The sequence below is a fragment of the Balaenoptera musculus genome, chromosome 13, assembly GCF_009873245.2.
Source record: "Balaenoptera musculus isolate JJ_BM4_2016_0621 chromosome 13, mBalMus1.pri.v3, whole genome shotgun sequence".
NCBI lineage: Eukaryota > Metazoa > Chordata > Mammalia > Artiodactyla > Balaenopteridae > Balaenoptera > Balaenoptera musculus.
Genome location: NC_045797.1, coordinates 29752579 through 29896757, shown reverse-complemented (window position 1 = coordinate 29896757; position 144179 = coordinate 29752579). Strand labels below are relative to the sequence as shown.

General features: G+C 45.5%; 1 protein-coding gene and 1 pseudogene across 1 annotated transcript; one reads left to right on the top strand and one right to left on the bottom strand.

Annotated features, from left to right (window-relative positions):
- Window positions 1-34976: 34976 nt before the first annotated feature.
- Window positions 34977-140055, bottom strand: ADD2 (adducin 2). Its single transcript, XM_036873323.1, has 16 exons — window positions 139632-140055; window positions 78691-78808; window positions 72631-72847; window positions 70767-70905; window positions 64062-64213; window positions 63533-63613; window positions 61485-61634; window positions 60074-60217; window positions 58010-58108; window positions 53458-53634; window positions 49426-49683; window positions 47921-48040; window positions 47003-47092; window positions 44898-45045; window positions 43079-43204; window positions 34977-36623 (listed from the first exon to the last, which is right to left on the bottom strand). Exons 3-16 carry the CDS (start codon window positions 72811-72813, stop codon window positions 36316-36318), a joined length of 2175 nt encoding a protein of 724 aa, XP_036729218.1. The 5' UTR covers window positions 72814-72847; window positions 78691-78808; window positions 139632-140055; the 3' UTR covers window positions 34977-36315.
- Window positions 101049-102000, top strand: LOC118906076 (annotated as a pseudogene).
- Window positions 140056-144179: the final 4124 nt, after the last annotated feature.

Genomic DNA, 144179 nt, shown 5'->3' with positions numbered 1-144179 from the left:
GATAGGTGAAAGCAGGTCTTCATGAGGGATGGCTTCAACAGAAAAAAAGAAAGAAAGAAAGGAACAATTAGATTGCCTGACTTTGTTACTTGTTGGCCTTGTAGAAAAATGTTCTGAGAGACTTTTGGAAGTTATGGGTGAGTTAGCAATTAAGTACTAAGTAAATAAAAATCCAAGGCAATTATTAACTGCAGATAAAACAAAAACTAAGAAAGGAAACATAATCATAGTGCATTACAATGCTCAGCTGTGAATAATATTTGTCTAAGCATATTATGTAAATAGTGAATATTGATCTAAGAGCTGTAATCTAACTTCATGGGGAGGAGGGGGAACAGGAAACAGAGGCATGGAGATGGTGGTGTAAGAGAACTAGAATCTCATCCAGCATAATAGGAAGTCAGTAGACAGTATCTAAAATTGATAAAGAAAAAGATAACAGCATATACTTGTTCTTTAGAAACATGGAGATGAGGTAAACCCAGGAAAACGGCAGTTGACAGCGGTGGCCTCTGGGGAGGGGAACATGGACAAAAGATAGAACAGGGAATCATATTTTCTTATAAATAGTTTAGTTCAAGTTGGTGCCTGAAACTATGTGCACAGTTATAACAAAAATTAATTTAAAAGGCATTAATTTCTCCTAGCACTTTTGCTTGCAAGTCTTGTGGCTCCCTCTGTATGTTGTGGATCTTTTTCTGGCTTCCCTGGCCCAATGGTAAGGCTTAGAAAAGAACAATGATCCCCCCTCCCCTGCCCCAAAAACCACTTCTTGTTTTTCTATAGTTATATGTTTCTTAAAGTGAGCTGTTATTGGGTCGGCCAAAAAGTTCATTTGGGGTTTTCCATAAGATGGTATGGAAAAACCCAAATGAACTTTTTGGCCGACCCAATATTTCAGAGAACAAAATATCTAGGAGAATAAAAAAAGTGATCACAAGCAAGAAGTGTATAACTCTAGTTTTAGGTATTTGCAGATAACACTGAAATGCAAGTTAACACCTTCCTAAACATCAACCATGTTAATTTACCACGTAGCTAATTTCCTTTCTGACCTCTTGGGAAATGTCTAATTTCCCTCTCCCCTTGCATTGCTGGTTCAGAAGTCCACCTGTGGCCTTCCAGCTCCTTGGGACCTGCTCTGGGGACTTTGAGGGGCCCAGCCTCCTCCTGGCTTTAGCCCATGTCCAGTCCTTTCTAATAGTCTCATCCTCTCTTTGAGAGACAAGGACATACCTCCCTGAGAGCAGTGTCCTGTTCACCACCCCAAGCTTGGCACAGAACGTACTCAGAGATAATTAGCTGAATGAATGAACTGCCTTCCTAACCTTAGAATAACCCTTAAATGTTGTTGAGCTGGAGGGATCCTACCATCTCATTTTTCAGAATCTCTGATAGGAGCCAACATCTGTTCAGGTCACTTGGTGAGTCAGATACTGGAGTAGGTGTGTGTGTTAGTTTCCTAGGGCTGCTGTAACAAAGTTCTATGAACCGGTGGCATTAAACAACAGGCATTTATTCTCTCATGGTCCTGGAGGCTAGAAGTACAAAAATCAAGGTGTGGGCATGGCCACACTCCCTCCAAAGGCTCTAGGGGGTATCCTTCCTTACCTCTTCCAGCTTCTGGTAGCCCCAGGAGTTCCTTGGTTTGTGACAGCCTGACTCCAATTTCTGCCTCTGCCTTCACAAGGCTGTCTTCTCTTGGTGTCTTGGTGTCTTCATGTACTCACACGGCATTCTCCCCTCCTATCTTCACATCTTCTTTTTAAAAGGACACCAATCATATTGGAGTAAAGGCCCACCCTACTCCAATATGGAGTATAGCTTTAACTGCAATGAACCTATTTCCAAATATTCTGAGGTAGCCAGGGTTAAGATTTGAACGTACATTGGCAGGGTATGTTCAATGCATAACAGCATGGAAAACAGATCTTCTATCCCTGGCCTAGCAGGTTTACCACTAGGTTGTACGGTTGCCCCTCTCTCAGGGCTGGACAGCCTGACCCCACCCAGCAAGCCACCCTCGTCCAGCTTGCTGATAGGAATACTTTAATATCACCACTTAAAGGTGAGTTTACATTTTAAAAGAGGCTCTTAAAAATCAGATTCCTTTGACAGCTAAGTAAATGGAATCAGTGAAAATTGAGAGACAGAACTTCAGATTCAGTGAAAGCCAGTGCAGGAGATATGTCCTTCCTGGAATCTCCCATCATACTTCCTGAGTTTCCACCCTCTACTCAAAGCTCAGATGTGAAGGTGGGTCTTGGGGGATAGAAACACTCATCCGCAACCAAGAGGATGGACCTTCCCTTCTGCTTCCCACACCTCAACATCTCCCATATCTGGGGCTTGAGCTACGGCTGGGTGGCTAGAGAAAGCAGGTGGCAGCAAACGCTCCCAGCACGCTCGCCTTTGTCCTGTGCTGTGAGGCTTGCCTGTTCCCCTCCAGTTGCCACAATGACCCAACCAGGCCCATGATGACACAGAAATAGGAGCCCAGGGTCACGGGTTTCTTTCTCGCCATGGAAGAGCAAGAACGATGATCTCACCCGTTCAGGATGACACAATCTTTGGGGCTGGGACGTGCTGTCTTTTCTTTTTTTTAATTGAGACCACAGGCCTCTGAGGACAAGAACAGGCTGTCAGGTCATGCTGGCCCTGTGGTGTTTATTTTGAAAGCAACGAGAATAAATCTGATTCATGTCTTTCATGATTCAGCCTTCCCCGTAATTGTGAGGGAAGAGGTTTGTCTTGAGGCCTCCACTTCCTCCTCCTCTCCCCACCCCTCCTCTTAGTTGTTAGGAGTTGCACCGTCCATCTAAAAGCAGTATCCCACGCCTTTGTGTTGAGTGACGTCACTCCCGCCCCCCCAGGAGGCTTCGCACTGTTAGAGAGCAAAGCAGCGAGAGGGACACAGGAGGACAAAGCCTTTCATATGAAGACAGCGAATTGCGGGGTGGGAGGGCTTCCAGTCAGCCCACCACTAACTCTGCTCAGAGCTGATGTGGACAGTGGGCTTTCGTGTCAGGAGATGCAACTGCCAGCTGCAGGAGATCTGGAGGGGGAGGCCCAGGGGCTGGCAAGCGTGATGGTGAGCCCAGGGGACTAACGCATAAGGACCAGACCCAGGGAAAACATCAAGTTCTTCCTCCAAAACAAACTTCAAAGACAGCAAGCGATAAGACAAAAACGCTGGGTAATGACATGCCTGTGCTTCCTTTCATCTGGGCATCTGGAATCTCTTGAAAACATTAATTACGCTTTCCTCCCTTTGGATGGAGGGGAAACCATGTGGTTGTCACCATGGCAGGACATAGCTCAGAGCACTGGACCGGAGCCAGGAGATGGGGTTCCAACTTCAGCTCTGTCAATGTAGCGGTTCTTAGGCAAATGCCTTAACTAGAGTCTTGGTTTCATTATGTTAAAAATGGGAGAAATAATGATAATAAAAATAGTAATAATAATGAAACTGTAGACTTTGTGAAGCACTTGCTGGTGTCAGATATTGTGGGAGGGCTGCACTTGCCTTATCTCAGGAAGCCCGCATGGTACCTCAGGGGGCAGGCACTACCATGGAGCCCATTTTGCAGATGAGAAAACTAAGGGCTGGAGAGAATTATTGACTGCTGGTAAGTAGAGATGCTGGTATGTGAATGCAGGTCTTCCAGCTGCAAAGCCAAGGCTGATAAGCTGATTAGAAAATCTAGTGAGACACAGTATGTGGAGTGCTTGGGGAAGTTCCACATTACATAGAAGTAAGAGAGAGTTTCAGGACAAGGGTTCCAGCCAAGCCACTGTCCTCCTTCCACCCCAGGCTGCAGGCTGTTGTCTCTATGGTCCAACTTCCCTGCTGCTGGTGCTTGTGCAAGATTTAGTCAGGTTTCCAGTGGCTTGATTATGTGGGAGGAACAGCATAGAACGTCCTAGATTAAAATGTTATTTTGTTCCTTTCAAAGCCTCCAGAAGCTTCTGAATCCTTCAGTCTAGGAAAGCCAAACCATTCTACCCTTAATCAGTTCTGGGAAAGCAATCGTCAAAGATAATGGAAAAATAATATTCTGTGTGCTGCTTTCTACCATTGCCCAGGGCGTGAGAAACATCTGAAGGTGGGAAAAAAACTGAGGGTGGGCTGAGCCATGTCTTTTCTCCTTTTGCTACTGAAAAGATGATTGATTTTGTAATTAATGATGCTGCACTTTAAATGAGTGACATCAGGATTCCACAGCTTCAGTGCCTGTGAATAACCAGCCAGGAGAAAACTCTCCAGGGCTGTCACATCTCCTGCAGTGGGAAAGGGAGCCCCTCCAAGTGCCCGTTGTTTTCGATTCTTTCCCGCTTCCCACAGGTTCACTGGACCCTGCAGTTATCAGAGGTGGAGGATGGGGAGACCCCTGCTGCATGGCGAGCCATTGGAGCCCACACTGGAAGGACAAGGTGAAGAGTGGGACGCAGACATAGGAACACAGGATGGCTGGGACCCAGGATGGTGTCCTGGAGTCCAGCAGGTGGGGCTGGCGGCACACTTGGGGCCATGGGGCCTGGGCAGCCCTTGACGGATCTGAAGCAAGGATGTGAACCGAGGGACTGGATTCGTGTGGGAGAGGGTGCCCCCTGGAGGCCGCGGGGCCGTGCAGTGAGGCCTGGAGAGCCGGCACTTCACCAAACCTGGGCGACAGGTCGCAACTAACACAGTGGGGCCGAGAGGCACATGTTATTTTTAACTTTTTGTCCATTTTCCTGCAAAAGAAACTTCTGCCTATTGAATATTGTATGTAATTAGTGAGAATTTAAGATATGAAGCAAGGTTGCCTCAAAAATAATTCTCTGTGTGATAGTTATAAGGGTCAAATGCAAATTTGAATAGGTGAAATCAAACATTTATCACGAGATTTAAAAATCTTTTTCTTAAAGAAATTTTTGCTGCCTTTGTTCTTCATTTAGGGGTTCACTTGGGGATAATAATAATAATAACTGCAACAGCGAACACTTATAGTGCACTATGACATGTCCAGTGTTCTAGAAGCTTTGGACAGATCGACTTGTTCAGTGTTCACAGCAGCCCAATGAGGTGGCACCATTATGATCCCGTTTACAGGTGAGGACATTAAGTAATCACACAGCTGGTAAATGGCAGAGCTAGGACTTGAATCCAAGCACTCTGGCCCCAGAGCCCCGTCTCAGCCCCTTACCTGCATCTCATCACTTGACACGCCCAACACAGGTCAGCATTTAGTAGCAACGTGACCTTGGGCAAGCTGCTTCACCTCTGTGCCTCCGTTTCCTCATCTGTAGAATGAGGGAGGGGCAGTAAATTATGTGATCTCAGTGATCAAGTCCTCCTGCTCTGATATTCTGCTGCTCTTCTACTGTTAGTTTAATAAATATCTGAGCCCCTGCATGGTTCACATATGGGCCAGGTGCTTTGCTAGGCCCTGATCTACAGGGAAAATCTGACCAGCCTGTTCCTCCAAAAGCTTGCTTTCCTCCACGGGGAAACAGCCACAAGGTCCAGTCTCCCTTGCTGACAGCTGGGGACTGGGAGAGAAAAGTCTGATGGGAGATGGTAGAGGCACAGCCACTCTTGAACAACAGTGGCCACAGAGCCCTCAAGAGCTAGAGACCTCTGCCCAGGCTGCTGAGAGTGGAGACCTTTTTGTGAGTCCAGCAGCTCCCCTACTTAAGCCCTCAGGACACAATGCAGCCATCCCTGCCGATATCACCATCGAGCCAGTCCAGCCTCGTAACTGCACTGCGCCTCTGTGCTCCTTCGCCCTGGGCCTCTCTTCCCTTCTACACCCAGAAAGCTCCTCCTCTCCCCTCTCTTCTTTGAGTGTTCCATCACCTCCCCCAAGGTCCCTGCTTCCTGGGCAGCCCTCTCTGGAGTTAATGCTTTGCTCCTTCCCGCCCCATGTTCGTCACAACCAGGAGCCTGGGTTGACCTCCTTGGGCCCGCTTTCCATCTTCAGACATTGCCCTTCCTCCCTTGTGAATGCCTGGAAAACCCAAGTCCTCTCCTAGTGGTTCCTGCCATCCTTCCCCCACCCCCTGCTGGTGTGAACGCTGGGCCTCCGTGTCCCCCTCAATCAGAGCACCTGGACCACTGGCTCTGCACAGCCTCACCTCCTACTGTCAGCATGTCACTGTTCTTCCTCCAAATCCCAGTGCTGTCATTTTAGGGTCTCCTCATCCATCAGCATGAGCCAGCCACCCCCCAGGCTCATACCAGGCTTATCACCACCCCAAGTGCAGCCTCTGTCCTTCACGTGCCCACCACTAGGCATGCAGCTGCTTGTCTACCAGCCTCCGCCTGGCCCTCCTTCACCCTCACCGGGGCCATCAGTTGCTGACCCCTCTGCTTTCCTCCCTGTCCACGTTCCTCTTACCTTCACTTCCCTGTGTGCCAGTTCTGCGTCCACAGTCCCTCATGTCAGCATTGTCTTCACAGCAAACCAAACGCCCTCGACCCTCCATCTTTTCAGTGCCCCACCAGGCCAACTTCCAACGTGGTTCCCCCAGCTCTGTTTGTTCTGGACCTGCAGGCAGCAGCTGAGAGCTGGCAGCAACAGCACTCCCAGCGCAGATTTCAAAGACTACAAATCGATGCCCATCACACTGCCACTGCCAGGCAGTCCTCTGGGGTTTCTCTAGTGAGCATGTTTTCCCACTTATCACTCGGTGTCAGCATTCTCAGCTCTCTGCACACCTCTAACCTTCCCTCTGTCTCTTCCCTGACTCCCAGCAGATGGCTTTGCCTCCTGCTTCAGAGGGAACAACAAGTTACCAGACAGGAACTTGCTCACCTTCTGCAGAAACACTGCCCACCCACCTCACCTTTCTTTTATCCCTGCCCAACTAGCTGTAGTTGTTCTTAACTTGATGAATTAATTTTACATATATATATATATATATATATATATATAACTTATAAGCTTCTTTTTTTTTTAAAAGACACCAATTGTACTTGAACACTTGTTACTTTTTTTAAAAAAATTAATTAATTAATTAATTAATTTTTGGCTGTGTTGGGTCTTCGTTTCTGTGCGAGGGCTTTCTCTAGTTGTGGCAGGCGGGGGTCACTCTTCATCGCGGTGCGTGGGCCTCTCACTATCACGGCCTCCCTTGTTGTGGACACAGGCTCCAGACGTGCAGGCTCAGTAGTTGTGGCTCACGGGACTAGTTGCTCCGCGGCATGTGGGATCTTCCCAGACCAGGGCTCGAACCCGTGTCCCCTGCATTAGCAGGCAGATTCTCAACCACTGCGCCACCAGGGAAGCCCCTATATATAAAACTTAAAAGGATAGCATACTATAGGCTACCTTCTGGGGCTTACTTTTTTAATTTAATATACAGTGTATGATTCATCTATGTTGTTGCATGTATCTGCAGTTCATTTGTTTTAAATGCCCTTAAATGTTCCCTGTGTGAAAATACCACAAGAGAATGATAAACTGGGATTCAGGATGCTGGTACCTCCAATGTGGGGAGACCAATGGCAGGATAGGGAAGGAGTATTGATACATAGTAAGTTATTGTCAATAGTCCTGTTCTTACATTGGGTGTTTCTTTTAATATACATTTTAATAAATAAATAGATAGATAAATAAATAAATATCTCCAACATGCATCTAAGATGAGAATGTGTCATAAACTAAGACATAATGATTAATAATATTGCATCGGAGGGAGACCTTCAAGATGGCAGAGGCAAATACATCAGAAATACATCTACATGCAGAAAAACTCCTACAGAACACCTACTGAATGCTGGGAGAAGACCTCAGACTTCCCAAAAGGCAAGGAACTCCCCACGTACCTGGGTAGGGCAAAAGAAAAAAGAAGAAACAGAGACAAAAGTATAGGGACGGGACCTTCACCTCTGGGAGGGAGCTGTGAAGGAAGAAAAGTTTCCACACACTAGGAAACCCCTTCACTGGTGGAGACTGGGGTGGGGGTGGTAAGCTTTGGAGCCACAGAGGAGAGCGCAGCAACAGGGGTGCAGATGGCAAAGCAGAGAGATTCCCCACAGAGGACCAGTGCCAACCAGCACTCACCAGACCGAGAGGATTGTCTGCTCACCCGCTGGGGCAGGTGGGGGCTGGGAGCTGAGGCTGGGCTTCAGAGGTCAGATCCCAGGGAGAGGACTGGGGTTGGCTGCATGAACACAGCCTGAAGGGGGCTAGTGCGCCACAGCTAGCTGGGAAGGAGTCCGGGAAAAAGTCTGGAACTGCCTAAGAGGCAAGAGACCATTGTTTCAGGGTGCACAAGGAGAGAGGATTCAGAACACCGCCTAAACGAGCTCTAGAGACAGGCGCGAGCCGCGGCTATCAGTGTGGACACCAGAGATGGGCATGAAACGCTAAGGCTGCTGCTGCCGCCACCAAGAAGCCTGTGTGCAAGCACAGGTCACTATCCACACCTCCCCTCCCGGGAGCCTGTGCAGCCCACCACTGCCAGGGTCCTGTGATCCAGGGACAACTTCCCAGGGAGAGCACACGGCCCGCCTCAGGCTCTTGCAATGTCATGCCCGCCTCTGCCGCCACAGGCTCACCCTGCATTCTTTACACCTCCCTTCCCTGAGCCTGAGTGAGCCAGAGCCCCCTAATCAGCTATTACTTTAACCCCGTCCTCTCTTAGAGAAGAACAGACCCCCTCAGGCGACCTACACACAGAGGCGGGGCCACATCCAAAACTGAACCCCAGGAGCTGTGCGAAAAAAGAAGAGAAAGGGAAATTTCTCCCAGCAGCCTCAGGAGCAGCAGATTAAATCTCCACAATCAACTTGATGTACCCTGCGTCTCTGGAATACCTGAGTAGACAACGAATCATCCCAAAGCTGAGGCGGTGGACTTTGGGAGCAACTGTAGCCTTGGGGTTTGCTTTCTGCATCTAATTTGTTTCTGGTTTTATGTTTATCTTAATTTAGTATTTAGAGTTTATTATCACTGGTAAATTTATTGATTTGGTTGCTCTCTTCCTTTTTAATATATATATAGATTTTGTTTGTTTTTCTCTTTTTGTGAGTGTGTATGTGTATGCGTCTTTGTATGATTTTGGCTGTATAACTTTGCTTTTACCATTTGTCCTAGGGTTCTGTCTATCCTTTTTTTTTTTTCTTCAGTATAGTTTTTAGTGCTTGTTATCATTGGTGGATTTGTTTTTTGGTTTGGTTGCTCTCTTCTTTCTTTCTTTCTTTCTTTCTTTTTTTAATTACTTTTTAATTTTTAATACTTTTTTATTTTTTATTTTAATAACTTTATTTTATTTTATTTTATTCTTTCTTTCTTTTTTTCTCCTTTTATTCTGAGCTGTGTGGATGACAGGGTCTTGGTGCTCTGGCCAGGTGTCAGGCCTGTGCCTCTGAGGTGGGAGAGCCGAGTTCAGGACATTGGTCCACCAGAGGCCTCCCAGCTCCATGTAATACCAAACAGCGAAGGCTTTCCCAGAGACCTCCATCTCAGCACTAAGAGCAAGCTCCACTCAACGACCAGCAAGCTACAGTGCTGGACACCCTATACCAAACAACAAGCAAGACAGGAACACAACCCCACGCATTAGCAGAGAGGCTGCCTAAAATCATAATAAGGCCACAGACACCCCAAAACACACCACCAGACGTGGACCTGCCCGCCAGAAAGACAAGATCCAGCCTCATCCACCAAAACACAGGCACTAGTCCCCTCCACCAGGAAGCCGACACAACCCACTGAACCAACCTTAGCCACTGGGGACAGACACCAAAAACAACGAGAACTACGAATCTGCAGCCTATGAAAAGGAAACCCCAAACACAGTAAGTTAAGCAAAATGAGAAGACAGAGAAACACATAGCAGATGAAGGAGCAAGGCAAAAACCCACCAGACCAAACAAATGAAGAGGAAATAGACAGTCTACCTGAAAAAGAATTCAGAGTAATGACAGTAAAGATGATCCAAAATCTTGGAAATAGAATGGAGAAAATATGAGGATCTCTAACAAGGACCTAGAAGAACTAAAGAGCAAACAAAAAATGATGAACAACACAATAAATGAAATTAAAAATTCTCTAGAAGGAATCAATAGCAGAATAACTGAGGCAGAAAAATGGATAAGTGACCTGGAAGATAAAATAGTGGAAATAACTACCACAGAGCAGAATAAAGAAAAAAGAATGAAAAGAATTGAGGACAGTCTCAGAGACCTCTGGGACAACATTAAACTCACCAACATTCGAATTATAGGGGTCCCAGAAGAAAAGAGAAAAAGAAAGGGACTGAGAAAATATTTGAAGAGATTACAGCAGAAAACTTCCCTAATATGGGAAAAGAAATACTCAATCAAGTCCAGGAAGCACAGAGAGTCCCATACAGGATAAATCCAAGGAGAAACATGCCAAGACACATATTAATCAAACTATCAAAAATTAAATACAAAGAAAAAATATAAAAGCAGCAAGGGAAAAACAACAAATAACATACAAGGGAATCCCGATAAGGTTAACAGCTGATCTTTCAGCAGAATCTCTACAAGCCAGAAGGGAGTGGCATGATATACTAAAAGTGATGAAAGGGGAAAACCTACAACCAAGATTACTCTACCCAGCAAGGATCTCATTCAGATTCGATGGAGAATTAAAAACCTTTACAGACAAGCAAAAACGAAGAGAATTCAGTACCACCAAACCAGCTTTACAACAAATGCTAAAGGAAATTCTCTAGGCAGAAAACACAAGAGAAGGAAAAGATCTACAATAACAAACCCAAAACAATTAAGAAAATGGTAATAGGAACATACATATCAATAACTAACTTAAATGTAAATGGATTAAATGTTCCACCCAAAAGACATAGACTGGCTGAATGGATACAAAAACAAGACCCATACATATGCTGTCTACAAGAGACCCACTTCAGACCTAGGGACACATACAGACTGAAAATGAAGGGATGGAAAAAGATATTCCATGCAAATGGAAATCAAAAGAAAGCTGGAGTAGCAATTCTCATATCAGACAAAATAGACTTTAAAATAAAGACTATTACAAGAGACAAACAAGGACACTACATAATGATCAAGGAATCGATCCAAGAGAAGATATAACAATTGTAAATATTTATGCACCCAACATAGGAGCACCTCAATACATAAGACAAATGCTAACAGACATAAAAGGGGAAACTGACAGTAACACAATCATAGTAGGGGACTTCAACACCCCACTTTCACCAATGGACAGATCATCTAAAATGAAAATAAATAAGGAAACACAAGCTTTAAATGATACGTTAAACAAGATGGACTTAATTGATATTTATAGGACATTCCATCCAAAAACAACAGAATACACTTTCTTCTCAAGTGCTCATGGAACACTCTCCAGGATAGATCATATCTCGGGTCACAAATCAAGCCTTGGTAAATTTAAGAAAATTGAAATCGTATCAAGTATCTTTTCTGACCACAACGCTATGAGACTAGATATCAATTACAGGAAAAAGACTGTAAAATTTACAAACACGTGGAGGCTAAACAATACACTACTAAATAACCAAGAGATCACTGAAGAAATCAAAGAGGAAATCAAAAAATACCTAGAAAAAAATGACAATGAAAACATGATAACCCAAAACCTATGGATGCAACAAACACAGTTCTAAGAGGGAAGTTTATAGCAATACACTTCTACCTCAAGAAACAAGAAACATCTCAAATAAACAACCTAACCTTACACTTAAAACAATTAGAGAAACAAGAACAAAAGAACCCCAAAGTTAGCAGAAGGAAAGAAATTATAAAGATCAGATCAGAAATAAATGAAAAAGAAATGAAGGAAAAAATAGCAAAGATCAATAAAACTAAAAGCTGGTTCTTTGAGAAGATAAACAAAATTGATAAACCATTAGCCAGACTCATCAAGAAAAAAAGGGAGAAGAATCAAATCAACAGAATTAGAAATGAAAAAGGAGAAGTAACAACTGACACTGCAGATACAAAGGATCATGAGAGATAACTACAAGCAACTCTATGCCAATAAATTGGACAACCTGGAAGAAATGGACAAATTCTTAGAAAAGCACAACCTTCTGAGACTGAACCAGGAAGAAATAGAAAATATAAACAGACCAATCATAAGCACTGAAATTGAGACTGTGATTAAAAATCTTCCAACAAACAAAAGCCCAGAACCAGATGGCTTCACAGGCAAATTCTATCAAACACTTAGAGAAGAGCTAACACCTATCCTTCTCAAACTCTTCCAAAATATAGCAGAGGGAGGAACACTCCCCAACTCATTCTACGAGGCCACCATCACCCTCATACCAAAACCAGACAAAGATGTCACAAAGAAAGAAAACTACAGGCCAAGATCTCTGATAAACATAGATGCAAAAATCCTCAACAAAATACTAGCAAACAGAATCCAACAGCACATTAAAAGGATCATACACCATGATCAAGGGGGGTTTATCCCAGGAATACAAGGATTTTTCAATATACACAAATCAATCAATGTGATACACCATATTAACAAATTGAAGGAGAAAAACCATATGATCATCTCAATAGATGCAGAGAAAGCTTTTGACAAAATTCAACACCCACTTATGATAAAAACCCTCCAGAAAGTAGGCACAGAGGGAACTTACCTCCACATAATAAAGGAGATATATGACAAACCCACAGCCAACATCATTCCCACTGGTGAAAAACTGAAACCATTTCCTCTAAGATCAGGAACAAGACAAGGTTGTCCACTCTCACCACTATTATTCAACATACTTTTGGAAGTTTTAGCCACAGCAATCAGAGACGAAAAAGAAATAAAAGGAATCCAAATCAGAAAAGAAGAAGTAAAGCTGTCACTGTCTACAGATGGCATGATACTATACATAGAGAATCCTAAAGATGCTACCAGAAAACTACTAGACCTAATCAATGAATTTGGTAAAGTAGCAGGATACAAAATTAATGCACAGAAATCTCTTGCCTTCCTATATACTAATGATGGAAAATCTGAAAGAGAAATTATGGAAACACTCCCATTTACCATTGGAACAAAAAGAATAAAATACCTAGGAATAAACCTACCTAAGGGGACAAAAGACCTTCAAAAAACTATAGGACACTGATGAAAGAAATTAAAGATGATACAAACAGATGGAGAGATATACCATGTTCTTGGATTAGAAGAATCAACATTGTGAAAATGACTATACTACTCAAAGCAATCTACAGATTCAATGCAATCCCTACCAAACTACCAATGGCATTTTTCACAGAACTAGAACAAAAAATTTCATAATTTGTATGGAAACACAAAAGACCCCGAATAGCCAAAGCAATCTTGAGAAAGAAAAACGGAGCTGGAGGAATCAGGTTCCTGGACTTCAGACTATACTGCAAAGCTACAGTAATCAAGACAGTATGGTACTGGCACAAAAACAGAAGTATAGATGAATGGAACAGGATAGAAAACCCAGAGATAAACTCACGCCCATATGGTCACCTTATTTTTGACAAAGGAGGTAAGACTATACAATGGAGAAAAGACAGCCTCTTCAATAAGTGGTGCTGGGAAAACTGGACAGCTACATGTAAAAGAATGAAATTAGAACACTCCCTAACACCATACACAAAAATAAACTCAAAATGGGTTAAAGACCTAAGTGTAAGGCCAGACACTATCAAACTCTTAGAGGAAAACATAGGCAGAACCCTCTATGACATAAGTCACAGCAAGATCCTTTTTGACCCACCTCCTAGAGAAATGGAAATAAAAACAAGAATAAACAAATGGGACCTAATGAAACTTAAAAGCTTTTGCACAGCAAAGGAAACCATAAACAAGACGAAAAGACAACCCTCAGAATGGGAGAAAATATTTGCAAATGAAGCAACTGACAAAGGATTAATCTCCAAAATTTACAAGCAGCTCATGCAGCTCAATATCAAAAAAACAAACAACCCAATCCAAAAATGGGCAGAACACCTAAATAGACATTTCTCCAAAGAAGATATACAGATTGCCAACAAACACATGAAAGAATGCTCAACATCATTAATCATTAGAGAAATGCAAATCAAAACTACAATGAGGTATCACCTCATACCAGTCAGAATGGCCATCATCAAAAAGTCTACAAACAATAAATGCTGGAGAGGGTGTGGAGAAAAGGGAACCCTTTTGCACTGTTGGTGGGAATGTAAATTGATCCAGCCACTATGGAGAACAGTATGGATGTTCCTTAAAAAACTAAAAGTAGAACTACCATACGACCCAGCAATCCCATTACTGGGCATATACCCTGAGAAAACCATAATTCAAAAAGAGTCATGTACTACAATGTTCATTGCAGCTCTATTTACAATAGCCAGGACATGGAAGCAACCTAAGTGTCCATCGACAGATGAATGGATAAAGAAGATGTGACACATATATAAAATAGAATATTACTCAGCCATAAAAAGAAACGAAATTTTTTGTAGTGAGGTGGATGGACCTAGAGTCTGTCTTACAGAGTGAAGTAAGTCAGAAAGAGAAAAACAAATACCATATGCTAACACATATATATGGAATCTAAAAAAAAATGTTCTTAAGAACCTAGGCACAAGATAGGAATAAATACGCAGACATAGAGAATGGACTTGAGGACACAGGGAGGGGGAATGTTAAGCTGGGATGAAGTGAGAGAGTGGCATAGACATATACACACTACCAAATGTAAAATAGATAGCTAGTGGGAAGCAGCCACAAAGCACAGGGAGATCAGCTTGGTGCTTTGTGACCACCTAGAGGAGTGGGATAGGGAGGGTGGGAGGGAGACGCAAGAGAGAGGAGATATGGGGATATACGTATATGTATAGCTGACTCACTTTGTTACAAAGCAGAAACTAACACACCATTGTAAAGCAATTATACTCCAATAAAGATATTTTTAAAAATAAATAAATAAATAAAATTATTCATCAGGATAAAAAAATAATATTGCATCATTATTGTTACATAATCTTGTAAAATATATTAATCGTAATCCTTATATATGTTATGTGCTACATATTATATATTATGTAGACGTGTATTATATTTTATGTATATAAACACATACATATGTATTATATACTATCTACTAATAAATAAAATAAGACATGTTAGTATATATACTATTATTATGTATTATTTAATAAATAATAACATATTATGTTATTTTATATGATATGATAGGTAACCTTTAATATAAAATATATTATTATATATGATGATAATTAATAAGATTAAGTAAAAACACCGACACCCCTTAGCCCTCACACCACTCCAGCTGTCACTGTTTTTTCTTCCCTTTCTGTTGAAGTTCTTCTCAGTGTTGTCCATCCTCCCATCTTCATTTCCTTATCTTGAACCTTCCTCCTCCTCCCATCTCATCCTGACTTCTGCCCCATCGTCCCGCCAGAGGTCAACAGCAGCCTCTGGGTCACTGAGATCAGTGGGCGGTTTCGGTCCTCAGCTCGCCTGCCTGTCCACGACCTCTGCTGCTGCTGAGATGCCTTCTTTCTTGGCCCCCTCCTCGCCTGGTCTCCATGGGCCACACCCTTTCTTTCCCCCAACTTCTCTGGCTGCTCCTTCTAGGCCTCCTTTAGCAGACTATCTCCTCTGCTGTGGCTTGGAGGTTCCTCAAAATCCCATCCAAGGCTCTTTTCTTGTTCTCTTCCTTCATCTATTTCCTTGGCCTCATCTGTACCCTAAGCTGGGTCATCGGTTATTGGTGGCCTCTCCAGCCAGACATCTCCCTGGAGCTCTAGATTCATCCCTCTGATTGCTCTGCTGGGATGTCAGCACCTCCAAACTCAACTCCTGACCTTCTCTAGGCCGACCCTTCTCCAGGGCTCCCTGTCTCAGGATGGGCTAAAGACCCTGCTGGGTTTGTCCCGGCTGCCCTCCAGCTCTGGTATGTGGCCCCGGAATGAGCATGGGCCTCAGCCAGGACAACTGGAGCCTTCCCCTGGGATTTTTCTAAGTGGATCTAATGGAGAAAACTCCCTGGCCTCTTGCACATGAAAGCCGCAGGCATATGAGATGGGGGTCCGAGAGAAAACCTGTCTGCCACAAAGAAAATGGTGAGTCCAGGAAAAATCGAGGGTCCTGGGGCTGCAAGCTCATTCCAGTCCCCCAGGCCCCTGCCTGCCTTCCCGCATTGCTGCCCTTGGTTTGTTGAGCACCTCTATATCCACCCAGTAACCCCTCTTTTTTGCTTAAGCTAGTTTCAGTTAGGTTCTGGTCACTGGCCGCTAGAGGGTACTGACCACCACGGCCCCTCCTCCAAACTATCACAGCCACTGCCCATCAGGCTCCTGCTCAGCCCTCGATCCACCCACTCCTCTCCACCCTGGTGCGCTGTCACCTCTCACCAAGACCCCTGCACCAGTCGCCTTTCTGTCATCCCAGTCGCTCTCTCCCGTTCCAATCTGGCCACCGCACAGCAGCCCAGCCCAGATAGAGAGAAGCATGGCACCTTCTTCTATGTCTAGAAGTGCAGAAGGCAAGTCACAGCAAGACCGATTTTTGTTATTTGGAGGAAACTCACTTTCCAGTGGTCCCTCCAGCCGTAGACATGGGGGGCAGAGTGCACCTCTTGCCCTGGGAAGAGAATACAACACAGATCCAGGGATTAGCAGTGCGGCCCATGATCTGCAGAACATGTCGGGGTGCGGAGAGCCAGGGGCTGTTGGCATCAAGACCCAGGGCACCTGGAGAGTGAAGAAGCCAAGACACACCAGTTCTCCCTGCCTCTTGAAGTGAGGAAAGCACCCGTAGGGGGATTAAAGTGTGACCTAGGTCTGCTGGCTGGAAAGGACAAGCAGACCCCTAAAGAGAGTGTGGCTCGTGTTCCAGGCCCCATGAGAGCCCAACGGTCTGGTGGGAGCCGAGGCTGGATGCTCCACGGATCCAGCTCCCCAGCCTGGGGTAGAGCCTTCAGGAACAAGCAGAAAGCCCTTGACCTCTGTGGGGACTGGGCCAGTGTGGGAGCATCACCGCAGCTGTAGTGAGGTGACATCAGAGCCAAGTCGAGCCTCAGCGAAAGTCACAATGGCGGAAGTAGATTCATGTCTCTCCAGTTGTCTTCCTCGTGTTTGAGTGCCAAGCTTCAAACCCAGTCTGCCCTGGGTCCTTGTACAATTCTAGATAGAGGCGGCTGGGGACGTCCTGAAGAGGGCAATGCTGGCCTTTCTGCCAACACGATTATATGTAGACTAAATAATCAATGGAAAGAAAATAAGAGACGTGGTCACATCTGTACCCCAAGCTTAGTTATGGCTCATGGGTGACATTTATAGACAATCCAGTGAGGTTTTAGGCCCAGAGCTAGAGGCCAGGGCAGCAAATGCCGCTGCCAGTAGTGGCACTAACAAGCCTCATCATACGGAAGCTGGGATTCGAGGCTTCCAGTCTCCTCCCAGAAGGAGCCTCGGTGTTGGGGAGATGGCTAAAAGATAAGATGAAGGTGCCTCCCTACGCGTCACCAAGGAAGTAGCCACCCAAAAATGCCACCCGTGGAAAATAAGCTGTAATCCTGGGCCGGATCACCCCTGGCTGATCTGATAAAAGCAGTGTTCTGGCCCTACAAGGGGGAGCACCAGATGGGCAGTGAACCAACCACCAGGCCAGCGCGGTTTCCTGCCTGTATTTATCATGCTTCAGTAACCAAGAATGAGAGGGAGAGAATTGAAATGCTCACCATTAAGATTTTAACGCCATGAGAGGCTTCCAAGTCTCACTGCATTTCAGTATCACCAAAAGAAACTCAGGTGGTATTTAGACCCCAGGGAAAGCAAAGGTTCCTTGGTTCCTCAACAACCCGGCAAATCCACCAGTCCTCTTAGACCAGACCTTGACAAGTGTCTGTCTTCTCTGTTATAACAAAACACTTCCCACCAAGCCCGTCGTGAGCTTTTGTTTTGTTAATTAATGGAACTGAGGATACCTTATAGCCTTCTCAGGAACTTTGCAGAGGGCAGTGTTACTTCCCAGCCCCTCCTTAGGGCTTCTGCCCTTAGACCCCAACAAGGGGTCCGCTGCCCTGGGTCCCACCCTACGGAGGGTCCTGCACTGACACTTTCTCTGGCCACGCCCTCCATGGGGGTGGAGTCAGCAGGACCAAAGGAACATGCCCTTTGGTGCTACTCCATGCTATGGAAATCCAGGACCCCAGAATTCCATGCCCCAGCAGCCCCTGACCCACTTCTGGTGTCTGCACAGTTTCTTCCCAGAGCTCATGCTCATATTCCCAAGGACTTACAGCATGGCCAAAGGGCAGCTGTTTGTACGGAGGGTATGGACAGAGCCTGGACGTGAGGTCTAGGTGTCCACATGTATGCACACAAGGCCACCTGTGGCATGGGATGGACCCCACATTGGGAAGAAAAGGCTCAGGCTAGTGGTTAGAGACTGGGGATCAGCTCTCCCCACACTGTCATTTATTTTTTTGTGGGACTCCAGTGAGTCTGAGAAGTCTAAATTTGACCCTGGCCTTCCATCCTATTATGAATGTATATTTACAAAGGCAGGAATTTAGAACCTATTTAACTTAAAATGTTTAGCTATATAGGGATGTGAGCTTCCGGTGTATTCTAGCCCTGCACTCCCGAAGGTCCGGAGCAGTTATGTTGGTCAGGTGCACCCCTTGTTGGCCCTGCCGAGATTGTTGGAGGCAAAGACCACCTCTAGAGAGGAGGGGGTCCTGTTGCACACTCTGCAGTCAGGATCTTCTGAACAGATTAAATGATGGAAACTGAGATCATCAAGCTTATATTTATTTATACACTACCAAATGTAAAATAGATAGCTAGTGGGAAGCAGCCGCATAGCACAGGGAGATCAGCTCGGTGCTTTGTCCACCTAGAGGGGTGGGATAGGGAGGGTGGGAGGGAGACGCAAGAGGGAGGGGATATGGGGACATATGTATACGTGTAGCTGATTCACTTTGTTATACAGCAGAAACTAACACACAATTGTAAAGCAATTATACTCCAATAAAGATGTTAAAAAAAAGTTTAAATTTATTTAAAATGATGCTAACGATGTGTGTGTGTGTGTGTCTGTGGATGTGTGTGGTTGTGTTCATGTTTATGTGTGTGGGGGGGGTGTATGGGGGGTTGTCTGCATGTGTGTTTGTATGTCCATACATTAGTTTTAAGAATAGTAGAAGCTGTCCTTTAGAAGTCTGAAGTAGTGAAAGTTTTATGGTGTCCCCCACTGTATAATTCAAAATTAATCTTCAATTACCCAAAATTAGTCCCCCCAAATTCTGTCCCCCCCCCGATATTGATTATTTCTTCATTTTACAGATGAGGAAACTGTAGCTTAGGGATGTTGAGTGACTTGCCCAAGGGCACAGAGCTCATGAGCACAGGACCAGGAATCAGTCCAAGCAGGGTGGCTCCAGAACTCTGGAACCCCGCTCACTATTGTGTGTGGCCTCTTGGCTGGGAGAACAGATTCCAATGAGCTGGGCCATCGTACAGGCTGCTCAAAAGGTGGGGACTCTGGAAGCCAGGCAGTGAATACTGGATATTAGATAAGTGTTAAGGGCTACTCAGAAATCAGATAGGTTCTTAGGTCTTGGATGAGTAAGGAGGCTCTCTGCTCATCCTTGATCCCTTTGCTGGTGACTAAAAGGGACTAAGGGCCATGACAGCACTGCTGGGGGTTGCCTGCCAAAACACGGAACAGTACTGTACTGCTTAGGTCTGTTTCTGCATTGGAAGTGGAGAAAGGAAATGTCGCCTCCTGGTGGACATCTTTGGTAGTGTCAGTAGGAGGCCCACCAGCCTTAGCAGGTATGGGGCAAGGAAGCTTTCTTGTGTCCCAGTGGATGATCATTTTCAAGTGTCTTAAAAAACAATTGTTTCATATATTTTATCCATTTCTTTTTGTTTTTTAGGCAGGATAAATGTCTCTGGTACTCCATCTTAGCTGGATTCCTAATGACTCACTTTCTATTGTTGTTTTTCTCTTCAATGATTTGGAAGCTATATTGCCTTTAATGAAGATTATCTCTAAATTTTTATAAATCATCTCTAAGTTCATAACTTTATATGTAATTGAACCAGTATTCTCATAATGGTCTTAAAAATGAAATATCTGGGGAGGAACCAATATGGTGGAGTAGAAGGACGTCCTCTCACTCCCTCTTGTGAGAACACCAGACTCACAACTAGCTGCTGGACAATCATCGACAGGAAGATGCTGGAACTCACCAAAAAAGATACCCTACATCCAAAGACAAAGGAGAAGCCACAACAAGATGGTAGGAGGGGTGCAATCATGGTAAAATCAAATCCCATAACTGGTGGGTGGGTGACTCACACACTGGAGAACACTTATACCACAGAAGTCCACCCACTGGAGTGAAGGTTCTGAGCCCCACGTCAGGCTTCCCAACCGGGGGGTCTGGCAACGGGAGGAGGAATTCCTAGAGAATCAGACTTTGAAGCCTAGTGGGAATTGATTGCAGGACTTTGACAGGACTGGGGGACACAGAGACTCCACTCTTGGAGGGCACACACAAAGTAGTGTGTGCATCAGGACCCAGGGGAAGGAGCAGTGACCCCAGGGGAGACTGAACCAGACCTACCTGCTAGTGTTGGAGGGTCTCCTGCAGAGGTGGGGGGTGGCTGTGGCTCACCGTGGGGACAAGGACACTGACAGCAGAAGTTCTGGGAAGTACTCCTTAGTGTGAGCCCTCCCAGAGTCTGTCATTAGCCCCACCAAAGAGCCCAGGTAGGCTCCAGTGTTGGGTCACCTCCGGCCAAACAATGAACAGGGAGGGTACCCAGCCCCACCCATCAGCAGTCAGACGGATTAAAGTTTTACTGAACTCTGCCCACCAGAGCAACAGTCAGCTCTACCCACCACCAGTCCCTCCTATCAGGAAACTTACACAAGCCTCTTAGATAGCCTCATCCACCAGAGGGCAGACAGCAGAAGCAAGAAGAACTACAGTCCTGCAGCCTGTGGAACAAAAACCACATTCACAGAAAGACAGACAAGATGAAAAGGCAGAGGGCTATGTACCAGATGAAGGAACAAGATAAAACCCCAGAAAAACAACCAAATGAAGTGGAGATAGGCAACCTTCCAGAAGAAGAATTCAGAATAATGATAGTGAAGATGATCCAGGACCTCGGAAAAAGAATGGAGGCAAAGATCGAGAAGATGTAAGAAATGTTTAACAAAGACCTAGAAGAATTAAAGAACAAACAAACAGAGATGAACAATACAATAACTGAAATGAAAACTACACTAGAAGGAATCAATAGCAGAATAACTGAGGCAGAAGAACGGATAAGTGACCTGGAAGACAGAATGGTGGAATTCACTGCTGTGGAACAGACTAAAGAAAAAAGAATGAAAAGAAGTGAAGACAGCCTAAGAGATCTCTGGGACAACATTAAACGCAACAACATTCACATTATAGGGGTCCCAGAAGGAGAAGAGAGAAAGAAAGGACCAGAGAAAATATTTGAAGAGATTACAGTTGAAAACTTCCCTAACATGGAAAAGGAAATAGCCACCCAAGTCCAGGAAGCGCAGTGAGTCCCATACAGGATAAACCCAAGGAGAAACATGCCGAGACACATAGTAATCAAATTGGCAAAAATTAAAGACAAAGAAAAATTATTGAAAGCAGCAAGGGAAAAACGACAAATAACATACAAGGGAACTCCCATAAGGTTAACAGCTGATTTCTCAGCAGAAACTCTACAAGCCAGAAGGGAGTGGCATGATATACTAAAAGTGATGAAAGGGAAGAACCTACAACCAAGATTACTCTACCTGACAAGGATCTCATTCAGATTCGATGGAGAAGTCAAAAGCTTTACAGACAAGCAAAAGCTAAGAGAATTCAGCACCAGCAAACCAGCTCTACAACAAATGCTAAAGGAACTTCTCTAAGTGGGAAACACAAGAGAAGAAAAGGACCTACAAAAACAAACCCAAAACAATTAAGAAAATGTTCATAGGAACATACATATCGATAATTACCTTAAACGTGAATGGATTCAATGCTCCACCCAAAAGACACAGGCTTGCTGAATGGATACAAAAACAAGACCCATATATATGTTATCTACAAGAGACCCACTTCAGACCTAGGGACACATACAGACTGAAAGTGAGGGGATGGAAAAAGATATTCCATACAAATGGAAATCAAAAGAAAGCTGGAGTAGCTATACTCATATCAGATAAAATAGACTTTAAAATAAAGAATGTTACAAGAGACAAGGAAGGACACTACATAATGATCAAGGGATCAATCCAAGAAGAAGATATAACAATTATAAATATATATGCACCCAACATAGGAGCACCTCAATACATAAGGCAACTGCTAACAGCTATAAAAGAGGAAATCGACAGTAACACAATAATAGTGAGGGACTTTAACACCTCGCTTACACCAATGGACAGATCAATCAAAATGTAAATAAATAAGGAAACAGAAGCTTTAAATGACACAATAGACCCGATAGATTTAATTGATATTTATAGGGCATTCCATCCAAAAACAGCAGATTACACTTTCTTCTCAAGTGTGCACGGAATGTTCTCCAGGATAGATCATATCTTGGGTCACAGATCAAGCCTCAGTAAATTTAAGAAAATTGAAATCATATCAAACATCTTTTCTGACCACAACGCTATGAGATTAGAAATGAATTACAGGGGTAAAAAACGTAAAAAACACTAACACAGGGAGGCTGAACACTATGTTACTAAATAACCAAGAGATCACTGAAGAAATCAAAGAGGAAATAAAAAAATACCTAGAGACAGATGACAATGAATACATGGCAATCCAAAACCTATGGGAGGCAGCAAAAGCAGTTCTAAGAGGGAAGTTTATAGCTATACAAGCCTACCTCGAGAAACAAGAAAAATCTCAAGTAAACAATCTAACCTTACACCTAAAGGAACTAGAGAAAGAAGAAGAAACAAAACCCAAAGTTAGCAGAAGGAAAGAAATCATAAAGATCAGAGCAGAAATAAATGAAATAGAAACAAAGAAAACAATAGCAAAGATCAATAAAACTAAAAGCTGGTTCTTTGAGAAGATAAACAAAATTGACAAACCATTAGCCAGACTCATCAAGAAAAAGAGGGAGAGGACTCAAATCAATAAAATCAGAAATGAAAAAGGAGAAGTTACAACAGACACCGCAGAAATACAAAGCATCCTAGGAGACTACTACAAGCAACTCTATGCCAATAAAATGGACAACCTGGAAGAAATGGACAAATTCTTAGAAAGGTATAACTTTCCAAGACTGAACCAGGAAGAAATAGAAAATATAAACAGACCAATCACAAGTAATGAATTTGAAACTGTGATTAAAAATCTTCCAACAAACAAAAGTCCAGGACCAGATGGCTTCACAGGTGTATTCTATCAAACATTTAGAGAAGAGCTAACACCCGTCCTTCTCAAACTCTTCCAAAAATTGCAGAGGAAGGAACACTCCCAAACTCATTCTATGAGGCCACCATCACCCTGATACCCAAACCAGACAAAGACACTACAAAAAAAGAAAATTACAGACCAATATCACTGATGAATATAGATGCCAAAATCCTCAACAAAATACTAGCAAACAGAATCCAACAACACACTAAAAGGATCATACACCATGATCAAGTGGGATTTATCCCAGGGATGCAAGGATTCTTCAATATATGCAAATCAATCAATGTGATATACCATATTAACAAATTGAAGAATAAAAACCATATGATCATCTCAATAGATGCAGAAAAAGCTTTTGACAAAATTCAATACCCATTTATGATAAAAACCCTCCAGAAAGTGGGCATAGAGGTAAACTATCTCAACATAATAAAGGCCACATACGACACACCCACAGCAAACATCATTCTCAATGGTGAAAAACTGAAAGCATTTCCTCTAAGATCAGGAATGAGACAAGGATGTCCACTCTCACCACTATTATTCAACATAGTTTTGGAAGTCCTAGTCACGGCAATCAGAGAAGAAAAAGAAATAAAAGGAATACAAATTGGAAAAGAAGAAGTAAAACTGTCACTGTTTGCAGATGACATGATACTATACATAGAGAATCCTAAAGATGCCAGCAGAAAACTACTAGAGCTAATCAATGAATTTGGTAAAGTTGCAGGATACAAAATTAATGCATAGAAATCTCTTGCATTCCTATACACTAATGATGAAAAATCTGAAAGAGAAATTATGGAAACACTCCCATTTACCACTGCAACAAAAAGAGTAAAATACCTAGGAATAAACCTACCTAGGGAGACAAAAGACCTGTATGCAGAAAACTATAAGACACTGATGAAAGAAATTAAAGATGATACAAACAGTTGGAGAGATATACCATGTTCTTGGATTGGAAGAATCAATATTGTGAAAATGACTATACTACCCAAAACAATCTACAGATTCAATGCAATCCCTATCAAATTACCAATGGCATTTTTTACGGAACTAGAACAAATCATCTTAAAATTTGTATGGAGACACAAAAGACCCCGAATAGCCAAAGCAGTCTTGAGGGAAACAAACGGAGCTGGAGGAACCAGACTCCCTGACTTCAGACTATACTACAGAGCTAATCAAGACAATATGGTACTGGCACAAAAACAGAAACATAGATCAATGGAACAAGATAGAAAGCCCAGAGATAAACCCACACACCTATGGTCAACTAATCTATGACAAAGGAGGCAAGGATATACAATGGAGAAAAGACAGTCTCTTCAATAAGTGGTGCTGGGAAAACCGGACAGCTACATGTAAAAGAATGAAATTAGAACACTCCCTAACACCATACACAAAAATAAACTCAAAATGGATTCGAGACCTAAATGTCAGACTGGACACTATAAAACTCTTAGAGGAAACCATAGGAAGAACACTCTTTGACGTAAATCACAGCAAGATCTTTTTTGATCCACCTCCTAGAGTAATGGAAATAAACACAAAAATAAACAAATGGGACCTAATGAAACTTCAAAGCTTTTGCACAGCAAAGGAAACCATAAACAAGACGAAAAGACAACCCTCAGAATGGGAGAAAATATTTGCAAATGAATCAACGGACAAAGGATTAATCTCCAAAATATATAAACAGCTCATGCAGCTCAATATTAAAGAAACAAATAACCCAATTCAAAAATGGGCAGAAGACCTAAATAGACATTTCTCCAAAGAAGACATACAGATGGTCACGAAGCACATGAAAAGATGCTCAACATCACTAATTATTAGAGAAATGCAAATCAAAGCTACAAGGAGGTATCACCTCATACCAGTTAGAATGGGCATCATCAGAAAATCTACAAACAGCAAATGCTGGAGAGGGTGTGGAGAAAAGGGAACCCTCTTGCACTGTTGGTGGGAATGTAAATTGATACAGCCACTATGGAGAACAGTATGGAGGTTCCTTAAAAACTAAAAATAGAATTACCATATGACCCAGCAATCCCACTACTGGGCATATACCCAGAGAAAACCATAATTCAAAAAGACACATGCGGGCTTCCCTGGTGGCGCAGTGGTTGAGAGTCTGCCTGCCAATGCAGGGGACACGGGTTCGAGCCCTGGTCTGGGAAGATCCCACATGCCGCGGAGCAACTAGGCCCGTGAGCCACAGCTGCTGAGCCTGCGCGTCTGGAGCCTGTGCTCCACAACGGGAGAGGCCACGATAGTGAGAGGCCCGCGCACCGCGATGAAGAGTGGCCCCCGCTTGCCACAACTGGAGAAAGCCCTCGCACAGAAACGAAGACCCAACACACTCAAAAATAAATAAATAAATTTAAAAAAAAAAAAAAAAAAAAAAAAAAGGACACATGCACCCCAATGTTCATTGCAGCACTATTTACAATAGCCAGGTCATGGAAGAAACCTAAATGCTCATCAACAGACGAATGGATAAAGAAGATGTGGTACATACATACAATGGAATATTACTCAGCCATAAAAGGGAACGAAATTGAGTCATTTGTTGAGACATGGATGGATCTAGAGACTGTCATACAGAGTGAAGTCACAAAGAGAAAAACAAATATCGTATATTAACGCATGTATGTGGAACCTAGAAAAATGGTACAGATGAACTGGTTTGCAGGGCAGAAGTTGAGACACAGATGTAGAGAACAAACGTATGGACACCAAGGGGGGAAAACTGCGGTGGGGTGGGGTTGGTGGTGTGCTGAATTGGGCGATTGAGATTGACATGTATACACTGATGTGTATAAAGTTGATGACTAATAAGAATCTGCAGTATAAAACAAACAAACAAACAAACAAAACAACTAATACTAAACTTTCTTTGGGTTATTTGTATGGAAATATGTTAATATAAATGTTTCAGTTTTTTTTTTTTTAAATATATATATATATATTTTTTTTTCATCATGATTAATTTTATTCCACAGCATGTTTAGGGGAATGTTATTCTCAGGAAGAGGTTTAGGATTCAAATAATTAAAAAAAAAAAAAAAAACCCTGGAAAGTACACACCTTTATGTATCTTTTCTTTTCATTAAATATATATCTGTTTGGCAAAAAATGTTAGACGCTTTTGTACAAAAACAAAGCAAAGAAAAAAAGAACCAAAAAAACCCATAACCCCCCCCCCCACCAAACCAACAACCCTGAACCCTTGCAAACTGTCAATACCTGTAATAATTACAACGATGTAAACTTGGATATTTGACCATCCTGTGGAAACCTGTGTTCAGCAGAACCACCAGGAGAAGGACCACCAAACCCTTAGATAGCAACTGCCTGTCATCGAGGCTTTTAGATTTAGTACATTAGAGATGGAGCAAGGTGACTGATTTCACCATTTGTGCTTTCAGCTAAGGGGCTGGAAGGGTGTGTGGCAATGAAGACGGCAGGTCTGGGCTGGGGCAGGGACAGGAAAGCCAAGACTAGCTGGGAGGCAGGAAATGTTTCAGACATTACATGAAATTTATAAAAATCTTATATGTTCTGGTATAATGTTATAAGTCAAAATTCTAGTTATTACTTTAAAATGTATATCTCAGAAATAACTAAATTTCTTTGCCAATTGCATTATTATGAGCTATCAAAACTTTAACCATGGTCATTTTCAAGTCTTTTATTGTCATTTACAGACAGTTCTGGGTGTACTCTGATGCTTTTGCAAAAATGTTCCTATAAAAGGGTTTCATCTTCAAGGAATTTATGGAAAAGACTCTGACAAGTACAGGTTTCTGGTAACTGACTATACTGCTGAACTGAATGAATAAGCATTTTCAGAACGCTAATGGAAAACGGATGAATTCATAAAAGTGCTAACAAAAGATCAAGATAAAAAAAAATTAATTACATGGGACTGAGTGAACTGATGAGGATGATTATAATTTTTGTGACTTTCTGTTTGAATAAAATAAAAAAATCCCACAAGGACTCAGAGGCAAAGAATATACAAATCAATTTTCACTGCAAAGTAAAGAAGCTGTTACAGTGGAGGATTACTGGACTGAATGTCAATATTATGACATAGTATGAGTGTGTTTCGTGTTTGGTAATTGCAATCATTGTTGCTTTTGTTGTGGTCATCCATTTACAATGCTTGGTGTCAGTTTATTTATCTCTTGTAAAAATAAAATACAGTGTGTGTGTGTGGAAAAAAAAAAAAAGAAAACTCTATTAGATCCCTCTCATCAATAATGATAAATTTAGCATACTTTACTTCTCTGCTGTTCCAAGTGTGTGTGTGTGTATTCCAATAACTATTTTTTAAACAATTGATTTAAGTTTATTAAATTAACAATGAAAAACTAGACTTAGGTATAAATTTGTTTAATTTAATTGCTCACGACCATTTTTTAATCCCATGTCCTTCCCATTCTCATTTACTTAGATTGATTTCCCAATCAACTGGACACTTGATTGGCTAATTTTTTCTGGTGCTGGGCTTGGGATCCTTACCTATCTAAACATATCTTTATGCTCTCCTCATTCATCAACAATATTCAACCTGCTGTTGACTGCCCATGCCTCATTTTAATACGGCATTGTTTCTCATCATCAAAAAAAATTTTTTTTCTTAGTTTAAAGTGCTCCCTTTTCATGACTGGCTGGTCTTTTCCGATAAGCGGATATTAATAAAGATTTTCTTAACCTTCTTGTTTTTTGCAGTAACTCAGCTATATTGAGGAGCATCTCTCCCCATTTCTCAGACTGGCTCCTGCTTTTGAACTACTAAATCATTACCGCACTATTTTTCTCCATGCTTATTCCTGAAAGGGTTCGATCTCTATCAGATTAAAGATGGTTCCCGTCAGAGACGTGTGGCTCCCCGTCCGAAGGTCCAAAGGAAGAGAGAAGGAAAGATTTCCGTTTCTAATGGTTACATTTTGTCAGATTAGAGATTATCTGTGTGGCAGCAGTGGAATCCGCAAAACTTGGCTGAAAATTTCCTTTTTCATATTTATGCGAGTAGCCGGCATTCGTGGGGGGTCCTGGCGCTCTGACCCTTGCCAGGATCCTGGTGCTGAGGCATCCCCTCTCTCCCCTTGTTACCCAGACCTTGCAAACAGGGTTCCAGCTGTGTGAATCCTGCACCTGGCTCTCTGCCTTGAGGCCAGGCTTGCCCTCCCCCAGCATTTCCCCAGTGTCCCAGGTGTCCCTCACTGCTATCAGCTAGCTGGCTTCCACTGCAGGTCCTTTCACCCTCCTCTCCAGGCAGGCTCTCCTTTCTCACGCGATTGGTTGACCCTAAGTCTTCCCTCCAGCACGATATACTCTGAAGAAATTCCTCAGCGTTTCTGGCCGGTAGAGGGCACTCTGCTCCCATGTTTGGATCCCTTTTGTCCTTGCAGTAGAAATTTAGGAGGAGGAGGAGGAGGATGCGGGGGGTGGGGAGTTGTTCAACCTGTGCATTTGCATCAGCACCTTCAGCTGCAGCCAGCCTTATAAAGCGATGTTAGCACACTGACTATGGTCCCTGGCCTGATCAGTGCACGCAGCTGTGAGAAGACAAGAGCTGAGACTTTGTGCTGCTTACAGGCAGTTTCCTTGGTGACTTCAGGAGAGGAGAAACTGATGACTTTGGGGCAGGGGAGAACCTCGGCTCCTGCGGGGAGCCTGTGGGGGCTTTGGGGCACCTGGATGCAGCAGGAGACTGCATTTTTTTGGAACAGGTGGGCCTGGGAGTGATGATCGGATCTGCTTCTGTAGAGGTCTCTTTGCTCAGGACACTGGGCAATGGGCAGTAGTGGGAAGAACTTGGTTACCTAGAAGACCTCGGTTTGAATTTGGTCTTCACCACATGTTAACCTGTGGTTTATGACAGTTTTCTTATCTCTGAGCCTGTTTCCTCATCTGTAAACTGGGTAATGATAATAGGATCGCCCCTCTGGTTTTATGGGGATTAAATGAGGTGCTACGTATAACACACTTAAACAGCTCCTGACTGATGTGTGTGGACCCTCCATAAACACTGGGCTCCTTATTTGACCAAAGAAGAGTTGGGAGGGAGCAAAATGGCTCTTTCCTCCTCTTCTTCCTCTCCTCTAGTATCTCTGTTCCCCTTTTGCCCTTTAGGGTGACATCTTAGCTCTCCCCAGCCCTCTGATCCTGGCCTGACACCTCTTTCCGTTCCAGTCTGTGAACCGGCTCCTGCTGCTTCCCTACGGGGCCCACCCACATGTTTGTTTCTGCAACCCCTCCCCATCCCAACCCATCTAAATTGACCTTCCTCCACAGAGCTGTTTGCAAATCCACACGGCCTTTCCCTTCTCAGAGGACCGTAGCATTTTATTACCTCCCACCCTAGTCAGAACTCAATGATTCTTATGTCCAGGTTTCCACGCGTGAGGTTTCCAGGATAAAAGTGTCTGTACATGGAGCCCAGCTTCTGCTCCCCAGGGAGCTGGAAGAACTGGGTGGCCGACAGAGATGGGTCACACACCGGGAAGCCAAGCACAGTAGATTTACTAGGGTAATATCTGCAGGTGAGAAGACAGCACGTACATACAGAAATCCACGGCCACAGATACCACCCGGCACCACAAACACCAAAGCAGCGGGGGGCTCAGGAAGTGGCTTTGGAAAGTTCTCTTGACAATCCGAGGGCAGCTTTGGTGCTCAGAGATTCAAACAGAAAACTGTACAAAACCAACCCATAAATATATATATATATTATATATATATAATGTGTGTATATATATATATAAAATTGCAAAATAAAAGCCCAAGAAACGAATCAATCTGCATATCAGTGGCTCAAAAAGTGTTAGCGTAAAGGCAAAACCACTCATGGGGAAGATGCACAATCCGGGGGGCTGGCATTTCAGTAGCAGAAAGAGTATTTGCATGGAACCCCTATTTGAAACTTCACAATACTAGGAAAAGCTAAACACAGACCATGTATGTACAAGGGAAGACGATTGTCAGACACAGACATTTCACCGAAACCGTCCACAGCTCTAGAGAACACAGCACTCTACCTAGACCCCCATGTGCTCCACCACCAGGTGAGCCGGGCTCAGGACCATTTCTGCTCCCCACCCCGCCTCTTCCTGAGAAAGGGCGTGGGACTCAGCGGTGTAGCGTAGATTACAGGAATTTAAAGGTGGAGCAGCCGGCGGAGATCAAACAATCACCCACAAAGCAGGACCGATAGGCATGGGGTGCAGCTGAAAGGTGGGGGTGAGGTCCCCCAAATATATTCCCATTTTAGGAAGCCTTTGATGTATTTAAATGTAGCCCCTCTGTCCTTGGTCCAACTGTCTTCCTCCTTCTGGTTCACTTTAACAGAGAAGATCTGGCCTTTGTGCTTCTCAAAATTATGCAAGATAATTTGTTGGAGGGGAGAAGAGTTTAGGGTTTTTCTTGCTATTCTCCTCCCATCCCCTAAGCCCTCAAACCATTTTCTTCACACTAAAGATAGGGGATTTGCCACGTCACAGTGGGCCTCACCCTGCTGCTTGGAAACAGTGGGTGAGAAAAATCAAGGGCCAACTACACAGAGAAAGCTACTGGCTGGTACCTCCCCACAGCGAGACTCTGCTTCCAGCTCCACCTGAGTCCCTCCCTGTGCCAGTAACGGTGACCACTTCTCCTCCATCTTCAGGCCCCAGTGTCTCATAGTGACGGCCCAACTCTGGGGGCAAGCTTGAAGGCAAAGGGCACCAAACATTAATTTGGCAAAACTTCATACCACGTAAGTACAAACCAACACAAACCATAGCTTCTGTATTTTTAAGAAAACCCCCACCCAGAGATGCTTCCTAATCGTTCCTAAAAAGAGAAGCCTCTCTACATAAAAATGATGAAAGGCGCTTTCTCCACTCAAGAGAGACACCCCGCCTGAAACCCCACACTGGAGCCTGGGTGAGGTGACTTCTCACCACGGGAGGCTAACAGGGTTGGGTGTGCATTGGCGACAGAGCTCTACATGTGCACTCTTAGTTCCAGCAAAAAGGAATCCACGTCCAACTGGACAGGTTGCTTAGATGGGGCGTCTGGAACTCATCACTCTACTGTGTACTGTGCACGCTTTTTCATATTGTGGCACCAGTGGAACTGCCCACAGATAAACATCCAGTGAGCATATTTCATGAGTCAGTTCAGGTCTCTGACTTTTTAAAGTATCCCTCTCAGAATAGATGTGGATCAGTGATGATATAATGTCCCATCACGTTTTGAATTGTGGGGAGCCCTGTCCTTTCTGCGGGGGTGGAGAGCATAGATTTGCATAGATTTGTCCCCTCCTTCATTTCTTCTCAGACTCTTTGAATGTTATTGTCTTAGAGAGTTCGCTTGGGCTCATATGGTAGAGAAGATTTTAAGAGACCCGCTTCCTCTGTGCTCGGAGAGGCAAATGCAATGTGGCAACCACCTCGAGTACTGCTGCCGACCTGCACCAGTACCCAGGGGAAGGGCTGTAGTTTTCCTCATTTGTTCAACAGTCAAAAACTGAGTATTCCTGCCCGGAGCTAGAGCATAAAATTCACACCGGTACAAAAGATGGCATAGAGGCCGAGGGTAGGCTGTGTGTCTATCTGCCCCTCTGACTACCTCCATGGAGAAATCCACACTTCCTTTTCATTTTTTAGGCTTTCAGAAGTGAATTGTGATGTTGGGTGAATGGTTCTTTTAAATCCACGGCAACCAGAGAAGTGACCTCATAGCACTTCTTCCCATGTTGACAAGGATAGTAGCCCTCTGTGATGGCAGTGCCAAATGACATCTGCATGACTGTCTTGCCACGTTCAGGAGTGAGTGACGCTACTGGACAGGGAGCAGGATGCAAGGCTCAGAGCACACAATCAGTGGTATAAGGGTGATGCTTTCCAGTGGGGCTCTTACTGGACCAGACTTCTCATCCAAATCCACTCAAGTTCTTTGAAAAGAATTTATCTGCCTGCAGAGGAAGAGCCCCATTTTCCTTACAGGAGGGTTGAGGGAGGTTATTTTCATCTGTATAACCTGGCTGAAGTCGGACAGTGACTTGGGTCACCTGCAGGCCAGGAGGCTCTTATGGAGCCCAGATCTGGGCTGGTCTCTTGGCAGTGCTTTTTGCAAAGTTTGAGGAAAGGTCACGTGGTGTGGATGGTCCTCACACATCACTGCTGGGTACCGGTCACCAGTGCAGGGGGAGTCACTGGCGCCAAGCTTGCATCTCTGTAACAACCTCTGCCTCCTCACTCCCACCCCTGCCCCTCTTCCCAAGGAAACAGGCTCAGAAACCTCTCCACTCCCCAGCTCAGCAGCTATAACATAGCGTGTTTGTCCACATTTTCTCATCCTTTTCCACAGCATATCCAAGCTTTACTAGAAACCATCCTATCACCTAACAATGCTGAGCTCCTCACATGTACATTTTTCTCCAGACAGACACTGGCCAAAGTATTCAGCCAACTTTTATTCAGAGCCAAAGAATAAGTCCCTTCCTCTCACCCTAAGAGCCTGTGGTCTTGTTTGAATGGCACATCTGCTTCAGCAGCACTCAGCACCTGGCCTCGAGCCTGGAGCCAGGCCAGCTGCATCCTTTACGTGCAAGAGGAGGAGAAATGGGCAGGGTGACTCAACAGCTCTCCCAGCAACTCTACACCAAGACAAAACAGAACTGGAAGCTGCGCTGAGCATTAGCTCTCTGAATAGTTCCCTCTCCTTGTTGAAAAGCTCTCTTCAGATGCCTTATCCAAAGAATGTCATGGGAATGAATTCTGTGCTCCCAGCTCACTATTTGCTATAAAGGAAAAGGCAGTGTAAGGCAGGCCACCACAGCCGTTCCAGTTTCCGAAAGGCCTCCTTGCGGAGACCTCCCATGCCTCCAGCGCTGCCCCCTGCAGTCAGTTCTCCGCTCAGTCACCAAAGGAATTTTTCTAAGATGTAACCTGCTCACGATCTACCCTGACCACAAGCCCTCAGCAGCTCCAAACCCCGTTCATGATAAAGTCCCACTCCCCCACACCTTCTACAAGTTTCTTTATGACCTACCCCCGCCCACCTGTGAAGTGAACCCCATCGCCTGACTCACACTTTCTGTCCCGGCCACACTGAATTACTCCACGGACGCGTCATGGTGTTTCATGCTTCCGTGCCTTTGTGCGTGCTCGTCCCTCATCACCAGTGTCCTACTAATCCTCTTGTCCTCCTGGAAAATTCCTTTTTGTTTTGAAAACCTAACTTAACCCTCACTCCTTTCAGGAAGGTTTCTCTGGCCTGGAAGATAGCCAATCAATGCTTCCTTACACCTCCTCTGCACCCTTGCCCGTTCTGTAACTTGTTTACATGCCTCCTAGACTTAGGAACCTCCTTCAGGCAGGAACCATGTCCTGCCCTCAAGCTTGGTCCATGACCTAAGCTCATGCGTGGTTTTTGAACGCATGGGGAAAGAACAGATGGATGGATATGAGGTGGCCCCATGGCATAAACTCCTGCAAGGCCCTGGCATGTTCACCTACATGAGGCCTCCCTGTTTTAAAGGGAATAAAGAGAATGTGTTGAAAGCAAAGAGTCTGTTGACATCATCTCTGAGCGACAACCACTCAAACATAAAAAGCTGCATCAGTGGTTGGGTCCCCTCTACCTTTCTCTTAACACTGCCTGCCGCTGATTTTTCTAGTCACAACGATTGTTTTCTTTTAATGTCAGCATAATGCCTGCTGCTTAGTGGATGCTTAACAAATATTGGGATGAATGAATGAATGTGAAATCTTTTTTTTTTTTTAAAGAAGGCATCAAAGGAGTGCCTTCGAAAGGCATTTGCCATATCACAGACTTTTCTGCCTTGGGTTGTCCATCACAAGACTTGAGTCAATCAGAAGCAGAACAGAGAGATGGGTCTGGGTAGCAGTTAGGAATCTGCTCTAGGGACACACAGTATTTGTGTTTTCCTTAGTCGTGTGTCAGTTTCCTTCCTTCTCAAGAAATAGCCCAACGATGATGGTGTTTCCTGCCCCAACCAGAAGGCTCTGGCCTCTCCTTTGTCAGAGGTCCACACTGGCCCTGTCGCAGCCCACATTCACCAGGAACTTACTGTGCACTGATCGGGGAGAACACAGGTGGTTTCCTACCTTCATGTCAAGTGCTAACATTATGCAGTGGAGACCAGTCACAGAAACGAAACGGTCCAGGACTAAAACAACCACCCTCGGAGATTAAAGTTTTCTGATCATCATAGCTGTTAAGTGCAAAGGCTCTGGACTCAGACGGACCTGGGTTCAAATCGAGGCTCTGAATCTTTCTAGCCAAGTCACTGGAACAAGTCAATTATCCTTTGGGGGGTTCAGTTCTCTTACCCATAAAATGGGAATAATCTGACCCACATCACAGAATTATCACGAGGGTTAAAGGATATAGTGTATGTGAAGCCTGCACAGTGTGTGTGTGTGCGTGTGTGTGTGTGTGTGTTGTAGTAAGTGCTCAAAAATGGAAAACTATGATTAAGAACTTTCAAAAATACTTTGACAATATTCAGGACAGAAAGGGAAAATATTCTTTGAAGACACTGTGCTTTAAAGAGAATGGATTGTCTATCTTTTAGGAGTTAATGGTGCTCATAAATCAAAGCCCCAGGGAAGAGTATGAAAAGATAGTGACGGCATCTAAAAAAATAGCTGTGGCTCTTACAGGCCCCAGGATTGATGGACAGACAGTGACAGGGCCAGGGACACCCAAGCCTTTCTCTGAGAGCTGGTCCGAGAGGATTAATCCTGAAGGGCTCACCTCATTCTCCTCTGCTGGGTCTAGAGTGACTGAGTCAGAACCCAGAGGAGCCAAGGTCAAGGGGCCAAGGGTAAGATGCCAGTTCCAGGCTGTGAGCCAGGGCTTCTAGGTCTAAGGGAAGGTCAGGGGATCCCAGATGCCGGACCGGAGGGGGACAGAGTGAGCTGTGCTGCCCTGAGAGTCAGGCAATGCTTGAAAGGCATCGCATATCCGCGCTGTCCTGGTCCTCCTTGTACAGCCCAAAGCCAACAGAGGATCGAAATTTCCCCGAATTTCGGCCCTGCTCATGACAGAAGTTTTTCCTAAGCTAAATTTCGTTTTAGTTTTGAAGCGCCTGATATGCACAATTCAAATGGGTCAAGTTCCTGGCTTCTTATATTGATCGAACCATCCTCCACGCTGTGGCTGATCTGGCTGCCCTCAGGTCTGCCCTCTCTTACAACAATTCCGGCCGTCATTCCAGAGGTTCCATGAAGAAAGCTCGGGGTTAGTGGTTGGGGGAGCACAAGCTAAGCCATCAGCCCTTGGGAACAAGGATTAACTTCTGGTGGAGGGGATGGGTCCACTTGTGTGGTTACTGTGAGCAGCAGGGCAGTTACCCTATGGGAAAGAGAAGAGAGGTTTCTAAACATAGTGACAGCTCCGTGAGCAGGAGGTTGGGTTCACGCAAGGACAAGGGCCTTGCTCAGGGAAGCCTCGACCTGTCTGATTTGGGTCTGATTTGTGAGAGCTTGCGGCTGACTTTGGCCCCTCGCCCCGGGCTCAGATCGGGGGCAGCGTCCTCACGAGGGCGGCCCACAGCGAGGCAGTGTCGTGCAGTGGAAAGAGCACTGGGCTGGGAGCCAGAAGACCTGACTTCCAGGACAGGCTCCGCCACGAACCAGCTGCATGACCTTGGGAAAGTCACCTGATTTCTGTGGGGCAACTGTAAAATGAGGGGTTGGTGGGGTAATCTCTAAGTGTCCCATCAGAGTGTGATCCAGGGCCTATTCGACCCCTCCTTGGCCCCGTGCTTCCAGGGACAGAGATGGGAGACGGCGAGGGAGGGGAGGGAGGACGAAGATGGGAGCCCCAGGGGGCTGCGCATCAGGACTCCACTTTCTCCTTCTTTTTGCTCTTCTTCAGGAAGGACGGGGTGCGGAATTTCTTCTTCTTCTTTGAGGGAGACTTGGAAGGCGAGCCCTCTGGGGACATGGGGCCGCTGGTGACTGACTCTGTTTTGTCCTTCGAGGTATCGACATCCGTGTCGGCGCTGGTGGTCATCCGGCTGAGGCTTTTGCTGAGGATGTCCTCTGCCGTCTGCTCGTCCTCCCTGCCGTTGACCACCACTCCTTCGGGCTGCGTCACTTCCGGCTCTGTGGTGGCTTTGCTTGTTTCCGTCTTCTTAGCGTCTTCTAGAAAAAGATCCAAAGACGTGACCCATAAGATTTCATTCAGGCGAGAGCTTCAACCTGGGGCTAACAGAACCATTTCTAGGCAATTATATAAAGGAAGTCTAGAGCAAAGAGAGGGGCCGGCTGACATGGTAAGGGGAAAGGGGTAGGCAGGGCTCTCTCCCAAACAGGAGAGAACAGGCCCTTGGCAGGCCATGGACTCTGGGCTCTTGCCTACAAATGTAAACAGGTAATGATCTCCAGACACGGCAGCAGCCCAGCAAGGGCCCGGTTGGGAGCTTTCCTAGGAGCGGACAGAACAAGGGAACAGACGCAGACTACAGAGAGGCTGTAGGAAGGGGAGGGCAGTGTCATGAACAACTCAGGGGACGCATCTAAGAATTGTTGTAACTGGTTCAGTTTCACTAGTAAAAATATGGAAATGACATGTTTTCATACCCATTTCATTTCCTACACCACTGAGGAACTTTTGAAAAATCGAGAGTATCTTCCCAGTAGGCAGAGGGGGCAGGCAGAGGGAGGGTGGAATTCCCTGAGTGGCATGGACCCTACAGATTGCCACCCAATTCAAGGCCAGGAATGAAACCCTCCTGCCGCCCTTTCTCCTCCTTCCCACTCTCATCCCACCCTGCTTCCACTCAAGCTTTGAAATACCTGGATGGGGAAGGAGGAGGGAAAATTCTAAAACTGTAGACTTTGAAAAGTAGATAGGAAGGTAAAGATCATCTAGCTCCTCCCCATTTTACAGATAGGAAAACTGAGTAAAGCAGTAAAAGCGGGCAGACCTCAGTTTCCTGCCATCCCAGCCTAGTGTTCTTTTCACTACGTGAAACTGAGAGGGGTGTGTGTGATTGTGCATGTGTGTGAGTGTGCATGTGTGTGAGTGTGAGGGAGCTGGGGAAGGTGGGAGACTGGTGTCACTTACAGACAGAGTGGGGCAAGATAGATGTCTTGGGAAAAGGCTAGGGTTCTTGACGGGGTAAAGACTGGAGAAATGTCTGGTTACATGGAAGATGGGACAGAGGGGGGTAAATTTGGGAACAGTTAGCATGGGCTAGTTTAACTATCTGAGTAAGCAAACATCTTCTCCAATAACTCCTGAGGACTGTCTCCTCTTAGTACTGAAGACCTTGGCTCTGGCTCCCATTCTTCCTACTGTCTGGTCCGCATCCTGCCATCATCCAGCTACCAAGTCCTCTAATGCCCTTGACTCCAATGGCCCTTACTGCCCTCCCGCCCACCATGCATTCCCATGGTCATCACTGGCCATTCTCTTGAATGCAGAAAAGCAGTCCAGACACAGCCTTCCCCCTGACCACTCCCCTCTCCTCTCTTCACCTGCTTTTGGCCTCATCAACCCTCTGGTCCCTGGACCCCTCCTTGCCATTGCAGTCTGTTTCCCTCTGTCTGGACCACCCTTCTCTCTCTTCTCTGTGTCCCCAACCATCACCCACACAATCAATCAGCTTGAGTGTTACCCTCCCCTTGAAGTCTTTCCTGGTCCCATCCCTGCTTCCAGGTAGAATTTGTCACTCCTTCCTTTCGGCCCCTACTAGATAAATTTCCATCACAGTGATTGTAAAACAATCACTTCTTTTTTATGCCTATCTCTCCCCTCAAAACTGAAATAAATCAGACAAGACTGTGTTTAATTATCTACGTGACTAGCTTACAGGAGGTACTCAAAAAATGGTTGTGGAATCCATGAATGGTTGAATGCATAAGCAAACAAATGAACGTGTGAATGGTTTTATTCTAACCAAGCCAACACCATACCTCACCTTTTTTCTTGTCTGTCCCAGCCTGAGCCTTCTACGCTGAACTGGACCCAACCTTGTAAACAAACAGCAGCCCTGCATGCTGGCCTTTGTCTCCTGTACCTATTCCCCTGTTCCCACTCTCGGCCTCCTGGGCTCTTGTACCTCCAATGGCCCCTCACTTGGATGACCCGTGAGGACGTGTTTCTCAAGTCACACCCTCTCAGATGATTTTGTTACCTGCCTTCTAGCTCCGTGAACACAACTATGGATCAGAGGACGCCCCCATTCTGCCCAGGTGCCATTTCCTGCCCTGTGGTGATAGGCATCCTCGCCCCAGCAGTGGCCTTCACCCATGCCTGCCCCTTTAGCTGCATCTGCAAACGCAGCCCCTGCTGGCTTGCTCTAGGAGAGCACACCAGGATTCTTCTCCCCAGCCAGAAAACAAGGACACACTGGGCATGCCACCAGCATCTCGCAGAGCTCCCGCACCATGAATCGTCTGGGGAGCACCAGCAAACGGAACGTGGGGCTGGGAGGCGCCATGGGCCTTGGAGGAGTCGGGTTCCAGACTGAGGTCACCACTCCCTCAGAGGGAGGGGACAGAGACCCCTGGAGGGTGCAGTTGGCCAAGAGAAAGGGCAGCAGTCAAGGCTCTAGGAATAAATACTTATTGGGCCCCAGTAAGGAAAGTATCAAGGACCAGCTCTGAGAGCCCAGATCCCTCCTTTGTTAACAGCCCATGACAGTTAAGGTCAGAACTACCTGGGTCTTCAGCTATTTGAAGGGCCCCAGGAGCTGCGGCAGATGCGAACTCACCTTCTAGCATCTCCTAAGATGAACCACTGGCTTCCTCTCCTAGATGGGGCACTTGGAGCTCTGGGAGTAGGAGACGGGTGTAGGGTGGGTGGAATGGGGTGGAGGCTGGAAAATTGGGGGATCTATCCAAGGATGGTGGCCAGGAAGCAGAGGGGAATAGGGAGAGTGGATTTGGAACAAGATTGGACTTGGCAGCCCGGGTCCATAGCCACACCCTTGCGGCTTGGGAAGAGCTGAAATGCTTGAAGAGGCTGGAGGAGGAAGGGGAGGTGCTTTGGTAGGGAGATGCCGAGCTTGTTTGGGTACCTACCTCTCAGACTGGATTTCTCACTATCCCTCAGTATCCAAACACTTGCCTCTCAGTCCTCTGATGTCCCCTTCCAGAAATGCCCACTCCCTGGACAGCCCACTCTACTCTTATCTGCCAGTCCAAGCATATATCTCCCCAAGGTCTGGTTCCAGCCTCCCTTGACATTTGACAATGATTTTGCCCTTCTCTAAACCTACCACCAATATATTAATTTTACACTTGAGTGTGGTCCCCTCCCCACACTGAATCTGGGCTGGCCCTGTGGCTTGGAGAAACCAACAGAATGCAGAGGAAGTGCCACTGAGCCAGCCTCAGGCCGAAGAATTAAGAAGGCCCAGCAGCTTCTGCTTCTATAGTTTGGAGAGCCTTCAGGCACCATGTGTAAAGTCCAACCGCCTTGATGGAAACACAGATGGAGAGGCCACATGGAAAGGACCTACAGTTATATGGAGAGACAGACAGACAGACAGAGAGACAGAGAAAGAGGCCCAGCCATTCCACTGTCCCAGCTGAGCCCAGCCTTCCAGCTGCCCCTGACAAGGCACCTGACATGTGAGTGCACCAAGTTGGAAGTTCTAGCTTAGTCAGGCAACCAGATGACTGCAGCCCCAGCTGACATCAGTGGAGAAGAAGAACCACCCTGCTGAGCCTAGTCAACCCACAGAAGAACTAATTTCCATAAACCAGTTCTCATTAGGCACTATGATTTAATAATTATCTACTGCTGCATAGCAAACCACACCAAAACTCAGTGGCTTAAAACAGCAAGCAGCGTAGTATCTCTCACAATCCTGAGAACACAGTACATAATGAGAACTCATTTTTGAAAGCACAATACAAGGTCCTTTTATATTTATGAGCTCATTTTATCCTGATAACAATGCTGTAAGTTAGGAAAGGCAAGGATTCATGTTAGTCCCCCATTCTGCAGTGTTTTTATGCAACTTATTTGAGATGGCTAAATTAGTAAGTGACAGAGCTGATCTTCTGATGTTGAATGCAGGGCTATTTCTTTGCAGGCATAGCCAGTGGTCCTGAGGGGCCCCTGGGGGGATTGAGTCAGCAGGGGCAGGGACAGTCAGGAGCCAGTCACAGAGAAGGTGATGACAGAGATGGCCAGATGTGAGGGAAGAGGACTGGAAGGACTCCTTCAGAGAGGCTGAGGGGGTAGGAGTTAGGGAGACAGATGAGGAGTGACGTTGAGGTGAATTAGCACAAGAGGATTTGAGAGCATGGTGACAAATGGTGAAAAAGTCATTCCTGATCCGATGGGTGAGCTACATGTCAAAGTGCAGATGCTACTCAGGGGGGTCAGCCCTGTTGCCCTGAGGAGCTGGGCAAGCCAATGGGCAGCCTGGCCAAGGCCACCCAGCCCCACTTCACACCGGTCACCCCAGACAGCTCCAACTGGTGCCTCTTCACGCGGGGAAGGCACCAAGGAGGTCCACGCTCCCCAGCTCTGCCTGTGTTACAGGAAGACTCTTTTCTAACAACTCAACTAGAGTGTGCCTCTCCATGGAGCATAGATTTGGGCCAGAGAGAAGCAGGAATCCTGCTGCAGTGGGAACGACGTCAGGCAGTGGGAAAGTAGTGATCCCACCCCTCACACCCCTCTCCTCCCCCCTTCTGTCCCACTGAGTAGCAGAGGTCACTCCAAGGGGCTCCCAAGAGCCGAAATGGAATTGCCACCCCTTGTCCCACTCCTGCCACCAGCCTCCTCTCCAGTGGGCTTGCCTTCCTGCAGTTGGTGCAGGGGTGCTGCAGACGGCAGTCAGGCCGGGTGCTCTCTGCATCCAGATAAGGCAGTTGGTCCCCAAGGCCATTCAGGCTCTGGCCCCCGGCCCTAGAAGAGGTCATGGGCTCCTTAGAGGGGCCCATGCACTAGGAAGGGGGAGGTGCAGATGTGCTCCTGAGGGCCACAAGCCCTCCGCCAAAGGGGGCATCCAGCAGCTGGCCCAAGGCCTATTCACTGTGGGTGGCATGTCCCATGCAAGTATGGGAGTGTGTTAGTGCACAGGTATGACCTATGTGTGTCTATCCTAGAGGGATGCCTAAACCATGCACAGCACATGTGGAATTGGTCATGACTTTTATGGTCAGGAAACCTCCCGAAGGCAGGGTTGTGAGCGGCAAAAGAAAAAACTGAGGAGCAACATATTTCCTTTGTAACCGTCGTCCCTCCCCCATTGCACGTATTGGAGTGAGTTAGTAAACAGCCTCTCTGTAATTACTACAGAGACAAGTATTCAGAATCAGAGGAAACTCCCTTGATGAAGGCACAAACGGGAAGAGAAGGGAAGACGTTGTGGAGGCAGGTTGACAACACCACGATGAGACACGATGAACACAGTCATGGGACATCCACTTGGGGCTCTGGCCTCAAGCAGATGGGTTTCCTCTGCCAATGCTGGGCCTGCGCTCAAGGCAGCAGTTCACTTACGGAGGGAGCTCAGGGTTGGGGACTCGAGCTGCATCCACATGTGTGGCCATTCTACCCAGGAGGGGGAAGGTTCTATCAGGACACCCAGCTGCTACTGTCTGCCTGGGGTTCAGCCCTCCCTGGTGAGGGCTCACAGTTGGGGTGGCGTGCCCCAGGGGAGGAGTGTTCATGCTCCGGAGCAATTCCAGGAGCTCATTAAAGACACTTGCATGATCTAGGAGGTTTGGACTATCATATTATTATCCATCATATGTATATTATTAACCATAATCATAATTAGATCTTATATTTAAATCATGCTTTTACTCTTTCCAAGTGTGTCTTCACCTACACCTTCCCTTATATATATAAGAACCTTAAAAGGGGAAAATATTAGTAGCCCCATATGACAGACAAGGAAACTGAGGCACGGAGATTATCTGATTTTCTAAAATCAACAGTTGAGTTGGGCCTAGAACTCAGTTCTCTAAACTAGTATCTAATAAAGTGGTTTTCAACCTGGGCTACACATTAGATTCACCTGGAGAGATCTTACAACTCCAGGCTGCACTCCCCCATGCCCACTCCTAGACCACTGAACCCAGAAACCGCTGGGGTGGGACCCCGGCAGGCGTCAGGGATTGTAAAGTTCCCCAGGTGATTCCAGATGTGCAGCCAAGGTTGAGAATGACACCATCAACCTCACCTGGGGGCTTGCCAGAAATGCAGGGTCTCAGGTCCCACCCCAGACCTACTGTGTCTTCATTTTAACATTTGATCCCTAGGTGATCCCTGTGAACATTAAAGTCTGAGCACTGGGCTGGTGCATCTAGAAAGGCCCATCAGCCAACCTGGCCTGAGTGAGAGATGAGAAAGAAGGCTGTGGGTCAATCATTAACTTACTCAGCATTGCTTAGACTCGGCTTAACCTGTAAGGTGTATTGTCACAGCTTGTGAACAGAACAAGCTTAAAATTGGTAACCCCTGTTTCAGGTTCCCTAGAAAGAGCAGAGGGGAGAGTCTCCCGTAGGAGGGCAACACCTGTTGAAAGGCAGGTGCCCTGCAGTGCATACCTGCCCACGCTCTACGCAGACCCCCTTCTCGGCCTGAGGAGGCGCCTCCTCCCTCCCAGCTGCTCAGCTCCACTCACCGTCCACAGACTTGGAGGGAGAGCCCACGGGGCTCTTCGTCTCTGACTTGGCCGGACTCTGAGCTGGAGAAGCAGGTGCAGACTTTACAGGTGAGCCAGGCTCCTCAGGGGCAGGTTCTTTCTCTCCTGAAAATACAGAAAGCCAGCTCAGGATAGAGGTCAAGGAGAGGAGAGGTGGGCAGACCGAGAGTGCTTTAAAACAACTGCTTTCTTCTGCTTGGTCCTCATTTCCCCTGGCTGGAGTTAGCTGCTTCCTCTAACTTTTAAAAAAAATTTCTGCTACATCCTAGGGGAGGTAATGGGAGGAGTCGGAGTCCTGTTCCGTTTCCTCCATCACAGGACATCTTTGGATGGACTATGTAACCCCTGATGTGGACGGCAAGACTGCAGGGGAACTCCCGCCCACGATTTGTTTGCATGTAGCTTGTTTATTATTTATCTAATTTACATGTCCGGTCCAAACACTCTCTAGAGACAAAAAGGACCATATTTTTCTATCTACTTTTTCGATTGGCACCAAGAACTCCAAGCAAGCTAACTCCAAGAAAGCTAGCGAGGATTCTGCTAGTGCCTTTGTTCCTAGGAAGATGGCTGACTCTGGGTGGGGACGGGGGCTGTGGAAGAGGGCCCTGCCCTGAGGGAATGAAAGCCTTGCCTGGTGGACAAAACCAAGAGCTGAATTCTGTGTCTCAGACCCCAAGTGCACTTGAAGCAAAGAGAAGGGACAGCTCCATGTGGGGGACAGAGAGGGCTTCCTGGCTGGAGGGGGTTTGCCACAGAGGCCGAAGTGCAGATAATACTGAATCAGGCTAGCCAAGAAGAGAAACTCTGTCAGGAAGGGACAAAGGCATGAACAAGCTATCAAGAGTATGACTGCTTAGGACTCAGCATGGAGAGATGGGCTTGACTGAGATTCTGACAGAAAGGACTCAGCTGCTGGATTCTGACATAAAGGACTCAGTTCTGATTGCCAGGCTAAGCGGTTTATACCAAATCTGATAGATCATCAATAATTATGATCGGGGGCTTCCCTGGTGGCGCAGTGGTTGGGAGTCTGCCTGCCAATGCGGCGGACACGGGTTCGAGCCCTGGTCTGGGAAGATCCCACATGCCGCGGAGCAACTAGGCCCGTGAGCCACAATTACTGAGCCTGTGCGTCTGGAGCCTGTGCTCCGCAACAAGAGAGGCCGCGATGATGAGAGGCCCGTGCACCGCGATGAAGAGTGGCCCCCACTTGCCGCAACTAGAGAAAGCCCTCGCACAGAAACGAAGACCCAACACAGCCATAAATAATAAATAAATAAATAAATAAATAAATAAATAATAAAATAAATAAATAATTATGATCACTATTATAATGAACATATTATTACAGCTAACATTTGTCTGGTGTCTACTGACCTAGGCCCTATTCATAGGCACTATCCTAAGCACTCCTCACGGATTAACTCCTTATTCCCGGGTGACAGGGTCAGTGGGGTCATGGCGGCACCACCGTGTAACTGTCAGGCACGAGCCATGAGGGGCATTGTTGTGATTAATAAAATCATGCTGATAAGAATATTATTTGGTGATGGAGCAGGAAGGTCAAATCGAGGACATGACAGAGAAGAGACAGAGAGAAGCAAATGAAGATTGAAAAGGAAAGCGAGACAAGGCTGGATTGAGCCCTGGGGGCCCTGGCAGGCAGGAAGGAAGGGGGTCCAGGCTGCTGGCGGGGAGTGAGGGCCATGGTTTGCTCTGCTGCCTCTCTGGGTGCCCCGAGCTCTCCCCTCCGCCCTGGGAGGTCCTGAAGCACCAGCATCCCGGGGTTATTTACCATCGAGTTCTAGCTTCTTCCTCTCCACCTCTTTCTTGTACTCCTCCAGCTCCTGGTCCGTGAGTTGGCTGAAGGGGTTGGGCACTATCTCCTCGGCCTCGTCTTTGGTATCCGCCTGGCCCTGGGACATCAGCTGGCTCTCTGTGGACTGAAAGTTAACCACAGAGTGTGTCGCTCTCTGAACGCCGCAGTTGGGGCCCAGGCCCGAGCTTCCTTTCAGACTCATGGGGCTGCCAGTGGTCTTGCTAGGGACAGCGTGGCATGCAGCTCCATGGCAACAGCTCGGGGCCTCGGGGTAGGGGTTGTTCACTCCGTCCCACGGCTACCTCACCCCCAGACCCGGCTTCTTTGGAACCGCCTGGATGAACGCAGGGGGTCCTCCCTCTGCCCCGGAAATAAAATCAAAGAATGCTCCCCAGCAGAAGGAAGACACACCTTTATTGCGATCTCTCCTGTGGACGCTTGCAAGCCGTCACTGTGCAAATACAGCGGGCAGCCTGCAGTCAGTCAGCCAAAACCCAGCATGCAAAGCGTTGGCTCAACCAGTGTCCCGCCAGTCGCTCCCCACCATGCACCCCACCACCCCGCATCAGCAGCACAAGCCACAGCACCCAGCAGTAAGTCATATGCAGAACACACAGTGGCTTTGGCGTTCTCCGTCCAAACTGTTAGTCCTGTTTTGCACACAGTCATAAATAACAAGGGGGCCAAGGTCCTGAACCTTGGATCTTCAACCCGCCTGTACTGCAGGTCCCTGAAGGGACATTGGCAAAATCACTGTGTTTCACCCCCTCTGGGGAGACCCTGGCTCTGGGGAGCTCACCAGCTGGGCCTTGTGTAAGCTTCGGGAATCCTTTGATCCCTCTAGCTCGGGACAGTTCAGACTCCATAGTCCTTTATCCTAACTCAGCATCCTCATCTCGGCCTTTGGGAATTCAGTGCTCTGGAGCCAAGGAGCCAAAGAAAGTGACGGGGGGGATGTGAGCCTGGGCAGCTGGCCCACACCACACACTCCAGGCCATCTGTCTCTGGCTCATCAAGTCTTTTGATGATGGGCCCATGGGCTCCTTCCAAAAGAAGGCAGCACTGGGCCTATCTTAAGGAATCATGGGGTTCAAAAGAGTCCAAGACCAGGATCCCAAGAAGAGGGACTCCAAGGAGAGCACTCGGTATAAATGGCAGAGTTTTTAACAATTTTGCTCATAGTATTGAACTCTCACCTCCCCCCGACTATCATGGGGTATTTCTATCCTTGACCCTGTAGCACATTTGCTGTTCCTCGTCTTGGCTGAGCTGAGGTGGGGTGGAGGTGATGACATAACCTTCACACTTCCCCCTGCCAAGGGGCACCCACCTGGTGGGTTGCAGCCTGATCTGAAATCATGACATCACCTCAGTTTGCTCTGCAGAGAGGAATGGGCCCTGTATCCCCCGCCCCTGCCCTTACTGCTAAGAAAGATGCCATTGCTACTTTGCAACGAGCAGCAATGGTTTCCAACACAAGCCAGAAGTCTGACCTTCACCCCTTTTGCTAAGCGCTAAACAAAAACTTTTCTATCTCAAGCAGGGAAACAAGTTTATATTTTCTAACTCTACGTGTGTTTGTGTGGGCAACTCACTGCCCCTTCCCATCCTGTAGGAAGGAGTACCAGTCCTTATATACATGTCTGCCCTCTGAGAGCCTGTGAGCATCTTCCCAGAGCTACGGCCTGATGACGCTGTTTCCACGCACAGAGGACAGAACCGCTCAGGGCAGGCAGGCCTGGAGCTGCTGGGAGTGTCCAGCCGTGCTCCTGAGAGGCCACTCTGCGGGGCACTGACAGAGGGCAGAGGGGACCTCCATGGGGGAGGCATAGAAGCCGCATCACTCCCGTGGGCGGGCTGGGCTGCTCTTCCCCTGCCTGTCGCCCACGGGGGGGGGGGGGGCGATGATACACTGTCCCCAGTCCTCACAGCGTCCGTTTTGCAGCAAGAGCACCAGTGCCCAAGATCACAGGGGAAGGTGGGCATATAAGGACTCAGGGGTCCTGCTGCCCAGCCCCAGGCACTGCAGACCCAGAAGGCAAACACGTTTCCCCTCCAGACAAGGGCAGCGTCTGCTGTACCGGGCTTCGGCTCTTCTCAGCGATGACACTCGCCAGCAGCTGGGACTGAGGCCCCGCCGACTTCACATCCTGTCGGTTTTGTTCTCGAAGCTGTGTGGAAAGGGATGGAGAGAGTGAGCTAGCTGTCCAGCGTCAGGGTGTGGAGTTGGGAGGGAGCATGCCCAGGGCACACTAGAAAGGCCGCCCAAGGGGGCAGATGTAACGCATCACGTCCACTCTGAGACAGTCTGTCTCCACGTCTGCTCCAGAGTGAATGAGAAGTTTATGTAGAGCACCAGACTCTCATTAACCGTGAGCAGGTCATTGAGATAAAGAGTGAAATGAGGCATAGTAGATCCTTGAGGGAGATTCTCAATTTTTAATATTCCTGTGAAGTCCCTGAGGAATTGGTTTAAACTACAGATTCCTGGGGGGCCACCCCGTGCATATTGAATCTCAGTCCCGCGGGAAGAGGGGTGGGAGTGACCCAGGAATCTGCCCTTCAGAGGACCACACGCTGAAACACTGTTCTGGGAACATACCCGACCTATGGAAGGTGGTCTGTTACAAGTTAAGTTTTTAAAGTAATGTTAGAAATATAAGTGAGTGAACTGTAAAGCAAAGGTAGAGAAATAAACACAAAGGATTTTGCAATCTTGAAAATGAGCCAAAGGGAAATAGCATAAAATTTGTAAAAGTTCGATTTGCGGGCTGGTCTCTTAGACACATCTAATGTCTAAATCTAGCACCTCTCTATTTGAGGGTTACACAGGACTACAAAAGCACAGCGCTTAGCACTGTGCCTGGAATATGGCCAATAAATGGTAGTTTCTTTTCCATAAGAGGCATCTGGGATGTTGGTAAGTCAGGCGCATCCTGGGGACCGCCCCCCACTCCTTTGAGGGAGAAAAGATGGAAGGTAATTAGCTATCACCTTACCTTGTTGCGCATGTCCAGCACTTCTTGGGGGTCAGTATACAGAGGCACAAATTGGTTTGGGTTTTCGATCCGTATGGGCATGCCACTGCTGGATTTCTCCACCTCGTCGGCCTTCATCCACTGAACACACACAAGGCCCGGTGGGTAAGGCAAAGGCATATGGCTCACCGTCCCCCCTAGTGGTCCACCCCATGAGATCTGGGCCGACCAGCCTACGTGCAAGTCAGCAAGCCTAGACAAACACGTTCCCTCCTCTTGGGCCTCTTTGATGTCTGTCTCCCAGAGCAGAGATGGACAGCAAATGACCCAGCAACCAAAGAAAGGCCCCAGATCAATGGCCATAAAGAACACTTAAGAGGAGGGACAGAGCCTTGGTGCCAGCTTTGACAGACAGGCAGCCATTGGTGTTGTAGTATTAGATGACTCATGGATGTTAATTGGCAGGGCTTTTTTTTTTTTTTTTTTTTAACGAAGAGCTATTCTATTTGGCTGCCAGCTACTTTGTTGGTGAAAATCAAATTAAGAGCCAGGGTGTGTGATGAGGGAGAGAGAGAAAAAGAGCACACAATTTGTAAAAATTCAATCTGTGGGCAGGTCTCACACGTCTAACGTCTAAAGCAAGCACCTCTCTACAGAAGAGGGTTATAAAGGGAGTGGACAACGTAATAAAGCAAGTAGCCCACGCACCTTCTGGTTTTGCATCAGATAGGCAGTTCAAATGTTGGGTACCTCTCCCCTGAATTTCCCAGAAGCCCCTTCCAGATATGGGAGCAAAAAGCTTTCACGCTGCTGGGAGTGACCTGGCCCAGCCACCCTCTGGACCAAAAACTCAGCATAAGGGTGCAAGAAACAGGTGATCTGCTCCGTAGGCATGAGAAGCTGCTCCCAGATGCCCAATAGGAAGCCTTAAGGGGAGACAGGACTAGTGCAGGCCCAGGGGAGGTTCGCTGTTTCCCTTTTTTTTTTTTTTTTAGATTTGCTGATTGTTCTATTGAAGAACATTGCGAAATGTGCATATTCAGAATCACATGGACACTTTAGGTTGGTTTGGTATAGCAGACATGGACCTTGTATTGTGAGTAGATACTGGATAGTGTGAGGGGAAAAAAAAACCCTAAGAAATCTTGGTTGTTTTCACAATTTGCATGTATGACATTTCCAAGTACAGATTTTGGCAGCTTCAAGTTTCTCTGTCCAGGGAAATTAGATTAAAGAAGTCAAAGTTTATTACAGAATTTAATGGTTAGCTTAAACAACCTTAATAAAGCCTTGGGCAACAAAGCTTCATTCCCCAGTGGAGAAAAGTACACTGCATACTAGATGAGTGATAATTTTATCTGACTCATTCAACTGTGTGTAGGAGAATTCCACAAAACAAACAGGGCATTATTTTTCCATTTTCTGCACTTGCTGTTTCCCTTTTAAAGCGGCTGAGCCCACACAGGTAGCCGGGCACTCTCCTTCCACCCCAATCTCCCCAGCGGAGCCCCCTCTGCCCTCCTTACTGTGGTCTTTGGCCGGGGGCTGCCCGTGCTCCTCTGGACCTCGTCGGCCACGTTGACCCGCAGGTAGGTGTTGGGCGTGTTGAGCCAGCGGGTCTTCTCCTTCTGCTGCTTCTGGGCGTGTTGCCTCAGGGCGGGCACCGGGGTGCCGTCCTCCTCAAACACGAAGGCTGTGACCGTGGCTGGAATCTCCACCTCACTTTTGTGTTTGGTTTTCTCTTGAACAAAGGGGTAGCGGTAGGTGTAGCCTGTTCTGTAACCCTAAAAAAGGACAAAAATAGAACCACACGTGGTGGGGAAAATGGTCAGTTACATGCCTGCTCGCCCACTCACACGCTTTACCCCCTTCCATCTAAAGGACTCAGTTTAACCCAAAGTCTCTGTAACACAAGCCAGGCCTTGCCGCGCCTCTGGTGTATTTCAGAACTGTTCCCTGTCTTGGTCCCCCAACCCCTCCCCTCCTCCACCCCAACAAGCCCTCTGATCAGGGATGAGAAAGTCCCCAGAATCTTGTGGACCAGACAGAGCTCCAGCTTTTGGTCTGGTCCAGTAGTTCTCAACACAACAGAGTCATGCGGGAGCTTTAAAAATGTGGATGCCTGGGATCACCTCAGAGTTTCCCATTTCATTGGACAGTGGTGCAATCTGGGCTACAGGATTTTAAAAAGTTTCCCAGCTGATTCTAACAGTAGCCCTCCCTTCCTCGACTCTGAGGCTTCTTGACTATTTTTCTCTTGGGAGCCCTAACTCTGACTCAAGAATATCCCTGTCTCCTAAGCAAGCATGTCCCCCAAAGGTGGACTGTTAACTCAGAATGAACACTCGGGAATCTTAACAGCTGCTGGGGCAATTCTCGGCTCTGCCTGTCATCTTTTTTAAAATTAAAGTGGCATTAAAAAGAAAGTGGATTACGAAAAAAGTACAGAGCCATGTAGAAAAATTAAGCAATATAAAAAACATAAGGAAAAAGTGGGTTTTATGCAAAAATCTCATCCCCAGAGACAACCACTAAAAATCCTTTCAGTCATCTCTCTAAGCACACATATACAAATGCATGTATGTAAATATACAGGCTATATAATTAATGCATCCTATAATATATATAAAACAGTATATAAATGGACTGTACCACATAAGCAGCTTTTTAAAAAATTGAGATATAATTGACATGTAACTTTATGTTAGTTTCAGGTGTGCAACATAGTGATTCAATATCTGTATGTATTATATGTGTAACTGAATCACTTGGCTGTACACCTGAAATTAACACATTGTAAATCAACTATACCTCAATTAAAAAAAATTTGTATGTATTGTGAAATGATTACCACGAGTCTAATTAACATCCAGCACCTCTCATAGTTAGAATTTTTTTCTTGTGATGAGAACTTCTAAGATCTACTCTTTTAGCAACTTTCAAATATATAATACAGTATTAATAACTGTAGTCACCATGCTGTGATTTATCACGTCCGTCTTCCCAAAACACTGAGCCAATTTACACTTCTGCCAATTGTGCTGGAGTTCCCAGTTCTCGTCTCCTTTCCCCACACTGAATATTGTTGAGGTTTAAAAAAAAAATCCTTGGCAATCAGATGGGTTAAAAGTAAAATCCTCTACTTTTGTTTTGTTCTTTTTTGGATTACTAGTAAGACTGGATATTTTTGATTACATTTAATGGCCTCTTGAATATCTTCCTTTGTACACTGGGTTCTCAGTTCATTTTTCTATTGTGATGTTCATCTTTTTCATATTGATTTGTAATACCTCCTTTTACAGTAAAGATATGAATCTTTTGCCTGTCACAGGTGTTGCAAATATTTTCCCCATACTTTGTCTTTTAGCTTTGTTTATATGGTGGTTGGGGTGGTTTATAAAAATACAAATTCTGGATTTTAATGTAATCATATCTGTCAATATTTGGCATCACGATTTCAGACTTTCCTGCCATGCTTGACAAGGTCTTTCCCAACACAAGAGCATTAAAACTATTAATCTATGTTTTTAAATACCTATATGAATTTCCTTTCCATGTTTAAATTTTTGACAAATCAGGGATTTATCTTTTTGAAAGGACAAGGTAGTAATCCACCTTAGTTTTATTTCCCAGATGGCTAACAGTCTATCTTTTTCCCACAGATTTATAAGATGGCTGTTCATCCTGTGTTAAATTTTCATGCATTTGGGATCTATTTCTGGATTTTCTAAGCTGTAGCATTGATTGGCCTGTCCATTCTGGACTAGTGCTTCTCCCTTTAGTGACTCAAGCCTTATCACACTTTACCATGTGGTGGTAATCACTCTTCTTTTTATAGGATTTTCCGAGCCATTCTGAATTTCACCTGAAAGAACATTTTGCTAAGTCCTTATACCTTCCCCCACTTTTGAGGAAATTACATTGAGTTTATCGATTAATTGGGGAAAGTTACCCTACTGAAGTTTTTAACCAAGAATAAATTATAGCTCTTCACTGATTTCAGGTTTTCTCTGATGTCTGTTGGTAAAATTTTACAGTTGCCTTTAAAGGGGTTCTGCTTAAAGTTTGATTCTGCTGCATTTGCAAATAGGATTATTTTCTCATTATATTTTCATTGTTTTGTTTCAAAATTTAATGGAAATTCTTCTAGTGTTTCACCATGATGCTAGTGCTTGTTTTGAGAAAAAAATCATTTTAATCATGTTAAATAAATGGCTTCCTATCTTACTTAACAGCTATTATTTTTATAAATCAATATTAAATTTTTATCAAATAACTTTTGATCTCAAAGTAATCAGAAGGTTTATATTCTTTGGTTGATATCATGAAATATATTTAAAAGATTTATAATATTAAACCATCCTTCAATACTAGGAATGAGCCCTCACTTGGTTATTGTGTATTATTATTCTAATGTTATGCTGGATACTATTTGCTAGTTTTCATGCAGCATTTTTCATCAACTCAAAGTGAGATTGGTCTGAATGTGTTATAATTGTTATGATTTGGTTTCCTTCTTTCACTCTTATCTGCAACAGTTTAAATAGTATAAGAATAGTCTGTCTCTTAAAGGTCTGAAAGAATTTCTGCATGAAACCACTTGGTCCTGGTGCTTTATTTAGGCATAGTGACTCACACAAATGTTAACAGGGGTTGTATTTCCATTGTGGAGTGTACCTTTCACCATTATAAAGTGACCCTCATGCTCAGCCTGGTACTAAAGTGGAAATGATTTGGAGGAACTGGGGGCAGAAGAAAAGGACTGATTATTGCAATGACCCAGACACAACAAAGAGAGGGTCCAAAGTAGTAGCAGTGAGGGGGAGGGGTGGTAAGTGATATAGAAATGTCACGGAGATAGGTTTCATCTTCTCTTTTCTGAGCAATCTAAGAAGTCAGAGTCTCTTCCTGCAATTAGCTCCTCACTGTATATGCTTTCCTCTTTTTCTTGAATTGTCTCCTATTTACATCATATATCATCAATTAAATTGTTAGCTCCAGAAGGAAGGATGTCTTATAATTCTTTGGATCCTTTAAAGCCCACTCCTGGACATATACCAGTTAACTCCCTACCTGATTGATTGATTCATTCATTACAATAGGATATTGTTATAATGCTGCTCACCAGGAACAGGGAAATTAATGGCATTATGTGTTTTCCGCATTAAAGTCATGAGATTAGAAAGAAAGGCAGAGCTAACTGCAAAAGAGGAGTGGACCAAGCCACAATATGAGAGAGGCTCTGTGGTCCTGACTTTTGCTGGATTACCACCTCTCGTACCAACCGAGGGCTTCCTATCCCTTCTCTAAAGAGCACCCTGCAGGTACGACAACATCCAACAGCCCTTGGAAAAGGGGTGGCAAAGGCCACCATTTGAGAAAACTCAACTACTATTAGAATGACCACACATTCTAAGTCAAGTGGCCGATCAAGGGGCTTTAACAAATTAACTGTGACGCTGGCAGTTCTCACGCCCACCGAATGCTTCATACTGACTGGTTTTGGGGGAGCTAAGCCGCAAAGGACTGGCCTGGGAGGACAACAGCAGGAAACTCACCAGATTGTCCAGCATCCTCATGAGGGCCTCGAACTCGTGCTCCCCCAGCCGGCTCTTCTGCATGGGCCCGAAGGTGCTCCCCGCCCACTGCACGGAGCCCACCTCGTGAGGCCGGTGCTTCTCCTGCTCCAGCAGGATGAGGTTCTCCACGCCCCCCGCGCTGGACAGAGCAGACACCTGCGCAAAGGGCAGAGAACGCTCAGCTCACACACACACGTGTGTGCGCGTGTACCTGTGCTCCTCGGTGTAACAGAGAATGGAGATGGGGGAAGATTAGAAACAGAAATGTCTGGAAAACTGAGCTGTAGTTGGTTTTTTCCTCCCAGAGGAAAGCCACTCCAAACTTGTAGGGCATGTGCCCATTTCCAGGGAAAGAGGTATTAGTATTTCTTTCCTAATGTCAGTTCTTAGGGGGACATAGCAAGTGTTAAACCTTAAGAATAAAACAATGCAGAGTACTGAAAAATTACCTGGGACACAGACCAACCTCAAATTGTGATTATTTCTGGGGAAGGAGGGAAGATGAGAAAAGGGGACTTCAATTCTTGTCTATAATATTTTACTTCTTCCAGAGGAAAATGCCGTTGATATTTGTTAAATCTGGTTGGTAGCAGGTGTCTATTATATGACTCTCTGCACTTTTCTGTGTGTCTGAAATATCTCCCCTTAAAAAAAAAATAAAGTCACTTGAAAGAAATAAGCTGCCTTCTAGGCCAGTGAAATATGAGTGTAGCTGCATGTTGGGCTGAATTAACAGGTCTAACGGCAGAAGACCCTCCATGACGGGGTTAGCCAGTCAAGGAAGCCCAGAAAGATGAGACACATGAAATGCTGACAGTCACAGCCGGGCACTGTGTAGGGCTTAGGAAGCTTTTACCAGCAGACTTAGAGCGTTTGTCCCACTGTCACGGCTCCATGGGGAGGGGACAATACAGGTGGCTACAGGCAACGGACTCTGACTTTTAGGGCAAGTGGTGTGTGTATAAAGCAGGTAATTTTAGAACAATCTTAAAAACATTCATGAATCCAACTAATCTTATTTTCTAATTCCATGCTCATCTAAAAGCACATTCTATTTACTCCCTGTATCTGCCACTCAGATATAATTGGTCATGGTTTGGCTTCCTGGGTAAGTCCAGAGAGAGATGGTGGTTTCCAAGTATTGTAGGTAGTGAAGCTGAAGTTTTACACTGCACATCAAGACCCCAGCATTCTGATTAATATTTGATATCCCATGTAAACCTGCTTGTTATGGGGGAACGGCTCTGATTATATAAACTTTCAGTGTTCCAGTTTTTGTGCCAGTTATTGTTTTACTGAAAATGAAAAGAATCCAATGTAGCTTGCTGACAAACACAGGTCTATGAACCCATGAGGATCCTGGACACACTCCAGAGTGTGTTAAATTCACCAGTGCAACACATGGCCCCTGTGAGACTTCCTAGAGGTCAGCCAGGAAGCCTTTCCAAGGTGACCCCCATCACTCTGTGAAGAGGAAGAAGCAAGAACAAGCATTTCCATGCCCTCTTCATCCAAGGCATGTGTCCTACGGAAGCCTCCATTTTTATCTTAAAAAGACGACTCCACACCCTACAAATAGAGAGACTTCGAGGCCTTTTATTCCATTCTCTCACCAAAAATGAGTCCTTGTCTAGTATCCCTAGAAGTGGTCAGCTCCATGCCTGGGAAGGCAGCCTATTATACTGTTGTCCAAGTGTTAGAAGGGTTACAGTGAGTTGATATAGATTACCCTGAGTTGAAATCTACCTTTTTATTATGTTCATTCACTGGTCCCAGTTCTGCCCTCTGCTGACCGTGTTTTCTAATTCTGAAGTCCCTCACACCTGGCACTGGGGCTGAGCGCCTGGAAACACACTCTCAAAGGTAGTGAATCCCAGCTGGTTGATCAATTACCAAGTTCATCCTGGACCCCTACCGGGCCAAGGCAGGGCTCCAGCACTGGGACCCTGAAACCCTGACTTGAAGTGCCAGCTCCCTGAGGAGAGGTCCCAACCTGTCAGCTGACCTTTCCCACCGACGCTTGCTTTCCCGAGAGGCAGTGCAATGTAGTGTTTAGGACATAGGCCCTGGGTACCAGGCTGTCTGGGTTTGGATCCTGGCTCTGCCACCTACTTGCTGTGTGACTTTGAGCAGCTATTTACCCTCCCTGTGCCTCAGCTTTCTCATCTGTAAAATGAAAATAGTATCTACCTCGTGAGGATTATTTAAGGTAATATTTGTAAAGCACTTAGAATAGCACCTGGTGCATACGGAGTGCCATAGAAACATTTATGATAAATAAATTCTGAGGTTTTACCATGAAAGGCTGAGAAGCAATACCCCCTGGAGACTGGTCATTCATAGAGGAGGAGAAAACTGCCCACACCCTTGCAAGAGCTGCCTCCTCTCACCTCCCCCTTCCCCCATCCGTTTCCATGGCGATGGGTAGCAGATGGAGAATTGCCTGAGCTTCTTCTCATCTGCCTGTGAACAGAGCAGGGAGCTGCCTCTCTCAGCAGAGGATGACCCAGTTTCCTGGAACCCCAAACTGATGGGGAGCAAAGAGAACGCTGTCCCCAGGAGAATGGAATACGCTCTTAGTCTTGAACCACTGAAATGACCGTGGACACATTTGCTTGTCTGCCAAGGCTACTGAGGGAGAACACTAGTCATGATGGAAACAGAATTTCGGTGCTGGTCCTTTGACCAGAAATGACCCTTCCAGGGACTGCAGTCCCAACAGCATCTGCAGGCTGGTGTACCTGGGCTCTTCCGAGCCTTAATCCACCCACACTCTTGGTCTAATCTCTCCTGTTTTTTTTCCCACAACTTCCAGCTTCATTTCACCCTCTAGAAGCCTTCCTGCTCCACTTGCTGAAAAAAATCCACTGGCGCTTTCCTGGGGTTATCTGTCCCCATCGCCTGATGCACTTTTAAAAGGTTACATCAAACCAGTCCTGACTGAAAAGAAAGTGACAGCAGACAGGGCCAAGAGAAGCAGCTGGGGCTGTCCAGGAAAGTGGCTGGCAGCTCTGCCCTTCATCTCCCCAGCTGCTAGATGGTCAGCCTCCCTTTGCTTAAATTGCGCAGTGGCCATTTCTGGGGATCTGGAGCCTGGGGAAGGCATCCTTCACAGTGTGGGGGGACACCTGGGAACCTCTCTCCATTCATTCTTAGGACTGTGCTATCTTTGCAAAGAGATAAGGCCTTTTCATGAGATATTTTCTCATGGAAGCCTCTTCTTCAGAAGAAAGATGGGGAGCTCTTCAGATGTGGAGAAGGGAAAGTAGGCATATCAGAGGTTCTGCCAGGTTCTAACAACACTCCGGGGTCAGAGTTCAGGGCCAGCATTATTGGATGGGAGATGGGGAGTCGGGAGGGTCTCACACCACCTCCTCTAACATTTCTTCATCACTGTCCTCTCAACATAGCCTTCAAAAACCATTGAGAAAGGTCCCACTTGTAGAGCCTCCACTAGTGATGCTTCTGGGATTATCCCATTCTTCCCCCATAACGCCCAAGAGAGGGGCAGGCCGTCTTCCTCGGGGCACTACTCTGCCAGACCAGCCAGGAGAGGGCAGATGGGACACCAGCAGGGCCCTGCAAAGAGCCGACTCACCCTGGGGCAGCTAGCCTCTCCCTCTGTCAACCGAGTCCTAAAAATACCATCAGCAACACCTCTCCTTGTCTGAAAGGCCATCCTCACAAGGTCTCTCTAGACCCAGGTCTGAGGTTGAGGAAATGGAGGCCTGCAGAGGGCAGGTCCCTGACCCAAGAGCACAGAGCGCAGGCTGGGAAGGATGAAGCCCAGTCAGTCGTGCAAGACCCCCCTACTCACCCGACGGCTTGCCACACTGGAAGGAGAGTATGCTTGGCTTATCCAATACTACCTGGTTATCTCATAAAACTACAGGATATGTGTTTTCCTACTGCTTCTCCATCAACTCTTCTAGGGGTCCCATGACTACTGACACTCCCCACCCACCCTCTATCTCATCCTTTACCAGTTAGGAGAACTTCACCATGGGCTCCCTGAACATCACCCTGGGGCTTCCCTGGGGTCAGGCCTGCCATGTCAACACTCTACTTTGGCCTGCTTTCCACTTCTCTTTCTGGACTTGACCACATTCATGGTCTTTGCAAACTACCCTTCTCCAAACAAAGAAAGGAAAGAAGACTTACCTGTGTGGTGTCTGTGGGGCACAGCTAGAGGTAACAGGTACACCCCAGGTTATACAGGAGCATGGGAAGTACAGTTCCTCCCACTGTCCTACTGATGAGCCCAGGCAGCTCCCCGTCCTGAGCACTGATCCCCAAGAGTTGGGTGCTGGTTGTTAGACAATGGCGGTAGAAAATTTTAAAGCTACAAAACTGATTCCAAATGTGAAACTTTAGAAGAATCAGGTGGTGCCAAGGCAGAGAAATAGGGTGAGGATTTCAGAGGGCCCCACTCAAAGGTCTCCCTAAATCACGGCCCATGGGGCTGCCACCTTTGCCCCCAAGCCCCTGTCAGGGTCCCTCCTGGGCCCACACCCCAGAGGAACTTGCTCACCTGTATCTCACACGCAGCCTGAAGGTGGAAGATCTTATAAAACGCCTCCTCCACCGTGTCACCCAGAGCAACCACTCCATGGTTTCTTAGCACCAGGATCTGCACAGGAGCCCACAGCCAATTAAAACTTTAAGCCTTCCAAACTTGAGTTAAGAGGGAGAGATTTTTCATTTTATTCAGATCAATTTCGTATCCAATCCTGGAGCACGCCCCCCTCCCCCAATTCCTTACTCATTCTCCCTATACAAACACTGAATGCTACCCACCGCCCCCCCATGAGTTTTAATATCTACCCAAACGAACGTTTAAAGCATCCACCCTAAAAAATTGAAGATGCTTTTTAAAACTGAGACTGAATAGCTTGGTGGATTTCTTTGGGCAAGGCCTGGGTTTTTAGGCCCTGAAGAGCTTAGAAGTCTGAAAAACGAATGTTTGTGTTAAAGTGAATGAAATTACTTGCTGTTGAATACAAGGGTCCAACCTCAAAAGCAATCACTTGCCCCCCTGTAACTCAGTCGACTTGTGAGTCAAACCCAAGGGGGTGGCCCTCTGAGAGGTGTCTCTGCAGACACAGGTGAGTTGGGTCCCCTGTTTTCTGGCCCTCAGGCTTCCTCTCCGTGAATTCCGTGAGGCCCTGGCAGCTCTAAGATCCTACAGTTCCATGAAAGAGGCCACGGCGACCCTCTAATCTAACTCACTAGTTTTACTAATGAGGAAAGAGAAGCCTAAAGAAATTGAAAGTCTCCCAGCTAATTAGGGGCAGAGTCAGAACCAGAACTCAGGCTGTCCCTGATGGAGCGATGTTTTTAACTCAGACAGGGGCAGGCAGATCTAAAAGGGGCGAAAAAACAGAAATAAATTTATACCAAGGTCCAGGTGCACCCTCCCTGTTGGAAACTCCTCTTGGTTGGTTTTATCCTCGAGAACTCTCTGAAAGATACCTAGGTGACACCCACGTGGGAGCCGGGCCACAGACCCACGTATCAGATCTGTCCTTGCAGCACCTGGGCTGAGGCCCAGTGGCCTAATCATCACATCCACTCTTGCTGAAAACAGCTGGAGTTTTTTCGTCTCAAGAGCCAGAGAGATGGAAAGAGACCGTGACTTTTGCTCACAGGATTTTGCAGATCTTTTATGAACGCCCCATCTCTTAAATTTTTGTACCATTTCACAAATGTGAACATCACGCCTCTCCTGGCACTGCTAATGAGGCTTCAGAGAATGGCAGGAGAGGGTGGCAGGGATTTCTGCTCTATGTGAGAGGTGGGAAGACAGGGACTCCCAGATGGGAAATGACTCCGGGAGTGAGTGCCTTTCAAGGAAGGGGGCAAGCGCCCATCCACCCAGGCTTGGCTATGAAACTTCCCATTCTAAGCTCAACAGCCCTAATTACATGCTGTTATAAAAGAGGCCTTCAGACTTAGATCAAGCAATAATAATGAGATTCTGTTTATCTCTATCAAGTTAGCAAAAAAAAAAAAAAGTGATAACAGTCAAGTTTGGGGAGACTGTAGCGGAACAGCATTCTCAAGTACTAGTCACGGCCGGAGGAGAGGGCAATTTGGTACTATGAAGTAAGAGTTGTAAAATGTGTATCCTTAGGAGTTTATCCTAAGGAAATCATCCCAAGCAAATACAAAGATGTAGCTGAAAGCATTTTCATCACAGAGTTGTTTATATTAAGAGAAAATTTGGGGGAGAAACTTTTCAGTGTCCAATCATAGAGGACTGTTTAGGTAAATAGTGGCACAGCCATTCACACAATGAGGTATAATTTAAAATAGTGATTAGAAAGTATTTAGTAACATACAAGGGTGTTTACTGTATATCGCTAAGGGGAAACGGGAGAATATATTTTATAATCCTACTTTTGTAAATCTATATGAATAGCTATGGGGGTGTGCACCCAAATCGCAGGGTAGGGTGAAAGATTTTTATGTCATTTGTTGTTATTGTTGTTTATCTGCAACTTATAAACATTTTCCAATGAACATTTGTCGCTTTTGTGATGTCGGTTTTTGACAATCCCACCCAGAGCATCTTCCCAGAACAGCTGAGCCGAACCTTGCAGGTGGGTCCAAGGCACTTCTGCAGGTTGATCCGATCGGCTTCCTGCTCCATCTCGCCGTTGAAGTCATAATAGGCCATGTCCCCCACCACCAGGGCGTTGTGGGACACAGGCAGGAGGCCCCACTTCATGGCTGACACCTTTAGGGAGACGATGGAATGACTGTTTAGCGCTGCAGCTCCACCCCCCTCCTCGCCCCTCTGTCACCGTCGCCCTCTCCTCAGAGCCGCACAGTCAAGTTCTGTCTGGGGACGTGGCAGGGGAGGGAGCGAGCGCAGGAGAAAGGCACCCCGTCCCCTTGGCGAGGCTCTTGCTTTCTCACTGCTTCCTCTAAAGCCTTTTCATCACACTTTTCCCAGCTGCCATGTCAAGACATCACGTTCTAAAACTGCTGCAAAGAATACGCTCGAGGGATGGCGTGCTTCTGCCCACCCCTGCCTGGCTCTTTAGGACCCGGGAAGAGGCAGGGCTGGTGGAGTTGGCACCAGACAGGGCTGAAGCAGGGTCCAGGGTCCCAGGGGTGGGTTGCGCGAGACCCTCAGCCTTGGGTCAGTGCATCAATAGCCACGACTCTTCACTGACATGAGGCCCATTGAGAAGCCCCCATTTTACTGTCAACGGAGCAATGCAAGTGCCAGAGAACAGGGTTAAAACGCAGGCTGAAACGGCCATGCCCCAAATCCCGCCTTTTATTAAAAGCAGGGAGCGTGGAGAGGTTAGGAGAGCCGCTTGCCCCCCTTCACTCATCTTGCCCCTCGTGTAAGCCCCGGCTCTGCAGAAATGGATACTTGGCACGAATACGACATGCAGCCTTAGTCCGAATTCTGGAAGGTCTGAGTGCTAGTAACCGGTGTGATTTGCAGAGAAAACCACAGGCCAGTGACAGGTCTTTTTTTGCCCCTGTAGGCATGTGGCCTGGGGGTGAGGGTTGAGGGAACACCCAGACTGGGTGTCTGCTGTCTTTCCAGGTGCACCGCAGCGTCTCAGGTAGACGTGGAGAAATGCCCAGAGACCCCTGGGGGACAGCTTGCTCCTTGAGGGTCTTCCCTCTGCTCTCTCCCAGTCCCCAGACACTCGGAAGGTGCCGTCACCCGGGCTTGTGGCACCGGTTTGCGTATGTAGCAGGTGCTGGGTGCAGCAGGGAAGACTTCACACATCTTCACCTTGTCTCCCCTCACCTAGACTTCCATAGTTAGAAAATGCAGAGGAGGAGGTTCCCATGTTGGGTGTCCCCTCCTCACCTTGCTCTGAGTTCCAGGGAATCTTTCCAGAACTGTTTTATATGGCGAGTTTGCTCCTAGCTTGGGGGCTTATGTCTTTCTTCAGGGAGACCCTCAGAGAGACAGGTGCCATGGGTCTGCTGCCAGGCTCGGGGACTGAAATGCTGGCTGAAGAGCTGACACTCACCGCTGCCGTGGCCGGAGTATGCAGGTGGATGACACAGCGCACGTCGGGTCTGGCGGCGTAGATGGCCGAGTGCAGGCAGAAGCCCGTGGTGTCCACTGGGAAGCAGCTGCTGCCCTTCTCCACCACCTCTCCCAGGATGTTCACCTTGATCTGGGCCGGGGGGAAGAGAGACTTCCGGCCACCAGCAGGCAGAGGCCCCTCATCCCCCTCCCCGCAGGTGGGCCAGGCACATGCCCACCCACCTGTGTCCACTCTCCACCATACCGCGGGCAATGGATGTGCTTTATGTGGGGGGCAAGAGACCCCATTCCTGCCTGCAGGGTGAGCACACAGGCTACTGGGAAACAAAGGCGGTTATAATTCAGCATTGAAAAATGCTAGAGCAGAGTTTCTCAAACTTTAATCACCTGGATGCAACTAGAGATTATCATACTAAGTGAAGCAAGTCAGAAAGGGAAAGACAAATACCATATGATATCACTTATCTGTGGAATCTAAAATATGACACAAATGAACCTATCTATGAAACAGAAACAGAATCAGGGACATAGAGAAGAGACGGGTGGTTGTCAAGAGGGGAGGGGTTGGGGGAGGGACAGAGTGGGAGGCTGGAGTTAGCAGATGTAAGCTTTTATATATAGAATGGATAAACAACAAGGTCCTACTGTATAGCACAGGGAACTATATTCAATATCCTGTGATAAACCATAATGGAAAAAATATATAAAAAAAGAATGTATATACATGTATAACTGAATCATTTTGCTGTACAGCAGAAATAAATACAACATTGTAAATCGACTGTACTTCAATTTTTAAAAATTGATTAAAAAAAAACAATCACCTGGAGATCCTGTCAAAATGCAGATTCGGATTCAGTAGGCTAAGAACTCGGCCTGAGAGTCTGCATTTCTAAAAAGATCCCAGTGATACCCCTACTGCCGGTCCACGGACCACACTTTGAGTAGCAAGGTGCAAGAGGAGAATCATTCACAGAATTCTCTAGAAGCAGACAGGAGGAGTCTTTAATTCCTCCTATTAAAGGGAGTAACATCTAAACTGAGCCTTTTTCCTTTTTTCCCCACTTTTTATTTTGAAAAATTTTTAATCATACACAAAGGTAAAGAGGATAGTATAATGAACACCCATTTACCAGTCACCCGAAAGCTAGGTCTTAAAGGACAAATGGAGAGCAGTCACTGGTCCTACAATCTGCTTTTGACTCCAAGGGGTTGTGGGTGTCATGGTGAAAACACACGCGCACATGCACGGGCGGGCACGCACACACACACACACACACACACACACACACACACAACTGCTAGTGGCTGTGGCTGACCTGGCACACAGCTAAGCCATGGTGCTGCCTAAAATTAACAATCTCATAGAACATCATCACCAGAGACGGCCACTTTTGACTGTGACACAGAAGACAAAAGCCACTCCTTAATCACGTCTAAGCACAGACAAAAACAACTTTGTGTAAATGCAAAAATGCACCTGAACTCAACTTCTTCTGCTTCTAAGCCAGTCCCCCTACTACTCTCCTCTCCCCCCACCCCCGCGCCCAGAAATCTTTCCGGATCGAAACCGATTCTGGAAGTTTCTTCCTACCACGCCTAAAAGGAGCAGGAGGACAGAAAGGGGACCCAGAAGCTCTCTCTCATGGCACCGGCACTAGAAGAGTCTTGCACTGCTTTGGGACAAAGCACTGGCTGTTGTTCGAATGTATCCCCTCAGCTGGAAGGCTTCCCGACTCCCAGCCTTTGTCCAATCCCAGGCTCAGAGGCTTCCAGGCTCATCTCTTCTCCCCTCGCCCTCCCACTGCGCTTGCAGCCTGCACCTCCCATTTCGTCTCTTGATCACATCATGCTCTGCGCTCTCAGTTTGTTTTGGTGTCCATGTGACTTCTCTGTCCCACTAGATTGCAAACTGCAAGAAGGACAGGATGGCAGTGGCTACCTTGGAGATGACCTTTCACCGTAGGAGCAGAAAGAGTACTGTCATTTCAGCAAGAAATGGGTAGTGACAGGCCGGATTGTACTCACCAGGCTGGATGCTGTGACTTCGTTGCAAGAAACTCCCTTAGGGCTGATCAGGAAGTGGTCCTGCTCCTTGCTGACTCTCAGCTGGAGGAAAGACACGTGTTCTCAGCGGTAAGGAGGGAGAGGGGTCATTTCCAATGACACACTGCTTGAATCCCCTCTTTCCCTAAATCCACTGCACCCAAATCTTCCCCCCAAGAACCCTTACTTCTCCTTGACCCATAAGAGATGAAGAGGACTCAGCTTTATTTGGAGCTGGGGAAATGGAACTACAAGAGGAATCTCCCAATGGTCAAGGGTAGCCCTAGAAATAGGATCCAGAAATTCCTGGCTCCTCATCCAGAGAAGTGCCCACTGGGCAGGTTATCTGTCTCAGGAAACCACAGTGGTTAGAAACCTTGGAAGGGCTCATTGAATTTTGGCCAAAGGCCACCAGCAGTGCCATGGCCATGCCAAGGATCAGGAGTTCTCCCTTTGGATTTGGTGGGGGCCACACACATTGCCCCACCTCACCCCCAGAGGCTCTCCTTACCGTGACGTAGGTGTCACTCAGCTGGGCCCAGCCGTACAGGTCCAGGAGGCGGTAGACACTGCTGATCTTGCACCGCATGAGCCGCTCCCCCTTGGCCAGGTTCAAGGAGTCGGCGGTGTGGAGGTCATTGATGGGCGTCATCATGGAGAAGTCTGCAGGGGCACAGGGCAGCTTTTGGGTCAGGGGCTCCCGTCTGCCCTCCCCTGCCCTGCCCCTGTCCTCTCAAATTCTCACTGGCACTACAACCACACACGAGACTTCAGGGAATTCAACATTCTTTGACCCTGACTCCAGAGGAGAAAATCCATAGAATGGATAGCTGTGCCCAATAAGGTCCTCTGCTCCTTCGGGGAAGAATGGCATTGCTTTGGGTCAAAAATCATGGCCAGACTCAAGGCCACAGAATGAAAGGTTCTCAGAAGGCCAAGCTGACCACAAACCCTAGAGATGGACATTGAATAAAAGCATAAATAAATTTCTGAGTGGAAATATGAGTATATTTTATCAGTTTTAATGAAGAAGTTACTAATCATTATCATATTGTTTTAACTATACCATGTAATATAACTTTTTCTCTAATTTGGAAACAGGGCAGACAGAAAGCCAAGTCAGCCAGGAAGTAAATTCCTCAAGTTTTTCTGACAAGTCATGAATTTCCAGAAGTCAGCGTGGCTGTGGTTGGCTGAGGGGCTGGAGGCCTTGGGTGGGCCACATCTGGTCCCCTCTGGATATGCAGTCCCTTGGTTAGTTATGGCTCTTTTGGGGAATTTAGAGGGATGTGGAAGTAATATGGAAATGAGCCTAGAGCATTTGATAGTCAGGGCACCCAGAGGGTATAGGAGTTGATGCTCAGTCTGTCCCATTAACCACGATGACCGCTGCCTGCATGCCTCAGGAAGGCAGAAGAGGGCATCTGAGCCCCAGAACTCCAATTAATCAGTGTCTAGGAAACAATAAAAGAATCAATAGGAAAGGGTTCTGGCTTAAAATGATGTCTGGCTGGGAGCCTCCTGATGCTATCTCTCCCAGCATCCCACTAAAACCATTAATGGATTAAAATGCCCTTTGGAAGCTTCCACCATCTCCATAAACCTCACTGTCACACCATGTGATGTATGTCCTCTATCAGGTTTGCCATTAGTTGAAATGACAAGACGGTCTGCAAATATGAGGGTGGACTGGGGACATAAAGCAAGCAGAGCAAGCCTTGAACACCCCATGTCAGGAAGATGCCCCCCAAAGGGCCTGTGCCCACCAACGGTGGTACGCCTCCGGTGCATGTGTCCAGTACACAAAGTTGACAGGGACAGAAGTGGTCCAAAGACCCAGCTAAACTGGCAAGAAGAGCAACAACGAAACCCAAGAGTCTAGGATTTCTAACTCAAACTGACCAATCTGGGATCCCTGCCTCCTCTCTAGTTCCCCAGATAAGTATTTACCTCTTTGCTTCACCCCTTGCAGCAAGCTGGGAGGCATATCCAAAGCATAAGTCCCCCAGGCAAAGCTGGAGGGGAGGGAGGCTGTTGTTGGGAGAGCCTTCAGACCCAGAGTCCTTTGAATCCTTCTCTTAGAAATAACTGTGGAGCCCCAGAGATGGAAGGAGGCCAGAATAGGACTGAAAACACTCACTCTGTCATGTCCTCTGTGTCCTGTATCAAAGAGTCCCCTCCCCAACCCTGTGGAGCTTCCCCATGAGGACTACCCACCCACAGGCCCAGAAGAGACCAGAGGGATCCACAGGAGTCCCCAGTCCTCTGTGCTCAGGGTCTTCATAGAAAGAACGCTTATTCTGACCAGCCTCACTAAAGTGAAAATCTAACTGGGCCATTATTTCAAAGTACCTAAGAAAACACAGAAAAAGATGAAAATCCACCAAACCCCCTGAAAGCTAAGACTGAAGGACACACTATTTAGAAAAAAACAACAACAACAAAAACAAAACAACCAAAAAAACCCAAAACCAACCAGGCAAAGAAAATTCTAAGGCAAATGGAGCTGGACAAAGAACAACCTCTCCGGGCTTGAACTCAGGACACTTGAAAGTTTCCCTCTCCACATTCCCTGACTCAGATACCCTGCCGTGCACCAACAAGATTTTCAGGCATCCAACTGTTTTCCTGGCAGTTGCTGATCAGTGAGGTGATAGGAATGCTGGTCAGCCCTATTTCTCTCTCAAAAGGAAGAGTATAAGGTCAGAGATAAGAAAGTGATGAGAAAGAATATGATAGATATGGGAGACAAAGACCAGAGGACCTGGCATATAAGTTATAAGTATTGATATAATAGAAGAAAAAAATTCAGAATTGAAAAGAAGACCTATATATATATAAAATGAAAGAACTTACTGCATTTCAGGGGAGAAAAGTCCATTAAAAGAAAAGGCTACAATTATATGCCTCCTGACACAGTCTTGAAATACAAGGGTAAAGGGGAAAATCCACAAGCACCTAGAAAAAAGAAATTGGTTACCTACAAAGGAACCAATAATAGACTGTTTCAGACTTCTCTGCTACAGCAACAGATGCCAAAGACAATACTATAGGAGATTTACAAAAACTAAGAAATACTACAATAAAGCGACACAAAACAGGTAAAAATAAAGGGACCATCAAAAGTATGCCAAGGCAAATATAAACAAAAAGATAAATAGAGCCATAACATGATCAAAGTAGAAGCCACGGAAAACAATATTCTTTTGGACAAAAAGGATCATTTTGTAGGTAATTTTACATGGATTAAGGGCATAATCCACAATGAAGATATAGCTATAAAAACATGTATACTTTGAAAAGCATTTCAAGATATTCAAAGCAAAAGCTATCAGAAACAGAGAGAAATAAACAGAAATCAAATACAGTGGGAGACATTAATTCTTTATAAAATCAAAAACAATAAATGAGGATGAAGATTAAATACTATGTCCCAGAGGTAGAGTCTACACCCATGTATCATTTAAGTATGATATTATTAGGGCACAAAGAAAATCTCAATAAATCCCCAACACAGACATTAAGTAGACTACATTGTCTAAACATAATGCAATAAAACTAGACATTATCAACAAATCTTTAAAAGAATACAAATTCCAACACTTAGAAATGAGGAAACACACTCTCGGAGTGTGTTTATTTTATTTTAGAATAAATATAAAACCAAAACAGCAACTGCAAACTACCTAGAAATTAACAATAAAGGAAATACTACATGTCAAAATTTATGGGATAAGACCAAATTTATACTCAGAGAAAAAAATTCATAGCCTTAAATGTCTTTATTATTGAATTAAATATGAAAATAAATCAAATCCATTTTATTCTATTGTAGAAAAACATAAAGAACAAAATAAACCAAAGAAAAGTTATGCAAAAGAATTAATGAGTATAAAAACAAAATCAATAAATCAGAAAACAAGAAAGTTAGTAGAACCAATATGTAAATCCAAGAATTGGCTTATGTGAGAAGATCTATGAGGAAACCAACATCTGGATTGGCCAATAAAGAGGAAGTGGGAATACACAGCACCAAGAATGAGAATGGGATGTCATATCCACAGTAGAAGGTTTAAGTAATAAAAATAATATTGTAAATCAGGCTAATAATTTTTTAAAGCCACATGAAATGGATTATTTTATATAAAATATGACCAAAATTACTCAAGAAGCAGCAAAATAAAATTTTAAAGAACTTTAAATGAAACAGAAAAAAAATGCTATCCAAATATTCCATATCTGGATAGCTTTACAAGTGAATAATAAATCTTAAAAGAGCAGAGACTTCCTATCTAATTTAAACTCCATTAGGGCAAAGAAATGGGTGGGGATCACCCTGATTCATCTTAGGAAATTATAGCCTTAATACCAATACTAAACAAAGGCTGCCCAAAAAGTGAACTGCTTTTTATCATGTGTGACTATGGATGCAAAAATTAATAAAATTCCAGCAACTCAACCCAGAAGAGTATTTTTAAAAGGATGTATCAGAACCATGAATGATTTATTTCAGGAATGAAAAAAAGAGTTCAATATTCAGAAATCTATTAATATAATTCACCACATCAAGGAAAGAAAAATCAATAAATGCCCAAAATGCATTTTATAAAATTCAATATCCATTTCTGAGAAAAACCCATATTGAACTAGGATACAAAGATATTTTCTCAACATGATAAAGAATAACTATCTCAAACCCTTGTGGTAAAAAAATTTCCATTAAAGTCAGAAACAAGACAAGGATGATTACTCTCTAATCTATTATTAAATATTGTTCTGAGAGTTCTAACGGATGCAATGAGAAAACTGGAAAACTAACCAAAGGGTAAATGTTGGAATGAAGGATGCAAAATGACCATTATTTGCAGATTATGTGATTTTTCTATATATAAAGCCCAAAAGAATTGAGAACATACTAGAATTTAAGAGTCCAGTAAGCGGCTAGTTTAAATAGTATATAAATACATATATCTCCAACGATTTCCCTAGATGACAGCTATAACCAGAAAAAAAGTTGAATGGAGAATCACTTAAAATGACAAAGTTACATAAAATTTCCAGGATAAACTTAACAAGAAATTAGTAAGGACTATAAGAAAATAACTACTAGTTTTTCTGATGGACATTTTAAAAGATTTAAATAAATAGAAGACACACATCATTTCTGAAAAGATTTAAAATTCATTCATGCAAATATTTTTTAAGCACCTGTTATATGCCGGGTGCTATTTTTCTAAGTCCAGGACACTACTCTAACAGTGAACGAAACACACATATATCCTCCCTGCCATGGAGTTTACATTCTAATATAAAGTTGTACATTTGTAAATTCTCCACCAAATTAATCTATTCATTTAATGTAATCCCAATCAAAATCCCAAAAGGAATTTTTTGAGGTGGATGGAGAGACCTGACAAAATACTTCTAAAGTTGTTTTAAAGAATCAACTTAAACAATAGTTGAGAAAAATTGGCAAATGAATAATTAAGGGTATTTTGTTGGATAATAAAACATAGGGAAGGTGTTTCTAAGTATGCAATCAAAAGCAGAAAACACAAAGGAAAATAATAATGGATTCAACTACATGGAAATTAAAGAATTCTACAACACAAAAATATCATGAACAAAATTAAAAGGCAAAGGAGACACTGGGAAAAAATCTGCAATGTATCTGACAGATAGTAGGGAACTAGCCTTACTTTATGATTTTTAAATCTGTAAGAAAAGAATATGCAAGTAGAAAAATTGGCAAAGGATGTGACAGGCAATTTACTACAAAAAGAAAATCATGCCCAATATGTATATGAAAATATATTCAATCTCTATAGTAATCAAATAAGTGCAGATTAAAACACAAAGTGCTATTCATCACCCATCGTATCATGAGGATGAAACAAATGGTAAAACAGACTACAGATCGGGGTGGAGGAAATGGGTACTCTTGCATTTCTCGTAGGAATGTAAATTCATTCCATCTTTCTCCAGGGTAATTTGGCATTATGCATTGGTGCCTTTAAAACATGCGTATAATTCAGTCTAGCAATTCTACTTCTAGTAATTTATCTTAAGAAAATAGTCATGGATATAATCACAGATTTATTTACAAGGATGTTTATTGCATTGTCATTCATAATAGCAAAAAGTTGGAAACCACCTAAAAGTCCAAAAATGGGAAACTGATTAAATAAACTGTGGCATATTCAGCCATGTACAGAAGAGTGTACATCCACCAAAAATTATGCGATAGAACCATATTTTATTATGTGAAAAATTAGTCAAGATATGCTAAGGCTATTAAATTTGTATGTATAATGCAATTCCACTTTTTTTGGCATAGTCTGTATATGTTAAGAGAAAAAGGCTGGAAGGATATACACCAAGATATTGATAATAGTAATTTCTTGGTTGTAAGAACACAGTACAGTAATTTTTATTACCCTCTCTCAACTATTTTCCTAATTTTCAACTATAATCCTATATTCATCTTGCTGAGGGGAAGTATTTTTCAATGTCTGTTTCTTAAAGGTTGTGGGCAGAGCTTCAGAGCCGAGGAAGATGCGTTCGTGCCTAGCCCTGGCTGCTCTTGGCCCTGTCTACGGATGCAGGTTGGCCTGTCCAGTGGGGTGAGGAGACAATGGCTCCAATGGCCTCCCATCTGCCCCCCCAACTCCATCTCCAAGGGAGTGACGCCAGGGGATTGAGGGAAGATCAGCCTGAGGGCTGGATGCTGTGAGGACACAAGGATTTTCTTCGGTTCTGTGCCCATAGCTCGAGTAACAGAGAGCAGAATTCTAACTCTCCACTATCCACTCCTGGGCCTCAAGCAGCGGCCGTGCAAGGGACCTTGAGTGGCAAAGCTCTTCCCTCCATGCTAATCCGCTTACGAGGGGTGGGGGTGGAGGGATCATACATAGGCCGCCCTGCCTCTCCCTGCAGTGACACTGTGTCACCCTCCGCCCGCCCCCAGCAGACCCCGAACTAGGTTCTCCCTTAAGTCTCCACCACCCCCTGCCCTCCGATTTCTGGGCATCAGGGATAATCCTCCTGGGGTCTTTAAATCTCAGCAGCATCAGAAGCAGAGGCAGCTCCCCCAGGTCTGCTACTGCTGCTGCAGCGCTCACTGCGTAGGCAGGCAACCGAGCCGCTTCTGACTGCGCCTTCCCCTCCCCCACTTCCCCCACCTCTGCTCCTGGCAGCTCCCCAGTTCCCCACGTACTCATGGAAGATGTTGGGAAGACTGCCTGGGAGGTGCTGGCCATGAAGTCCGCGATCTGCCGCAGGGCCCAGATGTTGGAGGAGTTGTTCCCCTTCTTCATCTGCTCCTGGATGAGGCCTTCCAGCTCCTCCCTGAAAGACTGAAGCAGGCCCCCGAGGCGCTGGTCCTCCCAGTGTGCCTCATGTGGGAGACGGAGGGCCCCCCTTCCAAGTGCCCACCCCTAGCCCTTGGGTCAGCTAGGCCAGGGCCACATGTGGGATATCGGGGTCCCAGGGGGCACCGGGCAATCCCACTGGGACCTCAGGAGCCTCCCCAGACTGCTGTGTGGGGAGCAATAAGGAGATGCTGGGAATGGATCCTGTCCCCTTTGCCTCATGGGCAATACTCCAGACTCCAGGTCCTTCCTGTGTCTCAGGGATAGCCTAGACCCCCTCCTGCCACGCCCCCCCCCATCAGACATGGCAGGACTTCACTTTAGTAATTAAAAGACTTTTTAAAAAGCAGAATTGAATGAAAAAGTATGCCATCTTTCCTGTCCGTTAGCCAGGCCGATGGCTCTTCTGGGCCTCAGTATCTTCATATTCAGGATTTGATGACCTCAGAGGTCACTTCCACTTCTGACGTCCTGCTACCTAAGTCTGGCTTTTCAGGCCACAAATAGGGCATGCCTGTCCACCAGGTGGCAGCAGGGAACACTCAGGTGGAAATAGGGAGCCACTTAGGTGTTGGGGAATCTACAAAAGGACAGGAGAAGCATGACCTCCTCCTGTCCCCATCTCCTGCCTGAGAATAGAGTCCCATCCTTCAGGCCCCCAAACTTGGGTTGGTACTAACTCTGCCACTTCTCCTACCACACCCGCCATCCCTTCTAGTCTCCCTCAGAGTTTCTGTCATCCCAACGTTTTTAGCACCTGCCATTTTCCTCCAGACGTCCCAACATGGTGTCACCTGTCACCAAGACCTCGGGGCCCATCCCCCTTAGCACTCCTCTGTGAGGCCCGAGCATTCACTGTGTGCTCTCAACCAGGGTCTCAGAAAAGCCGGGGAGTGGCTGAGGCAGATCTCATCCTGGCAAGTACCTGGAGACGCCAGCTCCACCCCCGAGCTTCCCAACACTTACCATCATGCCCTGTTGCCTGCGGACCCCCCAGCTTTACTGCCCTGGGACTCCCCCTTGCCTCTGTCCACACCGCTCTTCCTCCTCCTCCGAGGGCCTGCACCACCCTCCTGCTTCACTGTCCAGTAGCCCCACCCTCCATCCTTCTCAACGCACCACCTGCCTCAAGGAAGAACTCTGTGTCCATGCCAGGCAGGCGCCAACTGACCTCCAGACTCCGGCCACGGCTGGGTGAAACGGTCTTGCCCGCTGTGCCCTCCTCTCCCCCACCTCCTGGGGTTTTCAAAGCCTTATTTGCCAGGACAGAGTTCTTTGTGGCGTTCAGAAAAGGGAGCCCCAAAGCTCCCACGTGGCGCCCCCCGGTGGCCCCTGGTTTACTCGAATTGTTACAGCTTTCGGTGAAGAGGGAAAGGAAGACTGGAAAGCGAGGCTCAGAAGGGGCACAAGAAACTGAGGTGGGGCTCCTGTCTCTCAGACCCACCTCCTCCCGGCACCGAGCCAAACCACTGCAGATAAACCAGGTTTTGCCCTCCGCCAGTGACTACGGAGAGACTCACACACCCACGTTGCCAGAGCATCTTGCTCAGAGAGCTGAAAGTTGCTCCGACCCTGAGCCAGCGGAAGCGGAGTTTTGTATCTTTCAGGTTCACCGGCTGAGTCAGCGTCCCCCTCACCCCCACCCCCTCGCCACACCCCCTGCGGCCTCCTTTCCCCTCCCCCGCCCCGCCGGGGGCGGACCCCACTCACCGGGCTCTGCAGGATCATGGTGACACGCTTCTTCTGCTCCATCAGGTTGAAGTCCTGCCGCAGGTCCGCTGCACGGTTGCGAAGGCGCAGGTACTCGGGGTCGTCCTCAGAGAAACGATCGAAGTACTGCTGCCCCTGCGCGGACGGCGGGGAGGCGGCCTCGGGGACAGTCTCTTCACTCATTGTCCTGGTGGGTCTACAGTCCACTCCTGGAACCCTGCAGAGAAAAAAAAGGAGGGTACTCCCGGTCGGGGTACGCGCTTCCTAAGGCAGACGGCTTGGATTGGGGGAGATTCGCGGTGGGAGGCAGCTCTTCCCTGGAGGGTGTGAGCGGGGCCGCGGGGTGGAGGGCTGGGCGCCGCGGCTGCCGGCCTGTAGGGCGTCCAACGAAGTGAAAATATGTCACCGACTCGGGGTCCCCCCCCTTCCCTGCCTGACCCGCCCGGCTTCGGCGGCCACACTCGGGTTCAAGTAGACTGGTCCTCCAGGGCGAGCGCGACCTGCAAACCTCTGGGGGCATCTTGTGATGCTTATCTACACAGTGTAAAGCTATTCACTGGGAATTGGTACTTGATCTAAAATGTAAACCCTCTAAGAAGCCTCCTAAAAACATTCGGTGGGAAATCCACAAAACTGAAAAGAGAACGGGTAACTTCTACAAGGCGGGAAATGCTGTGGGCAGTGCTTTTCTTCACAACTTTGACTTTGGTCTCTGGAAAAGAATTATTGGTGAATCGGTTTCTGTAAAACATGTCTCACTGGAGAATCAGATTCTTATTCCAAGTTTAAAAGAGGTGTGCAATTTTTATTAATGGAAAATAAGTTTCTCCTAAACCCTAGTAAATAAATATTGAGAAACGGTAAAAGAATAAACACCGTTTGAAGGGCACCACATTGCCCGGCTGCCCAGAGGCCCGTATATCTTGACCTGGTCCCTGGAGGGAGGGCTAGGGCAGTGTTTGGAAAGTTGGTCTGGGGAAAAGCCATATATTTTTTCTACTCAAGCAGGCTTTTTTAAATGCCTGAATGATGAATGAAGGAATGGCTTCTATGGCCATATTGGAGCCCTTCTTAAGAAGGAGGCCGCCATTCAGCCTCTGCTTCCCAGCTGTGGGACTTTGGCCATGACAGCCTCCCTTTGTATCAGCACTGCTAGGCCCTCAAATCTGGGTTATGCCCCTTCAACATCCAGAGGGGGTGGAGGCTTACAGAGCTTCAGCCTTCTGCCAGTTGGCTGAGCCCCTTCTCAGCAAAAGAAGGCAAGTGCCTTGACTGAACGGTAATTAGTTTTTGAACACAAGTACGGAGATACCAACGAAAGAGCTTTACCTGGGGTCAGGGCACCTGGCTTTCATCCTTAACCTGACCCTCCCTCACTTTGCCTCTGGGGTCTCCCATTCCAGGAGGAGGTGGAGCCCCTCTTGCTCTCTCAGAGCAGCTGCTGGCCTCCCCAGATCCGACCTGCTCTGACCCCTCAGCTGGTCCTGTTAGCCCACGCCTTAGCCTTCATTCCAGCCAACAGCTCGTTATGAAAGAGGCCTTGCTGACAACCAGGAAAGCCTATTCTTGTTGTCCATGAGCTGTCTGTGACCTCTTCTTCCATCTTCTGTCAGCACTTTACCCTCCACTTTATAGTTCCTGTGAGTGGGGTGGGCGGGGGCACTAGGCATGTGAAGTGGGAGTCCATCCCATCATCCCAGAACACTCAGATGATTGATTGATTTTATTATTATTATTTGCATTCTCCTTTGGGGAAGGCAAGTAACAAGCTCAAGGGAAGACACATGGACAAGGTCCTTCAAGGGTCAGCTGAAGCTCTGAACCCTTGGCCTGGAGCAGGGATCTCAATCTTGGGTGCACGTTGGAATCACCTGGAGAACTTTGAAAAATACTGATATCAGAGATTTTAATATTAGTCCAGGGTGTGACCTGAGCATCAGGATTTTTAAAAGTTCTCTGGGTGATTCTAATGGGCAGCCGGGTTGAACTACCACTGGCTAGATGTTAATGGTTGTATCATGCAACAGAAGGCATCCATTCCAGGTGCTGGCCATTTCTAGCAAGACTGCCAAGATGGCACAAAGCCTCTAACGCTAGTATCGGGCACTGCCTCCCATGGCTGTCCAGGCCTCCTCCTCCCACTGTATTCACCAGCTGCCACCACACACTTGACCTGGGGCAGCAAGAGGGCTCCAAGTGCCACCACCACCTGCTTTTACAAGTTTACGAAACCATGACCTCTGATCTTAATTCCATCACTAATTAGTCAGCTCCTTGTGAAAGCCCTCACCAGATCTCCCCCAGTTAGCACCACCCTTACCAGCCATGTCGATGGGATGGAGGACGGAGGAGGGAAGAAGGAGTCACCTTGGAGTGGCAGCCAAAAACAAACAAACAAACCAACGGTCTCTAAAGAAATATTTTGAGACATATTTGGCAGGTTGCTAGAATGTTTGAGGTTGTACTTAGTGACATGTAAAGGCAGAGTCTTCATCTAAGTGAAGAGTGATTGAGTCCATCAGGGACGTTTCTGGTTGAATTAGCTCTGGACTAAAAGTCAGCATCTACAATGTTGCCCCAGTTCTGACATTCTCTAGTTCATGGACTTGGGTGAGTAATTTCCCTCTTTGGGTGTCACTTTCCCCGTCCCTAAATTGGGGAGTGGACAGAATGGACCTCTGGGGCCCCTTCTAGTTCTGACACTATATGGAGAGAGACAGACTCATGTAGAAAAGGCAGAAGGATGGAGGATCTAGGTTTCCTGGAGCAAGAGACCTTCTTCCTGCATCTCCCCAGTTCCTCTTCCTCAAGCCAAATGCTGAAAGAGAAACATCTGCAAAGAGCACATATGACCTACTGACTGTTGCCTTGTGCTTTCAAGCCAATCCCATGCACATGGGATGAGTTAAGAATACTTCACCCCCATGATGCTCCCAAACAGCTTCATCTCTGGAACTTGGGAAGAAAGAAGAGACCGCAAGGTCAAACATAATGGGAATGCATCGGAGCCATGCAGACATGGGGTCACCACCCAGATTCTTCTGGGCAGACACCGCTGCAGACCAAAATTCTTCCAGAGGCATTGCCCCCCTGCATCCGTCCCCTTTAATTCTCTTTGGCACCTTCACAGCCCCAAATCTTTGATGTTATTTTAAAAATAGCGACAAGCAACCCCCCAATGGATACACTGGATGCGGGCGTGGAGATCTCTGTGCTCCTCACAACGCCAAATCCCACTAGCTCCAGAACCACCTGAGCTGTCAGCTTCTCTGGGACCAGCACAGCCTGGTACTGAACCCTCCTGGACTAAATCCAGGCAGGAAAAAGCTGGTCCTCTCTCTTCCCTTTGGAGAGGCTGCACTTCCCAGGAATCAGTCTGTGAAGTCTCTGAAGTAGCTCTGGCCCACGAAGCATGAGGAACGAAGACCTTCCAGGCCTGATGGACAGGAACCTCCAGGCCTGCCTTCACTCGTTAGAGCCCAGCCCCACAGGGCTGCTCCAGAGGTGCTCCGATGGGGGAGGGGGTAGAAAACAGAAGCCCTGACTCCCTCACCACGACAGCTGGGGCCTCCTGGGCAAACTCTTCGGTTTTGTGAACCAAAGGCATTCTTCTGTGCTCCTTCTCTCCCCTCCCAAAATGTTGGGAGGTGGTCAAAGTTGTGTGCAGCACAGCTTAGTGGTTAAAAGCAAGGACTCTGGAACCAGTCCGTGAGTTCAAATCTTAGCTATGCCCCTTATTAGCTGTGTGATCTTGGGCAAGTTACCTAACCTCACTGTGCCTCAGTTTCCCCATATATTAAACAGGGATTGCAACTATTTAACTCCTCTTTAGGTTGTTGTGAGGATTGGGTGAGTTAATGTATGTGAAGTAATTCAAAAAGCACCTGGTGCATAGCAAGTGCTATTAGCATTTGCTCTTATTACGTGTCGTTTAGGAGCTAGAATCATAGCAGCATGAGGAACTCGAGTAATGAGAGGCTTATGATTCAATTGTAAACAGGTGCACACCAAATAACTGTAATTACATGTTTTAGTCCCCAAACGAATTCAATCTTGAACTATATTAACAAAAAGAAAATCCAGAAAGAGACTGACGAGCATGCCTCGTTCTCTGACCAGATAGTGGGAACATGTCAACTGGGAGATCACAAAAAAAAAGGGGTAAGCAGGGTGCTGAAGATCACAGGATACCGGCGCTTGTGAGGCCAGGTGCGGCGTCATAAAGAATATATGGGGCCTCGGGCCCCAGTTCCTGGCACAGAGCTTCAAAAACACATGGGATTTCTAAAAGGTCCAAAAGACATTAGGAGTGTCTTTTCTTAGTCATCATGAGCCCCTTTCACCAAGTCTGAGTTTTTATGCAAATGTGGTGACTTATGGTGGGCACTTAGATATTTCAAGGGAGGGACTGGCCACTGAGAAAGACCAAGCACATGATTAGAGGGCTGGAACTTCACCCCCGTCCCAGCCACAGAGGGAGGAGGGGAGAGGGGCTGGGGATTGCATTCAATCAAGTGGCAAATGATTGAATCAGTTGTGCCTGGTAATAATGCACACCCCCTTTAAAGAACCCTGGACAGCGAGGCCTGGGGGAGCTTCCTGGTTGGTGAGCCCATTGCTGGGCTGGATGGGGGTGTGGAGACTCTGCACCACGCCCTCAACCCCCAGACCCTACCCTGCTTTTGTCTGGCTATTCCTGAGTTGGATCTTTTATAATAAAACTGCAATTGCAGTTACAGCGCTTTCAGTGAGTTCGGTGAGTTATTCTAGGGAATTACAGAAACTGAAAGGGAGGTTGTGGGAACCCCCAAATTTACAGTCAAGTCGGTCAGAAGTGCGGATGGCCTGGGGTTCACACCTGTAGCTGGCCTCTGAAGAGGGCGGAGCCTTGTCCGTGACTTTGCCTTTTCTTATGTGCCCTTTTAACTCAGGGTAGTGTCAGAACTGAGTTGAATGGTAGGACATTCAATTGGTGTCAGAGAATTGGTGACGGAATAACACCAAGCAACTTCTATTTGTGATTTATTTTCATTCCCAGGACCACTCTATGTGGCAGATATTATTGTCCCAGCTTTACAGATTAAAAAAAAACTGAATCAGAGAGGTTAACTAACTTGCTGAAGATCACACAGATAACAGTGGAGTCAAGATTTCAACCAGGTCTGTCTCTGGCCCCAGATCCTGCATTCCTCCACTCCAATTGTCCCTAAATATCTGCTGGACTGCCATGTGGAAGAGGGATTAGGCTGATTCCTTAGAGCCTCAGGGGCCAGAACCAGGAAGCGAGTGGTTATTGCAGGCAGGCAGGCAGATTCTAGCCAAGGGTGCGAGGGTGAGCCTTCCACCAGCAGGAGCTGCTCAGTAACGAGAAGAGGGGACTGGCTGCCTCGTTAGGTGCTGAGCTCTCTCCTTGGAGTCAGGGTGACTACAGGATGCTATAGTGGGGCTTCTGCCCTGCTCGGGGTTGGACCAGTGACCTCTAAGGTCCTTCTGATTCCATGGTAGCTCTTTTTCTTATTGAAGTGTAGTTGATTTACAATGTTATGCCAATCTCTGCTGTACAGCAAAGTGACTCAGTTTTAGACATATATACATTCTTTTTTAATATTCTTTTCCATTATGATTTATCCCAGGAGGTTGGATATAGTTCCCTGTGCTATACATTAGGACCTTGTTGTTTATCCATTCTAAATGTAATAGTTTGCATCTGCTCACCCCAAACTCCCAGCCTACCCCTCTCCTTCTCCTCCTCCCCCTTGGCAATCACAAATCTGACCTCTATATGGCTGTGAGTCTGTTTCTGTTTTGTAGACGGGTTCATTTGTGCCATATTTTAGATTCCACATATAAGTGATAGCATATGGTATTTGTCTTTCTCTTTCTGACTTACTTCACTTAGCATGATAATCTCTAGCTGCACATGGTAGCTCTTGAGTCAGCAGGATCGGGGGAGTTCGTGGCGATGACCTGAGTGTCTGGAAGCTCATCCTGGTGAGATGGACCCAATCAAAAAGTGTGTCTCACCCCCCCCATCACCACTGAAAACTACCGACTAATTACCAGGAGGCCGGAGCAGCCCTGCCCCAAGCTGCCTCTTCTCAGCGCTCAGCCTGCACACTCCGTTCCACTCCCGGGGTCGCTGATTGCATCTACAGGATCTCAAACATCCGGGTAGAAACTGGAAGACACAAAACACGACAGATATCAGGGTGTTGTCTGCACCACCATGACTCTTCACCCTGTTTTTGCAGCACCATTAGGTGCTGATTTATTTTAAGGACTGCTGGGAAATTCTTGAAAATGAACTGAAGCTGAATCTTTTATTTTAAAAGCAAATTGTGTCTACAAAAAGGTAAAGAAAGCTTCATTGTCTTTACAATCAGGGTCAAAATTCCTTTCAAAGAGAGGAATTGGGAAATCCCTTTGCTGAGTGTGGGCCAGGGGAGCCCAGAGGAGGGCGGCTGCTCTGTCCGGTGCAGGGAACAGAATGCGGAACTCCGCGCAAGCCCAGAAAGCACATGCTGCTGGGCTAGAAGGGACTGGCCCCTTCCTGACACCCCCCAAAATACTTCACTAACAGCTACCAAACTCACAGATGCTGGTGTGACTGATTTTTGAATGCAGCCCAAAGAGGCAGAAGAAGCCCGAAGAATCTCAAACCCCAGGAAAGTGGGAGGGTTTCGAAGTTACGCAGACCATGAATTGGTGGATTCAAGACAATGTCACCTACTGTTCAAGGGGAAGAAAGGCCCCAGCTAATACCTGGGTAACAGGTCATAAAGTACTACTGAAGGAGGAATGTAAAGTTGTTAATGTCTTATTAACAAGGGTGAGTTACTAGTCCAAAACTCCTGGGGACCAAGGTCATCAAAGAGTTAATCATCAAAATGCTTAAAAAAAAAAAAAGACAAGTGATAGGTTTGTTTTTTTTTTTCACTTGGGTGCCTGTTGTTTAGACCCAGGGATGCTTGTCTCACCCAGAGCCAGTGTCCCATCCCCACTCCCACACCCAGCCCCTCCGTGGCTCTGAGGGCCTGGCCCTGCCTGTCCTGCCTCATCAGCAGCTCAGCTCCACCCCAGACCCCATACTGCCCAGACAGGAGCACTTGGGAAGACTAGTCTCACCCAGGAGGGGCAAGGAGAATTCATCTCAGCAGGTCCAGTGTGTGTGAGGGAATCCAAGAGGCTGCGTGGCCCCGCAGGTACAGCTGCCTTCTCAGCCCTGCCGGGCACTCAGGGCTCAGCATTCCAGTGCTGAGAGGGCCCCTGAGCCCGGTCCCAGTGGTCATGCCTCTAGTTAGGGACCTGGCAGTCGCTTCCAAAAGCTCTTCTCTATGCTCTACGTGTCCAGCTGCCAGCTGGGGCTCTCCTCCCATGGGCCTCATTTTTAGCTAGAACAGGGTCACTGCCACCACTTAACGCTGCTTCTGTCTATTGCCTACCAATATGGGAACCCTCCCTGCCGGCGTTTGCTGACATACCTCTGGATGCTCTTCTTTCTATGGGTGGCCACTGACCCACCTTAAAGACTAATCCTGCAGCCAGATAAGTTGTCTTGCATGAAGCTCCAGCTCCCTCCCCTTCACCAACAACCCCTGCCACAGAGATGTGAGGTTGTCCCGTCCCTGTTAAGGCTTGGATTTTCAGAGTCTGAGCTATTTCTTGTGTCCACTGAGAGAATTAAACTTTTGTCCCCAGAAGGAACCTATGCCACTCAGGTAAGAAGAGAGACATCTGTCCCACAGATAAGTATACACTGAATGCTGAATAATTCCCTCCTGATCTCCATCAGTGTTGAAATTCCACCATTAGAGTTCCATTCCTTGGGTTATAGCATTAACCCCTGATTGCAATGAAAATAGCCCTGAGAGGTATTGTAGGCGAAGGCATTATTTTAAACATTCTCCTGTGTTACCAAATCTGTCAAATCTCTGATTGCAGTCCGGCTGGGCAGGGCCAGGAAAGGTACCAGATCAGCAAAAGAGGTCTGATGCCAGGGCCACTCAGGAGGGTCCAGCACCTGGGGCAGAGCTGCGGTCCTGGGTGGGCCTCGGGGGATCCTGGCCTGACAGAACCCTCTGAGCTGTGCCTGCTGTGGTTTTGAGGCCAGGATCATCATACAGTGAGTCTTTGGCTTCCCCAGCATGTGCTTCAAGAGGCGAGATCACCCAAGCTTCCAGCCACCTAGGCCCCGTGGGCGGAGCTGAGAAGCAAGGGGTGCCCCATGTAATGAGGATGCCAGACCCCTCCCGGGAGGCGCCCCCCTCCACCCCGGGGCCACCTGCTCACTACTCTCAGTGTGCAACCAAGCCGGCTGGAAGGCAGGAGTTGGGACACGAGATTTCAGCCCTAACCGGCTGCTCACTAGACTGTGGCCTTTGCCCACCTGTATGTCCCACAGCCACCTTGAAAATGACCCGTGGGAGCAGACCATCACTCTGGCCAACACTGCACCAGAGCGTCCTTCCTCCAGCCAGCGTCTCCATCCTGCCCCCCACCCAGCTGGCCACCCACCAAGGGTCCCGGAAGGCAGCCTTGACCCCTCCCTCTTCATGCCCTGTGTACCTACTCTGTCACCAAATTCTCTGGTTTTGTGTCCTAAATATCTCCCCACCCAGAGTGCCACGCCCTGAATCAAGCCCGTGTCATCCCCATCCCTTTCATGGTCTCTGCCTAGCCTTCCCTCTCTCATACCCTCCAGCCAATCAGTAGCCAGAGTCACTATAATGCAAATCTGGCTCATGTCGGTCATTGCCCTGTATCCCCCCCCCACCCAACTCATCCATGGCTCCCCACCACCTGGGGCAGTGTTCCTGCACCTTTTTTTCCAACTTAGTAAAATTTAGACTGTATTACAAAAGTGACAGCTATCCTTTTTATACTTATCAAATAAAAATTTAACTCTGATTTTGCTCTTTTAAACCAAACGCGTGGCCCATGTTGGAAATTCAAACCAACCCATTCCCGACCCGGGGACCGGGGATCATGTCTTTCTCTCTCTGGTCACTCCCTTCCTCTGGAGGACCGCACCCTGCAGAATGAAGTCCCTCTCAGCTGGTGCACAGCCCCATGGGCCTCCCAGCGCCTGCCCCCACCCTCCCTGCCTATCACTGGTGCTCTGGGGGCTATTCCCAGGACGCAGAAGGCACCAGGCTGGTCCCCGTCTTTGTCCTTGCTCGTCTCTTCCTGGAGCACTCTTTCTTCTTTGCCATCGTCTCCCTTCAGCTCAGGTTGTCCTCTCCTCCCAGAAGCCTTCCCTCCGCACCCCTGTCCCTCACGCTCTCCCATCACTGCTACCCTCCTCTTTCATTCCACTTATAATCCGACAGCAACAATCTATTACCATGAGCTCCTAGCAGGCAGGGCCTGTGTCTTTGCCATTTCTCTATTCCTTGTGTTGCTATAGGGCCTGGTGCCAGGTAGGTGCTGAATAAATGTTACTTGAACTAAAACTCAACTAGCGGTGAATTGGGAGGAGTTAGGATGGTTCAGCAAAGCAGCACTGCCCAGGCCCGGGGGTCCCAGAGGTGAGTAAGGCCCTAGGGGAGTCCAGGGAACAGCGTGGGGAGACAGACCCCTGAGCAGCCCATTTCAGAGTAAGGTGATAATGGGGCGTGCGTGGCAGGCACCCTAGAGCCTAAATCACCTCCTCTAAAATAACATGTTCTTTTCTTATGTAACCCAAATGGCTGGGCCTGCTCTGGCAGCTGTTCTTCTTGCCTATTTTGAGACAGAATTCCAGTAATTGATTGGAACTCTAACAAAGCCAACTCCACAATATAGCACCGATTGTGGCCACACGGAGGAGAAGGTAATAGACACCCTTGGCTCAGCCCTGCCCCCTTATCCATCCCTCTCACCTCTTCCCTCCAGTAGCTCCTCCTCTGCCCCCCCCCCCACCGCAGGACCCTCAGCTCCCCGCTCAGGGGAGCCCTGGAACTCCCTCTGGGCATCTCCAGTTTGCACCCTCACGCTCGAGACTACTCAGCAAAGACTCTGCTGGGATTCACCCTCCTAGGAGAGCAGCCGGGGATCACAAATCATGAAAGACGCTCCCTGTCACAGGTCATTTTCTTTCCTGTCCCACTGAAGACCATGTATATGTCACCAGTGGAGTGTGAAATCACTTTTCTGTGGGTCGTTCCTTGTAGCTATAAAAGGAACAGAAGGTCTCGAAGAGGATGCTCAAGTTGTCTGACTTTTTGTTAAAATCTGTTTCAGCCCCGTGAGCCCACCAGGGAGCCGAGTGCCTGTCTCCTGCCACTTCAGTGGGAGGTGTGCAGACAGGAGCCGACGGTCTGTATCACTTGCACCCCAAGCCCGAAGCAGAAAGACATGGCAAGTGGTCCTTCCGCAGCTGCCCCCACTGCTGCCATGGGCACGGCCACCCCCTGGGTGGTGCCAGCCTCTAAAGCCCCAGGCCCCCAGCCCCACAGGTCAGCTCCAGACAAGGACAGCACGGCATTTGCTTCAAACCTGAGACTTAAAGTCAGAGCCCAAACTCACCGATCCCTGAAAGAAACTTCCAGAAGTGAAGGAGGAGCTGGTCAAGGCCTTGCTGCTGTTACTTTGCAGAGTAAATGGAGACCGTTGAACAAGGGACCGGACCGCACCCTGCCTGGTCTGTTCGGATAAAGAGAAAGCTCACGCCCCTGGGTGGTGGGATTACGGCTGAAGCTTATCATCAGGTTCTTCACGTACTTCTGAATTTTCCACAGTTCTTCGTAAGGTATTAACTGCTGTGACCACTTAGGATGAAAATAGTTTCAAAGAAGAAAGGGAAAAGGAGGAAGGAGAGAGTCTCCCTCTGTCCATCTCTGGAAACCCCCTTGGCTGGAAGAATCCTTTAACCCCCTGACTGCTGCAGGCCTAAGAAGGAAGACATTATTCAATCCAAAAAATTGGGGCTGTTAAACCCAAAGAGGTATTGGAGCCGTGCCCAGCCCTTCTCATCAGTGCTGCGGTGAAGGGCTCATCATCTTGGTTTTCAGGTGAGGAAACTGAGGATCAGGAAATGGAGTGACTTGACCAGGATCACAGAGCTATTGGGGATCGTCACATTACTGAGCGATACATACATAGATCATTACAGCACTGGGGGTGGGGGACAGTGTTCCAGTACAGGCTCGTGAACCACGGGGTTCCAGGGAGGTCTCAACCTTGATGCACCAGCATGAGCTTTAACACACTTGCCAGGTATCCCTGCCACCAGTCACAAAACCATGCGGACCTCATGCGTTCAGTGAAATGAAAGAAAGGGGGATTCAGGAAACCCTGGTGATGCAGAGACAGTCCTGAACTAGCAGGATGGCTGGGCTCAGCCTTCAGATACTCAGTCCTTTCAGTGAGGAGGTCAGCCAAACTTGCATACTATGTGGATGAAAGCTCATCAAAAAGCCCGTCTAATTGAACTGACACGTCCTCTGATTCACTGTTCCACACCTCAGGCTGTCCTAGAATCCAGTCACAGGTACTTTTAAGCGGTCATCTCATCTACCTTTTGCCTTCAGGAAAGACTGTACCCAAAAACCAATGGAGCCATATTTTGAAAAGTTTCACCTTGGTCAAATTCAAACACAAAACAGTTGATTCTGCTTTGGGGCCTAATCTGAGAGCATTTGTCCTTCATGTGGCAGGACTACTCTTGCCCCCAACTCCACTTCCAGCCAAGAAGTCCAGGGAACAGCTGTTGGATGCTGTGTCCTCTATGTCTAATAGAATGAACCATACCCTCGGCAGACGAGGTTTGTTGGCTATCAATCCTGCTTCTGCCAGGTACGCTGTCCCAAGATCTACAGAGCAAGGCAGACTGACATGCCCGGCTCCCAAACAGTATACGTCCATGTTCTGCTGAGGGGGCATCTTCCTTCTCTGTGAAACAGGACCATAATGTCATCAGGCAGAACCAGACTAGGATGAGAAGGCCAAACTTAAACGACATCAAGATGAGACAAAATGGAAATAGATCCACTACCTGGATTTCTGATTCACTGAGCCAATGAAAATATCCATGGCTGGAAGTGTTCTCCAGAAGGACTAGCACATAGTAAGTGCTCGACCAATCCCCTATATCCTCACTCCAAGAACCCTCCCAGATCTGCCTGTGGGATCTGCCCTGCGTTTTCCCAATGTTGGGAGTAGAGAGATTTAAGGCAAGCAGAGAGAAAATTAAGAACTATTACAGGGAGTGGGGATGGGATGGGATGGTAAATTACTCAAAAGGAGTCCAAAGATATCTCATTACAGTAAGAGCCCAGGGAGTTGGCTCTACCATGCAACATCGTCGCTAAGATCCAGGCTCTGGAGAGCATTAAGGGCCCAGGATCAAATCCCAGCTCTGCACCTCTCCAATTGTTACTTAGTTTCTCTAAACCTCAGTTTCTTCATCTGTACAATGGAGACAGGAACAGTACCTCCTCAGAGGATCATATGAGGCAATTTATGTAAGGACAGGCTTTGCACAGGGTCTGGTAGATAATAAGTGCTCAATAAATGTTACGTGCTACTATTCAATCAGTCCTCATGTGGTCTATGACAGTGTAACAATTGAATCTTTAAATCACAGTCTGGATTCCATCTTGCCATCAAGCGTACATCTGGGCTGACTGCCCCATCAAATGTTCTCAAGGGAATGTCAAAGAATCTGTGAAACTGAGCTTAATAAAATTAGGCAGGTTATGTCTGCTCCTGCATTTCTGTACTAAAGACACAGGTAGATTTGGGGCTGATTATGCATTTTTAAATGGTGGGCTCCACTTTTCCATCTGAGCAGGTAGTCTAGAGCTTGCACTGCTGGTTGTGATGCAGCTTGCGCCACTGCTGAGAATGCCTGGACTGGGTGTGGGCTTTTCCAGCTAATTCTCTGACCCTCTCAACCCGACATTTATTGTAGGTACAAAAGGCTGTATCCAGCCATCACCATGCTTGTGCCTTGGGAAGGGCTTCTGGCGATTCTTGGCAGTCAAGCTTGGAACTCAAGAGAAAGGGGTGAATCTCTCTATCTGGGAAAAATGAAGGTGGCAAAAGATTGCAAACGAAGGCAGAAAATCACGAAGGGTATAACGAGGATGAATGCAAGGGGAGATCCCACTCTCAGCATTCAAAGCAAGGGTAGTTAAAGCAAATTAAATGAGGTTTCACATGCTGGTTAGTAAACAAATGGCATGTGTGAGCCCAAGGCAGGAGGCAGATCAAAAGTGCCAAGTGATGAAACCATACTAAATACTCATCTAAGCACCTTCTTTTATAAACTTTTTTTTTAAAGTTTATTTTATTTATTTTTGGCTGTGTTGGGTCTTCGTTTCTGTGCGAGGGCTTTCTCTAGTTGCGGCAAGCGGGGGCCACTCTTCATCGCGCTGCGCGGGCCTCTCACTATCGCGGCCTCTCTTGTTGCGGAGCACAGGCTCCAGACGCGCAGGCTCAGTAGTTGTGGCTCACGGACCCAGTTGCTCCGCGGCATGTGGGATCTTCCCAGACCAGGGCTCGAACCCGTGTCCCCTGCATTGGCAGGCAGATTCTCAACCACTGCGCCACCAGGGCAGCCCTAAGCACCTTCTTTAATGGTAAACACCCACGAGGCACTTAGCCATGCAGGCTGTCTCATGGAAACGTGTACCTATACAGGGTTAAATGAAAAAGGTTTTGGGGTGGAATCTATATATATATATATTTTTTAAGTGCCCGCTATGCCCGGGCACTGTGCTCAACACTGCCCTGCCGTAAGCCTGACATTCCAGAGCCCATGCTGCGCTGTGGGGTGAGGGACTGAGCAGCTGTGTGACCTTGGGCACTGTGTGCTTCATTTCTAAATGGCGGCCCTAGCAGTACCTCTCTCATGAGAATGTCTCACCTGCATTTCTGGGTGGCCTTTTCATGAGGGGTTCAGAGCTTGGCTCAGCTGCCAGCATCCTAAGGAAACCATGCACCTGTCCAGGGCACATTTGCCTCTGTCCCCTCGTGCCCCCCACAAACACACAGCATGCACGTGGGCCTGCAGAGCTCAAGCCCGGTTGTATGCTCCCTGGGCTGCTCACCCAGGCACACCAGGAGGTGGCAACATCTCCCCTGTGGTTCTCGCCCCTCCTGGACTCTTGGATTTTGCTTCTGGCTCTCCTTGACTTGGAGCCCCATCTTGGGGTTGCAGGACTCAGCTCCGTGCCCTCTAGAGAGCTGAGCATCCATCCTGGCAGGTCCACGGAGAGAGTCCCCAGCAATCCCTGCCCCGAGCAATGTCCCCGGCCATGGCTATGCATGTGGTCCTTTGGCACAGATGGGAGGCGCTGTGTCAGTCACTCACTGCTGAGTAAGATGTGCTCCCCATCCTCCGGGCACCAACAACTGGGGGTCCCCCGACCTCCAGGCACTGTGTGGTGGGAGCAGGAGGGCCCACACCGGATCTTGGCCTTCTTTGTGCCCAGCCTCCCTGGGCAGTGGGACAAAGAGTCCTGGTGCCATCTCTCTCCTCCACCTCTTGAACCTTCCATAATTTCTGAAGCATTTAATAACGCTTCTGAATGGTGAAGCATATGGTAAAAAGCACAGATTCTGAGGCAGACTGCTTGGTTTGTAGGCCAAGTTCAACTCTAGTAGCTGTGAGAGCTTAGGCGAGTTCCTGAACTACTCCGAGCTTCAGTTTCCTCATCTGTAAAGTGGGGGTGGTACTTACAGTAGCAGCCCTGAGGGGGTGTTGCAATCAAATGGATTCGTCCATGTGAAACATGTAGGGCAATGTCTGTCGTAGAAAAGGCATCAGTAACGCTGGAACTATTTGGCAGTGTTCAGCAGTACGGCTAAATCAGAACGCCAGGCTGGACTAGCTGTGGAGGGTGAGCTATGGCAAGGGGCTGGAAGCATCTGCCTGGGAATGTTCCAGAGGGGTCTGCAGGGGGTTGAACAGCGGCCCCTCCCCTCAAAAAATAGGTCCATGTCCCAACTCCCAGAACCTGCGAATGTGACCTGATTTGGAAAATGGATCTTTACTGATGTAATTAAATTAAGAATCTCAAGATGAAATCATCCTGAGTTATCCTGGTGCGCCCTGAGTCCCATCACAACTGTCCTTACAAGCCACATGAAGATGGATGCAGAGATCTGAATGATGCAGCCAGAAGGCAAGGAACACCAGGAGCTGGAAGGGGAAAGAAAAGATTCTCCCTTAGAGCTCTGGCAGGAGTTCAGCCCTGCTGACACCTTGATTTCACACTTGCGGCCTCCCCAGCTGTTTCAGGCTTCTCCAGTGCTAAAGTGCACACACATTGCCTGAGAATCTTGCTGACCTGCAGATGCTGATTCAATCAGTGGGTCCGGAGTGAGGCCTGAGATTGTGCATTTCTCAAAAGCTCCTGGGTGAGGCTGATACTGCTGGTCTACAGACCATGCTTTGAGCAGCGAGGGTATAAGAGCCTACTGTCATCAGCAGCACCACGATGGCAAAGGAGACCCCTAAACCCAAAAGCTCAGAATTTGTAGATGCAGCGAGCCACCATGCAGGGCCACCGTGGCAGCGAAGGAGCCCAGCTTTCAGCTGCAGGATGAAGAGTGGATGCAAGTCGTTGACCTCTGATGATACGTCTCCCTGGGCTTAGCCGATGCTTCTAAATTGAACAGCAGCTCACTGGGCCAGTGCTAATGGCTTCTGACTGCTCCAGTTCATCACTCTTTAACAGGGTCAACCAAGAAGTGGTTTCATCTTTTTGGATGGAAAAACAAACAAACAAAACACCAGATTATCTCTGGCTTACGAAGGGCCCAGAACAATTCCTGGGAGAATGGAAACTTTGATGACAGAATCCCAGTTCTCTAATTTCATTGAACTTGAGGAGACTTCTACATCAGTACTTTTTAAAAAAATATTTAATTATTTTCTTTATTTTCTTTGTTTTTTTGGCTGTGTTGCATCTTAGTTGCGGCACGCGGGATCTTCGTTGAGGCATGCGAGATCTTTCATTGTGGCGTGTGGGCTCTTCGTTGCGGCACACGGGCTCCTCTCTAGTTGTGGCATAAGGATTTTCTCTCTCTAGTTGTGGCGTGCAGGCTCCAGAGTGCATGGGCTCTGTAGTTTGCGGCACGCGGGCTCTCTCGTTGAGGCGCGCTAGCTCAGTAGTGGTGGCGTGCGGGCTTAGTTGCCCCGCGGCACGTGGGATATTAGTTCCCCGACCAGGGATGGAACCCGCGTCCCCTGCATTGGAAGGCGGATTCTTTGTCACTGGACCACCAGGGAAGTCCCTACATCAGTACTTTTGCCATAATGTTTTATGGAGTGAAAAGCACCTGGTCCAAAAAGAAGGCAAGAATAACATAGCCTGAGCTCTTCCATGACTGAGTACCTAGAAGCTCAGTTTGATAGACAAGAGAGGAAAGGCGGCTACGTGGATGCCCCAGATGAGGGTGGGGGTGGAGGAGCTTTACCCCATAAAAGGGCCTAGGTTTAAAAATGAAAACAAAAAAGGCTGGTCCACCAAGTCCAATGTAAGAATGGGCAGAAGAAGATACAGATGTCCCTTGGCCTGAAATCTCCCTGCATTCATTTCCCCACTCATCTCTTTCTCCAGCACTTGCTCCTTCAATCCAATCCACACCCATGGTCATATGTCTAAAATGCTTCACAAAAACCATCCATGTCGTCTTGTCCGTAGCCAGATGGTCCCCAGGCTTTATACCATGTACCAGCTCCCACAGATCAGCAGCGCTGCCCTAGGAGAGCCTGAGTCCTCCTCTGCCTTCAGTCAGAAAGAATGTGGGGATTGGTTTCCAGCACCTGCTGTGGGCTGGGGGCAGGGGGGTGGCACCAGGCCATTTCTTTCTGGACAGGCTTTCAAGCCCCTCAGGCTGGCGCTGAGGTGCCATCTTCCCGCTCCTTCTACATGAAAGGCCCAGCCCAGCCCAACAGACAGGCCCTCCCTCTCCACCCCAACGCAGCACATGCATCCCTGCCTCTGCAGCCTGGCTCAGACCAGACGTCTCCTCTTCCCCTGGTCAAGGCCTTTCTATTCTCTCCCTCTTCTCAGCTCCAGGACCTCTCATTTGTCACCAAACTGGCATCTTTTCCAGCTACTGCTCATCTCTGTATATGAGTCAGGACAAAAATGACTAACGCATGAGTGCCCCCAGCTCTCCCCCCGCCTCCCACGAGCCTTCCCTCCCTGAATGTCAAGAGCCTGCCTCACCTCCTTGGTCCTTTGGGCTTCGTAACGCAGAAGGGACACGAAGCGAAGTGGGGAGAGTACGAGAGGGAAGCCCTTCAAGGAAGCCGGAGAGGAGAGCGCGTGAGGTCTGAGGGCGGCGGGCAGAGAAGCGTGGATTCATGGGAAGCGTTGCCACGCTCTGCACACTCCCCGTTTCACAGGAAATGCAAAACCTGGAGTTGTTACAAAGAGCTTCCGGTTACTTAGTCCACCCTTGAGCCACAGCCGTGCTCTCGGTTCAGACCTCCTGGGACACGGCTGTGTGAGTGTCCTATTCCCAGCCTGGTGGAAGGACCATTTCCTGCCCCTGTCTGCCAGGGACTGGGGTAGGTCCCACGTGCAGGGCTGGGAGAACCCCTCACTTCACAGGTAAAGAGCCTGAAGCCCAGAGATGGGGGACTGTTAGCACCTCAAACTCCACCGCAGCTGACATCTGTGTGAGCGGTTTGTCCCGAGCTGAGGACAGAGCTAACACCACTTCCGTTCTTTGGGAAGAGAACACCGTAGGCAAGGGGATGTCCAGCCAATCCAGTCTGACAGCTACTGATTGAAGACACTCCATGAAAAAGGTGCCTTGTATGAAAATCTGTTAAACATTCTAGAAAAGCCTGATGTGGACACTGCCCTGTTGTGAATTATTTTATGATGGGAAGCATCGTTTTGCACAGGCAGCGACCATCACTGGTCATGGGTGAGGCCCTTTGACCCCTTTGCCTTTGGGTTCAGCTCTCCACCCACAGGTATGAACCCTTTTCTGTCTCCTCTTTCTCTTCCGTTCCCCCTCTTGTACCTACCCCTCCTCCCCACACCCACAAACACCTTCCCTGAAGTCTTGCCTCGTTTTCCCCCCATAAAGCAAGCCCAGCGCAGAACAAGGCAGGTGTACCTTGAGAAGGTTTGTTTCTGATGCTGGGATGGGGAGTCTCATTAAAGACCAGTGTGGCCTTATTGGCCTGATTTTCCCATCGGCGCACCCTTGAGGACACACTGAGCTTCTCTCTCTCATTGAACGTCAGAGTTACAGGGACTTCAGCAGCACCTTGGCCTGGGCTGCTCCCAGCCTAACCATCTCTCAGCCTTCCCTGCCGATGCCTTCAGGCTCCATGTCTTCTGGCTTCCTGCTGGGTTGGGGGCAGTAGGAGGCACTGACCCAAGATTGGTGGGGGGAAGATGCCAGAGCATTTCCTCCCTCATTCTCTGCCTCAAGTAGCATCCCCTCCACGGCCCCAGCTCTTGCCCCAGAGGCCCCCATGTTCCAGCTTCCACAGAGTGGCCCTGGCCCCTGAGCTGGGATGACACCCCCTCCTCCCCTTCTCCCTCCAGCTTCGAGGAAGAAGAGACATCCCACTGGGGCTAACCTCGGGGCTACCTTCTCATACCCTATCTGTTTCAGCTCCTCCATTACTTGTGTAATTATCCTGCATTCAATTCCCTCTGTTGAGATACTTGAAGAAGTTCCTATTTTCCTTGTTAGACCCTGACTGATACACAGCCCAACCCTCCCCTCCCACATCTTTAAACCTATGAGAAAACTGAGCCCAAGAGGGTGGGATGTGTCCAAAGAAAGACACACTAATACTTAGTTGTCTGTGACTGGACTGGGTCTCCAGGCTCTGTCCTCCTCGTCTCTGCAGAATATGGCAGGGGGGTGTTTGCTTTTCACTTGCAAGCCCAAAGAGTCACGAGTCATTGGGATCAAGTGTGAAATATGTGACTTCTAAAGAACAACCACAGTTGTAATTCGTTCACATTCTAAACACACCCTCTGGACATGAGGAGTGCTTTCAACCTCCATTGTGGGAGATGGAAACACATCAATTAGAATAGCCCAGGAGGTAACCACAGCCAGGTCACCTCCTCCTTCCTGTGCCTCAGTTTCCATATCTAAGGGATTAAAAGTGACACAAAATGACCATTTCCAGAAGCATTTAGACACCTCTCTTAATATATGCAGCAAAATTCAACTCCTCAGATTTTTTGGACCAGATGGTTTCTCAACTCTGCAAAGTAGGTTTAATTTAATAATTATTTAAATATGCCATATATTTTAAATACATAGAGCTTCTGCTAATTAACACTTCATAATTTCTCCAGAGTCCCACAGGCAATTGTTACCACTTTTAACTGGTGAAAGATAGTGTCAAGAAAATGAACTCTATTTCCTTTCCAAATTGCAGCCCGTGGATAGTCTATGTGCAGTATCTCGTCTCTTCTGCCCTGTGTGAACGGAGTGGTGGGAAAAGATGAGTGTGACCCCCTGGGGTTGACTGATGGGGACATGTGAGCAGAGCATCACCTCAGGTGCTTTGAACAATGATGTTCTTCAAAAGGGCCGATGGACCACGATTCGTTACACAGATGCACCTAAGGTAAACAGTGACCTGACAAGCAGACACGGACAGACGTGCACCTAGGTAGATGCAAACACAGCACTTGTATGAAAAACCCCGTCACAGGGCAAAATGAGCCCAGTCTGTGTAAGCCTGAGAGGCAGGGCAAGCCAAGCCCAGGTGCAGAGTGGGAGCAAGGGGCGCTCTTCCCCCAAATCTCACCAGGCTGCCTAAACACCCTTACCCTACTCCTCTGTGCCTGAAGTTCCATCATTTAGAGGTTTATTTGCCTAATATGTCTCCTCCTTTTAAAGGCCATCCTTCTTGGGAGATTCAATTGGATATTTGTCCTTTCTACCGATACATCACTGTGACCTAATGAGCCGGCTTTCTTCCTGGAGCTTTGCAGACATCCAGGGCTCATAGGCCCCCAAGGAGGACATGGCGCACTTAGGGATGCGCACTGGGAGGATGCAGGCTGCCTTACTTTTTTGTAAAAGGGACCCTGGGCACCTGGGGGTGGAGAAAAAGGCGTACCTAGGAGTTGCTGGGGCACCGAAGAGGGAGGGAGGAGGGAACGTCTGCTTACCCAGGGCTCTGTCTAGGACAGGCTCCCACCCGCCATGCTCATTACAGCCTCAGGATGCTGCTTCTCTGGGGGGAAAGGGAAAGATGTGAGCAAAAGGTTGACCATGCGGCCGGGGATAAAAATGACAGGAAAGACTGCGTGTGATGGAAGAAAAGCTCATTGTGTGGAAACTTCTTTCTTGAAAATCTAAAAATAAAGACCTAGAACCGGCTTCCACCTGTCACGAGACTGGAAGTTCTCGGAGGGAAGCCCTGCCTGATTTTGCTCCACACTGTATTCCAGCACCTAGAACAGTGCCTGAGAGACGGGAGGGGCTCTATAGGAATTGGTTACGTGAATGAGGTGGGACAGACCAACACACAATGGGAGCTCTTCCAGGCCTTCCAATCCCACGTCTGAAGGCCCACCGACCATCCGTGGCTGCACCGTCTCTTGCTGGAGTTATGGATGGGCCTCTGGGGAAGAGGAAGCCCGCTCTGCAGACCCCTACAGAGATGTATGCTGAGCTCTGCTGGTTTTCTGATGTCTGCCTGGGTCACTGCATTCATTAGGCAGCATCTGCTAAATGACCAGCCCACCTGTCACATCCAGCAGCCCAGGCATCTTCCTGCTGACGTCCACCACAGGAGGTAGATGCTGCACCAACCAAACTTACATTTCCCTGAACCAAACCTGCGGTTCAACGGGCGGCAGGCTCTGCACCAGCAGAGACTGAAGGGAAATTCTTGGGGGTATTTTCCACCTTTCATTTTTGAGGCACCACAGGAAAAATATAACTGCTGATATTCTGTTAGACCCAGTGCCCCAAGGTGATGTTTATGGCCATATTTTCAATCTCCCCCTCCCTTCATTGGGTTCAGAGGATTAAGTGGCACAGGTAGTAGGTGAGGACGTGGCCATGATTCTGGAGGAAGGTAGAACAAGGTTAATGTTTTGTAACCATGAAGCAGTACAGAAATATATAGTGTGAAGACTATGGATCTTTACAACCTGCAAATCTCTTTTGTCAATCAATCAAAAACAGCACTGGATTTAGCCAGTGACACTCGTACCTAAAGCCCATCTACAAAAATCCAGATACACACAGAAGCATGTTGCTTAATGCGAGGCTCACAGCAAGTTCTCAATTAATTTCTGTGCGATCGAGAAACAATTGAACGCAATGTGTATCTGGCCCCATCGAGACCACATGTGTATGAAACAGAAAGCCCTCCTGATCCCTGGGTACACGTGACGTGTACACCATACTGAGAAACCAGGGCACTAAGTGGACATTCCAGGGGCTTGTGTCCTGGGGAAAGAGCACTGGACAGACTCAAGATGCCACAGGTCTGGTCCTGGATCTCCAACTAATTCACTCTGTGATAGACAGCAAGCCACTTAACCTCTCTGGGCTTCTGTTTTCCCAACTGTAAAATAAAGAGCGGGACAAGGCAGCCTCTGAAGTTCCTCCCAGTTCAGAGGTGCTCTTTTTTTTTTTTTTTTTTAATTTATTTATTTATGGCTGTGTTGGGTCTTCATTTCTGTGCAAGGGCTTTCTCTAGTTGCAGCAAGTGGGGGCCACTCTTCATCGCGGTGCACGGGCCTCTCACTATCGTGGCCTCTCTTGTTGCGGAGCACGGGCTCCAGACGCGCAGGCTCAGTAGTTGTGGCTCACGGGCCCAGTTGCTCCGCGGCATGTGGGATCTTCCCAGACCAGGGCTCGAACCCGTGTCCCCTGCATTGGCAGGCAGACTCTCAACCACTGCGCCACCAGGGAAGCCCCAGAGGTGCTCTTCTGAGTCTGTGATTTGAACACAGGATTGTGATTTGCTTGGTCCATGTGGGGCAAGAGCTGAGACCGGAAACACAGCCCCCTGGGCTCACCCCCTCCGCAGCCATCCTCAGATGACCCTCAGGGATGTGGGAGGGGAGGCCAGAGAGGAGACTCCTGTGTCATCTAGAGTCAGAGCAACACGGGCCCAGGGCCAGGCAGGTTGCCTCCAAACAAAGAACTCAGCCTAGGGAGAGCCCACTGTTTGCATGGGGGAGGTAATGGCTTTCCTTTGGGGAGATGAAGGAAACAAAGGAGCTTGGCAGAGGGCTTTGAAGGCCACAGTTCATCCCCTGGCTCCTGGGGGAGGGGGACCGGCAGGAGCTAAATTTGAGCCACAGAGCTGGGAACCTCACAAGAGCAAAGAGTCCCTGAAACGCCTCACGGAGAAGTACGGGCTTCAGACCTCCCTCTCTCTCAATCCGCCTTCCTCTGCTAATTACTTCCCATCTTGTCACAGTCACTCTTGGCCCATAAGTCCCGCTTACAACTTCCCATCTATATTACCTGGCATTCAAGAATGCCAGGCACTGACAGACACACAAAAAATAAGACACATTTGAACAAATGAGCAGCTTTGATAAGCTCAGGGTCCTAGGGCCACCTTTATTAGATCTGCCATCGGCTACAATTTTGCAAATTCTTCTCGCTGAGATTTTTTGGCAGCAGGCGTTGCTTCTTGCAGGAGATGTGAAATCGCTGCTGGCACGCTCCTCCCCTGCCATCCATAGACTGCTTTTTAAAGGGACGTTAATAATGCATAGGAAGGGCAGGGCGGTGCATGAATTAAACACCAAGCCTCCACCAAGATGAAACGTGCTGCTTGAAATCAGGCTGGTGGGCAAAGCAAATGGACCCGTTTTTAGCCTGAGTCCTCTGGTCTGCATCAAGAATGGGAGTTTGGATCCCAAAGCCTTTTCTGAGGATGCCATCTGACAAGTGTAGGTTTGAGCCAACATCAGCTTGTCAGGATCCGATTCTCATTTCCTCCCAGCAGCCTGGCCACACAAATCATTGCTAGCTGGACAAACGAGAAATGCTTTTCATTTAGCCTTCAAGAGTTCTAGGGGTGAATACATATTTGACTGACGTGTCAAAAAGTTATCAAAAAGGTGTTGCAAGTCTGGTAAAATATGTCAAGGATAAGAGGCAATGCAGTGGAAAGGAAGGGAAGATTCTATATCTGGATTCCTAATGTGCAAATTACATAACTGATGTTACTGTGCCACCTGGGAAGTTGTTAATATTGTTAATAATACGGTAAGAGTTGGCAAGTTTTAAGAAATGGGCTGCTACATTGATAAAGAAAGGATCGCCTTTCTTGTCCCCAAGTCCCCGTACTTTCCACCCACCCACACACACACACACATGCACAAAACCCACCCCCAGGAGCAGATGAGCAGACTTCATCCCTGTTGTCAAGGAAACCAGTCTGTTCTGAGCTCTAGATTTAGAAAACCTGGGCCTGGCCTCAGCAGTGCCTTCTGCCCACTTCTTCTGATGGGCCTGCCGTCTCTTCCCCACCAGGGACACCCTTTCACAAAATTGCTAGCATTGGCCTGTAGAGTGGGTGCTCCAACGACAGACGGTCCAAACCGGCCCGCTGGCAGCTGTACAGGCCACATGAAAAAATCCATGCGAAAAAATGACTTTATCCACATGGAAAGGGAGAGGACAATTGACAAGGGCCTGGGACAAGTGCCAAGTGATTGACCCACGTTACTAGGAATGGTAACAAGTGCCAAGTGATTAACCCATGTTACCAGGAATGGCTTCGGGAAGCAGGATCAACCACCCCAAGCCAGCCCAGCACTTCTCCCTCCAAAACATCCACCCCCATGTTTCTCCAAACAGGAGGGTCACCCCACTGGCATCCACCAATGGTTCAAACCTGGTGCTCCACCTGAGGCAGGGAGGGGGGCCCAGGGAAGCCATTTGGGGTAGGGGGACTGGGTAGAATGGTCCCAGGTGGTTGGGGGCATTTGGAGAGTCAGAGATAGGACAAGGGTCTAGGAGGAGGGGAAAGAACCGCAATATTGCTGCCACCATGGGAGGGGGTGTCTGAGATGCAAAGGAAACAGGGAAAGACAGGAGGGAACCGGCTGCTGGCAGGAGGGGGAAGAGGACCACCAGCATCTTTAGGGATGTTCTCTGTGAGAAACAAGCTTGGGGGATAAATTAAAGGGCCCTGAGGTGACATCTGCTAAGGACGGTCTTACCCAAAAAACAACCCATGTGCTTGATCCTCTGAACTCTCTGAGCCAACACTGTGTCAGTACCCCTTTCAGAAGTGAGCACCTCAGAAGACCTACATAGGGCTTCCCTGGTGGCGCAGCGGTTGAGAGTCTGCCTGCCAATGCAGGGGACACGGATTCGAGCCCTGGTCTGGGAAGATCCCACATGCCGCGGAGCAATTGGGCCCATGAGCCACAATTACTGAGCCTGCGCGTCTGGAGCCCGTGCTCCGCAACAAGAGAGGCCGCGATAGTGAGAGGCCCGTGCACCGCGATGAAGAGTGGCCCCCGCTTGCCGCAACTAGAGAAAACCCTCGCACAGAAACAAAGACCCAACACAGCCAAAAATAAATAAATAAATAAATAAATTTAACAAAAACAACAACAACAACAACAAAAAGACCTATATAGACATTTCTCCAAAGGAGACATATAGATGGCCAATAGGCACATGAAAAGATGCTCATCATCGCTTATTATTAGAGAAATGTAAATCAAAACTACAATGAGGTACCACCTTACACCGGTCAGAATGGCCATCATTTAAAAGTCTACAAATAACAAATGCTGGAGAGGGTGTGGAGAAAAGAGAACCATCCTACACTGTTGGTGGGAATGTAAACTGGTGCAGCCACTATGGAGAACAGTATGAAGTTTCCTCAAAAAACTAAAAGTAGAGCTACCATATGATCCAGCAATTCTACTTCCGGGCATATACCCAGACAAAACTATAATTCGAAATGATACATGCAGCCCAATGTTCATTGCAGCACTATTTATAGTAGCCAAGACATGGAAGCAACTTAAATGTCCATCAACAGATGAATGGATAAAGAAGGTGTGGTGTGTATGTGTGTGTGTGTGTGTGTGTGTGTGTGTGTGTGTGTGTGTGTGTATATATATATATATATATATATATATATATATATATATATATATAATGGAATATTACTCAGCCATAAAAAAGAATGAAATAATGCCACTTGCAGCTACATGGATGGACCTAGAGATTATCATACTAAGTGAAGTAAGTCAGAAAGAGAAAGACAAATAACATATGATATCACTTATATGTGGAATCTAAAATATGACACAAATGAACCTATCTACAAAACAGAAACAGACTCAAAGACAGAGAAAACAGACTTGTGGTTGTGGGGCGGGGAGGGATGGATTGGGAGTTGGAGTTAGCAGATGCAAACTATTATACATAGAACGGATAAACTACAAGGTTCTATTGTATGGCACAGGGAACTATCAATACATTCAATATCCTGTGATAAACCATAACGGAAAAGAATATGAAAAAGAATATATATATTATATATATTATATATCTATATATATAATATATAGATATATAATATATATAACTGAATCACTTTGCTGTACACCAGAAACTAACACAACGTTATAAACCAACTATACTTCAATTTTAAAAAAAGGAAGTGAGCAGCCTCCACCTTGAACTATACCTTCTGGATACATGGTTTATCTGCCTTTTTAAACCAAGATCCTTAAGGGATCCATTTCTGACTCGTCTCTCCATCCTCCACAGCCCTGGGAGGACAGCTTGCACAAACTAGGACTGATGAGGGTCTGCTGAGTTTTCATGAATGAATGAATTCTTACTCTAGATCTTGTGAAATTACCTACCCAAAGTGTTCACAATTTTGAGGTGATTATAAGAAGAATTTTATGATTTCTATCTCTAGAGTTCAGAGTATTAGTTGGGTTTTCATTTCTAGCCATGCTTTATCCGACTGCCCCAATTATTGCGATTGCTTTATTGTTATGAACAGTGATGGTGATGGTACTGATTCTTGTCAGCATAGGGAAGCTACAGTGAGACACCTGCCTCCATTCCCCACTCCTCATCACAGAAGCCAGAAGAACAGGCCTATGGCAGATCTAATAAAGATGACCCTTGCACCGTGGCTTACAAAAGCAGCTACCTTATTCAAATGTGTCTGCCTGAGCAGTAATGCCTTCCCTCCTCAGGAGGGTACAAGATGGCAAGGGAAGAAGCTGTGTGCACGAAACCAGTGTCTTCTTCAGCCGCCAGGGGAGCAGAAAGGCTGAGAACAGTTAGATGGCGATGATTTCTGTCCCATCACCCAAGAAAGACTATGTCAGGAGGAAGGAACATCGGACAGGCACGAAAGTATCAAGGAGAGTGTCACAGGGGCAGTAGTTGGATTGAAGGTGGGCCAGCTGGGCACACACCTGGAGCACCCATCATCAAGCAGCATTACGGTATCACTATTGTCATGTATGTAGAGATACAGTGCCAGTTTTAACCAGGTGTTCATAGAAACAGCACCAGTTAACTAAGATTTCCGTACATGACTCCTCACATTATGGTGAAACGTAAACTGATTCTGCTCCCCTGGAGCAGACAGAAGACTTAGGACAGCTCCTTGACTGTGCTGACTTACAATTTTTAAGTATTTTTGTAAAATGCCCCTCCAGCTCTCATGGTAGAAGCATGAGAGTCCCTTGAAGTCTGTCACCACATTCAGCTGAAATTTCTAAATTAAAGACAGGATAGAGTGCTCTGTACTGAGATAAGCTATTTAGCTTATTATATAACTTCTAGAACTTTTCATATGCCTTTTGAGAAGCTGCCCAGTTCAGAAAATCTTAGGAGTGTTTTCTTTATTTTGGACATGAGGAGAATTTATTTCTCCTCACTCCTCCTTTATATAAAAGTTAAATGAATACTTAAATAATATCAGCTTGGAGGGAGGCAGAATCATTAGTCTGTCGAGGATGCTCATAAAGTACAATTCAGGAGAGAGCATCCTTATTATAAAAAGGATACTTCAGGTTTCATACTGTTTTGAAACATTGAATTCATCCAAGTTCCCCTGCTCTGATTCCATCTCCCTAAGAATTCTTCCAATTGTGATTCAGCTCCTCAAATCCATGTGAGGCCGAAAGAGAGCACGTTCTGGCAAACACGCCACAGATTGCCTCTGATTTCCACTACCACTCTTTAGAGTGGAAATGATTATCCCCATTTTACAGAAAAGGAAACTGAGGCCCAGAGAGTTTAAGTGAGTTGCCCAGGAACACACAGCTAATAAGTGGCAGAACTGAACACTGGGCCTGCATTCATCTGATTCCAGAGTCCAGGATACTACAAGGCCTCCAATTGTGTCTATAGCTCGTTTACTTATTTATTTCTAATTAACAACCATTTGTGAGACTTATCGGTAAATGAAAACAAGAATCCAGTAAGGGAAGACCAGGATTTTTTAAATGATTACAAATATAAGAAATTCCAGGTTAGGATGGTATCTGGCTAGTGATCCATAACTCACCCTCCCCCAACTTTTCACTGAAAACCAATGTCAACTCACATACAAAATCAGATCATAACTCATAAGAGCTCCAAAAATGAAGGCTGACAATTAGACTAGAGCTAAAACAATGGATGAATATTTACTTGTCACGAGATCTGTGAGCTTGAAGGAGAGGCACAAATAGTGACTGATATGGGCACTTATCTTTGTCACCTGCAGGACAGAAAGCTCATTAGCTGGAAGGTGAGGCCTTATTCCTCCCCAACTAAATGCCTCCCCTCAGGGTCTATACCCTGCAGAAAATTTAGCAAACTTCCCACTATGATGTGGAAGGTGCTCCTCCAGTGGCCAGAGCCATTCCACACACATATCGCCCCTGTGAGCATCCTCACGCTACATCTGTACCAGGTCTGCAGTGTCCGTCATGCAACACGGCCAGGACAGACATGGATTCCCATGCTACGTTGCAGCCAGAGATTTGAAGACACAAATATGAAGTGGTTATGACAGGATAGGCGTGGGAATGTCAAACAAAATCCACCCGTAGACTACTCATAAAAAGTCATGTGGGGTCTCTTGAGGAGCCCAGGACGGAGGCTCAGCTAGGGCCGCCGGGCCACGGGCTGCCGCGACCTGGCTGCCGCAGTCGTTAGCTGGTCATGAACCGCCGGCGGGGAGGAGGCGCCTCAGGCGGTGCGGCGGCGGTGGCGGCGGCGGCGGAGATAGCGGGGCCGGCGGGGGCATTGGGGACAGCGGGGTGGGGGGGGGGGGTCGGGGGACCGGCCAGCTCAACCGCTTCGTGCAACTCTCCGGGCGGCCGCACCTGCCAGGCCACAGACCTCCACCAGCACGAGGCGGACATCGTTGTGTGGCAGCTAATACCAATCTATGTGTTTGGAGGTTACAACCCAGGTTATGATGAATCAGGAGGGCCAGATAATGAAGACTACCCTCTCTTCAGGGAACTTTGGAGGTATCATTTTGCTACAGGAGTATGGCACCAGATGGGCACAGATGGCTACATGCCCCGAGCATTGGCATCTATGTCACTTGTGCTGCATGGAAACAACCTGTTAGTGTTTGGAGGAACAGGCATCCCATTTGGTGAGAGCAACGGCAATGACGTCCATGTCTGTAACGTGAAGTATAAGAGATGGGCTTTACCCAGCTGTCCGGGGAAGAAACCCAGTGGTATATATGAACAGGCCATGGCTATCATCAATGGCTCCCCTTATGTCTTTGGAGGGACAATTGGCTATATTTACAGCACAGACCTGCACAAATTAGATCTCAGTACCAGAGAGTGGACACAACTGAAACCAAACAACCTATCCTGTGATCTACCAGAAGAGAGATACAGACATGAATTGCAACATGATGGGCAGAGATTTACATCTTGGGAGGCGGGGGGTGTTACTTCTTGGACAGCTTATTCCTTAAACAAGATTCATGCATACAACCTTGAAACTAATGCATGGGAGGAAATTGCAACAAAACCCCATGAAAAAATAGGTTTTCCTGCAGCCCGAAGATGTCACAGTTGTGTTCAGATAAAAAATGATGTGTTTATTTGTGGGGGCTATAATGGAGAAGTGATTCTGGGAGATATCTGGAAGCTGAATCTGCAGACTTTTCAATGGGTAAAGCTCCAGCTACCATGCCAGAGCCAGTTCATTTTCACGGTGCAGCTGTTACACCAGCTGGTTGCATGTACATTCATGGAGGATGGTGAACATGCACGAAAATAAACGGACTGGGGTCCTTGTTTAAGATCTGGCTGGTGTGGTTCCTAGCCTGCTGGAACTGTTCGTGGGAGAAGCTGGCTTGCGGCCTCCCCCAACCTAGCAAACCTCTCCCGAACACAGCTTCTGCACCTTGGACTCACACAGGGACTCATCGAGGGCTTGAAATGAGGATTTCTGAGACTGTTCATTGATACTGGAAATATTAAAGAGACTCCTTTATTTATGGGCAGTGTAGAATGTGCTACAGAGAGGATTGGTTACCCTGATCAAGGCCTTATTCAGAAAATACATCAGATGCCTTTCTGTAAATTGTTTTAAGTTTATGGAATCTCACTTTCCCTTGTGCTTTTCTCTTTGCTTCTCTCCCTTCTGCCCCAGTACACACACACATACTCACATACTCCCTCTTCCTTGATGGAGTTGAGGGAAAGTCTGAAAGCACCTTAATAATGTGATGAATCAAGATAAGATCAAGAAAATTTTAAAGGAACTCTATAAACATATGACCCTTTCAGGAAGTGCTCTATAAATTAAAGCAACATCGTCAATAAAAACAAAAATAAAATAAAAAAAATTAAATCCAGCAACAACAACAAGAAGTTTTGGGGATAGAACAAGAAGGCTAACCTTGAGACTCTTGCAGATTATAGGGAAAGCTAGATGTTTAACTTCCTGTTTTCAAAGGTACATCTAATTGAGTAGCTGCATCTAATGGCAGCGGTGGTTGATGTCTTGCTGCCTAGGTACCCAAACCGATCCTTTGACTTTGGAGAAAAGTTAAGCAGCTCAGCAGCTCTTGATTAGTGATTTCTTTTCTCATCCTTATGGTGCCAGCAGCGGTTAGAGTTGACTTGTCTAAAGACTTTATTGTGTGTTGTAGTTGTGCTGTTTGTTATTGCTCTTAGAAATTATGGCACCAAGAACATTTCAAATCAAGAAATTTATGGTGGTCAAAGTTCTTCATTCTGGGCAGTTTTGAAATTCTCCTATGCTTATTAATGGTTTCAAGTATCTTTTTGACTTCATTGTGGGGAATTGCAGACCCCAAGTGTGTGGCATAAATGCTGTGGGACATAAATGTAAGTTCGTGAGAGGCCAGAGTAGAGCAGGGCAGGGAGGGCTTCTGCTCTGGGCTGTGAGCTTTGACTGTCATATTGGCCATTTCCTTTCAGAACTGTTTCTTTTTTTTTTTTCTTTATTGGAGTATAATTGCTTTACAATGGTGTGTTAGTTTCTGCTTTATAACAAAGTGAATCCGTTATACATATACATATGTTCCCATATCTCTTCCAGAACTGTTTCTTTTCTCACTCTGGGCCATGCACCTACTGTATTCTCAGGCAATGGGTTTTATCTCTAGAAAGCCAGTTGGCCCTTGATTTTTCTCTTAGCTTTTTGCCTCATTTTCTGTCTGCTTTAATGTGCATGGTGCTGTGAGTAATTGCCTAGTAACTGGATAAAAGGTCTTGGAGAAAAGCCACAGGTCATTCTTCCTGAAGGACTAAGTATCATTTTTAAAACTAGCATGAGGAAGGAATGAAACTGAGGATCATTCACTTTTTGGTGTGAAATTTTAGTTCTGGTTTGTTTTGTGTTGTATTTTAATTCTAAAAAAGAAATGACCTAAATTTTCACTTGCTTTGCCATCAGGCTGCTAGAGTGATCACTGAGACGTGAGCAGCTGGAAGTCCTTGGGTGTATGAAAGGTGCTAAAGGTGTAGAGGAGGGCACAGTGCTGACCACCCCGTTGGTTACATCATAACAGGAGACTCAGATGGGAGACTAGGGACATGTTTTTGCTTTAAGTGCCTCCTTTTCGCTTAGCTTTTAAAATTATTCTTCTTTTTCCTTTGTCCCAGAAGGAAATCTCTTAGGCTTATGTGTGGATTTAAAATCACCTTTGAGTTATGGCTAAAAAGTTACCATCTAGTGTTCAGCTCTGGGGAAGAGAAAAATGTGGCCTCTAGACTTGGACTCCTAACTTCCAGGCCTTATTATAACCTCCCATCCATGTGGGGTTGATTTCATAGAGCCTGTGTTCTGCAAGGTCTTGTAACAACCTTTCATCTGTGAGTTTGGGTCCTTTTGGGGGAGTGAAGGGCTAGGGGAGAGGCAGGAAAAGGAGCAACTCCTCCAGAGGCCCCATCCCCCTCTTGCCATGACCAGTCAGGCCTTTAACTTCTTACCACCCACTGCTAGGCTTGTTCCAATGAGGAGCTCTCTCCAGAGCAAGTCAGTCTGAGCAGCTCCATTAGTTCAAAACAAAGCTTTGCTGCTTGACTCCAATCTAGTCTCTGGAAGTTTGGGGGGAAACTATTCATAATTAAACAAGTCACACTACCCAGGGTGGCAAAAGGATCTTTGTCCTGGATTTATAGGGACCAAAGACTGAATGCTCAGCCTCTGTGCTTATCCTTCCATAGTCCTTGGGATATAAGCAGGTCTCTAGTTCTACGACACCAGAGAGCTGAAAGAGAGACTGGTTCAATCCACACTTGCTAGCATCCTTTTTAAAACCTTCTGAAGGCGGTCTTTTTTTTTTTAATTTTTTTATTTATTTATGGCTGTGTTGGGTCTTCGTTTCTGTGCGAGGGCTTTCTCTAGTTGCGGCAAGCGGGGGCCACTCTTCATCGCGGTGCGCGGGCCTCTCACTGTCGCGGCGATCCCACTACTGGGCATATACCCTGAGAAAACCATAATTCAAAAAGAGTCATGCACCAAAATGTTCATTGCAGCTCTATTTACAATGTCCTGGATTTATAGGGACCAAAGACCTGAATGCTCAGCCTCTGTGCTTATCCTTCCATAGTCCTTGGGATATAAGCAGGTCTCTAGTTCTGTGACACCAGAGAGCTGAAAGAGCAACTGGTTCAATCCACACTTGCTAGCATCCTTTTTAAAACCTTCTGAAGGCGGTCTTCTTTGAGGTAGACTTTGGAGGCCTGACATCCAAGACCTTGTGTGTGACGTTTTCATAAAAGTACATATCTTTGGTCTAAAGTGTCTTCTTTTAATATAACACTAGTGAAAATGATGTCGTATGATCGGTTCTGAGTGCTATAGAACCACACATGTGCACGTGTTCTGAATGCCAAATGAGACTGTGTGTATGATGACTTAAATGTAGATGACTAGAATTTATATAGGGAGTCACCAGGCATTTTAGTATATCCAAAACCAGCACTCTGAATTCCTGACACTGTTACTTGATTTAGGAAAGTTATGCCTGCTGCTTCTCTGCCTCTTTGAGGTACTCCCAGCCATCTTACTGCAGTCCTTTAAGTTTAAGTGCAATATATAGAAACACATATGGATATATACAGATTATATATAAGGTGTGACTATAAAGCAGGTAGCCTACTATTTTGTATCTGTCTTGGGAAGCCAGCTCATTACTTTAGAGTCAAATTATACCAAAAATTTGAGATGTGATTGGCTGGCTTAGGCCAACTCTTGGTAAAGCTGGACTTTCAAGTCCAGTGTCTCCTTACTCCAACTCTAGAGACTTTATTGTTTCTTGGGTTTGTTAGAATTGAGACTTTTCCCCAGTCATCTTTGTACTATCTCATGTTTGCATACCTTACATTTCTTTGCCTAGGAACAAGGAAGTCTACCTGTAAGGAGTTTTCTAAATGGAGAATTAAAACCTAATATTTAATACTATGAGTTCTCCCATGTATATACTAATTTATCTGTGAATGTAATACTTTATTAAATGAAGAAAATGATGCTTTCTTCATTTAATAAAGTATTTTCCATATTCCGGAAAATCTATAAACCAGTATAGAATAGATTGAAATTTTAACTGTTCAGGGGCCAAACTGAAACCCTTTCTACTGGCAAATCTTCTTTTTTCAGGGCCCTGGTGACATGATGTAAAAATTTGCTCTAAGCTATTCATGTCCATTACATAGCTAGATTTAAAAATATAATAATAAACATTAACATTTCTAAGCAAAAGGTGTATTAACAGTGACCTTTCGTTACCCAGAGTAAAGCACAGATAATTGAAATCCATAGATAATCAGTGTTTCAACTTATCTATCAAACAATTGATTCATTTATAGTTCTTCCTTCTCCCTACCCTTTCCCACAAGCACCTCCTTTTCAATGGAGTGGGGCTAATGTGTAGTTAGAAATTGAAAAGCAGGAATCACGGAGGGGCTAGAAACCAGCACACATATAAGCAACCCAGTTAGCTGTAGGCGGTCAACCTGATGACAGCGGTTAATGGTGAGTTTAGATGTCACTCTTCACTCTTCTGCTTTGGCATAGTCTCCTGCCCTGAGTTCTAGGCTGTCTCTCCTATAATCACCAAAGAACTCTTAGCGCATATTGGAAGAAAAAAGCTGTGTATGATGCAGAGGAAATCCCATCATTTAAATACATTTCTCTGGCTCTTTGCAAATACTTGCTTTTCCACTATTCTTGAAGGAGCCTCAACCTTTCCTATAACCCATATAGCTTGGCTTGTAGAAAAGGTTGAATTATTCTCTAAGACTACTTGGTCTTAATTCTGTAAAACCAGTTTGTCTTTATGTGGTCTTAAAAATGTTTAGAAGGTGGCATGGGTTACTGAATTGTCTACCTGCCAGCACTCTGATATAGCACAAAAAGTCAATTTCTTTATTCTTCATTGTTCAAGCATTGAGCTGCAGGATGGATGAGGGATTATGGTCCTATGATCATAAGCTTCCAAAACTGGTCAGCATTTGCTTAAATTGCTTAGGTTCCCCAAATGCCTCGGGGGCTCTAGGAGCGTTGGCAGGGCCTGAGGTAGGCTTGGTAGAGTTCTGTAACCTCTGTGTGTGTTGCCACCAGATCATGCCCAGCAGTGGCGTTTCCCTTCTAAGGTCGTTAGATTTGGTGGAAAGAGACCTCTTCCTTCATCTGGTGTTACAAAAAGAAGTTTTGAGTTGTGCTTCAAAAGTGGTACCATCTTTTAATATAATTTTCATGTTTTTATCTTTTATTTGTTTCACTTTTTAGAAGTTTTTAAAAGGCCGTGCTTAGTCACTGTACAGGGTGAGTCAGAGGCAGTTTCACCAAGTTGTAGTAATTGCTGTTTTACTAGTTGCACATTTAGAATACAAAGGAGGCATCAGAAACACACTGACTTTCTCTAAACCCACTTCCTTGTACACAGAGTCTGAGCAGGGACAGCGCCAGGCATCTCTCTGTAAAGGCACCTGCCAATGAGGATTTTACTGGAAGAACTAGGCAAGAAAGGGAAACCTCACTCACATGCAGTCTCTGAGGCAAGCCTGGGCTTAGCTCTTGGTACAGGGTATGCTTAGGCCACACACGATGCTTGCCTTACTTTAAAACTATTTGCCACAGTCCTGTTAAATAGTGTGGAAGTCCTTTTGCACTCTGGTGTGCATGCCGTATGATCAGGACAGCTTTTCCCACCTTACCTGGTTTCCTACAAGCAGGTAGGAAATATAGTGAATTTACCCTAAAATGTCCAATCTGTATTTACGTATCTTGTCAGTGTTTTGCTGTTGGTTTTCTAAAACAATCTGATCAGTAAATCTTATCCAGATCTAAAAAAAAAAGATATGTATTTGATGAAGTCATACAACATGACTAAATGTAATTAGCTGGATAAATATGCACCAGGGAGAAATAAATGTAAACAATCTATGAGATGCAATATTTATATCAAAAACAATAAAATTCAAGGTAAAAAACTCTAGATGATACAAAGATTATTTTATATTTGAAAAGAGTAATTCCCACAATGAAAATATCATATTGAACTATTATGCATCACATAACATAGTATTGGACTGTAGATATAAAGCAAAATCTATTGAGAATTGGTGAGAAAATAACAGGATTCCAATAATAATGGATGACATTAATATGCTTCTCAGTCATGACAAATTAAAGAGGCTAAAAAAATGGGCAAGGAGGTAAAGAACCTGAATAGGGTGATTAATTAAACTTAAGAGAATCCCTCACTATCCACGTCCTCACAATACAAACTCAGGAACCCAATAGATTTAGATAGCAAGGTGTATACTGAATGTAACATTATAAAAAAGAATTTCACTGCAAGCCTCTAGAGCAGAATAAAATGCCAGTTAAAACAAACATTTCAGCAAAGCTTTTCTTTATTCTAAGAAAAGCATCATTTATTCAGGGAGATCATGGAGGGGGTGAGTTGTTTTGTCTTGTTTTTTGGCCTAGGAAATTTTTTGATGGGACCCTTAAAAAATGAAAAGTGAGCTCCTGCCTCCCTTGCTGTGAAGTAATAAGAAATATATATACTAGTCAGTGCTTCCAATTCCAACCTGGAGCGCCTAAAACCCTTGTAAATTTCCATAATAGGGGTGCTAGGAGTGACTTTTGTTCCAATATTTGGTCTTTGACCCAGAGCTCCTAAAACTCCTGTAATTTCCTAAGTGAGGGGGTGATAGACGCATCTTACACAGAGTTCCTAAATCCCTTGGAAGTTCCTAGGTTATAGAAGCATCTTTTGTTCTGATGCGGTAACTGTTGGTAGGCTCCTGGTTGGGGGATGGTCACCAGAAAGACCAAGCTATGAGTAGAACCTTGGAACTTTCAGCCCCACCCTTTATCCTCTGGGGTGGGGAGAAGAGCTGGAGGTTGAGATAATAATCAATCAATCATGCCTATGTGATGAAACCTCCATTAAAATCCCTAAAGTACAGGGTCTGGAGAGCGTGAACACACCCACGTGCTGGGACGGTGATGCACCCCAACTCCACAGAGACAGACGCTTTCGCACTTGAGACCCTTCCAGACCTCACCAAGTGCCTCTTCATCTGGCTGTTCATCTTTATTCTTTATTATATCCTTTATTATATAATAAACTGGTGGATGTAAGTAAGTGATTCCCCAGGTTTTGTGAGATGTTCTAGCAAATTATTGAACCCAAGGAGGGGGCTGTGGGAACCCCTGGTTTATAGCCAGTCAGTCAGAAGTTGCAAAGGCCTGGACTTGCAATTGGTATCTGAAATGGGGGCAACCTCACGGGACTGAGCCCTTAACTTGTAGGATCTTACTCCAGGTAAATAGCGTCAGGATTGAATTGAATTACGGGACACCCAGCTAGTGTTGGAGAATTGGTCCGTGCGGGGAAAAAGAGTCAGACGTTTGGTGTCAGAAGTGCAGTTAGTAAAGGAAACAAGTGTTTCCTTTTATTTGCCAACCCTCCCCAGCCTTGATGTGGAAAAAGATGGTGAGACAGGGGGATAAATTGCCCTACAGAGGAAGTAATTAGTGCACCAACAGCAAATGGGGAAAGATGAGAGATGCAGGGACAGAACACAGCGAAGAACAGAGGCCTGTAGACAGAAGCAGACAGTGAAAAATTCCCGTTTCGAGAATCACTGATGTCTGACATTGAATGTAAAAGTTGTCTCCAGCCCTATACTATGAATGCCTTCTGTCTGTCTCACCCTTTGATTAAAAGTCTGACATGCAGAAGAGCCTTGGGTTAGTGGTGCTTTGGGAGAATAAAGGAGAAAGGACAGGTTCGGTGAGAGCAAATGTATTAACAAAGAGGGCAGCTCCTCTGGAAGGCAAGCTCTCAAGTGCGATGCTCACCGGGCTCTGTTTCCTCTCTACTTTCAGGTATAGGAGAGGATGGTAATTCCCCACTCTCTTCCAGTTTGGTCTTGCCACGTGTCTTTTTGTGGTCAATGAAATATGGACAGGTGTTCATCTGGAAAGAAGTATTTTAGAACCCTTCCTCCTGCTGCAGCTACCGGCAATTTCCAGATGGTGACAACTCCACCAGCTTAAGTCTCTGAGTAAGGAAGACATGGGACACGTCTCCCCACCAAAATTCAGTGGACATACAGCAGGAGCAAGAGAGAAATCTCTGTTGCGTTCAGCCACTGAGATCATGGCATGACTTGATACTGCAGTGTAATGGGCCTGTCATGACCAACAGCCTGCTGAGGCTGGTCATGGTCAGAAGCACCAAAAGCATGGAGTAAGAGGTGGACCAAGAAATGCTCACCCCTCCACGCCATAAGTCTTGGGGAATCTGGGAAAGGCACAGGCCTTCCCACAGTTTGTAGAATAGGGGCTTGAACCATTTTGGTTGCGTATTAAAAGAAAAGGTAAATTGCATATTAAAAACAGGCAGGAGGTCTTAGAGATATTTGTATTATACCTTAATGGAACATTTATAAAAATTCATTACAAATTAGGATACAAAGGAACTTCCAGTAAACCTTAAATACTGAGAAAGACATATTCTCTGACCACAAAACATTAAAACCAGCTAATAAATTTTAACAACAAAAAACTGCCACCTAGAAATCTTAAAACTCTCCCCAAAATAACATTTGTTCAGAGAGGAAGTCTAATCTGCAATCGCATATTATTTAGAAAATGACAAAGGACATGATACATTGACAATTAGGAGCTGTAGCCAGAGACATATTTGGAAACAAACTCATAGCCTTAATACTTCCATTAACAAGAATGAAGATAAAACAGCTAAGCATTCAGCTTTAAAGGTTAGAAAAACAGAATAAACCTAAGGAAAGAGGAAAGGAATTAAATAAGATAACAAAAATTAATGAAACAAAACTGATTAATCCAAGAGCTGGTTATAAATAAATAGACGCATTCTTAGCAACTCAGTAAAGGAGAGAAATAGCAAATATGTAAAACTGGGAAAGAGAATGTATCAGTATAGAGACAGAAAACAAAAATCTATGAGGGCTGGGCTTCCCTGGTGGCACAGTGGTTAAGAATCCGCCTGCCAATGTAGGGGACACGGGTTCAAGCCCTGGTCTGGGAAGATCCCACATGCCGTGGAGCAACTAAGCCCGTGCGCCACAACTACTGAGCCTGCGCTCTAGAGCCTGTGAGCCACAACTACTGAGCCCGTGTGCCCAACTACTGAAGCCCACGTGCCTAGAGCCCGTGCTCCGCAACAAGAGAAGCCACCGCAATGAGAAGCCTGCGCAATGCAACGAAGACCCAATGCAGCCAAAAATAAATAAATAAAATAAATTTATTAAAAAATCTATGAGGGCTGGAGGAGGCAAGAAAAGGGCACAGGAGGAGGTTACCTGCAAGTGAAGCCAGCCCAGCCAGTGGGGGTGGGGGTGGGTGGGAGCAGTAATAGGAGGAAGGGAAGAATATGTGCTATTACTCGGCAATGGTCCCATTTTAGAAAATGGCTGCTTATTTGCATTAGATGTTAGTGTTTAATCAGGCAACTTCTAGGGAAAGTCATAGGTTCCACAAGCCCCAGGCATAATAAGCCTATAAGAAGCACAATTCTCAACACAGAAAACGATCCAGTTCTGGCTTTGCAGTTGTCCAGGAGGGAAGGAACAGATCCATTTTCGCGACTGGTTCATTGTGTTATCACCCTGCCTTGGATCAGGACAGCCGCCTCACGCTAGGACTGGCGTACAAAGTGCCACTGGTTATTGCAGAAGTGGGAGGGAGCCACGGCCCACAGGGGAACAACCTGCCCCCAGCTTGTGGTACAATAGGGATGTGCCACACCTTTGTGGGTGGTGACAATCTGGGCCCTACCTCTCTTTCCAGGGCCGGGGGAAGCCCCTCCTCCAACCTGAACCTTTACTTAAAACCTAACTAGTAAAACTGAGCCTCGATGTAAACTACAGGCTTTGGGTGCTAATGATGTGTCAGTGCAGGTTCATGGATTGTCACAAATGTACCATGCTGGTTGGGCACGTTGACAAGGGGGGAGGCTACGTATGTGGGGCAGGGAGTAAATAGGAAAATCTCTGTACCTCTGCTCAATTTTGCTGTGAACCTAAAAATGCTCTTTAAAAAATTAAGGCTATTTTTAAAAATCTAACTAGTTACCATCATTTGCAGCTCTAACTAGGTAATCACTATTTATTGTCCGCCTTTGACATTAACTGGTTCGTTCTTGTATCCTCTCTTCTCCTCTCCTTCTCTCCTCTTTTCTCTCTCTTCTTTCTCTCTGCCTCTTCCTCTCTCACTTCAGACCAGTCCTAACCACCCTAGAGTCAGGAGGGCAGGATCATAATCTCAGCTCCTCCACCACACACCCCACCCAGCGATGGGCTTGCAGGCAAATCAATTGATCAAGTTTTGACATCCTTCTATTCAGCAATAAAATGAAGATGCTGATCTGGTTTAGAAGTTTTCAAACTGTGTTCTGAGAACCCTGAAGATTCTAAAGAAATGCAACAGGGGTTCTACAAGCATTGGATTCCACCTTCTCTACCTATTTGAAAAACTATAATAAGCCATGCATTTTAATATTCCTAATTTAAGTACATCTAAGACTACCAATATCTTGGATTAATTCTTCTTTTCCATGACTTCTTTTCCTTCTGCAGATTTGAGAACTGCCTAAAACATGTCCTTGAATAGGAAAATTCTATTTCTGAGTCGGTAGTTTTTTGGAAAGTAAAGCCCATTCATGTCTGCTCACATGCAAATGTGCCGTCAGGTACATTACCAGTGGATATATGCACTGGGCTGAAAGAAACACCACAAGCAGCTCAGCTATACCTGCTTGAAGCCAGCTCTTGACAGGACAAAACTAAGTTTTGGGTGTTCTTCTCTAACTTCTAATATTTATATATATATTGTCTCTTTTAGATGAAGTGAAATAATTACCCATAAAAAGAGAGCAAGGTTTTGTATGTATCGCCCAACACAGTAATGTGTATGTGCAATTGTATAATATGTACATTGTATGTATGACTCATAAAAGGCTAAGTGCAAAGTACAATGTGGCTGTATTTTTACCCTGTCTCCCTGGGAGTTGGATTACCATGAGATACATGTGAACATGAGGCATCTCTGCTCTACAGAAAATGTTCAGTGTCATTGACAGTGGTAACTTGTGGTTATCTTTATGCTGCTGCTTTGTACATTACAATCACCCAGGTAATTTATGAGAGGATGCCCACTTCAAAACTTAACATTGATACAAGAAGAGAAGTAATGTTTTTTCTTCTCAATAAGTGTGTAAAATTGTAAATAAGTTTGTAAAATTCAGGAAGATGTGTCAGGTTTATTTTTTTAAGAACCTGGTTTTAGAAACCCAGAAGTAAGGCCTCCTGGAAGCTGTGGCTGTAGCTTATTTAAAGCCATCTCTGTGAGCAGCAAAGATAAGCACAAGCTATTAAGAAAGTGGCAATGCCTTTCAAACGAAGGTTTTAATTTGCCAAGAAAATGAAGACATTGTCTTTAAATATTCCCTTCTCAGAATTACTCATAATACCTTGGGGAGTGAATTCCAGAATATTGGTTTTTCATAACAAAGTTTAAGGCAAAGAGGTGGTTTAAACATTTCACATGAAGCAAGAAATTATTCTGAGTGTATTTTTCTGATAAGAAACTTAGCTAGATTCCTCCGAAACATAACAAGACTACCCCAGCTTGCAGATCATGTTGGTATTTTTAATAAATCAAATGAGCTTCATTTGGCAATTTAGGGTCACAATATTACATGCTTACAAATCACTCAGCATTGAAAATGAAAGCATTTGGACTGAACATTCCAAACAAAATGCATTTGACTATTTTAAAACTCTGAGTAAGTATCTGACAGAAGTAAAGGCTAAGGAATAATTTAATAGCACTGTTGAACATTTCACAGTATTAAAAGAACACTGACACGAATTTTCTACCAAACACTGAAGATTTAAATTGGCCGAGTTGCTCATTCAATCAACTCCATCCAAACGGAACACTCTTGCAGAAAAGGGACGAACGCTGTTGTTAGATGCTGCGTGATTCAGCTGAGGAAATAAGCATTCAGCAAATGGCGTGTAGAAGGTAGAATGGTGAGCAAAACCAGGCAACATCCCGGCAAGCATGGAAGGTGGAGGTTGGTGCAGGAAACAGGCACTGACCTGTAACCACAGAAACAACTGTACCTGCACCCGTGACAGCTGCTGTGTAGGAGGGGCACGCTGTGCTGGGAATCCCTATCATTAGCGAATTTGGCCTCCTAGTAAAGCAGGTCAGGCAGGTCAGGGGCAGCATCTCTAAGAAAGCGACATTTGTGCTGACATTGTAGGGAAGAATAAGAGTCAACAATGAAGTAGGGAGGAGAAAGTATTCCAGGCTGGGGCATTAGCATGTACAAAGGCCCTGTGGTGGACCAGAGCACGGCCAGTATGAGGAATCAAAGGAAAGCTAATGTGAGAGTTGAGCCGAGGAGCCTGGAGAGGCCAGAGGGGGTGACACGTGGGAGCCAAATGCTGCTGGGTCATATTTCTCCATTCAGCCATTTACAATCAGTCATTCATGAATCAGTATTTACTGAGAGCCTTCTAGGTGTCAGACAGTGTTCCAGGTACATGGGGAGATGTACTAGTTTATAGGACAAGTAAGGATCCTGTTTTCATGGAGTTTACATCCTAGATAGATAATAAATAATACCCTATTTAAAACTCAGAGCAGGGCATTGGCGAGGGATGGATTGGGAGTTTGGGATTAGCAGATGCAAACCAGTATATACAGAATGGATAAACGACAGGTCCTACTGTACAGCACAGGGAACTATATTCAATATCCTGTGATAAACCATAATGGAAAAGAATATGAAAAAGAATGTGTATATATGTATATTTATATATACAACTGAATCACTTTGCTGTACAGCAGAAATTAACACAACATTGTAAATCAACTCTACTTCAATAAAATAAATTTTAAAAACTCAGAGTGTTAAGAGCAATGACGAGAATTAAAAGAGGGAGATCACTGAACTGTACACCTAAAAATGATTAAGACGGTATGTTATTTGGATTTTATCACAATAAAAATTTTGAAAATAATAGGAAAATGGGCTCTAAACAAACAAACAAAAAAAGAGGTTGGTGTACTCACCGTTTGGAAACCAACATGGTAATAATTGTTTCAAGCAAGAAGCATCACTGTGTGCTAAATCTACTGGGCAAAACGATGATGGCAAACAGGATGTTTATACAGTCTCAGAGTGCATCCTCACAAGGTACTTCATAATTACAAGAGATGAATAGTAACGTTACAGTAGAGAGGACTGGCCGTGTGTACCACCTGAGACGATGCTCAGAGATCACAACACCAGCTCACTGCTAGACCTGCCAAGAATGCACGGTCTGAATCTCATCATGAGAACACATCTGACAGATCCAAACTGAAGGACATGCAGCGAAAGAACTGGCCTGGATCCTTAAAAAATGTCAAGGTTACGAAAGATAAAGGAAGACTGTGGAACTATTCCAGGCTGAAGGATCCCAAAGAGAAATGATCCTGGATGGAATATTGGACCAGGAAAAAAACTGTTTTATTTTGCTCTAAGAAAATATTAGTGGAACAATGGCAAAAGTTTGAGTCTGTAGATTCAATAATAGGATTGTACCAATGTTCATTTTCTGGTTTTAATAATTGTATTTGGTTATATAAGAGAATGTCTTTGTTTTTAGGAAACACACACTGAAGTACTTAGAGGTAGATGGGAAGCATTATGTTTGCAGTTCACTCTCAAATAGTTTAAAAAAATTATGTGTGTGTACAGATGTAAATATATGTATGTATATTATGTATGTAAATGCATATATGCTGAGAGAGAGAATGCCCTCGGAAGAGGCAATACTTAGGATGAGTTATAAATGACAAGAAGGGACTAGCCAAGGAAGACCCTGTGAAAGGGCAGTTCAGGCAGAGGGAACAGCTAGTGCAAAGGCCCTGAGGCTGGAAAGCACTTGGTGAGCGTAAGGAGCAGAAAGAACTCCGGTGAGGCTGAAGCTGGACTGAGTGGGCGAGGGAGCAAGTGCTGTGAGATGGGAGCAGAGAGGAGTTTTGCCTTTTTTCTAAGAATAACAGGAAGCACTAATGCGTTTTAAACAGGATGGGGATGATGGGGACTGGACCAGAGCATGGGGGAGACGGAGAAAAGTACATGGATTTGGGATTGTTTAGGAGATTAAAAAATCAAACAGGATGTGGTGGTGACCTGGACGTGCCCTCTGGTTCTCTTCTTTCAAGCTTTGGATCTGAATGGAACTGAACCTAAGATATCAAGTGAACTGTAAAATGCCCCTACCCCATCCCGCTCTAGGTTTTGTTTTGTTTTCATTATTCCCACGCCCCTTTTCCAGACAGTGCCACAAAATACAGACCAGGGACAGAGCAGATTGCCACCGTGGGAGGAGCCCTCAGGAATATGGAAATTATACTTAGATGTAAGGGCGACTGGTCTCCTCCAGAGGCACAGGCCCCATCTCCGAGGTTAGCATGGTGTTTCTAACATCCCAGCACAAAGCAGGGAAGTGCCATGTGCTGGAGACCAGATCCCCCTCTACAGCCAGACCACTGCTTCAGAACACTCCCACCCAGGGAGAGCAGCTGTCTGTGCCGACCCGGAGATTGCCTACCCCTCCTTCTTGAGAAAGACAGCAGATGCTTTTCTATAATGTCAATTACTCCAAGGAATGTCATCATTTTTATGATTAATCAGTTGCTGAGTGTATACTCAGGGACATATGTCAGGTGGGTATCCAAGGACAACAAAAGACCCTGCGAAGAGGAGATAAAATGAATGCAGCCCTATAGCTGATAGTTAGAGCGACAGATTAACTGGGTATATTACACAAATATCTCTCCATGTAGACTATGGCCAAAACAAGGACTATTTTAATAACCTAAATTCACCGTGAAACAAATCTATTTTTAAAACCTATAGGTTTTGTAAATTGGGGGGGAAAGTTGTAAATAATAAATATCCCCTTGACACAACTCAAATAATAATGAGCTGGGGAGTCTGAAACTGTGATTGTCACTTATAAAATAGCACCCAATGAATAAAAAATAGCTTTTGTGCTTAAAAGGATTCTTCCAAGAAGGAATCAAATCAAACAGGAGTATTCTACTTGCATTCTGAGGCCCAGTTCAAATGTCAACCCCTTGGGAAGTTTTCTCTGATCCCTCGAGCAGAATGAACAGGCCTCTCCTCCAAGCCCTTCCAGCATCATCAGTGGGGAGTGGAATTATTCACCATGCTAAGACTCTGAGGAGTCTCTTCAATTTCAGTACCTAGCATACTACTCAGCTTCCTTCTCATTCTAGAGCCTTAAAGACGACGCAAATATGAAGAGGATTAGTAGTAACAGAGCTGCTAACACTTAGGGAACAGTACGTGGGGCCAGGCACTAACTCCACGCAATCATTCTTTTAATCCTCTCAATAACCTACATGAAGTAGGTGCCACCAAGATGAGGAAACTGAGCAAGAGAAGTGAAGAGATGTGTCTAAGGTCACACTGCTAGTAAGTGGGGACAATCAGGATTCTAATTCAGGCATTCTTACTCTGCCACCTCCCAGATGGGGTTGAGATGAGAAATCACTGGCCTGGGAGTCAAAATACCTGGGGACAAGTCTTTATTTGGTAGTTTACCAGCCTGCGAATACCCACTGAGCCCCCCTGGCCTGCAATCCCAGAGTTCCAGGTCTCATCCACACCTACCTGCAAGACAGCAACTGCCCCCTGGCTGGGCTTCCCACCACTGAGCACAGCCTGGGGCTTCTGGATTAGCAACCGAGCCAAATATTTTTGATGAGACATATGTTTTTGGGTGGATGTACCTGGGCATCAGTGCTTTCCTGATGAATTTACTCATAGTTTTTAAAGACCAAATGAGGCGCTGGGCCAAGTGCTAAGATGCAGCAAAGGCATAGCAAATGGTCCAGGAATGAAGAATTCAGAAGTAAATTCAAACAAGGAAGCCAAACCTCAAGATTACAATCTAGAGCTCTATGGCATGTGCTCTCCCATCATGCCACAGGCTCTCCCATCATGCCACGTGCTCTCCCATCATGCCACATGCTCTCCCATCATGCCACGTGTTCTCCCATCATGCCACGGGCTCTCCCATCATGCCACAGCACATTCACTCAGGCAAGAGAAACTCATTCTGTCTTCTGCTACATTACCCTTTTCTTTATACCTTCTACACACGTCTTATGTTCCAGGGATAGTATCTCTTTATGGGTCGGTGGCTTGGAACCACTTACAATTTCAGACTGACTGACCTTTCTGAAACATTACTCAAGGATAAACAAATTGTTTCCTTTGCACTCAGGGGCATTACAATTTGAAATTCAATTTTTTTGTACACTAGATCAACCACCAAAATGGTACAAGGGCATTTGCTCCTTTCAGCTTCTGCCTTCATATCACACTGGATATGAAGCCACTGTGACCTGTGCTTTCTTAGAAATTCATAATGGCATGAAATTTTTATGGGTTTAAAAAAATCGTGACATGTTTTTGCTGATAGGAAAAACAGGTGTTTTGACATCCCAGATTGGTTACCTCCACCCAGAATGAAGGAGACAGCTTGTATTCATAGCAGAAAATGGAAAATAGCATAATCTGTATGATCGTTTTCCTCTCAGGCCACTAGGCCCTCACTTGTGAAGAACATTCCTGTGCTCAGGTTTGATGACCTGATTGCCTTATCACGTGGGTCCTTTCCTCCTCCTCACTCATCCACAGAGGTAAGATTAGAAATGTCACAAATTGACGCAGAGATAAAAAAAGAAGCCTCTTTTGGAATCTGTTGTTTGTCTCCGTATCTTTGACATTACTCTTCGCTGTATTCGTCAGGCTAAGCTAGGTTATGCTGCAGTAACACCTCTTTCCCCCTGCCTGTGCTCTCCCTGACCACACAAAGTAAAGGAGAAGCCTCCTTCTCCTACAGGAGACTCGTCATTGTAGACCCTACCTGGAAATGGAGGCATGCGCTTTAGCTCTCCCGGTGATTAGAATGTGTGGCCACAGTGGTGATCACTGAAGACCTTTGCCACTGACGAGGTTTCCTGGGCCACAGGCAGCATCTATTGCCTCTAAGAAGGTGGAAGCCTCTGTCTTTTTGCTGCTTTAAATGTTGGCCAGAAGAACTGGCGATACTTTTATAGTGCATCCCAAGTGTATTACTTTAAATATGGCAGCTATATAGTTAAGGGATTTCAGGTTGTTAGAGAGGGAAGGTCCAAAATCCATTAGAGCACATTGAAGAAAATGAAATTAGTTTAGGAGTGCAAATACACATCAAGCCATTAAATAATTTAAAAGGCACTTAGCGTAGCATGGAGCCATATAAGTACGGGCACTCTTAAACTGCTTGAGATGTTCTAAGTGAAAATGTTTGGCAGGATTAAACTTGAAGACTGATGCGAAAAACCTGAAATTCTATAGGAAGCATTCTCTTGTGAAGGACAGTGGGGACAAATGTTTAACAAGGGCGATCTCCTGGTCACTAATGCCATGGGAAATTGTGTGTGTGGCAGTCACTGCCAGCTGCCCATGCAATATTCACCCCTTCTTTCTTACTAACAGAACTTCAATTTTATCCAAGGTACAGTGTGCCCCCTCAAAACCTCCATTTCTCAGCCTTCCCTGGAGCTAGAAGCAACCATTTGATACAGTCCTAGTCAATAATGTGTAAGCAGAAATCAGCAGGGAATTTCTGGGCAAGTGTAAATTCCTGATAGAAATCCTATCCCTTCTCCCTCAGCACTTCCTTCTCCTTCTCTCTGTCTAGAAGCTATTCGGTTGACCAAAAAGTTCCTTCGGGTTTTTCTGTAACATCTGATGGAACATCAATTGTTGGGAGATCGGAAACGGAGTAGCTGGTCTGCAAACTTTCAAGAGGAAGAACACCACCTACGAAGCATGGCAGAGCAGGGAGACAGAAGGAGCCTGGCATGTTGATGACATCGTGAGCCACTGAGCCAACCCTGGGTTGCCGAACTCTGAACTTTCTAAGTGAGGGAAATAAACCCCTATTGGACTAAGCTACTGCAGTTGGTTTTCTATTTAATGAAGTTGGAGGCAATACTCAACCAATATAGCGCGTTAACACAGACAAAGAATTCCCTGTCCAATAAACTTTGGAATTGGTAGGGTACACCCAGGTCCTTGTAACAGGACTTTTCCCAACCATTTATATCCCAGATGCCTGGTGATGCTTTGAGAGGAGGATAGAATACAGGGTCCCCCAAACGCTCTTGACCATGGAAAATTTTGTTTCATGTTACATTCCCTGAGAATAGTGCTCTACCAGACATACTTTGGGAAACAGTGTTCAAGGTGCCTTCTTCCTCCCACTTCTCTCCCCCCTCCCTCCCTCCTGGGCTAAGGAAACAACATGTCTTTGTAGGGCATACAAGTATAAATTCTTAGCGAAAGTTAAAACATAAAATCATCGTAACTTTGCTTGCTGGGTTGAATAGTGAGTGCCTCCCCCACATACTGTGACTGTGACCTTATTTAGAAATTGGGTATTTGCAGAAAGTTAAGACGAAGTCATAGGGATTAGGATGGGCCCTGAATCCAGTGGCAGGGTTGTTATAAGGAAAAGGAGATTTGGACAGAGAGGCACAAGGGACACACAGACACAGAGGAGAAGGCTATGTGACAGTGGAGGCGGAGATGGGAGTGATGCAGCTGCAAAAGCCAAGGAACACCAGGCATTGCGGACCACCAGCAGTAAGCAGGAAGAAGCAAGGAAGGCTTCTTCCCTTAGAGCCTTCAGAGGGAGCACGGCCCTGCTGACACCTTGATTTCAGACGTCACCCTCCAGAACTATGAAAGAATACATTGCTGTTGTCTTAAGGCATCCAGTTTGTAGTATTTTTGTTAAAGCAGTCCTAAGAAACTAATATACTTTGTAACATTATAACAAAGTTTAAATAGCTGTAATTTTCCCCCTGTATCCAGGGCTGAGAATTAAGGATAGATGGAGGCCTAGACTCTAGAGAGCCTGCCTCAGCCCCACCCATCTCCTCTACCATATTTTAGATTCTTGAAAGGAATTTATATTCTTCCTGTCTCTTTTCCTTGAAATCAAATAGTCTCTTGAAAACTCTGCCATTAACAAAGGGAGAAGGTGACATTTAGAAAGAAATGCCCTGAAGAGCAGCTTGTCAGGAACCCGGATTTGCAGTTATTACGGACGGCTACACCCTGGGTCAATGCCTTGTCTTCTCTCAGCTCCATTTGCCTGAACCTATGACTAGGGGTGGGGTGGGGTCGGGGGTGGGGGGTGGAGGGGCGGGAAGGGTGGCGGCCTTTCCACCTCGACAGGCTGGAATTCCAGCGGCAACGTTTCACATATGTGACATCTGACACATGTTACTCAGAAACATAAAGACAGGTGAGTTCATTTGTATATAAGAATCTTACTTCCTAGGATATTTCTTTGAGCTGAAGTAGAGAAAGGAATGCAATTTTATGTTTGGGGTAATGTTTGTCTTGACATATTGATTCTTTAGAGAAAGGTGTAATAGAAATTGCTAGGTAATGAATGTAGGTCTTCCTTTCCTACCCTTAAAAGAAACTCACACTTACAAAATGAATTATTCACATTACAAAATATGTTGTTATTTTATGAACAAGTTTACTAAAGATTTCCCTTAAAATAAACAACAGAGCAAAATAGTGACTTCACCTGCTCTTCCCCAATCTAAACAACCCAAGATCCTTCAGACTTTCTTCATCTGAACTACTTTCCATCTACTTGACCATGTACTTTGTTTTTTCCTGAAACCCAGCCACTTTTCATCATACATTGTAAGTGTGATAACCAACACAGAGCACAATACTCTCAAAACTGAACAATGCACAGAAAGCTTAGGAAAAGAATACATCTTGGAGCCTGAAGGTCATTTTCTCAATGTATCCCACAGGTTACAGAAAATGCAGTGATGTCACGAGATATGAAAGAATCCCTGCTTTTCACAAGGACACACAAGATACAATGTCTTTGTAAGGTACATCATGATATTGTAATTATCAGACAAAAATGTTTTAAAATGTTTTAAATGCAAATAGGCCTTGTCAAAAATGGTTTGAGGATGTCAAAGAGACTATAAATTCCGTAACACACACACTTTGGACATTTGCCTGTGGACATTTGCAGTGTGATTTGTGCTTACCAAGGACACAGACACCTTAAAATAAGACACTGTCTCCCTAATTATCTAATTATATCAACAGCACTATTGACTCTTACATTGACAACAAAGGAGAAAAATAAGTCAAAATAATGAATTAAGTTTTTTAAAGTCATAAACTGCTGGTCTATGTAGGGTTACCTAGTTATAAGTTTTTCTCATCCAAAAAATGAAATTAATAATCCCATCTACCTTATAGGGTTGTCATGATAACTAGATTTAAATACATATAAGTATAAATGTATAGCATTGTCTTAGTCTACTTGGGCTGCTATAACAAAATACCCTAGACTGGGTGGTTTGTAAACAACAGAAATTTATTCCTCACAGTTCTGGAAGCTGGGAAGTCCAAGATCACATCACCGGCAGATTCAGTGTCTGATGAGGGCCCATGTCCTGGTTCATAGAGGGCTGTCTTCTTGCTGTGCCCTCATATGGAAGAAGAGGCAAGAGAGCTCTCGAGTGTCTCTCTGAGGTCTATTTTATAAGAGCGCTAATCCCCATTCATGAGGGCTCTGCCCACTTGACCTAATCACCTCCTAAAGGTCCCACCTCCAAACACCATCACATTAGGGGAGATGTAAACATTCAGTCTATAGCAAGCGTTAATATAGTCTGACATGTAGAATGTACTCAATAAATGCCAGTTACTACTATTATTATGGAGCCAAGTGGAAAGATTTGGGATATGTTTTAGAGAATTGAACCAATGCAATATTCTGATGGATTAGACAAGAAAGTGAAGGAAAGAGAGAAACCAAGGACAATTCCAAGATTTTTGGCATGGGCAACTGGGAGGATGATGTAATACAGAGAAAAGTGGGTTTGAGGAAAGATATCAAGAACTATAACAGGGTCATGTGAGGTTTGGTCTGAGATGCCTGTAAGACATCCATGTGGAAATGTCAAGGAGGTCATTGGGATTACAAGTCTGCAGCCTCACCACTCAAAGTAAGGTCCCCAGACCAGCAGCACCATCATCACTTGGGAGCTTGTTGAAAATGCAGAATCTTAGGCCCCAGACTAATGAAATCAGAATCTGCATTTTAACAAGATCCCCAGGTGGTCAGTATGCACATTAAAGTTTGAGAAGCACTAAGCTAGAGCTCTGGTGAGAGAGAGACTTCGGAGACATCAGCATTTAAATAGAGTCTGAAGCTAAAGCCTGGATGAGCTCTCCTAGGGAGAGTCTGTAAGGAGACTAGGTGGCCCCGGGTAGAGCCGTGGGGCTCTCCCACATTTAGAGGTCTGGTAAGGATGAGGGGAACCACACAGAGGAAGAGGAGGAACAGCCAGTGAGGCTAAGGGAAATCCAGGAGAGTAAAAGGTTCCAGAAGGCCAGAAAATGGAATGTTTCAGGAAGTGTTCAACTGTATTGAATGCTGCTGATGGGTCAGGTAAGATAAGAACAGGGTAGAGGCCATTAGGTTTGGCAACGTGGAGGTCATCAATGACCTTGACAAGAGCAATTTCACTGGTATAGAGAGGACAGATTCCCAAGTGCAGACAGTGAGGAAGAAGGGAGACAGAGAGCAAAGGCAACTCTTGCAAGTTTTGCTGAGCACATAAAGAGAGAAATGGGGTAGTAGTTGAGATGTTTACGTAGGAGATACTAGAGCATGCCTGACTACCAAGGGGAATGTTGTAATTGAGGGAGGCAGAGAGGGAAGGCAATGATTCAGAAAAGGGAAAGACCAGCTGCTGGAGTAGTGTTTTGAGGTGAGAGGGAAGGGGCCCAGAACCCAGAAGGAAGGACAGCCTCTGACAGAAGAAGAACTCAGCTCATTGCTTCTGTTTCTCAATGAACTCAGAGGCACCCAGCAAGGTGGGTGGGGTGGGGAGGGAAGGAGATTTAGAGAAAGGAGGAGTGAAGTAGTCATTTTGGAGAGTGGGAAAGTAAGTTCCTCAGGATTGCCAGGTAGTCAGGGAGTTTTTTTGAGATTTTTGGCTATGCGTTTAAGAAAACCCACGCTTTCCCATAACATGCTTCATTCCTCCAAAAACGTCCTACCCTAATGCATGAGCCATAAATTATGAGAAAGTGCATCTTCTCCATCCATTCTCACTATTCTCGTAAGCATTTTATTAGTTAAAGGTCACCATCAGCAGAGCAAGACTAGACAAGGAGTCATTGCAGAGCCACAGCAAGACGGTGAGACAAAAGGACAGATGCCTTCTGTCCCCTCCCTGAGATTTATGGCTGGGGGTGACACAGGAATTAATGACATGAAAACACGAGATGCCTCAAGAGAGGAAGTTTTTCCTCCTCATCTCACAATTCACAAGAAGAGCTAGGAGATCCCTCACGAGACTAGTACTTTGGTAAACAACACCAGCTACTGTGAATGGCCTTTAATTGAGTTTTGAACAAGCCCCAAGTCAATAATGCTTCCTTGGTTACTGCCCTTCCTGCTTGGAAACCAAACTCATTGAACAGTCACATAATTCTTTGCAGCACCCACTAATCCAGCTACATACACCCCCTTTCTGTGATCCCAAAATCAAAAATCTAAAGCCTGCCTTTCCCCGGAGCACACGGCACTCACAGCACACGCCTCACACACTCAGCACCTGCACGCAGTGTACATGGCCTCCTCGCGCCCTACAGCCACCTCTATTTTCACTGTTTCAAAAACCCCTTTGCCTTGGGAGTACACACCCTCCACCTAGACTTCCCATCACCCCTCCTTTGGGCTAGCCTCTACTGCTCTCCTGGTCACTCCTCTCGATCACTGATGACTTCAGCTCCTTCCTGGCTGACCGTCTTCCCCTCCGTCACTATCCTTACTCATTCCTGATGATGCCGATTTCAGCCTCCATATCCATGCAGTGATCCACCCAACACCCAACCTCACATTTTCTTGGCCTCTAGAGCCAATGATCTCTCCTTTCAATCCAGCCTCAGCCACCCACTCCCATGGGCACATACCCTAGATTTTGCTGTCACCAGCAAGATCACCACCTCCCCCATCTGGAGTTCACATCCTACTCCTTGACCATGCCCTTCCAGCCCACCTACTCAGATATCCCTCCTCTAAGAATTCAGTGTCTCCAAGACCTCCTACTCACTTTCTCACCCCAAAATCCACCCTTCACATCCCTTCTTTTCTAGCTTCAATTAACTACTCCAGCTGGGTAACCACTTTGCAAAACACCTCTAACCCCTCTGTTCTTCTGTCCTCCACTATTCTCACCATGCAGAGCCCCACCTTTGGTCAAACCCTACATGACCTTGCTTCCAGTGTGCATCTGAGCAGTTGACCCTTGCACACAACCGTGCAGACTGGACTCATTTCAAAATTCCCTCCACACCTTTCAAATGATTTCTTAACATTGCCAGGCAACCTGCCTTTCCCCTGTGTCGACTCTTCAAGAGGATCGTTTCCCACCTTCTCATCTCTCCTCAATTCTCTCCCATACCTTCCTCACCCCCACTCTCAGCCAATGGTGTCATCTCAAATAGCATAATGAAATGCTTTCAATCAGCCCACGCTACCTCATCCTCCGACCCAATCCCACTAACCCACGTGAGTCAGCTCAGTGTCACCTCCCCAGAGAGGCCTTCTCTGGCCACTCTGGCTAAGCAGCCTCCTCTTGTCACTCTCTGCTTACCTGAATTTATCTTCTGCATAACAAGTATCAGTGCCTGGCACCATTCGTTTGTTTGCATGTTTAGCATCTTTCTCTTCTTCCTAGAGGGTGACCTCCTAGTTTGCCCTGGCATTCCCAGCACCTGGAACAGTAGCTGCCCATAGAGGGAGTTCAGTAAACCCTTGTCAACTGACTGACCGATATTCGTAGTTAAACCACGCAAACCTACCTACAACTGTAATAAATTACTCATTGCTGCTAGTATACCTCAATCATGGTAAAAATGTTATGGTAGAATACACATAACATAAAATTTACCATCTTAGCCATTTTTAAGAGTACAGTTCAGTGGTATTAAATATATTCTTAATGTTGTTTAACCATCACTACCATACATTCCATAACTCTTTTCATCTTGAAAAACTGAAACTCTATAACCATTAAATAATAACCATCTATTTCCCCCACCCCAGCCCCCAGCCACCACCATTCTACTTTCCATCTCTATGATTTTGACTACTCTCAGTACTTCATATAAATGGAGTCATCCAGTATTTGTCTTTCTGTGATTGGCTTATTTTACTTAGTGTATGTCCTCAAGGTTCATCCATGTTGTAGTATATGTTAGAATTTCCTTCTTTTTAAGGCTGAATATTATTCCATTGTATGTATATACCACATTTTCCTTGTCCATAGATGGACACTTGGGTTGCTTCCTTGTTTTAGCTAATGTGAATAATGCTGCTATGAACATGGGTATACAAATATCTCTTCAAGTCCCTATGTCAATCAAATTTAAATATACATTTTCTTGAACATCTTTTATTTAACCTTTTTTCCCCTCCCTTCACCCCCCCAAATTAACAGTAGGGCTGCTATCTGGGCCAAATATATCTATTTTAAAGAAGTATTGGGGAATTCCCTGGCGGTCCAGTGGTTAGGACTCTGGGCTCTCACTGCCAAGGGCCCAGGTTCACCCCCTGGTCAGGGAACTAAGATCCTGCATGCTGCGCAGCACGGCCAAAACAAACAAGTAAGTAAATAAATAATAAAATTACTATCCCTCTACTCTACCATCAAAACAACTCCTCTTTAAAAAATAAAATAAGGGCTTCCCTGGTGGCGCAGTGGTTGAGAATCTGCCTGCCAATGCAGGGAACACGGGTTCGAGCCCTGGTCTGGGAAGATCCCACATGCCGCAGAGCAGCTAGATCCGTGAGCCACAATTACTGAGCCTGCGCGCATCTGGAGCCTGTGCTCCGCAACAAGAGAGGCCGCGATAGTGAGAGGCCCGTGCACCGCGATGAAGAGTGGCCCCCGCTTGCCACAACTGGAGAAAGCCCTCGCACAGAAACGAAGACCCAACACAGCCAAAAATAAATAAATAAATAAAAATAAATGTACTAAAAAAAAATAAAATAAAATAAAATAAGGAGGTATTTACTGACTAAAAGGATAAAGACCAGAACTTGGAGTAAGCAAATTTTAAAATTGGAATCAATATTAAAGCTGTCTTGGGACTTCCCTTAACCACTTCACAGTGGTTAAGAATCCGCCTGCCAATGCAGGGGACACGGGTTCGAGCCCTGGTCCAGGAAGATCCCACATGCCGCGGAGCAACTAAGCCCGTGCGCCACAACTACTGAGCCTGCGCTCTAGAGCCCGCAAACCACAACTACTGAGCCCACGTGCCACAACTACTGAAGCCCGCGTGCCTAGAGCCCGTGCTCCGCAACAAGAGAAGCCACCGCAGTGAGAAGCCCGTGCACCACAACGAAGAGTAGCCCCTACTCACTGCAACTAGAAAAAGCCCGCGCGCAGCAATGAAGACCCAATGCAGCCAAAAATAAATAAATAAATTTATTAAAAAAAAAAAAAAAGCTGCTTTCCTCCCTTCCTCTCTCCCTCCCTAAGGGAGCAGCCCCTCATAGTTCAAACCACAGCATCCTCCAGAGAAGAGCTCCAGAAGCAGCCTGTGCAGGAGGGAAGGATCATGTACCCCGGTCCTGAAATCAGTCCCCTGACATCACCTTCCTCTCAGCAACTCCCCCCGAGTCTCCCATTCCACGCCCCCTGTTACGCTTCTGCTCCCCCTTTGAGACTAAGGAAAAATCCTTTTCCTGTTTACCTCAGAATGGCAGAGCCTTCCTGACATTTAAAAGACAACAAACAACAAAAAAGAGATACTGTGGCATATAAGCAAATGAAAAGATGCTCAGTGGCATTGATCATTAGGTAAATGCAAATTAAAAACACAATGAGATACTACCCCACACTTATGATGGATAAAATTTAAAAAACAACAACAACAACAACTAACAATACCAAGTGCAGAACAAAGAGAACTCTCATACATTGCTGGTGGGAATGCAAAATGGTTCTGTCATTTTGAAACCGTTTGGCAGTTTCTTATAAAGTTAAGCATACACTTAACCACACTGGAATCCCACTCCTAGGGATTTACCCAAGAGAATTGAAATCTCATGTTTATACAAAAACCTGTAGGCCAATATATATATAGTGGCTTTATTCACAGTCATCAAAAACTGAAAACAACCCAAATGTCCTTTAGTGAGTGAATGGCTAAACAAATTGTGGTACAGCCATCCAAAGGAATATACAAAAAGGAGGGACTATTAATATTGTAACAACATGGTTGAATCTCAAAAACATTAGGCAAAGTGAAAGAAGTCAGACACAAAAAGCTACTGTATGGTCCCATTTATATGACATTCAGGAAAAGGCAAAACCAAAAACAGATGGGTGGTTGTCAGGGGCTGTGGGTGGAGGGAGAAGATTCACTACAAAGGGGCATGAGGGCCCTTTTTCTACTTTGATTGTGGTGGCGGTTACATGACTGTATATATTTGTCAAAATTCATAGAACTGGACTTCCCTGGTGGCACAGTGGTTAAGAATCCCCCTGCCAATGCAGGGGACACGGGTTCGAGCCCTGGTCCGGGAAGATCCCACATGCCACGGAGCAACTAAGCCCATGCACCACAACTACTGAACCTGTGCTCTAGAGCCCGCGAGCCACAACTACTGAGCCCACGTGCCACAACTACTGAAGCCTGCGTGCCTAGAGCCCGTGCTCTGCAACAAGAGAAGCCACCGCAATGAGAAGCCCGTGCACCGCAACGAAGAGTAGCCCCCTTTCGCCACAAGTAGAGAAAGCCCGTGCACAGCAATGAAGACCCAATGCAGCCAAAAAATAAATAAATTAATTAATTTTTAAAAAATTCATAGAACTATACATCTAAGGAAGGTGAATTTTACTATATATAGCATATAATATCATATATAACATATTATCTTAATAAACTTGACTTTTTTTAAAAAAAGCACAAGTAAACAAATTAAAATGTGACCCTCTGTATAATACTGGGGGACACAATAGTAAATAATACCAGCAATACAAACAGCACCAGAAAAAGTCACTTTTAAAGAACTGGTTTCTGATCCTACGGTAGTAGTGTGCAGTGTGTACAATGGAGATTATAAAGCAAGAATGGAGACCTTCTTCTCAAAAATCTCAGTAACTTTGAAAGACTATTTTAGCAGGTAAAAGGTAATGGAGAATCTCAAATAGGAGAGACACCAAGATAGTTACAGATCAGCTTGTGGACTTGCTCTGCAAATCAAAGCCCCTCTTTCTTGTCCCTGCTCCTCATTTCCCAATGGACTTGACCTTTCTGGGGCTGCAGCCACCCATCCGTAAAATCCTGGTGAACCCAATTCACAGCAATAAAAACAAAGCTCCCTTACATAACTAAAGTTATAGATCTGCTTTAGAACATTGTTAGCTTAATTAAGTATTGCCTTCTGGGTGTCCCAGTTGCAGAATTTATGGATTTTTGTCCCACTATTATAAGTCAACTTAATAGATTTGTCATTTAACAGTATTCTCTAGCTATTTTCATTTTGTGTTTGAAGTTGACTAATGATTAACATCATGGTTAAGATGAAAGGCTCCAATTTTAATAAAGCAGCAAACAGTACAAAACAGTAGACATTCTTTAATTATGAAAAATGTTGAAAATATACAAAATTAGAGGGCACACTATGAGGAACTCCAAGCACCCATCACCTAGCTTCAGAGTAGACTGCAGTTTGCCCAGGAGAGTCCAGTATATGCCTCCGGTTCCCAGGTAATTTTTAATGGCACCTCCTTTCACTCTAAAAGTGCCAGTTTAGGTGATAGATTACACTCAGCCTCAACAATTGTTAACTCACGGGCTATTTTAGTTCACCTCCAACCCCACTCATCCCCCAATAAGAAAAAGATTCTTTTGAGACAAATCCTAGACATTGTATCATTTCCTCCATAAGTATGATAGACTTTGAAAAGGAGATTTTAATTCTTTGACAGCCTTAATGTGATATAGCTTCAGTTCAGAAGTAAATATAACAAATAGTGGCTTCAAAGCTGCTAACAGTTTTATGACCTGTAACTTTAACAGAGTTAAGATATATAAAGCAGGATCCCCAAAACTGTTTTCAGTCTTAATGATCATTGCTAAGGCTGAAAAATGAAGCAATAATCTCCAAATTAGATGAAAACATAGAGACAACTGAAATTTCTTGTGCATCATAACTCCAGATTTACTTTCTGAACAAAGAACTGTTGGCACCCACAAATCCTTGCTTCTCATCCAGGTAAAAAAAACCCAGCAGCCCCTCCCCTGTGAGAATACAATCCGTTAATTCACTTACTTTCTCTGTGAGTTCCTTACTTTCTAGGTCTAAATAAAATGTACTGTCAACTCTTGACAAATGATCTTCCATAGCACTCAGGCAAAAAGTGTGACCCAGGTTCCTAGGAGAACTTTTCATCTTCTCTTAATTTTCATTTTTATCCCAATCTCTTTTAGACTATTAGCCAAACTCTTCTAATTTGCCGTTTCCACTTTTCTGGAATGTCTAAAGAGAAACAACTGAGCTCATTAGAATTGTACGTAAACTAAAAGTTAATCATCATTGAGTAGGGGTAGAAAAATGCTTCAATGTTTCTGGACTATTCTAGATGGGAGAACATACTGGAATTGAGTTGATAGGTGCTGCACCTATTTGAAAGCATTTTCATAACAGAGAAAAGCAAACCTCACCAATGTTTGAATTTAAATCATGGCCATGCCAATAGTTTGTTTTATCACTACTATGCATGGCTTGATTGAAAATTAATACCTTGGCTTCTAATTTAAGATGGCAGGCCTAATCCCACCTATCACTACGTTTTTCTCTCTTCTTAGACTCCATTAAATTGATAATAAGGGAATAAAAATACATAATCCCACAATGACAAAGTAAAAGCAGATCATCAACAGAGAAGAGATTTCAACAAGTTTCTGGAGGACAAAAAGCAGATGGAGAACTGGTGACTAATGGTTGAAAGCAAAAGAAGCCTCAGCCCAGATTTCAGGCAAAGGATGTTGGAACCAAGGAGGCAGATGATCTGTCTGGCAGAGCCCTAAAAATGTCCTGGACTCTGAGATGGCAGGTGTTATGGAGGGGAGGAATTAAAAAGAGAATGAACACAAGGGCACAAATTGCAGTCTCTATACAGAGCAGTGGACCCTGCCCACCCCCAGCACACAGTGGTTCACAGCCAGGCAGACAGCTGTAGTTACCTCTGTATCTCAAACCAGTATATATATATACTGCTGTTTCTGAATTTATCAACTTGACTTCTGGGTGAGTCTTCTTAGAGAAACTGCGTGCACTGCAGGGGGCGAACTAGAGCAGCTCTGACGGTGCCGGTGCCCTCAGGGTAACAGAATCCATTTGAACTTCACCCTGGAAGCATTTTCCACTTAGTGGTCCAAAGGTTGAGATATTGGAGCCCCTGAGAAGGATATGAAATCCTAGCATATTACTTACCGTGAACAGTGAAAAACAGCAACCCAGTTGGATAATGAGCACATTAAGAGTTTTCATCATTTAGAATTCCCTTATAGACAAATCATAGAAACCAACTATGGCAATGGAACAGAATGAATAGTTTATCAATTTTGATAATGCAAAAGTAAATGTACAGCTAGAGGGAAGGAGGAAGCAGGCAAGGAGAGGTGATGGTATAGCCTTATCTTACAGAGTAAAGTGACCCAACCAACAGTCCATGGAATGAGAAATCTGGTTTTAATAAATGCATTGTCTGGTGTGGCAGGGATGACCAGAAGGCAGTGAAGGGATGTAGGTGTGGTGTAAATAAACTACATCCTTGACTTTCATGGCAGAAAGTCACTAGATGATGATCAAAGTCTATAAATTCAGAAACAGCAGTACACACATATTATTTTGAGATACAGAAGTAACTATAGCAGAATGGAAAACACAGCTAAAATTGGTTCGCCTGTGGAGAAAGCATTTGGGGCGGGGCAGGGATTGTTGCTTTCTGTTAGAAGCCCTTCAGTCCTATTTGATTTCTTAACTATACACGTGTGTTGCCTTAAAAACAATAAAAATTGGGGAACAGGTGACGAAGAAGGAAAAATAATGGTATGTTTTATGAAATACAATAAAGGAAGTCTTACGCAATATATGGTCGGAACAAGCATGTTATGGGTTAAGCTGGATGCTGCATAACTATGGTAACAGATGTAGCTAATTTAGGACCAAATGAGGGTGTTGGAAGGATCTAAGAGAAAGGTGGTGCGAAGAGGGAAGAAGAATAAATTCTAAATAAAGGAATGCTGAGATAACCAGGATAGATGCTCTGCCACCTGACACAAGTAAAGGTGGAAAGAACTGAACCTGCCCTCACTTTTGCAGTGTCTTTTCACCATAGATTTTTACAAATAAAAGCCAAGAGATCCTTATATCGGCGCCATGCAGAGTAAAGAAAGCAAACACGATGAAATTCATACTCAATAAAATAATTTGGGTGGAAAATCATGTCCGTTAAATGAAATTCTGTCTCCATAAAGTCCCCATGCATTTCAAAGTTTAATAACTTCATTTGTTCTTCGAGAAAAACAATTTATAAATGACATTTAAATGCACATGTATTGGCTTTCCCTTCAATAAAATGATTCACAATTGAGCATATGTAGTTAACTACCCCTTTCAAGATTCCACAGAAAATTACTGCAGGAATATAAAAATAGGAACAAATCTGCATCACTTCTGGTTACCAGGAAGACTGCCATCCACGTGGTAGAATCTGTGAGGAATCGACATTTTTGTAACATCGATTCTTCCCATCCAGGAACATGACATTCGATTTCTGGAGTAAATATTGGTAGTTCCTATTTTCTGTGGAAGTTGTCCATTTCTTCAAGACTTTCACATGTTAGGATACAATAATGCATAGTGTTCTTATGATTTCAAATCTCTTCTTCTCCCCTTCACTCCATATATCATTTCTAGTGTTGTTATTTTTTTTTCTTTTTTCTTTTAATAAGGCTTGCTAAAAGTTTGTCTGTTGTGGAGAGGCGGAATGTCCAGAAAGATGGTCCAGCCTACATCTCCAAGGAAGGAGATGAAAAGCAGTAGAGGTAGGTACGGAACTTGGGCTTTATCCTGAGGGCAGAGGAGTGACAAGATTCAATTTTTGTTTTGGAAAGATCACTGTGGATGGATGGAGGGAGGTTGGGCTCCATGTAGGGAAGAGAAGGCGGAAGCTCTGGAGTAAGCCAGAGTTCTAGCCGGACGTTACGGCTGTCTGAAACAGGAGCCCAAGCAGACTAGACTAGCAGGATGGAGGGCAACCTCATCAACATAGGGACCAAGGTCTAGCTGGACTTCATGGAAGCTACTAGAACTGGAATCACTGCGGCCACCTCAAGGGAGCCAAGTGGCTTCTCTAAATTGGCGAGGGGAGTAGGGGGATGACCCATGATCTATCCTCACCCTAACGCCCTCCCCTGTTTGGCCTAATATGGCTACCAGCCCTGAGGTTCCAAGTCCTCACAGGTTCATGCCTGGTCCAATCAGCTGTCTGTGTGTGGGGATGGGGTGGAGGGTGTCCAGTGGTCCTTAGTGCTGCCATTCACAGAAGCCAGAGGGATTTGCTACTTGGCTTGATAAGTTCTTTCCAGCCACTTCAAGGCTGGGCCCAGGGAAGACCATTCTAAATACTGTATAGAGCACTGAAATTTGTTTTCTGGCTACCACATCCTAAACTCCCTAGCCTCCAGGTCCTGCTTGGGTTGCTTGAGGGTTGAGGTCCTGGGTCAGATCAAGTATGCTAGGGATATTTACTGGTGGGCCAAGTGGCATTTATTTATATACTTATGTATCTTTATTTTTAGCCACAACTGTTGGGTTGACTTGAACCAACCTGGTTTGAAGCTTTACTGGGGGCTCCTTGGGCACATGTCAAGACTGGGTCCAGGCACTCAAGGTGGAGGGTGCTGAAAGAGTTCCTAGAGCCTTTTGATTTATACACCCACCCTCTCCCTGACCACATCACAGCCCTTCCAGGCCTTTCAGGCCTGGAGCTTAAGGATTATTCTAGGTCTCAACTGGGAGCACACACCTACCTCTTCCCAGGAGAGTTCCTTATTGAATCATGGGCTGGCTGTTGTTGGTTGGCACCATTTGTACCATATCTTCTTCTTAAAGAATATGAGCCTATTGTCTGTTCTCTTGCTGTTCTCTAAAACTAAAATAGATCTGTCTTCCTTTGCCTGGCACTGTCCCAGTTTTAGCACTGAAAGCCCCCCATCCCAGGAAACCCACCAGTCCTGGGCAACCAGGTCCTAAGTAACACACCATCAAATAACTCTGTGTGTGTGTGTGTGTGTGTGTGTGTGTGTGTCTATATACATGCATATATCTATGATAAGTGTATATCAAAAGGAAAGCAATCAAAAATATGATTATAGTGGGAAACTAACATACTTCTTGTAATCTCTGACAGATCACCTAGGTACAAAGAAAATTTTAAAACAGATTTGAACAATATAATCAGTAAACTTGTTTTAGTCCATACAATCAAACGTTGTACTCCACAGAGAATAGGCTTTCTTTTCACTTCATTCAATAACATTGGCAAACCTTTCATTTGTAGCTTATCCTGGAAGATAGACCAGGATGAATTTTTGCTGGAAGCTTGCCATTCTTTGAGTCCAGGGGATTTTGCTATTGTTGTTGAAGACAGAGGCAAGTTTTGGTATTACTGCCTTAAAATTCTTTCAGACTAAATCTATGGCAGTTAAGGTATATAGAGTCAAATTTGGGGCTGCAATCTCTCGTCTAGAGATTCAAAATTCTATTCCAAGAATCTTGGGTCTGTCAAAATGCTTGAATTATATAGCTCAAAATGCTTGAAATATATAGAAATCCCTTTGAAGGAAAAAAAAATATCTCATGGACCGAGGGTTGACCTAAGTCACTTTTATTAAATATAACTTAAGTATGTATACTCATAAAGACCAGTTCAAATACTTACACTTTATAACTTTTATAAAATTAGAATGCCAAACAAATGTGCAAATAAATACAACTATCCAACTTTAAAAGGTCAAGTTAATAAAACTAATTTACTGCAACAGATATAATATTGTTTTGCTGAAACTAAAATACCATTTGGGTTTAACAATAGAAAGATGTAGCTGCAGATCTAGTTACTACATATTACCATTATCTGAATTTTTTACTTCAACATACTAATGCAAACAATACATAAACAATGCAAAACAATATTAATAACCTCAAAAATGTGTTTGCTACTTGAAGATAATTCAGATATCATAATTTAAAATGCTGGGTATCAAACCATCCTGGGGTACCTACATAAATGAAGTGCCATTTCACACTAATAAAAATAGTATTAATTGCTAACATTTATTGAACATAGATATGCTCCAAAATATTTCACATGTAATACCTCTAATCCTCACAATCTTACTATGAAAATCAATAACACATATTTATCCACATATTATCATAGCAACAGAGAGGTTGAGTAACTTGCCCAAAGTCTCACAGCTAGTAAGTGGAAAAATGGATTTGAAGTCAGGCAGTCTGACTCCACTTAACCATACACTAAATTGCCTGTCTCATTGCTTTGGACATAAGGTACTTATTGGGAGGTTGCTAAATCTGCACTAAATGGAGATCTAATCCAATTATTCTAAAACCAGCAAAAGCAACTTTTTCATTGTGTTTTTACTGCAACACCTGCTGCTAATAAATTGCTGCAACTTGGTCCATACAAAGGTGGAGCTGGCCCAAGAGCTTCATTCCTTGACTGTATAGCAGCAGTCACCAGATGCTGTTCGTTTTCGAGTCTGGCGAGCCTGTGCCCTGGCGGGACTCACCACTCTCCTCACGTGTCTCGATTTAAACTCCCCTCCCCCTCGTCTGTGCTGTGGCCCCAGCCACCAGGCCTGCTCCTGGCCCACATGGGAAGATACAGAGGCAAACAGAGGCCCCAGCATTGCTTTGGAGGTTGCCATCAAAATGATCCAGAACATGGTTTTAATATCTATTATTGAAGATTATCACTGAAATAAAACCACTGAATTTTAGGGAATACACAGACCTCTCAAAATACATATAGTCTCAGAACCCCAGGGGTCCAAGAGACCTGTGGGGTAATAGCAGGATCCCTCACACTAAGGGACACTCTAAAAAAGGCTGAGTGAAACCCACGTGTCTGATGAGGGCATGATTTAGGACATCTTTCCAAACACTGCATCATATCTGAAAAAAGTTCCTTTCTGCTCTTAGAATCAAGAATTGTTGTGCCTCTCTAAAGAAGTTTTTATTTTGTGTTTTTATGTCTGGACACGTGACATTTTGTGTTTCATGCTTTTCCTACACAGCTCTTTTTTTTTTTTTAACATCTTTATTGGTGTATAATTGCTTTACAATGGTGTGTTAGTTTCTGCTTTATAACAAAGTGAATCAGCTATACATATACATATATCCCCATATCTCCTCCCTCTTGCATCTCCCTCCTACCCTCCCTACCCCACCCCTCTAGGTGGTCACAAAGCACTGAGCTGATCTCCCTGTGCTATGCGGCTGCTTCCCACTAGCTATCTATTTTACATTTGGTAGTATAGAGAAGTCCATGCCACTCTCTCACTTTGTCCCAGCTTACCTTTCCCCCTCCCCGTGTCCTCAAGTCCATTCTCTACGTCTGCAACTTTATTCCTGTCCTGCCCCTAGGTTATTCATAACCATTTTCTTTTTTTTTTTAATTCCATATATATGTGTTAGCATACGGCATTTTTTTCTCTTTCTGACTTACTTCACTCTGTATGACAGACCCTAGGTCCATCCACCTCACTACAAATAACTCAATTTCATTTCTTTTTATGGCTGAGTAATATTCCATTGTATATATGTGCCACATCTTCTTTATCCATTCATCTGTCGATGGACACTTAGGTTGCTTCCATGTCCTGTTTATTGTAAATAGTGCTGCAGTGAACATTGTGGTACATGACTCTTTTTGAATTATGGTTTTCTCAGGGTATATGCCCAGGAGTGGGATTGCTGGGTCGTATGGTAGTTCTATTTTTAGTTTTTTAAGGAACCTCCATACTGTTCTCCATAGTGGCTGTATCAGTTTACATTCCCACCAACAGTGCAAGAGGGTTCCCGTTTCTCCACACCCTCTCCAGCATTTACTGTTTGTAGATTTTTTGATGATGGCCATTCTGACTGGTGTGAGGTGATACCTCATTGTAGTTTTGATTTGCATTTCTCTAATGATTAGTGATGTTGAGCATTCTTTCATGTGTTTGTTGGCAATCTGTATATCTTCTTTGGAGAGATGTCTATTTAGGTCTTCTGCCCATTTTTGGATTGGGTTGTTTGTTTTTTGATAATGAGCTGCATGAGCTCCTGCACAGCTCTTATTACAACTTGTAATCAGATACTCATTTGCGAGATTGCTTCGTGATTGTCCGTTTCTTGCATTCAGCTGTAAGTGTTGTCAGGGCAGAGACCACGTCTGTCTGCTTCACCCCTTTGTTCCCAGCACCTCTCACAGAATCTGTGCGGAGTAGGTCCTCAGTGAATGTTTCTTGAGTGAACAAGTGAGTGAATGAGTCAGTGAATAAATAAAGCATATGAACCATAGGCTGGTCAATTTCCCTTTTTGTATGAGCTGCTAGAAAGTTCAGAGCTGGATTTGTTTGCCTCTCATATGTTTGTATTTTTGCAATAGCCTCATTCTTAATACAATTTTATGTCTCTACCTTTCATTTATTTTTCTTCCCATCTACTTCTTAGTCTGCCTTGCTATATTTTATGAATCCCTGTAAACTGTCTTAAATCCCTTGTAGAACACAGTAGATGATAAATATATTTATCAGAGTCTTTTTTATATGTATTTAAAATCTTAACCCTAAACCCTCTGCCAACAAACACACTTGATCACCTGTAAACTCTTAAGAATAGCTGAGATTTACTAATTCCAGCACCATATTGATATTTAAAGTAAACTCAATTCAAACCTAGAAACCACATGCAGTGCATCATTTCTGGCAGTGTTGTATACTTTGTATGTGACAAGCACATTTCTAATCAGGCGAGACAATTGGGTGAACAAGAAAGAGCATAGGGCTTGCTACAAAAATGGTATGGATTTTGGATCAAAGAGTGATTCTCCCAAATGTATTGACATCATACTAATAATGAAAAGTTTGCTTTTACTGCGCCCTTCTAGGGGTGGGCGGGGTGGGGAGTGAAGGTAAGTGGGGGTGTCTGAGCAAGATCTTGGTCCACAGGCAGAATGAAGGTAGAACATTATAAAGTAGAAATATTAAATGGCCTAGCCCCTTTTAAAATCTGTAACATATACTCTTCATATGTCAGTGAGAGGGGTGACTTGCAAGTCTGAAGCTTCACAGCTCTCTTCCCTGGTCATACTCATTTAAAATTTAAAGCACTTTCACTTCAAATGTTACCAACTATTTTTCCCTTAAAATAAAACATCATTTGCACATCCCATTAACGAGGACATACCTCACCGCACAAGTTCAACATCTCCTGTATCTCCACCAGATCCACACCCTAGATGTGAGAGGAGGGAGTCCACCTTCCCCATCATTTGCTCCTGCCAGGATGCTGGAAACCCCTCATTTGGGGTTAGTCAGAAAGTACAAAACGTCCCTTTAGGAAACTGAGATTTGATTTCTAGTATTAATAAGGCTCTTAATGAGTCAGTTGAATCTTAGCTGACAAACTGCAAGAGGAGGGAGGAGTAGGCGTGAAGAAACAGATGGGTAATAATCATGTGTCAAAGATAAAGGACAATTTTCAAAAGAATTTGATAGGGTGTGGGCTTGGGGGCTTTTTTCCCCCTTCTTTTCTTATCTCTCTCTGTCCCTGTCTCTCTTTCTCTATCTCTCCCCCCCCCCCCCCTTTTTCCTTTCTTTCTTTTTTTTTTTTTTTTCTTTCTTTTTTGTCAGGGGGTGGAGATTAGAGAAGAAAAGAAAGGGGGAGAAAAGGCAAGACAATAGGCTAGACCCGAGCGCCCGATCAGCATCCTAAAGCAGTCTGCCCCTCCCTTCCCCCCAACACTAGGTAGGCTGGCTGTGGTCGCGATTTCAAAACAAGCAGACGATGGCCCCCGCCTCGCGGGTGGAGCGTGGCCTCCTCCCGGGTGCAGGAGGGGAGGGGAGACAGGGGAAGAGAGGGGAGGAAAGACGAAATCTAAGAGATGAACAGACTGGCCCGATCTCCTCGCGGACAGTGGCCTTTTTTCCCTCCAAAGTGGTGGGGTCGCATAAAAATTCAAACCCCCTGGGGTCCGCTCACGTGCCAGCGGCCCTCCTCCCAAGGCAAGCTGCTGCCGACGCCGCACCTGCTAGCCCCGCAGCTGCGGCGGCGCCACGGCGATGGCGAGGCCCGGGGAGCGCGCCCAGCCCTGCCGAGCGGGTCCCGCGGCTCCCCGGGAGGGCGGCGGCGGAGCGCGGAGGGAAGGGAGGGGCGGCCCCGCGAGGCGAGGCTTGCCGCCCGCCAGCCAGCCGGGACCGAGAAGAAAGCCCCACCTGTGAGGCGCTGCGGAAGATCGGGGCGGGTGGGTTCGATCTTCCCCAGGCAGAGGCCAGCTCTTGGCAGCCCGCTTTCCAAAGAACCTCCAATGTTACATCAGCAACAGAAACCTTTAGGCATAAAGCACAGACGAGGGGAAGGGCTGCATCGCAGACGCACTCACTAACAGACGCTCACCGATCTGGACCAACCAGCTCCTGTTCGGTAGAAGGATGCTGTAGGGGGGTCTCAAATTCGCTTAAAATAAACAAAACCAAGGCCAGCCCATGGCGCCCATTCCCAAGACGGGCTTACCTCTTGCAAGGCATCTTATCCGTCTCTGGTCTTCCGCTGCGGGTTGTTGGGGGTTTGTTTTGTTGGTTGGTTTTTCTTTTTGGGAGCTGCTTGATAAACGCACCCAGCTAATCGGCAGAGCAATGTTTTCTACTCATCCTGCAGCCCCGCACTTGCCAGAGCTGCCTGGAAATCCACCAGCAACGCAGCTTCTCCGCGTCAGTGGTAATTACAGACAACAGAGACTGCTACTCCTTGACAAAAGGCTTTCGTTCCCGCTCGTCCCTTACAGCCCTGATGTCAGAATTAAATCCATTTCCAGCACGAGGCTAGGAGGAAATGAGAGCTCTCTCGGCCCTGTGCGCTGACAAAAGGACGCTTGGCGGTGCCCACAGCGCCCCCTCTAGCGGGCCGCTGCCCGGACGCCCGAGGGCCGCGGTGCTGCAGTGCCCCCGCCCGCTCGCAGTCTCGCCGCCCGCGCTGCCGCAGTCCCGCCGCCCAGGCCCTCTGCCCACCGCCACTTCCGCACCGCGAGCTGACCGGAACAGCCAAGAGCCAGTGTGAGGATGTGGTTACTAGGAAGAAAATCTGAAACTTGAGCTCCGATAGAGGTTGTATCCTCTTGGGATTAAATAGAAGCAAAGTCTTGTATTTGTAATATTTTTTTGTCTAGGAAGGACATCTTGCTTTAGAAGATTAATTCTATTCGTAATTTTAATAGCAATTGTTTGGCCATTTGAATTCCAAGCCAAAATCATACCTATTCTAATGCTGACTCCATTTTCCACAAGGGCAAAATGTTTGTTGTTGCCCTACCCTCTGCGGTTATGGGCCCAGCTCCCTCCAATTCTCACTACTTCCTCCTCTCACCCCCCCCCTCCGCAGTCTCCCACCCCAGCGGGAACAGGTGTTTGTGAACGTGCAACTGGATGAGAACCAGATACTTGGTTACGTCCCAGACGTGCCATTAACTAGCTGTGTGACCCTGATGAAGTCACTTAACCTCTCTGGGCCTTATTGTCTTACTCTGTAAAATGACAGTGTCCCTAAGGCACCTCCCACTTCTAATTTCTGATAGTGTTTCTCAATGTGGGGCCCTCAGAAAGTAGGGATATCAAGTGCTAGCTTGAGACTTTAGGCCCCATAATTTTTAGTCTTTAGACTTTAGACCCCATAATCTCCATCAACTCCCCAAAGCTCACCTAAATCAACATTCACACTATGTTTTTTTTTTTCAACATCTTTATTGGAGTATAATTGCTTTACAATGGTGTGTTAGTTTCTGCTTTATAACAAAGTGAATCCATTATACATATACATATGTCCCCATATCTCTTTCCTCTGTGTCTCCCTCCCTCCCACCCTCCCTATCCCACCCCTCTAGGTGGTCACAAAGCACCGAGCTGATCTCCCTGTGCTATGCGGCTGCTTCCCAATAGCTATCTATTTTACGTTTGGTAGTGTATATATGTCCATGCCTCAAGTCCATTCTCTAGTAGGTCTGTGTCTTTATTCCCCTCTTGCCCCTAAGTTCTTCATGTCCTTTTTTTTTTTTTTAGATTCCATATATATGTGTTAGCATACGGTATTTGTTTTTCTCTTTCTGACTTATTTCACTCTGTATGACAGACTCTAGGTCCATCCACCTCACTACAAATAACTCAATTTCGTTTCTTTTTATGGCTTGAGTAATATTCCATTGTATATATGTGCCACATCTTCTTTATCCATTCATCTGTCGATGGACATTTAGGTTGCTTCATGTCCTGGCTATTGTAAATAGAGCTGCAGTGAACATTTTGGTACATGACTCTTTTTGAATGATGGTTTTCTCTCAGGGTATATGCCCAGGAGTGGGATTGCTGGGTCGTATGGTAGTTCTGGTTTTAGTTTTTTAAGGAACCTCCATACTGTTCTCCATAGTGGCGTGTATCAATTTACATTCCCACCAACAGTGCAAGAGGGTTCCCTTTTCTCCACACCCTCTCCAGCATTTACTGTTTGTAGATTTTTTGATGATGGCCATTCTGACTGGTGTGAGGTGATACCTCATTGTAGTTCTGATTTGCATTCTCTAATGATTAGTGATGTTGAGCATTCTTTCATGTGTTTGTTGGCAATCTGTATATCTTCTTTGGAGAAATGTCTATTTAGATCTTCTGCCCATTTTTGGATTGGGTTGTTTGTTTTTTGATATTGAGCTGCTTGTAAATTTTGGAGATTTATCCTTTGTCAGTTGCTTCATTTCAAAATATTTTCTCCCATTCTGAGGGTTGTCTTTTCGTCTTGTTTATGGTTTCCTTTGCTGTGCAAAAGCTTTTAAGTTTCATTAGGTCCCATTTGTTTATTTTGTTTTTATTTCATTTCTCTAGGAGGTGGGTCAAAAAGGATCTTGCTGTGATTTATGTCATAGAGTGTTCTGCCTATGTTTTCCTCTAAGAGTTTGATGGTGTCTGTCCTTACATTTAAGTCTTTAATCCATTTTGAGTTTATTTTTGTATATGGTGTTAGGGAGTGTTCTAATTTCATTCTTTTCCAGGTAGCTGTCCAGTTTTCCCAGCACCACTTATTGAAGAGGCTGTCTTTTCTCCACTGTATATTCTTGCCTCCTTTATCAAAGATAAGGTGACCATATGTGCATGGGTTTATCTCTGGGCTTTCTATCCTGTTCCATTGATCTATATTCTGTTTTTGTGCCAGTACCATACTGTCTTGATTACTGTAGCTTTGTAGTATAGTCTGAAGTCAGGGAGTCTGAGTCCTCCAGCTCCGTTTTTATTTCTCAAGATTGCTTTGGCTATTCGGGGTCTTTTGTGTTTCCATACAAATTGTGAAATTTTTTCTTCTAGTTCCGTGAAAAATGCCAGTGGTAGTTTGATAGGGATTGCATTGAATCTGTAGATTGCTTTGGGTAGTAGAATCATTTTCACAATGTTGATTCTTCCAATCCAATAACATGGTATATCTCTCCATCTATTTGTATCATCTTTAATTTCTTTTATCGGGGTCTTATAGTTTTCTGCATACAGGTCTTTTGTCTCCTTAGGTAGGTTTATTCCTAGATATTTTATTCTTTTTGTTGCAGTGGTAAATGGGAGTGTTTTCTTAATTTCACTTTCAGGTTTTTCATCATTAGTGTATAGGAAGGCAAGAGATTTCTGTGCATTAATTTTGTATCCTGCTACTTTACCAAATTCATTGATTAGCTCTAGTAGTTTTCTGGTAGCATCTTTAGGATTCTCTATGTATAGTATCATGTCATCTGCAAACAGTGACAGCTTTACTTCTTCTTTTCCGATTTGGATTCCTTTTGTTTCTTTTTCTTCTCTGATTGCTGTGGCTAAAACTTCCAAAATTATGTTGAATAATAGTGGTGAGAGTGGGCAACCTTGTCTTGTTCCTGATCTTAGTGGAAATGGTTTCACTTTTTCACCATTGAGGACGATGTTGGCTGTGGGTTTGTCATATATGGCCTTTATTATGTTGAGGAAAGTTCCCTCTATGCCTACTTTCTGGAAGGTTTTTATCACAAATGGGTGTTGAATTTTGTCGAAAGCTTTCTCTGCATCTATTGAGATGATCATATGGTTTTTCTCCTTCAATTTGTTAATATGGTGTATCACATTGATTGATTTGCATATATTGAAGAATCCTTGCATTCCTGGGATAAACCCCACTTGATCATGGTGTATGATCCTTTTAATGTGCTGCTGGATTCTGTTTGCTAGTATTTTGTTGAGGATTTTTGCACCTATATTCATCAGTGATATTGGTCTGTAGTTTTCTTTCTTTGTGACATCTTTGGTTTTGGTATCAGGGTGATGGTGGCCTCATAGAATGAGTTTGGGAGTGTTCCTCTCTCTGCTATATTTTGGAAGAGTTTGAGAAGGATAGGTGTTAGCTCTTCTCTAAATGTTTGATAGAATTTGCCCGTGAAGCCATCTGGTCCTGGGCTTTTGTTTGTTGGAAGATTTTTAATCACAGTTTCAATTTCAGTGCTTGTGATTGGTCTGTTTGTATTTTCTATTTCTTCCTGGTTCAGTCTTGGAAGGTTGTGCTTTTCTAAGAATTTGTCCATTTCTTCCAGGTTGTCCATTTTATTGGCATATGATTGCTTGTAGTAATCTCTCATGATCCTTTGTATTTCTGCAGTGTCAGTTGTTACTTCTCCTTTTTCATTTCTAATTCTGTTGATTTGAGACTTCTCCCTTTTTTTCTTGATAAGTCTGGCTAATGGTTTATCAATTTAGTTTATCATCTCAAAGAACCAGCTTTTAGTTTTATTGATCTTTGCTATCGTTTCCTTCCTTTCATTTTCATTTATTTCTGCTCTGATCTTTATGATTTCTTTCCTTCTGCTAACTGTGGGTGTTTTTTGTTCTTCTTTCTCTAATTGCTAGGTGTAAGGTTAGGTTGTTTATTTGAGATGTTTCTTGTTTCTTAAAGTAGGATTGTATTGCTATAAACTTCCCTCTTGGAACTGCTTCTGCTGCATCCCATAGGTTTTGGGTCGACATGTTTTCATTGTCATTTGATTCTAGGTATTTTTTTATTTCCTCTTTGATTTCT

Bases quoted from the DNA above. Each gene is read 5' to 3' on its own strand.
- ADD2 (XM_036873323.1), bottom strand. From the start codon at position 72,813: ATGAGTGAAGAGACTGTCCCCGAGGCCGCCTCCCCGCCGTCCGCGCAG. The intron at 60,218-61,484 runs GTGAGTGTCAGC...GTCTCCCTAAAG, and splicing joins ATACTCCGGCCACGGCAGCG to GTGTCAGCCATGAAGTGGGG. The intron at 45,046-47,002 runs GTACAGCAGACG...GTTAACTTTCAG, and splicing joins CTGAGAAGAGCCGAAGCCCG to TCCACAGAGAGCCAGCTGAT.